Source organism: Cherax quadricarinatus, chromosome 4, assembly GCF_038502225.1.
Source record: "Cherax quadricarinatus isolate ZL_2023a chromosome 4, ASM3850222v1, whole genome shotgun sequence".
Classification (NCBI taxonomy): domain Eukaryota; kingdom Metazoa; phylum Arthropoda; class Malacostraca; order Decapoda; family Parastacidae; genus Cherax; species Cherax quadricarinatus.
The window spans coordinates 7,699,554-7,843,732 of NC_091295.1; the positions used below are offsets into that span (position 1 = coordinate 7,699,554).

The following is a 144,179-nucleotide window of genomic DNA, read 5'->3' on the forward strand; positions in this document are numbered from 1 at the left end:
GCAAAATAAGTCGTCGGGTCCTGATGAGGTTTTTTCAAGGGTTCTTAAGGAATGCAAAATGGAACTCTGTGAACCATTAACTAATATTTTTAATTTATCTCTTCAAACAGGTGTAGTGTCTGATATGTGGAAGATGGATAATGTAATTCCTATTTTTAAAACAGGGGACAAGTCGTTACCGTCAAATTACCGCCCAATAAGCCTGACCTCAATTGTAGGCAAATTACTAGAGTCAATTATAGCTGAGATTATAAGAAGCCATCTCGATAAGCATAGCTTGATTAATGATACTCAGCATGGATTCACAAGAGGCCGGTCTTGTCTAACTAATTTATTAACTTTCTTCGGTAAAGCTTTTGAGGCTGTTGACCACGATAAAGAATTTGATATTATTTACTTAGATTTTAGTAAGGCTTTTGATAGAGTTCCGCACCATACACTGTTAAAGAAAGTGGCAGCTCATGGCATTGGGGGAAAAGTGCTCTCGTGGATCGAGTCATGGCTCACTGACAGGAAGCAGTGTCCATAAATGGGGTTAAATCCGAGTGGGGATCTGTAACAAGTGGCGTTCCACAGGGATCAGTCTTGGGCCCATTGTTGTTTATAATATATATCAATGATCTTGATGAGGGAATTACTAGTGATATGAGCAAATTCGCCGATGACACAAAGATAGGTAGGATAACTGATTCAAACGTAGATGTTATGAAACTTCAGGAGGATTTAAACAAACTCTATTCTTGGTCAGAAAAGTGGCAGATGCAGTTCAATGTAGATAAATGCAAGGTTCTGAAGCTTGGGAGTGCCCATAACCCTAGTACTTATAAGTTAAATGATGTAGAACTTAGCCATACAGATTGCGAAAAGGACTTGGGGGTTATGGTGAGCAGCAACCTTAAACCAAGACAGCAATGCCTAAGCGTACGTAATAAGGCAAATAGATTACTGGGATTTATATCAAGAAGTGTAAGCAACAGAAGTCCAGAGGTCATACTGCAGCTTTATACATCATTGGTAAGGCCTCACCTAGATTATGCAGCTCAATTCTGGTCTCCATATTACAGAATGGACATAAATTCGTTAGAAAACATTCAGCGTAGGATGACTAAATTAATACATAGCATTAGAAATCTTCCTTATGAAGAAAGATTGAAGACTCTTAAGTTACATTCACTTGTTAGACGAAGAATGAGGGGAGACCTGATCGAAGTGTATAAGTGGAAGATGGGTATTAATAAAGGGGATATTAATAAGGTCTTGAGGATGTCTCTCCAAGAGAGAACCCGCAGTAATGGATTTAAATTAGATAAGTTTAGATTTAGAAAGGACATAGGAAAGTATTGGTTTGGAAATAGGGTAGTTGATGAGTGGAACAGTCTACCTAGTTGGGTTATTGAGGCTGGGACTTTGGGTAGTTTCAAATTTAGGTTGGATAAGTACATGAGTGGGAGGGGTTGGATTTGAATGGGACTTTCACATCAGAGCTTATTTCTTGGGTGGCATTGAAAATTGGGTTGGGCAAATGTTTTGTTAGTGGGACGAATTGTAAAGGACCTGCCTAGTATGGGCCAACAGGCCTCCTGCAGTGTTCCTCCTTTCTTATGTTCTTATGTTAAAATAGTATACAATACCGACAGGTTGGTAGGTAAAACACATAGACAACAGTTAGGCAACTTTATTTTGAAACGTTTCGCCTACAGGCTTCTTCACCTACACTCCTCTCGTTTCCAACCCTCTTGATCGCATCAAGAGAACTTTCAACAAAAAACTAAGGTGTGATGAATGGTTTGAAAAACCGACAAGTTGAAGATTGAGACACTTATGCAGCATATGGGAATCTTTATTCAGGAAACGTTTCGCCACACAGTGGCTTCATCAGTCCAATACAAAGAGGAAGGCGTAAGGAGAGGAGGAGAATGAGGTAATCAGTCCCTCAACCTGGAGTCGATGTGTTCAGTCCATCAATCTTCTACAAGATTGATGGACTGAACACATCGACTCCAGGTTGAGGGACTGATTACCTCATTCTCCTCCTCTCCTTACGCCTTCCTCTTTGTATTGGACTGATGAAGCCACTGTGTGGCGAAACGTTTCCTGAATAAAGATTCCCATATGCTGCATAAATGTCTCAATCTTCAAAAAACTAAGGACTCTCTCCGACCTCTGTCCTCCTGACTTTGACCTTGTTCAACGGTTTCGTGTCATCTGTCCCTCTCTTCCCTATTTCTATGGCCTTCCCAAAACTCATAAACCTGATATTCCTCTTCGTCCTATCTTATCCTCTAGAGGTTCTGTCTCTTATTCTCTTGCTTCTTGGCTGGCCAAAACCCTCACTCCCTTTCTTGGTACTTTTTCTCCTGCCCACCTCCGTCACTCTCAAGACTTCATTGAACGGGTTCGCTCTCTCCCAACCTGTAAGATGCTTAGTCTTGACGTTGAGTCCCTCTTCACCAATGTCCCTCTTGATGATGTCCTTGATTTCCTTAGAGAGAAGGCCCATGAAGGGTTTCTTCATCTCCCTATCCCCACTGATGTCTTTCTTGATCTGATCCGCCTCTGTGTGGACTCTAACTCCTTTTCCTTCCAAGGGAAATATTATTCCCAAACCTTCGGTGTCGCTATGGGCTCTCCTCTCTCTCCTGTCCTTGCTAATCTTTACATGGAATACTTCGAGACTGTTCTTCTTCCTACCCTCGATGAGCAACCTTCACTCTGGCTCCGCTATGTGGATGACATCTTTGCTCTGTGGCCTCATGACTCCAGTCTCTTCCAACCTTTTCTTGAAGCTCTTAACAATCTTGCCCCTTCCATTAAGTTTAAAGCTGAATGGGAATCTAATTCCTTATTTCCTTTCCTTGATGTCCATGTCCACCGCTCAGATACAGGTTTTTCCTTTTCCGTTTACCGTAAACCTATGCACAGTGGCATGTACATTCACTACTTTTCCTATCATGCTTCCCCTGTCAAGAAAAGTGTTCTTATCTCCCTCTTTCTCCGTGCCCTCCGCATCTGTGATCCTCAGTTCCTTCCAGCAGAAATTTCCACTCTTTATAATTCGTTCTCCCGTCTTGGCTACCCTTCCCATTTCATAGACTCTGCCCTCTCACGTGCTAAACGCAATTTCTTCTCTCCCAAACTCTCTACTCATGGGAACTCTTCTATCCTCTGCCTTCCCTACATTTCCGGTCTTTCTAATCTCAACAATTCTCTCCGTCCCTTAGACATCAAGCTTACCTTCCGCCAGACTAACACTCTTCGCACTAATCTCGTTCATACCTCTCCTCCCTCTACAGATGTTCCTGGTGTCTACTCTATTTCTTGCTCCTCCTGTCCTCTTCAATACTTTGGAGAAACTGGTCGATCTCTTTCTGACAGACTTAGAGAGCACAAAAATAGTGTTAGGCTTGCCGACACTAACAATGCTCTTTTCTGTCACGTCAGAGATCATAGCCATCCTATTGACTGGTCTTCTACCTGACGTTACTATATAAGCGCCAGGCTCCTTTCTTCTGCTTCAGAATCTCCACGACTATGGTGCTCTTCGCACCTACTCCTAGGTTGAGGGACTGATTACCTCATCTTCTGTACATAGTTCTACTGTCTTCAAGTTATGTCCTAGAATTTGTATTGATAAAGCCACTGGATGGCGAAACGTCTACAATAAAGATACCCAGATGTTGCACATGTGTCTTAATCTCATCTTGTCGGTATTATATACCATTCGTACACAACCCCTACTGCTGCTGCTACGACCACCCCTCCCCCGACCTCCTTACCCACTTCCTCATCCCCAACCAAAGCTTCCGCTTCCTTACCCAGCACAATAGCTTCCACTTCTTCATCCCCTACCAAAGCTTCCACTTCCTCTGCATCTACCTTTGCCCACTCCTCCACCACAACCAAAACTTCATCCAGGTCCAACTCCACCTCCTCCAGACAAAATCCACTCAAACCCAAACCTGCCCCAACTTCTGACAGACATACAAAAGAACATAAAAACAGATCCATCTCTTCCTCCCCCTCCAGGAAACGGGTCCGTAACACCTACAAACTCGCATCCACTGATGGCACCACTATCACGGGTTTTAATCCAAACTCCTCCGACATTAACTTTGCTATGACGAAACCATTAAATCATGTTTAAAGTGATTCAGTTCAACGTACGTTCTTACTTTACTATTAGACACCTACTGGCCGAGCTCCTTGAAGCAGAGAGACCAGATATTGTTTTGCTAAACAGTACCTGCCTCAAAGCCCCTCAACGTATCCGCCATTAGGGTTATACTGCACTACAGTCCCCCTATGATCCCCACGATGGGGTTGCCATCCTTGTCAAATCCAACATAAAACACGAATCTCTCCCAATCCCTTTTATTCACCAACACTGTCTTGCAGTCAGAATACACACCCACCTTGGCCCCTTTATCTTTTTCACCACCTACGCTCGCCCAAACACTATTCTCAACATACACGACCTTTCCTTAGTCTTCAACTACACCAACACACCAACATACCTACTAGCTGACATGAATGCCAAACACACCGCCTTTCATCACACTAGTAACAACCAACTTGGTCACCAATTACTCAACTTCACTAACCATAAACACCTAATTCATCTCGGCCCAGACTTCAATACCTTCTTCAATCACACGGGCCAAGGCAAACCAGACATCATTCTGACAAACCGAGCCAGTTCTCTATTTCAACACTACATCTCACCTGGCCCTATTACAGGCTCTGATCACACCCCAGTCATCTTGCACATCTCCTCCAACCCTATCCTCACCCCAGCCACACCTTCCTTCTCCTACAAGAACGCTGACTGGGATGCTTTCAAACAACACATAGACAATATTAACCTCACCTATGACTATAACAACAAACCTATCTCTTATATCGATACTCAACTTGATCTCATCCAGGACACCATTACACAAGCAGCCAACAACGCAATACCAAAGAAAACTCACACCATGCCCATGCCCATATGACAACAGGAAAATGCAAACTCCCTTCCTGTAAGCTTTTTCACCCTGAACTGTGTACCTCTTCAGTACAGGAAAGACTGTGCTATAACTTAAATTGCCAGGCATACCATCTAAAGGGGACAAAAAGATACAAAACATCCAGGCCATGGGAAAACCTGGGTAGCCACAGCCACTCAAGAGGGAGAGGTTTCTTAGTGCCAGGAAGGAAAAAAAAACTGGCAGGAAATGGCAGAAATCGTACACCAAATCCAGTCATTCCTGGAGTGAAACCACAGTCGATGGCCTCCACTCCAAACCAACAGATACAGATACTAATGCCGGAAAAAAAATCCCCCCCCAGTACCAACAATACCACCAGTCCGATAACATTCTTCTTTGCAAATATACAGGGTCTAAAGCCAGCAACAAACAACAAAATACCTTTCATCCGTGGACTGCTTGCAGAGGCAAAGGCAATGTTCGCGGCTTTCACTGAGACCCACATAAAGGATCACTTAGACAACGAAATATGAATCCCAGGTTACAACCTATACAGATGTGACAGAGTGAACAGGCAAAAGGGGGGGGCGGGGGTTGGCCTGTACATTGCAGAGTCACTTGTTTGCACAGAACTGCTTAATGCCTCAAATGATGTAGTGGAAGTTTTAGCAGTAAAGGTCGAGAACCAAAACCTAGTCATTGTGGTAGTCTACAAGCCTCCGGATGCAACATCCCAGCAATTCCAGGAACAGCTGTTAAAAATTGACCACTGTCTGGAAAATCTTCCAGCTCCTGCACCCAACATCTTGCTCCTGGGGGATTTCAACTTAAGGCACCTAAAATGGAGGAATATAGCAAATAATATTGTTGCAGTAATAACACCAGGAGGCAGCTCTGATGAAAACTCACACTCACACGAGCTTTTAAATCTCTGCACAAAATTCAATTTAAACCAGCAAATAATAGAGCCTACTAGACTGGAGAATACACTAGACCTCATCTTCACTAACAATGATGATCTGATAAGAAATGTCACCATATCAAAAACAATATACTCAGATCACAACATAATTGAGGTTCAGTCATGTATGCGCGGAGCCCCAGACTCACACACTGAGGTCCGTGGTTTGATTTCCGATACGGGTGAAAACATTAGGGCGTGTTTCCTTAAGACACCTGCTGTCTCTGTTCACTTAGCAGTAAATAGATACCTGGGAGTTAGCTGACTGGTGTGGGTTGCATCCTGGGACAAAATTGACTTAATTTGCCCTAAATGCTCTGCATAACAAGGGGCTTTCTATATAGTAGTATGTCATTGATATCAGCTATGGTCTGTATACCTTGTACATGTACTTAAAAAATAAGGTTGTTATTATTATTATTCTTTAGACAGTTTGGGTGGTACGATTTTTGTAGTCTGCCCTTATAATAGCACAGTCTTCTTTAAACATAGATAGATTCCCCATTCTCTTTGATTTCATAGCATACACTTTAGTTCTTCCACAAGGATAAAACCTCGTTTATTTAGTCTGATTCATTTGAAATCTAAAGTAAAGCGTTTTTTTATATTTCATAAAGTATTGTAGCAAACTGAGTAGCCTGTCTGCTGGGGTGTGCCATTACCGTGAATGATACACTTATTGATTCATGTGTAGAGGATTGATTTGTAATTTTGTATACACAAGAGTAGTGAAAAATTCCCAGACATAGCGGTACTACTAGGTGTCAGATATACAATAGCGTTGCTTATTATTATAATCATGAGGGGAGAGCTAAACCCGTAGGGATGGACAGTATTCAGGCTCAATTCAGGGAACTGGAGTACAGATCCAATTCCCTAGATCAAGAGCCCCTCACCACCGTCAAGGAACCACCCTTTTAATCCAACTATAAACACAAACGGTGGACCATTATTGATTAATGTCACATAACGTGCGTTTTATATGCTCGTTGAGCATCGTTTTCGTGAGGTTTTACTGCCTCTACTAACATTTCCATTTTTTCTTTAAAAAATGCTTGATAACTGCCCTTTGCTGAGTACATGGAATGAGGTCTGGCGAATGCCTCACCAAGCTGGCCTTTTTTGGTTGGGCTGCGTTCCTAAACCCATCTGTCTGGACTACTACTGAGATTCCACAATCTTATTCATTTCATCGCATTGCTGCTGAAGATATGCTTGCAATTTCCGACGCGAAAGGCCTCGAGCAACCTCTTTCTTCCATTCTCTGGTTTTGCATTGTTGATTGGTCGTTTGCAATATTACCCCCCCCCCCTAAAGAAATAGAGAATGTATCCTCAACAGTGTTTCATTGTGTGTCGGGGAAGAATAGAGCCCGCCTCTTAGCAATGAGAGCTCCTCATGAAGGGTATTTCCTGTTGGCTGTCCCCAGTTCCTCCCTTGACACATGTGCCTCGACCCACAGACCATCCGCATTAGTGTTACCAGTGGCGTCATAAGGGGGGTGCCGCCCCGGGTGACACCATTTAGGGGGTGACACCATAGAGCCTCTAGAGAGGGTGACAATAATGCACAAAACAGTGCTGCACCAACATAAGAGAAAAATCCTTCGTTTCTCTATAGCCTATAGCACAAAATTCAATTTAAACCAGCAAATAATAGAGCCTACTAGACTGGAGAATACACTAGACCTCATCTTCACTAACAATGATGATCTGATAAGAAATGTCACCATATCAAAAACAATATACTCAGATCACAACATAATTGAGGTTCAGACATGTATGCGTGGAGCCCCAGACCGACATAATGAGATTAGTCACGAGGGAGCATTCACCAAATTCAACTTCAGTAACAAAAACATAAAGTGGGACCAAGTAAACCAAGTCCTAACCGATATAAGCTTGGAAGATATACTAAGCAACACAGTCCCTAACTTATGCCTAGAACAGATTAACTCGGTGGCACTCGATGCATGCACAAGGCTTATTCCTCTAAGAAAAAGGAGGAGTAGATGTAAAATAGAAAGAGACAGGCGCTCCCTTTACAGGCGACGGAAAAGAATAACAGAGCGGCTAAAAGAGGTCAATATATCTGAAATGCGTAGGGAGACACTGGTCAGAGAAATAGCAAGCATCGAACTTAAGCTAAAAGAATCCTTTAGGAGTCAGGAATCGCGGGAAGAACTAAAAGCCATAAATGAAATCGAAAGAAACCCAAAGTATTTCTTCTCCTATGCCAAATCAAAATCGAGAACAACGTCCAGTATTGGGCCCCTACTTAAACAAGATGGGTCCTACACAGATGACAGCAAGGAAATGAGTGAGCTACTCAAGTCCCAATATGACTCAGTTTTTAGCAAGCCGCTAACCAGACTGAGAGTCGAAGATCAAAATGAATTTTTTTATGAGAGAGCCACAAAATTTGATTAACACAAGCCTATCCGATGTTATCCTGACGCCAAATGACTTCGAACAGGTGATAAATGACATGCCCATGCACTCTGCCCCAGGGCCAGACTCATGGAACTCTGTGTTCATCAAAGAACTGCAAGAAGCCCCTATCACGAGCCTTTTCCATCCTATGGAGAGGGAGCATGGACACGGGGGTCGTTCCACAGTTACTAAAAACAACAGACATAGCCCCACTCCACAAAGGGGGCAGTAAAGCAACAGCAAAGAACTACAGACCAATAGCACTAACATCCCATATCATAAAAATCTTTGAAAGGGTCCTAAGAAGCAAGATCACCACCCATCTAGAAACCCATCAGTTACACAACCCAGGGCAACATGGGTTTAGAACAGGTCGCTCCTGTCTGTCTCAACTATTGGATCACTACGACAAGGTCCTAAATGCACTAGAAGACAAAAAGAATGCAGATGTAATATATACAGACTTTGCAAAAGCCTTCGACAAGTGTGACCATGGCGTAATAGCGCACAAAATGCGTGCTAAAGGAATACCAGGAAAAGTCGGTCGATGGATCTATAATTTCCTCACTAACAGAACACAGAGAGTAGTCGTCAACAGAGTAAAGTCCGAGGCAGCTACGGTGAAAAGCTCTGTTCCACAAGGCACAGTACTCGCTCCCATCTTGTTCCTCATCCTCATATCCAACATTAAAATGGTATAAAATACCGACAGGTTGTTAGGTAAGACACATATGCAACAGTTAGGTATCTTTATTTCGAAACGTTTCGCCTACACAGTAGGCTTCTTCAGTCGAGTACAGAAAAGTTGATAGAAGCAGAAGATACTTGAAGACGATGTAATCAGTCCATCACCCTTAAAGTTTTGAGGTGGTCAGTCCCTCAGTCTGGAGAAGAGCATTGTTCCATAGAATGAAACAATATGCTTCTATCAACTTTTCTGTACTCGACTGAAGAAGCCTACTGTGTAGGCGAAACGTTTCGAAATAAAGATACCTAACTGTTGCATATGTGTCTTACCTAACAACCTGTCGGTATTTTATACCATTTTAATGTTCAATCTGTCAGACACTGCAACACAAGGGTATCTTGGTACAGACCTGCAGTCAACTTCGACAACCTCTACTAGTGAGAACGGCTGGATTTGAGAGGGACCTGACCTCCCAACATCTGAGTTCTTACCTCTTCTAGTTGACCTACGTCTCACCTCTTGGCGCTATATAAGGCTCCATCCTGTCACTTCATCTCCATATTGTTTCATTCTATGGAACAATGCTCTTCTCCAGACTGAGGGACTGACCACCTCAAAACTTTAAGGGTGATGGACTGATTACATCGTCTTCAAGTATCTTCTGCTTCAATCAACTTTTCTGTACTCGACTGAAGAAGCCTACTGTGTAGGCGAAACGTTTCGAAATAAAGATACCTAACTGTTGCATATGTGTCTTACCTAACATCCTCATATCCGACATAGACAAGGATGTCAGCCACAGCACCGTGTCTTCCTTTGCAGATGACACCCGAATCTGCATGACAGTGTCTTCCATTGCAGACACTGCAAAGCTCCAGGCGGACATCAACCAAATCTTTCAGTGGGCTGCAGAAAACAATATGAAGTTCAACGATGAGAAATTTCAATTACTCAGATATGGTAAACATTAGGAAATTAAATCTTCATCAGAGTACAAAACAAATTCTGGCCACAAAATAGAGCGAAACACCAACGTCAAAGACCTGGGAGTGATCATGTCGGAGGATCTCACCTTCAACCATAACATTGTATCAATCGCATCTGCTAGAAAAATGACAGGATGGATAATGAGAACCTTCAAAACTAGGGAGGCCAAGCCCATGATGACACTCTTCAGGTCACTTGTTCTATCTAGGCTGGAATATTGCTGCACACTAACAGCACCTTTCAAGGCAGGTGAAATTGCCGACCTAGAAAATGTACAGAGAACTTTCACGGCGCGCATAACGGAGATAAAACACCTCAATTATTGGGAGCGCTTGAGGTTCCTAAACCTGTATTCCCTGGAACGCAGGAGGGAGAGATACATGATTATATACACCTGGAAAATCCTAGAGGGACTAGTACCGAACTTGCACACGAAAATCACTCACTACGGAAGCAAAAGACTTGGCAGACGATGCACCATCCCCCCATTGAAAAGCAGGGGTGTCACTAGCACGTTAAGAGACCATACAATAAGTGTCAGGGGCCCGAGACTGTTCAACTGCCTCCCAGCACACATAAGGGGGATTACCAACAGACCCCTGGCAGTCTTCAAGCTGGCACTGGACAAGCACCTAAAGTCAGTTCCTGATCAGCCGGGCTGTGGCTCGTACGTTGGTTTGTGTGCAGCCAGCAGCAACAGCCTGGTTGATCAGGCTCTGATCCACCAGGAGGCCTGGTCACAGACCGGGCCGCGGGGGCGTTGACCCCCGGAACTCCAGGTAAACTCCAGGTAATACTGAATACCCACAAGTAGTGAGCGGAAAGTGAGGATAGGTGAACAATAGCTGGAGGTGAAAAAATGCTGCAGTAAAAGAAAAAAGAGACTTGAACCAGCAGCAAAGTAATTCTTAAAAAAAAAAAAAAAAAAAAAAAAAAAAAGTAGAAACATTTAAGCAAGTCCTACTGAGGACAGACCGTGTGGTTTAGGTGCGCGGCTGCGTAGCCAAGATACTGTGTTTGCATTTACTACTCCGGCACCTTGATTACACTAGTGCAGTAACTCAGGCCCTCCCACTTCAACATGTCCACACACACCGTTTAGCTCGCACTTTCTCGATTACTGAGACAAAAAAAAAATTATCGTATGCTAATATTTACAATGTCATCACAAGAAAACGCTAAACATCGCATGTATTCTCGATATTTTTTTTTAAATCGGAAGGTCAGTCAGCTGGATAATGAAAATACAGTAATATTCTAGGTTTACTGAAATATCAAATTAAAGCAAATTTCTAAGAGATGTGTGGTTGGGGAATAATATATATACCGTGAGCTAGATGTTTCTTAATGTATATTAGTTGAGTATACTTTAATCCCTGTTTTAGGGACTGAAGTATTGTTGTCTGATAATGAAAGGTGATAGGCAGTCTTTAATGAATCCTCGTGTAGTTCATAAGCTTAAAGCTTAATTAACCAATCACTGACAGTTACTTATCCTGCGTGAGTTTTAAGCCTACAGTTGACCTGTCAGTGTAGTCTTGTCCAGGTTATAAGACCTGTAAATATAGTCTTACTTAGGTTATAAGACTACAACTGGCCTGTTAAATCTGGTTTTATCCAGGTTCGTGAGATATTTCAGAGACTATTTTTCCCTCTCCGTCTCGTGAATTAGAAATATAGGTTTGGGTGTAATTCCCTCTGGTGCCTCTTGCCTTTAGGCACTAATTCCGAATCTGGGCCAATCCTGACACTGGTGAGAACAAACACACGAACGGGATCTCCTCGTCTAGAAATGAATTCGTAGTTGTGTTATTAATAATATTATCGGAAATCACTAAAACCGTCGGGGTCATACAAAACCTAGGAAATAGGAGGTAATCAGATCCGATCAAAGGAACTGGAAGATAGGGTCAGGTGATCAAGATCCCCTCGCCTCTATCAAGACACTCCCCTTGAAGGATACATACATGTAATAATCGGGAAGTGACTTGGACCTTCCTAGCATGGGCCAGTAGGCCTGCTGCAGTGCTCCTTATGTTCTTATGTGTCCCATCTTCTCACATACACTTTTCTCGTACTTGATTTAGTTACCGAATGTTTATTTATCTTCTGTGTATGTACACATTTGCCAAGCCTTTTGCTGTGTCCTCTGGACTGTGGTACTATTTTGTTGATGGAATATACTTCCTAATGCCTCTCTGACTGATCCGAATATTTAGCATTTTTTGTCTCCCCGCCCTGGTCAGACCTGTGTTTCAGTGGCTTTCTCTCTCTCTTTCTTTCTCTCTCTCTCTCTCTCTCTCTCTCTCTCTCTCTCTCTCTCTCTCTCTCTCTCTCTCTCTCTCTCTCTCTCTCTCTCATCCTTGTCTATTTTGAAATATTTTTGAATGTCGTCAACAATTCTTTTGCCATACACTTCGAAACGTAAGGTTAAATTCGTTGTCTTAGTGAGTTTTGTTCCTAATTTCAAGTACCGAATTGATAGGCAATGTATCTTTGTTCACCTTTTTTTCCTGGAGCGTTCAACGTTGGAGCCGTATACTCGAGAGTCGATCGTACGTGTGTTATTAGTGGTAGGAAAGAGTCCTCATGTTGGAGGGGAGGCAAATAGCTAACATACGCCATTCTGCGTCATCAATTTTCATCGAAGCCCTTTGTCCCCAGCTCCAACAGTCTGTTCCTCTCGTTTCTATCAAGTCACCTCTCATTCATATATTCTACGTGAGTTTAAGCTTTCCGGGGTTCAGCTTTTTAAATTTTCTCGTCGTAGGTCAGAACTCTAACTCTGTAACCAGTTTCGTTGCAAACCTCAGAAATGTCTCGATTTTCAGGACAAGCTTATTCTGGTGTTATCTTCAAACTAGTGCCACCTACTCTACGACAGGTCTGACATGATACACATACAATGGTGAATGATTGGTTCGCTAAACTCGTAAATGCTCAGTACTCTATTTACCAAGAGCTTAGTCTCATTGTTCCAAGCTTTCAGCGTTTGTCTCTAGTATTCTGCTTCCCTCCCCCGGTTTTAATAACTTTGCTCTTGCCGGGTTAATTTAAAACAACCATTTGTCTGCTCAACTCTGTAGTCTGTCCAAATTAGCTTGTAGTTTTTCCCTGTCATCTCCATGGTTTTATTCTCACAAATTACACATCTGCGAAAACTGAAACACAACTATCTCTTCTGGTATATCGTCTGTAGATCATCCTCTTGCGTAATAAATTATAGAAAGTCTTCTTAAAATTCAGAAACGTGTGGGTCACCCTCCCGTCTCTTACTTGCCATATCTCTCTTACTCTTTAATATATTATTACTAAAAAGTCCTAAACCAGTAGGGGCCATTCATCGCCTGGAAAATGAGAGGTAATCAGGTTGGATCTATGGAAGGTGTGAGTAGCTCCAATCTGTTAGATCAAAAGCACTCCACCATCAAGGCAAGCACCTTGAAGGGACACTGTCACTTGTATACAGTAGGTCTGAGATGAGCTGCCAGTTGGTTCCCACTTGTATCTCTGTCGCCAACTTGCTTAATATTAGAAATTTTGTCTCTCATATATATGCATACCTGCGCTGCATCTATTTTTTTAAGGATAAAAATTTGCTTTTTATACATTTTTACGAGAGGAGTATTGGCTTGTGGGTGTGGGTGGTTGTTCGGGGAACTGGTGGGAGGATGGATGACGGCTCAGAGAAATGGAGAGATTAGCAGTTTTTATTTATCTGAAAATTTTCACTTAAATTCGAATCTCGTCACTTTCTGAGAAATGCTTATTTTCACTCATTGTGTGTTAATCAGTACAGTGACCGTGATTTCGCAGGGTACAAGAGCTAGAGCTTACTGTCTGCTGGTCGAATGGGAGGTTCTATATAAACTCGTAAATGTGTCGCAAATGTTGGTGTTTGGAGAACCTTTCTAGTCCTTTATAAAGGAAGTTGAAAATTCAGAAATGAAATGGAGGCTAACAGCCAATCAAGATGAAATTCACATCAGGACAATTAAGGAAGAAGGAAGGACTCTATCAGAGGAACACCAGTAGCAATCATAGGTTATGAAAGAAATAAACCTCTAAATGCTTTAAAGCACATATATACCAAGATTATCCTAGCCAATCTCTCTTGGCTTAGACCCCAATCAACGTCATACTTCACCTCTTCAAGATATCCATTATATACTAAAATATCTTTGCACTCCACCATCCTCATAACAATGAACAAATCTCTAAAGCTGAAAGCAGTACAAAATAAAGCTAAGATTTGTTGTGATGGTTAATCTCAGACAAAGAATAAAGATGCAGGATATATACACAGGCTCCATTGTCGAGCCTAAATACAGACCTTCAATTCAGCTAATGAAGAAGCAACTATGAATCACAGAGGAGACCCATTCATAACTCAAACCACCACCAACTATAAAATGCAAAAAACAGTCACTTGACCAGAACAACTGTCAGCAGCACAGTTATCAGCCATATTTCAGATTGCTGTCTCCTAGTAGGTTGGAACTATACAGTGCATGTTTGAGTAAAGGCAACTTACTCACGCAGGGAGTTCTCGTCAGGCTTCCAAGAGAAACATACTATACATATGAAAAGGTTTACCCAGATCTTTCATCAATAAAGCACCATAAACATGCTTGGAACTTGTTCCTAAACTAAATTCCACCGCTGCCACCATATTAGTGTTGCCACTACGTGTGATCTTCTGAGAGGGTTATAGTATACGGTAGGAACAAAGTAGAGATCTAGACATGTTGACAGTAGAAGATTGAGACACTTATGCAGCATATGGGAATCTTTATTCAGGAAACGTTTCGCCACACAGTGGCTTCATCAGTCCCATACAAAGAGGAAGCCGTTTTTCGGTTTTTCAAACCATTCATCACATGTTGATAGTAGTTTATCGACGAAATGTCTGAGTGAGCCTCCATGACGGACATCTTGGATGGCTGGCAAGAACTACTTATCTGAGTAAATTGTTTGTGGTCACACATGCGCCACACAGCACCAACCTACTAGTAGTTGTGGAAATGATATATGGTTGATAACTGTACCGCTGACATCTGTGTCTACCAACAAAAGACGATGTCTTTGCGAATGATAAAGAGGTGGCAAAGCCACTGTTAGATGTGAAGAACAATGAGACGCGAGGAATCAAAATACTGAATTGTCTTCATCCAAAGTCCTGAATTGCCTGTAAAGCACTGAGGGAGTACGAATCTACGACAAAGGAAGAGGCAGACAGTAGCAGTAGTTTCGCCGATCTTGTCCCGACCCGGGTCTTTTCCAGATGACGGCCCAGCAGACAGGAACGCAATGCAGACGACAGCAGCAAGAACTGTATATCTTCCTGTTATCTTGTACATAGGCCTCAAGTACTGGGTGCTCCTTTATCTGATAAAATCTAGTCCTGGACGAAACGTAGTGATAAGCTTACAGTGCAACCACAGTGTGTCAGTGCCTGTGGCTTACATCACTGTTTAATCAGTTTTAAGTATACTACAGTATAGAAAACCGTATAAATTTTCATGGTAATGAACAAGTAAAGTGTAATGAACACTTACCAATGCTCAATAATAACCCACACGGAGATAATTTATCTGTATATTTCGACCCTCTGCTGGGATCCTCTTCAGCTGGAGCAGTCATAGGCGGTGTCACATTTGTTCAATGTGGAAGTAGGTCGTGCCCAAGAATTAGGCAAGCGAAGAATTCCCTGTCAGACACTGCAACTTCTTGGGATGTTAATACTTGGGAATTCTTCGCTTGCCCAATTCTTGGGCACGACCTATTTCCACATTGAACAAATGTGACACCGCCTATGACTGCTGCACCTCTCCTACCAACGGTTTATAAGCTGCTTCTCCGCACGTATGCCGTATTCTATTCAAGATTGATGGACTGACCACATCGACTCAAGGTTGAGGGACTGATTACCTCACTCTCCTCCTGTTCTTCAAGATTCTCCTTTGTATGGACTGATGAAGCCACTGTGTGGCGAAACGTTTCCTCAATAAAGATACCCAAGAGTTGCACATGTGTCTAATTTATCAACATGTCGGTTCTCTGAATCATTCATCTACAAACAAAACGTCATTAGTGTCTCAGGTCACCTGTACACAACGTCACTAGTGCCTCGGGTCACCTGTACACAACGTCACTAGTGTCTCAGGTCACCTGTACACAACGTCACTAGTGCCTCAGGTCACCTGTACACAACGTCACTAGTGTCTCAGGTCACCTGTACACAACGTCACTAGTGCCTCAGGTCACCTGTACACAACGTCACTAGTGTCTCAGGTCACCTGTACACAACGTCACTAGTGCCTCAGGTCACTTATATACTGCACACAACGTCACTAGTGCCTCAGGTCACTTATATACTGCACACAACGTCACTAGTGTCTCAGGTCACCTGTACACAACGTCACTAGTGCCTCAGGTCACCTGTACACAACGTCACTAGTGCCTCAGGTCACTTATATACTGCACACAACGTCACTAGTGCCTCATGTTACCTACATACTGTACACAACGACGTTGCTAGTGCCTCATGTCACCTACATACTGTACACAACGACGTTGCTAGTGCCTCATGTCACCTACATACTGTACACAACGTCGTACTAGTGCTTCAGGTCACCTACATACTGTACACAACGTCGTACTAGTGCCTCAGGTCACCTACATACTGTACACAACGTCGTACTAGTGCCTCAGGTCACCTACATACTGTACATAACTCGTCCTAAACAATACACCCAAAATGATTATAATGAGAAGTTATAGAAACATCATCCTCAGTAGAAAAAAAGAATTAAGGGAAAGCTGCTTCTAACAGTTGATTTCAATCATGAAAATCGACTTGGCAAAACTAAAACCATCGTTTAGGAAACAAGGAAAGCAAAAGTTTATCATTGAACAGCGACGTCCTGAACTAACATGTCAAGAAAAATAACGTGTATAAGATTATTTACATTACTATATTTATGTGAAGAACTAAATCTGAGTGCGTATTTCAACACAGAGAATGGTGAAGGTTCGTTCCTCCGTCTGCTGAACTCCAGCCAGGCACGAAAACTGTACTCAGTTGTGGACGTGCATGAGATCAGTCGATAAACCAGCACGAATGGGCAGAACATTCTTCCTGAAGAAGTAACACAAATAATGAATGAGAGAGTCATTATAGGCTCGAATGATCCCTTAGTAGTATTGTTCAACTTCATCACCCAGAATAAAACTCAAGGTAAACGAATGTCGGGTCACCACATGAAGAAGACCCGGGCCAGGACCCGTCCTGGCCAACTTACATGAACATAGTAAAAGAAGACAAAAAAGGCAAGACGTAGAGCTGAGCTTACATAAGAAGTGATTATGAAGATATGACAAGACTCGTATAATACAGTGGGAGGGTGAGATCAGTGGGTAAAACCTTACAAGAAAATATGAGTCTTCGCCAAAAGTTACCGGGAACTTCAGACTAAATAATTTTTGCTCATAAAGAAAAGACTATTAAAGTTGTTAGGGGTTCTTTATGAGGAAAGTGAGACTTAACCTCGTACATGTACGAGAGAAAGAAATTTTCCAGTAAAAGTTTGATTCATTAGGGATTTGCCGGTACTTCCGGCCCGGGACTTCTCCAGATGTCACCGTGTTTGATGTCCTTACAGATGGGATTATAAAATAAGTGAATGGTAGTGTCTGAAAGAGGTGCAAGTTTAAAAGATAATGACTTTAATATGAAGTGGTTATTGCAGCTGTTCTTTGCTGATGACAGAAGCAAGAGAAGTTAGAGAATATTAGAACTTGAATATGCAAATGAAGGAAGTTGAACTGTGACCACAGTGGTCACAGTGGTGCTTATGCTAACCTTCCTATGGTGTAGAAATATACCTAGTTGGACGAATCTTATTGTGGCTAGCTGGTCCAGTGGCTAACGCGACGGTCTGGGGTTTTGAGACTCTCTGACCGCGGGTTCAAATCCCACCCCTGGTATGGTTTTTAAGGAAGTTGAAAGTGAACACACAATTTTGCAGTGCAATAAGAATAAGAAAACTAGAGAATGAATGATTTGACGTCAGACTTGAAGGGACAAGTACTGAAGTGTTAAAATATGTGAGAGAAGGTGTGTCAACACAATGATATTGAAGAGAAGAATCAAAGAATATATATAAGGGAAAGAAGGCAGCTGAGTGTTAAGAACACCAAGGAAGGAGAAAAGCTTGACAATGTATGAAAAAAATGGTGTATCTCCATGCTTTTTAAGGGAGACAAAGACAACTTGGCCAAAGTTTACCGTAGTTAAATAAAGTTTATAGCAGGTAGGCAATGTTTACTGTAGATTTACCTGGAGAGGGTTTCGGGGGTCAACGCCCCCGCGGCCCGGGTTGAGACCAGGCCTCATGGTGGAATAGGGTCTGGTCAACCAAACTGTTACTGTTGGCTGCACGCAAGCTGACGTACGAGCCACAGCCCGGGTGGTCAGGTACTGACTTTAAGTGCCTGTCCAGTGCCCTCTTGAAGACAGCCAGGGGTCTATTGGTAATCCTCCTTACGATGCTGGGAGGCAATTGAACAGTCTTGGGCCCCGGACACTTATTGTGTGGTCTCTCAGTGTACTCGTGGCGCTCCTGCTGAGTCTTTTGCTTTCATAGAAAGTGAGTTCCGTGTGCAGGTTTGGTACCAATCCCTCCAGGACCTTCCAAGTGTATATTATCATGTATCTCTCTCGCCTGCGTTCGAGAGAATACAGATAAAGGACCTTCAACCGTTCCCAGTAGTTTAGGTGCCTTATCGCACTTATGTGTGCCGTGAAAGTTCTTTGTACACTCTCCATGTCTGTAATGTCGCCAGCCTTGAAGGGGATAGTTAGTGTACAGCAGTATTCCAGCCTAGAGAGCACAAGCGATTTATAGGGAACCATCATGGGTTTGGTGTCCCTAGTTTTGAAGGTTCTCACTATCCATCCTATCATTTTCCTAGCGGATGAGGTAGATACATTGTTGTGGTCTTTGAAGAACATAAGAACATAAGAAGAACATAAGAACGAAGGAACACTGCAGCAGGCCTACTGGCCCATGCGAGGCAGGTCCAAGTCTCCTACCAGCTTAAGCCAATGCACCCAAACTAGTCAGGTCAGGTCACCTTGACTTAAGGGAGGAACACGGCAACCGACCTGGTAGCACAAGCTATCAGGTCCAACTCACACCCACCCACATCCACTCATGTATTTATCCAACCTATTTTTAAAGCTACACAACGTTCTGGCCTCTATAACTGTACTTGGGAGTTTGTTCCACTCATCCACAACTCTATTACCAAACCAGTACTTTCCTATATAATTCCTGAATCTGAATTTTTCAACTTAAAACCATTGCTGCGAGTCCTGTCTAGGCTAGATATTTTCAGCACACTATTTACATCCCCTTTATTTATTCCTGTCTTCCATTTATACGCCTCAATCATATCCCCCCTAATTCTACGTCTTTCTAGAGAGTGCAGATTCAGGGCCCTTAGTCTATCCTCATAGGGAAGGTTTCTGATACATGGGATCAACTTTGTCATCCTCCTTTGTACATTTTCCAGAGCATTTATATCCATTCTGTAATACGGTGACCAAAACTGTGCAGCATAATCTAAATGAGGCCTAACCAAGGATGTATAGAGTTGAAGAACAACCTGAGGACTCCTATTATTTATGCTTCTTGATATGAAGCCAAGGATTCTATTAGCTTTATTGCGAACACTTATGCACTGTTGTCTTGGTTTCAGATTACTGCTAACCAGAACTCCTAAATCTTTTTCGCAATCCGTAATATTAAGATCTACATTATTTAGTTTATATGTGGCATGGTTATTGTCCTGTCCAACATTTAGAACTTTGCATTTGTCTATATTAAACTGCATCTGCCACCTCTCCGACCACTGCATCAGTCTATTCAAATCTTCCTGGAGTGCTCTAATGTCCTCGTCAGAATGAATTCGACGGCCTATTTTGGTGTCATCGGCAAACTTGCCGATGTCGCTCTTTATGCCCTCATCTATGTCGTTTATGTATATTGTGAACAGCAGGGGGCCCAACACTGACCCCTGTGGAACACCGCTCGTGACGCTTCCCCACTCTGATTTCTCCCCATTTATGCAAACTCTCTGCTGCCTATTTGTCAACCATGCCTCTATCCAGGAAAAAATTTCTCCTCCTATTCCATGTGCCTTAATTTTCCTCAATAGTCTCTGATGTGGGACCTTGTCAAAAGCCTTACTGAAGTCCATATACACAATATCATATTCATTACCATGATCTACCTCCTCAAATACCTTAGTGAAAAAAGTTAATAAATTCGTAAGGCAGGAACGCCCCTTTGTAAAACCATGCTGAGATTCGTTGATTAATTTATGCTTTTCAAGGTGGCTACGAACTGCCTTGGCAATTATTGATTCCATAAATTTTCCCACTATGGAGGTTAGGCTTATTGGTCTATAGTTCGAAGCTAAGGACCTGTCACCTGTTTTGAAAATAGGTATCACATTTGCCATTTTCCACTTATCTGGCACCATGCCAGTTTGTAGTGATATGTTGAAAAGATTAGCCAAAGGTTTGCTAAGCTCCTCTTTACATTCCTTTAGAACCCTTGCATACAGTTCATCAGGGCCTGGGGATTTGTTAGGTTTTAATTTATCTATTTGCCTAAGGACCATGTCACTTGTGACCCTAATCGTGCACAGTTTATTATCGTCCTGTTCTACATAATTTATCATTTCTGGAATATCGCTGGTATCCTCCTGTGTAAAAACTGAGGTCCTTCACATTACTTTCCCGCTCTACTGTATGGTTATAATTTGTTGTATACCCTGACACATTTTTAATTTCTTCAAGTTTCCCATAACTGAGAAGTTTAAATTTCTACTCGTTGAACTTCATATTGCTTTGAGTGGCCCATTCGTCCGCTTGGAGTCTCGCAGTGTCTTCGATGGAGGTCACTGCCATGGTGATCCGAGTGTCTTCCACAAAGGAAGACACGGAGCTATGGCTTACGTGTCTGTCTATGTCAGAAATGAGGATGAGGAATAGAATGGGTAGGTGGGGAAAGTTTACTGCGGACAGCCAATTCTTCTTCTTCTTCTTCTTCTTCTTCTTATTATTATTATTATTATTATTATTATTATTATTATTATAATTATTATTATTATTATTATTATTATTATTATTATTATTATTTTTATTATTATTATTATTATCATTATTATTATTATTATTTTTTTTATTATCACACTGGCCGATTCCCACCAAGGCAGGGTGGCCCGAAAAAGAAAAACTTTCACCATCATTCACTCCATCACTGTCTTGCCAGAAGGGTGCTCTACACTACAGTTTTTAAACTGCAACATTAACACCCCTCCTTCAGAGTGCAGGCACTGTACTTCCCATCTCCAGGACTCAAGTCCGGCCTGCCGGTTTCCCTGAATCCCTTCATAAATGTTACTTTGCTCACACTCCAACAGCACGTCAAGTATTAAAAACCATTTGTCTCCATTCACTCCTATCAAACACGCTCACGCATGCCTGCTGGAAGTCCAAGCCCCTCGCACACAAAACCTCCTTTACCCCCTCCCTCCAACCTTTCCTAGGCCGACCCCTACCCCGCCTTCCTTCCACTACAGACTGATACACTCTTGAAGTCATTCTGTTTCGCTCCATTCTCTCTACATGTCCGAACCACCTCAACAACCCTTCCTCAGCCCTCTGGACAACAGTTTTGGTAATCCTGCACCTCCTCCTAACTTCCAAACTACGAATACTCTGCATTATATTCACACCACACATTGCCCTCAGACATGACATCACTGCCTCCAGCCTTCTCGCTGCAACATTCATCACCCACGCTTCACACCCATATAAGAGCGTTGGTAAAACTATACTCTCATACATTCCCCTCTTTGCCTCCAAGGACAAAGTTCTTTGTCTCCACAGACTCCTAAGTGCACCACTCACTCTTTTTCCCTCATCAATTCTATGATTCACCTCATCTTTCATAGACCCATCCGCTGACATGTCCACTCCCAAATATCTGAATACGTTCACCTCCTCCATACTCTCTCCCTCCAATCTGATATTCAATCTTTCATAACCTAATCTTTTTGTTATCCTCATAACCTTACTCTTTCCTGTATTCACCTTTAATTTTCTTCTTTTGCACACCCTACCAAATTCATCCACCAATCTCTGCAACTTCTCTTCAGAATCTCCCAAGAGCACAGTGTCATCAGCAAAGAGCAGCTGTGACAACTCCCACTTTGTGTGTGATTCTTTATCTTTTAACTCCACGCCTCTTGCCAAGACCCTCGCATTTACTTCTCTTACAACCCCATCTATAAATATATTAAACAACCACGGTGACATCACACATCCCTGTCTAAGGCCTACTTTTACTGGGAAAAAATTTCCCTCTTTCCTACATACTCTAACTTGAGCCTCACTATCCTCGTAAAAACTCTTCACTGCTTTCAGTAACCTACCTCCTACACCATACACTTGCAACATCTGCCACATTGCCCCCCTATCCACCCTGTCATACGCCTTTTCCAAATCCATAAATGCCACAAAGACCTCTTTAGCCTTATCTAAATACTGTTCACTTATATGTTTCACTGTAAACACCTGGTCCACACACCCCCTACCTTTCCTAAAGCCTCCTTGTTCATCTGCTATCCTATTCTCCGTCTTACTCTTAATTCTTTCAATTATAACTCTACCATACACTTTACCAGGTATACTCAACAGACTTATCCCCCTATAATTTTTGCACTCTCTTTTATCCCCTTTGCCTTTATACAAAGGAACTATGCATGCTCTCTGCCAATCCCTAGGTACCTTACCCTCTTCCATACATTTATTAAATAATTGCACCAACCACTCCAAAACTATATCCCCACCTGCTTTTAACATTTCAATCTTTATCCCATCAATCCCGGCTGCCTTACCCCCTTTCATTTTACCTACTGCCTCACGAACTTTCCCCACACTCACAACTGGCTCTTCCTCACTCCTACAAGATGTTATTCCTCCTTGCCCTATACACGAAATCACAGCTTCCCTATCTTCATCAACATTTAACAATTCCTCAAAATATTCCCTCCATCTTCCCAATACCTCTAACTCTCCATTTAATAACTCTCCTCTCCTATTTTTAACTGACAAATCCATTTGTTCTCTAGGATTTCTTAACTTGTTAATCTCACTCCAAAACTTTTTCTTATTTTCAACAAAATTTGTTGATAACATCTCACCCACTCTCTCATTTGCTCTCTTTTTACATTGCTTCACCACTCTCTTAACCTCTCTCTTTTTCTCCATATACTCTTCCCTCCTTGCATCACTTCTACTTTGTAAAAACTTCTCATATGCTAACTTTTTCTCCCTTACTACTCTCTTTACCTCATCATTCCACCAATCGCTCCTCTTCCCTCCTGCACCGACTTTCCTGTAACCACAAACTTCTGCTGAACACTCTAACACTACATTTTTAAACCTACCCCATACCTCTTCGACCCCATTGCCTATGCTCTCATTAGCCCATCCATCCTCCAATAGCTGTTTATATCTTACCCTAACTGCCTCCTCTTTTAGTTTATAAACCTTCACCTCTCTCTTCCCTGATGCTTCTATTCTCCTTGTATCCCATCTACCTTTTACTCTCAGTGTAGCTACAACTAGAAAGTGATCTGATATATCTGTGGCCCCTCTATAAACATGTACATCCTGAAGTCTACTCAACAGTCTTTTATCTACCAATACATAATCCAACAAACTACTGTCATTTCGCCCTACATCATATCTTGTATACTTATTTATCCTCTTTTTCTTAAAATATGTATTACCTATAACTAAACCCCTTTCTATACAAAGTTCAATCAAAGGGCCCCCATTATCATTTACACCTGGCACCCCAAACTTACCTACCACACCCTCTCTAAAAGTTTCTCCTACTTTAGCATTCAGGTCCCCTACCACAATTACTCTCTCACTTGGTTCAAAGGCTCCTATACACTCACTTAACATCTCCCAAAATCTCTCTCTCTCTCCTCTGCATTCCTCTCTTCTCCAGGTGCATACACGCTTATTATGACCCACTTCTCGCATCCAACCTTTACTTTAATCCACATAATTCTTGAATTTACACATTCATATTCTCTTTTCTCCTTCCATAACTGATCATTTAACATTACTGCTACCCCTTCCTTTGCTCTAACTCTCTCAGATACTCCAGATTTAATCCCATTTATTTCCCCCCACTGAAACTCTCCTAACCCCTTCAGCTTTGTTTCGCTTAGGGCCAGGACATCCAACTTCTTTTCATTCATAACATCAGCAATCATCTGTTTCTTGTCATCCGCACTACATCCACGCACATTTAAGCATCCCAGTTTTATAAAGTTTTTCTTCTCTCTTTTCAGTAAATGTCTACAGGAGAAGGGGTTACTAGCCCATTGCTCCCGGCATTTTAGTCGCCTCATACGACACGCATGGCTTACGGAGGAAGGATTCTTTTCCACTTCCCCATGGACAATAGAAGAAATAAAGAAGAACAAGAGCTATTTAGAAAAAGGAGAAAAACCTAGATGTATGTATATATATATGCATGTGCGTGTCTGTGAAGTGTGACCAAAGTGTAAGTAGGAGTAGCAAGATATCCCTGTTATCTAGCGTGTTTATGAGACAGAAAAAGAAACCAGCAATCCTACCATCATGCAAAACAGTTACAGGTTTTTGTTTCACAGTCATCTGGCAGGACGGTAGTACTTCTCTGGGTGGTTGCTGTCTACCAACCTATTATTATTATTATTATTATTATTATTATTATTATTATTATTATTATTATTATTATTATTATTATTATTATTATTATTATTATTATATTCACAAAAACGCTAAACCTACGTGGGTCATTCATGGTAAGTTTACGAAACAGTTGGTGTGTAAAAGTTTTCATGTGTCAGGTGGTCGGAGGATGACTGAAAATTAAGATAAAACAAACTTGTTATACAGCAGAAGTTTCCCGTCAGTTACATGAGTCAGTGATGGTTGATCTACGTCGTCAAGGACGTGTGACAGGAGTCAGTGATGGTTGATCTACGTCGTCAAGGATGTGTGACAGGAGTCAGTGATGGTTGATCTACGTCGTCAAGGACGTGTGACAGGAGTCAGTGATGGTTGATCTACGTCGTCAAGGACGTGTGACAGGAGTCAGTGATGGTTGATCTACGTCGTCAAGGACGTGTGACAGGAGTCAGTGATGGTTGATCTACGTCGTCAAGGATGTGTGACAGGAGTCAGTGATGGTTGATTTACGTCGTCAAGGACGTGTGACAGGAGTCAGTGATGGTTGATCTACGTCGTCAAGGACGTGTGACAGGAGTCAGTGATGGTTGATTAACGTCGTCAAGGACGTGTGACAGGAGTCAGTGATGGTTGATTTACGTCGTCAAGGACGTGTGACAGGAGTCAGTGATGGTTGATTTACGTCGTCAAGGACGTGTGACAGGAGTCAGTGATGGTTGATTTACGTCGTCAAGGACGTGTGACAGGAGTCAGTGATGGTTGATTTACGTCGTCAAGGACGTGTGACAGGAGTCAGTGATGGTTGATTTACGTCGTCAAGGACGTGTGACAGGAGTCAGTGATGGTTGATTTACGTCGTCAAGGACGTGTGACAGGAGTCAGTGATGGTTGATCTACGTCGTCAAGGACGTGTGACAGGAGTCAGTGATGGTTGATTTACGTCGTGAAGGACGTGTGACAGGAGTCAGTGATGGTTGATTTACGTCGTCAAGGACGTGTGACAGGAGTCAGTGATGGTTGATTTACGTCAAGGACGTGTGACAGGAGTCAGTGATGGTTGATCTACGTCGTCAAGGACGTGTGACAGGAGTCAGTGATGGTTGATTTACGTCGTCAAGGACGTGTGACAGGAGTCAGTGATGGTTGATTTACGTCGTCAAGGACGTGTGACAGGAGTCAGTGATGGTTGATTTACGTCGTCAAGGACGTGTGACAGGAGTCAGTGATGGTTGATTTACGTCGTCAAGGACGTGTGACAGGAGTCAGTGATGGTTGATTTACGTCAAGGACGTGTGACAGGAGTCAGTGGTGGTTGATTTACGTCGTCAAGGACGTGTGACAGGAGTCAGTGATGGTTGATTTACGTCGTCAAGGACGTGTGACAGGAGTCAGTGATGGTTGATTTACGTCGTCAAGGACGTGTGACAGGAGTCAGTGATGGTTGATTTACGTCGTCAAGGACGTGTGACAGGAGTCAGTGATGGTTGATTTACGTCGTCAAGGACGTGTGACAGGAGTCAGTGATGGTTGATTTACGTCGTCAAGGACGTGTGACAGGAGTCAGTGATGGTTGATTTACGTCGTCAAGGACGTGTGACAGGAGTCAGTGATGGTTGATTTACGTCGTCAAGGACGTGTGACAGGAGTCAGTGATGGTTGATTTACGTCGTCAAGGACGTGTGACAGGAGTCAGTGATGGTTGATTTACGTCGTCAAGGACGTGTGACAGGAGTCAGTGATGGTTGATTTACGTCGTCAAGGACGTGTGACAGGAGTCAGTGATGGTTGATTTACGTCGTCAAGGACGTGTGACAGGAGTCAGTGATGGTTGATTTACGTCGTCAAGGACGTGTGACAGGAGTCAGTGATGGTTGATTTACGTCGTCAAGGACGTGTGACAGGAGTCAGTGATGGTTGATTTACGTCGTCAAGGACGTGTGACAGGAGTCAGTGATGGTTGATTTACGTCGTCAAGGACGTGTGACAGGAGTCAGTGATGGTTGATTTACGTCGTCAAGGAGTGACGTGTGACAGGAGTCAGTGATGGTTGATTTACGTCGTCAAGGACGTGTGACAGGAGTCAGTGATGGTTGATTTACGTCGTCAAGGACGTGTGACAGGAGTCAGTGATGGTTGATTTACGTCGTCAAGGACGTGTGACAGGAGTCAGTGATGGTTGATTTACGTCGTCAAGGACGTGTGACAGGAGTCAGTGATGGTTGATTTACGTCGTCAAGGACGTGTGACAGGAGTCAGTGATGGTTGATTTACGTCGTCAAGGACGTGTGACAGGAGTCAGTGATGGTTGATTTACGTCGTCAAGGACGTGTGACAGGAGTCAGTGATGGTTGATTTACGTCGTCAAGGACGTGTGACAGGAGTCAGTGATGGTTGATTTACGTCGTCAAGGACGTGTGACAGGAGTCAGTGATGGTTGATTTACGTCGTCAAGGACGTGTGACAGGAGTCAGTGATGGATTGATTTCAGTGATGGTTGATCTACGTCGTCAAGGACGTCGTCAAGGACGTGTGACAGGAGTCAGTGATGGTTGATTTACGTCGTCAAGGACGTGTGACAGGAGTCAGTGATGGTTGATTTACGTCGTCAAGGACGTGTGACAGGAGTCAGTGATGGTTGATTTACGTCGTCAAGGACGTGTGACAGGAGTCAGTGATGGTTGATTTACGTCGTCAAGGACGTGTGACAGGAGTCAGTGATGGTTGATTTACGTCGTCAAGGACGTGTGACAGGAGTCAGTGATGGTTGATTTACGTCGTCAAGGACGTGTGACAGGAGTCAGTGATGGTTGATTTACGTCGTCAAGGACGTGTGACAGGAGTCAGTGATGGTTGATTTACGTCGTCAAGGACGTGTGACAGGAGTCAGTGATGGTTGATTTACGTCGTCAAGGACGTGTGACAGGAGTCAGTGATGGTTGATTTACGTCGTCAAGGACGTGTGACAGGAGTCAGTGATGGTTGATTTACGTCGTCAAGGACGTGTGACAGGAGTCAGTGATGGTTGATTTACGTCGTCAAGGACGTGTGACAGGAGTCAGTGATGGTTGATTTACGTCGTCAAGGACGTGTGACAGGAGTCAGTGATGGTTGATTTACGTCGTCAAGGACGTGTGACAGGAGTCAGTGATGGTTGATTTACGTCGTCAAGGACGTGTGACAGGAGTCAGTGATGGTTGATTTACGTCGTCAAGGACGTGTGACAGGAGTGTGACAGGAGTCAGTGATGGTTGATTTACGTCGTCAAGGACGTGTCACAGGAGTCAGTGATGGTTGATTTACGTCGTCAAGAACGTGTGACAGGAGTCAGTGATGGTTGATTTACGTCGTCAAGGACGTGTGACAGGAGTCAGTGATGGTTGATTTACGTCGTCAAGGACGTGTGACAGGAGTCAGTGATGGTTGATTTACGTCGTCAAGGACGTGTGACAGGAGTCAGTGATGGTTGATTTACGTCGTCAAGGACGTGTGACAGGAGTCAGTGATGGTTGATTTACGTCGTCAAGGACGTGTGACAGGAGTCAGTGATGGTTGATTTACGTCGTCAAGGACGTGTCAAGACAGGAGTCAGTGATGGTTGATTTACGTCGTCAAGGACGTGTGACAGGAGTCAGTGATGGTTGATTTACGTCGTCAAGGACGTGTGACAGGAGTCAGTGATGGTTGATTTACGTCGTCAAGGACGTGTGACAGGAGTCAGTGATGGTTGATTTACGTCGTCAAGGACGTGTGACAGGAGTCAGTGATGGTTGATTTACGTCGTCAAGGACGTGTGACAGGAGTCAGTGATGGTTGATTTACGTCGTCAAGGACGTGTGACAGGAGTCAGTGATGGTTGATTTACGTCGTCAAGGACGTGTGACAGGAGTCAGTGATGGTTGATTTACGTCGTCAAGGACGTGTGACAGGAGTCAGTGATGGTTGATTTACGTCGTCAAGGACGTGTGACAGGAGTCAGTGATGGTTGATTTACGTCGTCAAGGACGTGTGACAGGAGTCAGTGATGGTTGATTTACGTCGTCAAGGACGTGTGACAGGAGTCAGTGATGGTTGATTTACGTCGTCAAGGACGTGTGACAGGAGTCAGTGATGGTTGATTTACGTCGTCAAGGACGTGTGACAGGAGTCAGTGATGGTTGATTTACGTCGTCAAGGACGTGTGACAGGAGTCAGTGATGGTTGATTTACGTCGGACGTGTGACAGGAGTCAGTGATGGTTGATTTACGTCGTCAAGGACGTGTGACAGGAGTCAGTGATGGTTGATTTACGTCGTCAAGGACGTCGTCAAGGACGTGTGACAGGAGTCAGTGATGGTTGATTTACGTCGTCAAGGACGTGTGACAGGAGTCAGTGATGGTTGATTTACGTCGTCAAGGACGTGTGACAGGAGTCAGTGATGGTTGATTTACGTCGTCAAGGACGTGTGACAGGAGTCAGTGATGGTTGATTTACGTCGTCAAGGACGTGTGACAGGAGTCAGTGATGGTTGATTTACGTCGTCAAGGACGTGTGACAGGAGTCAGTGATGGTTGATTTACGTCGTCAAGGACGTGTGACAGGAGTCAGTGACGGTTGATTTACGTCGTCAAGGACGTGTGACAGGAGTCAGTGATGGTTGATTTACGTCGTCAAGGACGTGTGACAGGAGTCAGTGATGGTTGATTTACGTCGTCAAGGACGTGTGACAGGAGTCAGTGATGGTTGATTTACGTCGTCAAGGACGTGTGACAGGAGTCAGTGATGGTTGATTTACGTCGTCAAGGACGTGTGACAGGAGTCAGTGATGGTTGATTTACGTCGTCAAGGACGTGTGACAGGAGTCAGTGATGGTTGATTTACGTCGTCAAGGACGTGTGACAGGAGTCAGTGATGGTTGATTTACGTCGTCAGTGAGGATGCTTGACGTCGTCAAGGACGTGTGAGGGAGTCAGTGATGGTTGATTTACGTCGTCAAGGACGTGTGACAGGAGTCAGTGATGGTTGATTTACGTCGTCAAGGACGTGTGACGGGAGTCAGTGATGGTTGATTTACGTCGTCAAGGACGTGTGACAGGAGTCAGTGATGGTTGATTTACGTCGTCAAGGACGTGTGACAGGAGTCAGTGATGGTTGATCTACGTCGTCAAGGACGTGTGACAGGAGTCAGTGATGGTTGATTTACGTCGTCAAGGACGTGTGACAGGAGTCAGTGATGGTTGATCTACGTCGTCAAGGACGTGTGACAGGAGTCAGTGATGGTTGATTTACGTCGTCAAGGACGTGTGACAGGAGTCAGTGATGGTTGATCTACGTCGTCAAGGACGTGTGACAGGAGTCAGTGATGGTTGATTTACGTCGTCAAGGACGTGTGACAGGAGTCAGTGATGGTTGATTTACGTCGTCAAGGACGTGTGACAGGAGTCAGTGATGGTTGATTTACGTCGTCAAGGACGTGTGAAAGGAGTCAGTGATGGTTGATCTACGTCGTCAAGGACGTGTGACAGGAGTCAGTGATGGTTGATTTACGTCGTCAAGGACGTGTGACAGGAGTCAGTGATGGTTGATTTACGTCGTCAAGGACGTGTGACAGGAGTCAGTGATGGTTGATTTACGTCGTCAAGGACGTGTGACAGGAGTCAGTGATGGTTGATTTACGTCGTCAAGGACGTGTGACAGGAGTCAGTGATGGTTGATTTACGTCGTCAAGGACGTGTGACAGGAGTCAGTGGTGGTTGATTTACGTCGTCAAGGACGTGTGACAGGAGTCAGTGATGGTTGATTTACGTCGTCAAGGACGTGTGACAGGAGTCAGTGATGGTTGATTTACGTCGTCAAGGACGTGTGACAGGAGTCAGTGATGGTTGATTTACGTCGTCAAGGACGTGTGACAGGAGTCAGTGATGGTTGATTTACGTCGTCAAGGACGTGTGACAGGAGTCAGTGATGGTTGATTTACGTCGTCAAGGACGTGTGACAGGAGTCAGTGATGGTTGATTTACGTCGTCAAGGACGTGTGACAGGAGTCAGTGATGGTTGATTTACGTCGTCAAGGACGTGTGACAGGAGTCAGTGATGGTTGATTTACGTCGTCAAGGACGTGTGACAGGAGTCAGTGATGGTTGATTTACGTCGTCAAGGACGTGTAACAGGAGTCAGTGACGGTTGATTTACGTCGTCAAGGACGTGTGACAGGAGTCAGTGATGGTTGATTTACGTCGTCAAGGACGTGTGACAGGAGTCAGTGATGGTTGATTTACGTCGTCAAGGACGTGTGACAGGAGTCAGTGATGGTTGATTTACGTCGTCAAGGACGTGTGACAGGAGTCAGTGATGGTTGATTTACGTCGTCAAGGACGTGTGACAGGAGTCAGTGACGGTTGATTTACGTCGTCAAGGACGTGTGACAGGAGTCAGTGATGGTTGATTTACGTCGTCAAGGACGTGTGACAGGAGTCAGTGATGGTTGATTTACGTCGTCAAGGACGTGTGACAGGAGTCAGTGATGGTTGATTTACGTCGTCAAGGACGTGCGACAGGAGTCAGTGATGGTTGATTTACGTCATCAAGGACGTGTGACAGGAGTCATTCATGGTTGATTTACGTCGTCAAGGACGTGTGAGAGGAGTCAGTGATGGTTGATTTACGTCGTCAAGGACGGGTGAGAGGAGTCAGTGATGGTTGATTTACGTCGTCAAGGACGTGTGAGAGGAGTCAGTGATGGTTGATTTACGTCGTCAAGGACGTGTGACAGGAGTCAGTGATGGTTGATTTACGTCGTCAAGGACGTGTGACAGGAGTCAGTGATGGTTGATTTACGTCGTCAAGGACGTGTGACAGGAGTCAGTGATGGTTGATTTACGTCGTCAAGGACGTGTGACACTAGTCAGCGATGGTTGATTTACGTCGTCAAGGACGTGTGACGGGAGTCAGTGATGGTTGATTTACGTCGTCAAGGACGTGTGACAGGAGTCAGTGATGGTTGATTTACGTCGTCAAGGACGTGTGACAGGAGTCAGTGATGGTTGATTTACGTCGTCAAGGACGTGTGACAGGAGTCAGTGATGATTGATTTACGTCGTCAAGGACGTGTGACAGGAGTCAGTGATGGTTGATTTACGTCGTCAAGGACGTGTGACAGGAGTCAGTGATGGTTGATTTACGTCATCAAGGACGTGTGACAGGAGTCATTCATGGTTGATTTACGTCGTCAAGGACGTGTGACAGGAGTCAGTGATGGTTGATTTACGTCGTCAAGGACGTGTGACAGGAGTCAGTGATGGTTGATTTACGTCGTCAAGGACGTGCGACAGGAGTCAGTGATGGTTGATTTACGTCATCAAGGACGTGTGAGAGGAGTCATTCATGGTTGATTTACGTCGTCAAGGACGTGTGAGAGGAGTCAGTGATGGTTGATTTACGTCGTCAAGGACGGGTGAGAGGAGTCAGTGATGGTTGATTTACGTCGTCAAGGACGTGTGACAGGAGTCAGTGATGGTTGATTTACGTCGTCAAGGACGTGTGACACTAGTCAGCGATGGTTGATTTACGTCGTCAAGGACGTGTGACGGGAGTCAGTGATGGTTGATTTACGTCGTCAAGGACGTGTGAGAGGAGTCAGTGATGGTTGATTTACGTCGTCAAGGACGGGTGAGAGGAGTCAGTGATGGTTGATTTACGTCGTCAAGGATGTGTGAGAGGAGTCAGTGATGGTTGATTTACGTCGTCAAGGACGTGTGACAGGAGTCAGTGATGGTTGATTTACGTCGTCAAGGACGTGTGACAGGAGTCAGTGATGGTTGATTTACGTCGTCAAGGACGTGTGACAGGAGTCAGTGATGGTTGATTTACGTCGTCAAGGACGTGTGACACTAGTCAGCGATGGTTGATTTACGTCGTCAAGGACGTGTGACGGGAGTCAGTGATGGTTGATTTACGTCGTCAAGGACGTGTGACAGGAGTCAGTGATGGTTGATTTACGTCGTCAAGGACGTGTGACAGGAGTCAGTGATGGTTGATCTACGTCGTCAAGGACGTGTGACAGGAGTCAGTGATGGTTGATTTACGTCGTCAAGGACGTGTGACAGGAGTCAGTAATGGTTGATCTACGTCGTCAAGGACGTGTGACAGGAGTCAGTGATGGTTGATTTACGTCGTCAAGGACGTGTGACAGGAGTCAGTGATGGTTGATCTACGTCGTCAAGGACGTGTGACGGGAGTCAGTGATGGTTGATTTACGTCGTCAAGGACGTGTGACAGGAGTCAGTGATGATTGATTTATGTCGTCAAGGACGTGTGACAGGAGTCAGTGATGGTTGATTTACGTCGTCAAGGACTTGTGAAAGGAGTCAGTGATGGTTGATCTACGTCGTCAAGGACGTGTGACAGGAGTCAGTGATGGTTGATTTATGTCGTCAAGGACGTGTGACAGGAGTCAGTGATGGTTGATTTACGTCGTCAAGGACGTGTGACAGGAGTCAGTGATGGTTGATTTACGTCGTCAAGGACGTGTGACAGGAGTCAGTGATGGTTGATTTACGCGTCAAGGACGTGTGACAGGAGTCAGTGATGGTTGATTTACGTCGTCAAGGACGTGTGACAGGAGTCAGTGATGGCTGATTTACGTCGTCAAGGACGTGTGGCAGGAGTCAGTGATGGTTGATCTACGTCGTCAAGGACGTGTGACAGGAGTCAGTGATGGTTGATTTACGTCGTCAAGGACGTGTGACAGGAGTCAGTGATGGTTGATCTACGTCGTCAAGGACGTGTGACAGGAGTCAGTGATGGTTGATTTACGCCGTCAAGGGCGTGTGACAGGAGTCAGTGATGGTTGATTTACGTCGTCAAGGACGTGTGACAGGAGTCAGTGATGGTTGATTTACGTCGTCAAGGACGTGTGACAGGAGTCAGTGATGGTTGATTTACGTCGTCAAGGACGTGTGACGGGAGTCAGTGATGGTTGATTTACGTCGTCAAGGACGTGTGACAGGAGTCAGTGATGGTTGATTTACGTCGTCAAGGACGTGTGACAGGAGTCAGTGATGGTTGATTTACGTCGTCAAGGACGTGTGACGGGAGTCAGTGATGGTTGATTTATGTCGTCAAGGACGTGTGACAGGAGTCAGTGATGGTCGATTTACGTCGTCAAGGACGTGTGACAGGAGTCAGTGATGGTTGATTTACGTCGTCAAGGACGTGTGACAGGAGTCAGTGATGGTTGATTTACGTCGTCAAGGACGTGTGACAGGAGTCAGTGATGGTTGATTTACGTCGTCAAGGACGTGTGACAGGAATCAGTGATGGTTGATTTACGTCGTCAAGGACGTGTGACAGGAGTCAGTGATGGTTGATCTACGTCGTCAAGGACGTGTGACAGGAGTCAGTGATGGTTGATTTACGTCGTCAAGGAAGTGTGACAGGAGTCAGTGATGGTTGATCTACGTCGTCAAGGACGTGTGACAGGAGTCAGTGATGGTTGATCTACGTCGTCAAGGACGTGTGACAGGAGTCAGTGATGGTTGATTTATGTCGTCAAGAACGTGTGACAGGAGTCAGTGATGGTTGATTTACGTCGTCAAGGACGTGTGACAGGAGTCAGTGATGGTTGATCTACGTCGTCAAGGACGTGTGACAGGAGTCAGTGATGGTTGATTTACGTCAAGGACGTGTGACAGGAGTCAGTGATGGTTAATCTACGTCGTCAAGGACGTGTGACAGGAGTCAGTGATGGTTGATTTACGTCGTCAAGGACGTGTGACAGGAGTCAGTGATAGTTGATCTACGTCGTCAAGGACGTGTGACAGGAGTCAGTGATGGTTGATTTACGTCGTCAAGGACGTGTGACAGGAGTCAGTGATGGTTGATCTACGTCGTCAAGGACGTGTGATAGGAGTCAGTGATGGTTGATTTATGTCGTCAAGGACGTGTGACAGGAGCCAGCGATGGTTTATTTACGTCGTCAAGGACGTGTGACAGGAGTCAGTGATGGTTGATCTACGTCGTCAAGGACGTGTGACAAGAGGTTACATGGAGGTTATTCCGGGGATCAACGCCCCCGCGGCCCGGTCCATGACCAGGCCTCCCGATGAATCAGGGCCTGATCAACTAGGCTGTTACTGCTGGCCGCACGCAGTCCAACGTGCGAGCCACAGCCCGGCTGATCCGGCACTGACTTTAGGTATCTGTCCAGCTCTATCTTGAAGGCAGCCAGGGGTTTATTGGCAATTCCCCTAATGCTTGATAGGAGGCTGTTGAACAGTCTTGGACCCTGGACACTTATGGTGTTTTCCCTTAGTGTACCAATGGTGCCCCTACCTTTTATTGAGGGCATTTTGCATCGCCTGCACAGTCTTTTACTTTCGTAGGGAGTGATTTCTGTGTGCAGATTTGGGACCATTCCTTCCAAGATTTTCCAAGTGTATATTATGATATATCTCTCCCTCCTGCATTCCAACGAGTACAAGTCAAGTGCTTCCAAGCGTTCCCAGTAGTTAAGGTGCTTGACAGAACTTATACGTGCAGTAAAGGATCTCTGTACACTCTCTAGATCTGCGATTTCACCTGCTTTGAATGGAGATGTTAATGTACAGCAGTATTCCAGCCTAGAGAGAACAAGTGATTTGAAAAGGATCATCATTGGCTTGGCATCTCTCGTTTTGAACGTTCCCATTATCCATCCTATCATTTTCTTTGCACTTGTGATTGTGGCACTGTTGTGATCCTTGAAAGTGAGATCCTCAGACATTACTCCTCCAGTTTTCAATAATGGAGTAGTTGGACTTTGTCCTCATTGAACGTCATATTGTTTACCGTTGCCCACTGGAAAACTTTGCTTATATCTTCTTGGAGGTTAACCGCGTCCTCAGCAGATGACAGCCTCATGTAGATCCTAGTATCATCCGCAAAGGATGATACGGTGCTGTGATGTATATCTCTGTCTATGTCTGATATGAGGATAAGGAATAAGATGGGGGCGAGTACTGTGCCTTGTGGAACAGAGCTCTTTACTATGGCAGCCTCCGATTTAACTCTGTTGACCACTACTCTTTGTGTTCGATTTTTTAGGAAGTTGAAGATCCATCTCCCCACTTTCCCAGTTATTCCTTTAGCACGTATTTTATGGGCTATTACGCCATAATCGCATTTGTCAAATGCTTTTGCAAAGTCTGTGTATATTACATCTGCATTCTGATTTTCTTCCAGTGCATCCAAGGCCATATCATAGTGATCCAGTAGTTGTGAGAGGCAGGAGCGACCTGCCCTGAACCCATGTTGCCCTGGATTGTGCGGATTTTGGGAATCCAGGTGATTTGCAATCCTGCTTCTTAGCACTCTTTCAAAGATTTTGATGTGGGACGTCAGAGCTATTGGTCTATAGTTCTTAGCTAATGCTTTGCTGCCACCTTTATGGAGTGGGGCTATATCCGTTGTTTTAAGTGACTGTGGAATTTCACCCATGTCCAAGCTCCTCCTCCATAGTGTACTTAGGGCACTCGAGCGGGTTTTCTTGCAGTTCTTAATGAAAACAGAGTTCCACGAGTCTGGGCCCAGGGCTGAGTGCATGGGCATGTTGTCACTGGCTTTTTCGAAATCTATCGGAGTTAGAATAATGTCGGAAATCTGGCATACATTTATGGAGTTTTGAGGCTCATTCATGAAGAAATCATTTGGGTCGTCGATCCTCAGACCGATTAGTGGTTCACTAAACACAGTCGTACTGGGATTTCAATATTTCACTCATTTTCTTGTTGTCATCTGTGTAAGTCCCATCCTGTCTGAGTAAGGGCACGATACTAGATGTGGTATTTGCCTTGTTTTTGGCATATGAAAAGAAATATTTTGAATTTCTTTCAATTTCACTAATAGCTTTAAGCTTCTCCTGTCTCTCCTGGTTCCTGTAAGAGTCATTTAACTTAAGTTCGATAGTTTCCACTTCCCTGGTCAGCACCTCCTTTCGTGTATCAGATATTCTAGCACTCCTGAGGAGCTCAGTGACTCTTCGTCGTCTTCTGTAGAGGGAGGGTCTTTCTCTCTCCAGTTTACTCCTGCTCTTCTTCTTTCTTAGGGCAATATGCCTAGAACATGCTTCGGCTGCCAGGAAGTTGATCCTTTCAAGGCACTGGTTTGGATCCATGTCATTTAAGATATCTTCCCAACATGTTTCATTTAAGACATGGTTTACCTGGTCCCAGTTGATGTTCTTGTTGTTGAAGTTGTATTTTGTGAAGACACCTTCACAGGTGATGGTTGATTTACGTCGTCAAGGACGTGTGACAAGAGTCATTGATGATTGATTTACGTCGTCAAGGACGTGTGACAAGTTAATCATAGATTTACGTCGTCAAGAACGTGTGACTAGTCAGTGATCGTTGATTTACGTCGTCAAGGACGTGTGTCAAGAGTCAGTGATCGTTGATTTACGTCGTCAAGGACGTGTCAAGAGTCAGTGATCGTTGATTTACGTCGTCAAGGACGTGTGACAAGTCAATGATGGTTGATATACGTCGTCAAGGACGTGTGACTAGTCAGTGATCGTTGATTTACGTCGTCAAGGACGTGTGTCAAGAGTCAGTGATCGTTGATTTACGTCGTCAAGGACGTGTCAAGAGTCAGTGATCGTTGATTTACGTCGTCAAGGACGTGTGACAGGAGTCAGTGATGATTGATTTACGTTGCCAAGGACGTGTGACAAGAGTCAGTGATCGTTGATTTACGTCGTCAAGGACGTGTGACAGGAGTCAGTGATCGTTGATTTACGTTGTCAAGGACGTGTGACAAGAGTCAGTGATCGTTGATTTACGTCAAGGACGTGTGACAGGAGTCAGTGATGGTTGATTTACGTCGTCAAGGACGTGTGACAGGAGTCAGTGATGGTTGATTTACGTCGTCAAGGACGTGTGACAGGAGTCAGTGATGGTTGATTTACGTCGTCAAGGACGTGTGACAAGAGTCAGTGATGGTTGATTTACGTCGTCAAGGACGTGTGACAGGAGTCAGTGATGATTGATTTACGTTGCCAAGGACGTGTGACAAGAGTCAGTGATCGTTGATTTACGTCGTCAAGGACGTGTGACAGGAGTCAGTGATCGTTGATTTACGTTGTCAAGGACGTGTGACAAGAGTCAGTGATCGTTGATTTACGTCAAGGACGTGTGACAGGAGTCAGTGATGGTTGATTTACGTCGTCAAGGACGTGTGACAGGAGTCAGTGATGGTTGATTTACGTCGTCAAGGACGTGTGACAGGAGTCAGTGATGGTTGATTTACGTCGTCAAGGACGTGTGACAAGAGTCAGTGATCGTTGATTTACGTCGTCAAGGACGTGTGACAGGAGTCAGTGATGATTGATTTACGTCGTCAAGGACGTGTGACAGGAGTCAGTGATGGTTGATTTACGTTGTCAAGAATGTGTGACAAGAATCAGTGATGGTTGATTTACGTCGTCAAGGACGTGTGACGAGTCAGTGATCGTTGATTTACGTCGTCAAGGACGTGTGACAGGAGTCAGTGATGATTGATTTACGTCGTCAAGGACGTGTGACAGGAGTCAGTGATGGTTGATTTACGTCGTCAAGGACGTGTGACAAGAGTCAGTGATCGTTGATTTACGTCGTCAAGGACGTGTGACGAGTCAGCGATCGTTGATTTACGTCGTCAAGAACGTGTGACAAGAATCAGTGATGGTTCATTCACGTCGTCAAGGACGTGTGACAGGAGTCAGTGATGGTTGATTTACGTCGTCAAGGACATGTGACAAGAATCAGTGATGGTTCATTCACGTCGTCAAGGACGTGTGACAGGAGTCAGTGATGGTTGATTTACGTCGTCAAGGACGTGTGACAAGAGTCAGTGATCGTTGACTCACGTCATCAAGGACGTGTGACAAGTCAGTGATCGTTGACTCACGTCGTCAAGGACGTGTGACAAGAGTCAGTGATCGTTGATTTACGTCGTCAAGGACGTGTGACAAGAGTCAGTGATGGTTGATTTACGTCGTCAAGGACGTGTGACAAGAGTCAGTGATGGTTGATTTACGTCGTCAAGGACGTGTGACAAGAGTCAGTGATGGTTGATTTACGTCAAGAACGTGTGACAAGAGTCAATGATGGCTGACTTACGTTGTGAAGGACGTGTGACAAGAGGAAGGCGGGAGAAGACTCAAATATATTCTCCGTTATTCTTTAATATATAGACTTACAGTATGATCTGGATGACTATATACGTAGTATATCTGGACTATTACGTCTTTCCTCCTTCATGGAATGAAGGGAGTATTAATGAAATGCATATTTTTTTATTGTTGTCCACGAAAACACCAGAAAATTAAAATTTTATTTTTTTTGAGCCTCCCCTTAGAGTACACACCCTCGTTATTAATTTAGTTAGTTTTAAAGCCTATCGATCGCATTTCACCTGTGCATCACCAGTCGGAAAACTTTTAATCCCTCAAAGTGGGATTACAGTGAACTCTGAGCCTATATACATACCTCTGAGGTGGGTTTATTAAAGCTTATTTATTACAAGAGGATCATTATGACTATGTCACCTTCACGCCACTATTCATAGATAATTAAATATATAAATTTGTGACCAATCAAATTTTCAGTGTATAGACACCTCTCTGTGTACATACGCTGAAATATACACACGTCTCTGTATATACCACACTATCAAGGTGAGATCAAGAAGGCGTGAGGTGGTGTAAGTGACACTGAGGCAGTGTTAGCGCATACGGTGTGGGACCGGGGGGGCGTGGCTAGCTATGTGCAGAAGGGAGAGATGTGGGCGTGGCTAGGCTTACAGCAGAGATAGAGGGAGAGGGGAAAGGAAGGTAAGGGGAAAAGGGAGAGAGGGGGGTGGGGAAGGAAGGGAGAGGTGAGAGAGAGGGAAGTGTAGCGGGGGCGAAGTGAGGGGTGGGAGGGAAGATATGTCGCCAAGGTGTATATAAGCGTGTTTGAGAGTGTGTGGATCATTGACCACCTGGCTTTCTCCACCCCTGCACACACAACCTCTCGTCACCACGCAGAAACATCACCACCACCACCACTACACACTGACCCAGGTGAGAAGCTGACTAGGACGGAGCCTTCACTCCGCCTGCTACCTGAGCTACCTGGGAATTTCGTAACCAAGTCAGTGTGTCACAAGGAAGTGAGTGATCTTATCTTTAACATGTCGAAGTTACTAGCGTAAACCACTGAAGATCAAGTAGTTACGTACCTATAACATATCATTTAGCGATACAAAGTTTATTCTGAATTATATAACACGAAGTACAAGTACTATGTAACGATTCATATTTTTTGTATTAATTTAAAAAAAAGTGTTCGCTTTGAAAAAAATAATACGATCGTTTTTTACCTTGTTTAGTAAGAATCTTGTTAAGTCGTTTAACTTAGATTCTAAATTCCGTTAATTGTAAACTATGTTGACTCTTCAAGTGTTCAAGGTATTAATTATATTCACTGGGAAGCGCTAAATCTGTCTGGGTCATATGGTACCTAGGGAATGAGAGGTAATCAGAAATGCTCTAAAAACGATTTGTTTCTTTGACAACGATGATTTCAGATCACAGAGGAGCAGCCAAACGCTGCTGATGACACTTGCTTGGTTGGTTAATGGGCTTTAAGTAAAGCACTTGTACCACATTAGCCTCATTAATTCCCCTGTCTTCTAATAATAAAGGGGAAAAATAAACATGATATTAGGAGACAGGGAAACTCACGCGGCTCTTAAGCCTCTATGTAATCTTCACAACCAAACAAGAACATTATAATCGCTAAACTAGGAATTCTAAGAATATATATGCTTAGAGAAATACGCCTCTCGGTGTATATGTCCTGTGAAGACTGGTTAAGGCTTCTAACTGGTCAAGAGTATGATGCCTTCATTGTAGCCAGCATTTTCCTTTTTCATCTAGCGAAATGATGTGTGCAAATGAAAATGTAGTTCTTGGCTGGTGTTGTCCTTAACAGTCTCTCGTAGAGTCACTCACACAACATAAATACTGGTCAATAAGACGTCAGCAACAACGGGGATGTTTATTACCTAATCTTTCACATGCGCAGTAGCTTCATCAGTCGAATACAGAGGTAACTAATACACTGGAGATGGTGGACGATGTATATTAATTACCTCTAGAAGTCTGCAACGCACACACAACGTGTCAGCAACATAGACACCCAAGTGTTGCGTTTTATTCACCTAATTGTGGGTTTTATCATTAATATTATGGTAACAAATAATCTCACTTGAAGTCTTCAGCAACATATAAACGACTCGAAATTACTTTTTGGGAGTTGCAAATCCCAATTTATGTACATTTCATTTCATTGTACCCTTACACAACACTGACATGGTGTAATACCGTACTACTTATATACAGGCCATTTGTATATACAACATAGACATGTTCTTTAATAATGTATAATGTGTTGTGTCTGAATATAAAACCATTGTCAATACTTTGTTTGTGTGTAAGGTGTATTACCATTATATTGTACGGTATCGTTCGTCGTGTGAGATTATGATGTGGACGGATCTTAATAAAAAAAAAACTTATATACACGTTATGAACGTTGTTTATCGCTAATTACATATCGTCAGTGAACTCTCAGTACTCATTATAGTTAGTTTTGGTAGCTTTAAATCTCATGATATACAGACCGAGAAGTGTATTTTTCTTAGCGTAAATATGTTGAGAGGTGAATTTAATCCTTATTTCAGGTATCAAAGTATTCTTCTGAAGTAGTTAGAGGGTTACGTACAGTCTTAATGACCCTAGTGTACTCCATAGGCTTTAATTAAACACAGTTAACCAAATAACCTAATATTGAACACTTCGTTGCACGCACACGTACACATAGCGTCTGGAGGCGCTAAACCCGTACGGAAATAAAGCGCTTGTTATGCTACATGGAGCAAGACAAAACATCCAATTTAGCAATAAACTTATAATGAGGTTTGAATGATGCGTAAACATGCCAATGTTTAGATCTGGTAACTAACTTTGTTTCAGAGGCATTTTGGTGGGACAAAATGTTGGCAATTAGCATTAATTATATAATGTGTACTGGGAGGATTTATATCATCGTAAATATGTGTAAGAAGAATATGTCAGTCAGTAAGCGACTTGTTTATGATCAGTGAAATTCACTGAAAAGTAGGTTGGTTAATTGGTTATTAAGCTGCATGCAGCATAGTCACTACCAGTCAAGATTATTTTAATCCCAAAAATAATAAATATGAATTAAAATAAATTTAGCATATATATGCACCAAATTCAAGGGGGTTGAGCACCCATCATAACCGAACCTCACACCTGTTGATCCCGCCCAGCGTTGCCTCACTACCTCAGTGTTATACAACAATCAGATTTAGCATTTATGTATATTGATGGCCCGTCTACTATAAGGCATAACAAGAAATTTCAAACTCTTAATATGATTCATCAGCAACATTGTCCACTGAGCGAGCATCTTCAAGTCTCTCTTAACATTCACTACAAAATAAGCAAGTTAAGATAAAAAAAAATTATTAATAATCATAACTTTTAACGGGGTGAAGAGTTAAGCCAGTGTAAGGCCTCGGTCAGATCAGTGGCGGGTCCTAATATGTCTAAGACCCGCGTCAGGAAATACTTGTCCTATTTCCTAATGAATCCTACCTAACCTAAACTAGAACACTGTTTAGTGTCTCTTAGTCCACATTTCTGACAGACTTCACAAACCAAATATTAATTATCGCCTCTATTTTAACATTATCAATATATGTTTTCGTGATCATGGATTGTAGAGTCGAAATAAATGGAAGAACGGTGCATTTACCCTGTGTTTATTAAAATATTTTAGATATTACAGTATTTTTACCTTGGTGGTTTACAGGTGAAACAGAGACTTAACACTCGTGTACTTGATAGACTTTATACATAAGGAAAGATTTGGGAGATTAACTATAAATATACCGTAGCAGCGTAGCTATATCAATAGATAATAAACACATGGTTTTAAATGATATAATTGCAGAACATTCAATCCACATCATATCCTACAGTATTTTTGGATAATATATATATATAATAATAATAATATATATATATATATATATATATATATATATATATATATATATATATATATATATATATATATATATATATATATATATATAACTAACAAAAAGGGCACAATACCGTGACTGGAACGATACACAAATAACCCGCACATAAAAGAGAGAAGCTTACGACGACGTTTCGGTCCGACTTGGACCATTGACTTTGTCAATGGTCAGTGTGACTTTGTCAATGGTCCAAGTCGGACCGAAACGTCGTCGTAAGCTTCTCTCTTTTATGTGCGGGTTATTTGTGTGTATATATATATATATATATATATATATATATATATATATATATATATATATATATATATATATATATATATATATATATATATATATATATATATATATATATATATATATATATATATATATGCCATATCCCACCGAAACAGGGTGACCTAAAAAGAAAAACGAAAATTTCTCTTTTTAAATTTGGTATTGTATAAAGGAGAAGGGGTTACTAGCCTCTTGCTCCCGGCGTGTTAATGGCCTCTTACGACACGCATGACTTACGGATGAATTCTGGTCCACTTCACAAACCATACACCCCCGGCCGGGCTTGAACCCGCGGTCTACGACCGCGGGTTCAAGCCCGGCCGGGGGTATGGTTTGTTTGCAATCGTGTCATTACGATTTCTTGAGCCACTTCACAATGCCGGATACTTAAAATTTTGTACTACAAGAACCTTAGAAAACTTAACTAACCTTATTATAACAAGCGCAATTTACTTTAGCCTAATAAATCTAAATATATTTTCGATAAGTTTACAATAATTTAATATTAAACAAGCACAATGAAATTTTTTTTTTCGTTAGGTTCAGATTTATTTTTGCGAAATTATTAATGCACAAATTTTCGCTTGCCTTATTCGGCAAGTAGAGCGTTGATATTTAAGCCAAAATCGCAAGTTTTACCTATTCAGCACGACATATATATATATATATTCTAACAAATCTAACACGGTTCTACTTATATTCAGTGCATAATTATCTTTATTTCCTAGGCATTTTTAATAGCTCTTATTTTACTGGTAAAAACGTACAGAACCCGCGTATCCTCTCCAATTCCATTGGGAAATAGGCTTGAATATTCAAGCTTCATTTGTTGGGCTTCGCAAAAGGTGATAAAAATGCCTAGGAACAAAGGGTTTGTAACTGCCTTTTTTCTGTATGCAATTTGTAAATATAAAAGAATAAATTGTTTGTTTTCTTTTTTTATGGGGAGGGGGGGGTATAGAACATAAGAACATAAGAAAGAAGGAACACTGCATAGGCCTACTGACCAATGCGGAGCAGGTCCATGTTTCCCCCCCCCCGGATTAGATCAATGACCCCCCCCGGATTATCCCAATGACCCAACCAGCCAGGTCATCTCCACTCAAGGATGGAGCACTGCACCAGACCCAGCAGCACAAGCTAGTCAGGTCAACTCACACCCACCCACACCCACTCATGTATTTATCTAACCTATTTTTAAAACTACACAACATTTTAGCCTCTATAACTGTCCTCGGGACTTGGTTCCACTCATCCACAACTCTATTACCAAACCAGTGCTTTCCTATATCCTTTTTGAATCTGAATTTTTCCAACTTGAAACCATTGCTGCGAGTCCTGTCATGGCTGGAAATTTTCAGCACGCTATTTACATCCCCTTTATTTCTTCCTGTTTTCCATTTATACACCTCGATCATATCCCCCTAATTCTACGCCTTTCGAGAGAGTGCAGATTCAGGGCCCTCAGTCTATCCTCATAGGGAAGATTTCTGATACATGGGATCAACTTTGTCATCCTGTTTTTGTCTGAGTCACCAAAACTGTTAAAAAGAGAATCCCAAAGATTCAACAATTTGCACCTTGTCTGGGAGGTTAATTTTAGTTTAATATCTTTATTGTCCGCTTCATACCCACTCTGTCGTGGTGGTCAAAACATTACACAGGTACACAATGGGTCCAGGGACCCATTATGTATCTGTGTAATTATGCATCATTATGCTGACACGTCCACTCCTAAATATCTGAATACATTCACCTCCTCCATACTCTCTCCCTCCAATCTGATATCCAATTTTTCGTTACCTATTATTTTTATCATCACCTTACTCTTTCCTATGTTTACTTTTAATTTCCTTTTTTTTGCACACCCTACCAAACTCATCCATCAACCTTTGCAACTTCTCTTCATAATCTCCCAAAAGCACAGCGTCATCAGCAAAGAGCAACTGTGACAACTCCCACTTTGTGTTAGATTATCTTTTAACCCCAAACCTCTTGCCAACACCCTCGCATTCACTTCTCTTACAACCCCATCTATAAATATATTAAACAACCATGGTGACATCACACATCCTTGTCTAAGGCCTACTTTTACTGTGAAATAATCTCCCTCTCTCCTACATACTCTAACCTGAGCCTCGCTATCCTCGTAAAATCTCATCACTGCTGTCAGGAACCTACCTTCTATTCCATACATTTGTAACATCTGCCACATTGCCCCCCTATCCACCCTGTCACATGCATTTTCAAAATCCATGAATGCCACGAAAACCTCTTTACCCTTATCTATATACTACTCACTTATATGTTTCACTGAAAACACTTGGTCTACACACCCCCTACCCTTCCTAAAGCCTCCCTGTTCATCAGTCCTAATCTCCATCTTACTCTTAATTCTTTCAATAATAACTCTACCATACACTTTACCAGGTATACTCAACAGACTTATTCCCCTATAATTTCTGCATTCTCTTTTGTCCCCTTTGCCTTTATACAAAGGAACTATGCATGATCTCTTCCAATCCCTAGGTACCTTACCCTCTTCCATACATTTATTAAATAAAAGCACCAACCACTCCAAAACTATATCCCCACCACTGCTTTTAACATTTCTATCTTTATCCCATCAATCCCAGCTGCCTTACTACCCCCTTTCATTCTACCCACTGCCTCTAGAACTTTCCCCACACTCACAACTGGCTCTTCCTCACTCCTACAAGATGTTATTCCTCTTTTCCCTATACACGAAATCACAGCTTCCCTATCTTCATCAGCATTTAACAACTCAGTTAAGAAATCAATATATTCAATTAAAGAGAGAAATAAAGAAAGGAATAAGAAAAGCATAAAGGGATTATGAGGCAGATCACTGACAGTGATAAGGATATGTGTGAAATTCTCAATACCTCCTTCCTCTCAGTTTTCACCCAGGAAAATACTAGCGATATTCCTGAAATAATAGATTATGTAAAACAGGACGATAATAAACTATGCACGATTGCGGTAGCTAGTGACATGGTCCTCAGACAAATAGAGAAACTAAAACCTAACAAATCCCCAGGCCCTGATGAATTGTTTGCAAGGGTGTTAAAGGAATGTAAAGAGGAACTTAGCATTCCTTTGGCTAATCTTTTTAACATATCACTACAAACTGGCATAGTGCCTAATAAGTGGAAAATGGCAAATGTAATACCTATTTACAAGGCAGGTGACAGGTCCTTGGCTTCGAACTACAGATCAATTAGCCTTACCTCCATAGTGGGAAAATTTATGGAATCAATAATTGCCGAAGCAATTCGTAGCCATCTTGACAGGCATAGATTGATTAATGAATCTCAACACGGTTTTACAAAGGGGGGTTCCTGTCTTACGAATTTACTATTTTTTTCACTAAGGTGTTTGAGGAGGTAGATCATGGTAATGAATATGATATTGTGTATATGGACTACAGTAAGGCTTTCGATAAAGTTCCACATCAGAGGCTATTGAGGAAACTTAAGACACACGGAATAGGAGGAGAATTTTTTTCCTGGGTAGAGGCATGGCGGACAAATAGGCAGCAGAGAGTTTGCATAAATGGGGAGAAATCAGAATGGGGGCACGTCACAAACGGTGTTCCTCAGGGGTCAGTGTTGGGCCCGTTGTTGTTCACAATTTACATAAACGACATAGATGAGGGAATAAATAGCGACATAAGCAAATTTGCTGATGACACCAAAATAGGCCGTCCAATTCAGTCTAATGAGGACACTAGAGAACTCCAGAATGATTTGAATAGACTGATGCAATGGTTTTAAATGATATAATTGCAGAACATTCAATCCACATCTTGTGGCAGATGCAGTTTAATACTGACAAATGCAAAGTTCTAAATGTTGGACAGGTAAATAACCATGCCACATATAAACTAAAAATGTAGATCTTAATACTACTGATTGCGAAAAGGATTTAGGAGTTCTGGTTATCAGTAATCTAAAACCAAGACAACAGTGCATTAGTGCTCGCAATAAAGCTAACAGAATTCTTGGCTTCATATCTAGAAGTATAAATAATACAAGTCCTCAGGTTGTTCTTCAACTCTATATATCCTTGGTTAGGCTTCAATTAGACTATGCTGCTCAGTTCTGGTCACCGTATTACAGAATAGATATAAATGCTCTGGAAAACGTACAGAGGAGGATGACAAAGATGATCCCATGTATCAGAAATCTTCCCTATGAGGATAGACTGAGGGCCCTGAATCTGCACTCTCTCGAAAGGCGTAAAATTAGGGGGGATATGATCGAGGTGTATAAATGGAAAACAGGAATAAAGGGGATGTAAATAGCGTGCTGAAAATTTCCAGCCAAGACAGGACTCGCAGCAATGGTTTCAAGTTGGAAAAATTCAGATTCAGAAAGGATATAGGAAAGCACTGGTTTGGTAATTGAGTTGTGGATGAGTGAAACAAACTCTCGAGTACAGTTATTCAGGCTAAAACGTTGTGTAGTTTTAAAAATAGGTTAGATAAATACATGAGTGGGTGTGGGTGGGTGTGAGTTGGACATGACTAGCTTGTGCTGCTAGGTCTGGTGCCGTGCTCCTTCCTTGAGTGGAGGTGACCAGACTGGGTGGGTCATTGGGCTAATCCGGGGGGGGGACATGGACCTGCTCCGCATGGGTCAGTAGGCCTGTTGCAGTGTTCCTTCTTTCTTATGTTCTTATGTTCATCTTCCCGATGCCTTTAACTTTCCTCTCCTATTTTTAACTTACAAATCCATTCATTCCCTAGGCTTCCTAAACTTATTAATCTCACTCAAAACTTTATCTTATTTTCAACAAAATTTGTTGGTAACATCTCATCCAGTCCCTCATTTGCTCTCTTTTTTTTATTGTTTCACCACTATCTTAAGCTCTCTTTTTTTCTCTCCATATACTCCTCCCTCCTTGCACTATTTCTACTTTGTAAAATCCTCTCATATGCTAACTTTCTCTCTTACTACTCTCTTTACATCATTCCACCAATCGCTCTTCTTCCCTCCCGCACCCACTTTCCTGTAACCACAAACTTCTGCTGAACACTAACGCTACATTCTTGAACTTACCCCATACATCTTCGAGCCCATTGCCTATAATTTCACTAGCCCATCTATCCTCCAATAGTTTATATCTTAACCCTAACTGTCTCCTCCTTTAGTTTATAAACCTTCACCTCTCTCTTATTTGCTGCTTCTATTTTCCTTGTATCCCATTTACCTTTTACTCTCACTGTAGCTACAACTAAAAAGTGATTCGATATATCAGTGGCCCCTCTATAAACATGTACATCCTGAAGTCTACCCAACAGTCTTTTATCTACTAATATGTAGTACAACAAACTACTTATTTATCCTCCTTTCTTAAAAATATGTATTACCTATAACCAAACCCCTCTCTATAGAAAGTTAAATCAAAGAGCCCCCATTATCATTTACACCTGGCACTTCAAACTTACCTACCACACCCTCTTTACATGTTTCTCCTACTTTAACATTTACGTACCCTACCACAATTACTCTCTCACTTGGTTCAAAAGTTCCTACACACTCGCATAACATCTTCCAAAATCTCTCTCTCTCCTTTACACTCCTCTTTTCTCCAGGTGCATGTACACTTATTATGACCCACTTTTCGCATCCGACCCTTATTTTAATCCACATAATTATATATATATATATATATATATATATATATATATATATATATATATATATATATATATATATATATATATATATATATATATATATATATATATATATATATATATATATATATATATATATATATATATATGAGTTTCATCTCCGATGCACTAAATTAAGAGCATCCAAAGCCTCTGAGAAAAAAAAATACCAGGGTTTCGTGGAAATAACTTAAAAGTTGTATCCTAGAAGCTATCCGAGTATTTTTTAAGAACATAAGAACATAAGAATGTAGGAACACTGCAGAAGGCCTACTGGCCCATTCGAGGCAGGTCCTTATCAAAACGACATCTACCTAAAGCTACTCAAGAAACAACTCTCACACCCCCCAACACCAATCAAACCCAGCCCCTCCCACTCATATATTTGTCCAGTCTCTTCTTAAAGCTGCCCAAGGTCCTAGCCTCTATCACCCCACTGGGAAGACTGTTCCACGCATCTACAACTCTGTTAGAAAACCAGTACTTACCTATGTCCTTTCTAAATCTAAATTTATCCAACTTAAATCCATTATTCCTGGTTCTTACCTGGTTCGACATCCTCAGTACTTTATTAATGTCTCCCTTGTTTATGCCCGTCATCCACTTATACACTTCAATGATATCTCCCCTCATTCTACGCCTCTCCAGAGAGTGGAGATTTAAGGCTTTAAGTCTATCTTCATACGGGAGGTTCCTTACACAGTAAATCATTTTAGTCATTCTTCTCTGTATGTTCTCTAAAGAGTCTATGTCCATCCTGTAGTAAGGGGACCAAAACTGAGCAGCATAATCTAAATGAGGCCTCACTAGTGATGTATAGAGCTGTAAAATAACTTTTGGACTTCTGTTACTTATACTTCTTGAGATAAATCCAAGTAATCTGTTGGCCTTGTTGCGCACACTGAGGCACTGCTGTCTTGGCTTTAGATTTCTGCTTACCATGACTCCCAAGTCTTTTTCACATTCTGTATGACCAAGCTCTACTTCACCTAGATTATAGCTTCGAGGGTTATTTTCATTACCAAGGGCAAGTACCTTACACTTATCCACATTAAACTTCATCTGCCATTTCTCAGACCAAGACATTAATTTGTTCAAATCGTCCTGGAGTTCATTCATATCCTCCTCAGAGTGAATTATACGGCCTATCTTTGTATCATCAGCAAACTTACTCATGTCACTAGTAATCCCTTCATCAAGGTCATTAATGTAAATTATGAACAAGAGAGGGCCTAAAACTGATCCTTGTGGAACGCCACTAGTGACTAATCCCCATTCAGATTTCACTCCATTAATGGTAACTCTCTGCTTTCTATTGGTAAGCCATGCCTCAATCCATGCTAGAACCTTACCTCCTATACCATGAGCTGCCACTTTTCTTAAGAGTCTCTTGTGAGGTACTCTGTCGAAGGCTTTACTAAAATCCAAATAAACAATATCATATTCCTTATCACTGTCTACTGCCTCAAATGTTCTATTGAAGAACGTCAGTAAGTTTGTCAGGCAGGAACGACCTCTCGTGAATCCATGCTGAGATTCATTTATCAAGTTATGCTCTTCAAGGTGATTTCTGATAATGTCAGCTATAATTGATTCTAACAACTTGCCCACTATAGATGTCAGGCTTATTGGACGGTAATTTGAAGGAGTGGACTTATCCCCTGATTTGAATATAGGAACCACATTAGCCATCTTCCACATCTCTGGCACAACACTGGTAAGGATGGACGCATTGAATACACTCGTTAATGGCTGACTAAGCTCCATCTTGCATTCCTTAAGTACCCTTGAAAACAACTCATCGGGTCCCGGGGACTTATTTTGTTTCAGTTTGTCTATCTGTTTAATAACCATGTCCCTCGTGACAGTAATATTAGTTAACTTAAATTCATCAGGAACTAAATAATTGTTAATTACTGGAATCTCATTTACATCTTCCTGTGTAAAAACTGACAAAAAATAGTCATTAAATAAGGAACACATTTCCAGTTCATTATCCGTCAGCTGTCCATTCCCAGATTTCAGAGGTCCTACTTTTTCCTTCACCTTCGTCCTATACACTTGAAAGAACCCCTTTGGATTAGTCTTTGATTCATTAGCGACTCTAATTTCATAGTCACGTTTAGCCTTTCTAATCGCCTTTTTTACTTCTCTTTTAAGCTGAACATATTGGTCAGTAAGGTTAACCTCTCCTCTTCTGATGCGCCTATAAATTCCCCTTTTCTCCCCTAATAGATGCTTTAACCTCCTGTTAACCCATTTGGGATCGTTATTATTAGACCTAATTTCTCTCTGGGGAATGTATATACTCTGGGCACTGTGTACATTATTAAGAAAACAATCATAAAAGCAGATCCCTTCATATTCATAAGTATGATTATCGTCAATAAAATCATTAGCTAGATAACCCCAATCAAGATTAGACAGATGTTCCCTAAGTCCATTATAATCGGCAGAACGAAAATCGGGGATTTTTACTGTATTATCATTATTCTTGCATTCCCAATTAATGCTAAAGGTGATGGATTTGTGATCACTTGCGCCAAGCTCTTCAGTGATCTCCAGATTATTCACTAGTGTTTCCTTATTTGACAAGACTAGGTCTAGCAAATTATTACCCCTGGTAGGTTCAGTTACACTCTGTTTCAGAAAACAGTCCTGAACTGTTTCCATGAAGTCACTGGACTCTAGATTACCTGTCAAAGAATTCCAGTCAATTTGGCTAAAGTTAAAGTCCCCTACTATGACTACGTTACTGTGTCCAGAAGCCCTAACAATTTCGTCCCAAAGAAGTCTCCCTCTATCGTGATCCAAGCCTGGAGGTCGGTATATTACACCTAGAATTAGTTTTTCGTGACCCTCCACGAACTCTACCCAAACAGACTCTGTTACTGCTCCATCTATTTTTATACCTTTTTTTATGCAACAATTAATATTTTCTCGAACATACAATGCAACTCCTCCCCCCTTCCCATTACATCTATCCACATTGAATAACTTAAATCCCTGAATATTACACTCAGCAGTCATATCCCGACTCTTTAAATCATACCACGTTTCAGTTAATGCAATGATATCAAAGTTCCCAGCACATGCTACCAAACGTAGTTCATTAATTTTATTTCTTGCACTTCGACTGTTAGCATAAAATACCATCATATGTTTTTTCTTCTGCACATTTTTCCTATTCATCTTTGTTTTTACACAATTTCTGAAATTATCATTACCCAGAGTTACTCCATGACAGTTACTATTAAGATTCTTAATATCAGAGCATAAGTCAATATATCCATACTCATTATTAATCATTTCTAAACCCATACCTCTAACTAATCCTAGTTTAAAGTCCTAACAACCCCCTCAACTGAGTTAGCAAGAAAACCCACACCTGCCCTTCATTGTAAGTCACATGACTATTTATTAATACGCACACATACATGTAAAATACAAAAATTATATTAAAGATAGGTTGTGGAGGTCTGCTTGCCCCCATTTCAATGGTTGGTGAAAACTATGGATGCCATAAGCACTTTTTTTTCTGTGGATCGCCGCACCATGGCGATGGAAGAGAAGGATGACAACCCTGGGAACTCTTAGTAGTAGTATCATTGATCCTGAAACCTAATTCTTTGATTAGAGTTGTGGTACATTTTTCCCAGTGGCGAATGTAGAAGCTTTCAAGAAGAAACTGGAGCGCTACCTTTGAAAAGTGTTAAATCAAGCTGATTCTGATGGCTATGTTGACCAGCGCCAGAGTTACTGAGGCAAAATTGTATTGATTGGTCTAGTTTCCTTACTTGTGCTTTTCTGATCCTCAGTGACCAACAGTACCACTTTACTAACCAACACTGAATAAGATATATGTCACCTAGACTAAATGCAAATGAATTCCATATCAACATTCTGCTGCTCTCAGTTATACAGTGTGATCTCGTCAAGGTGGCTAGTACCAACACTAGCGTCGTGTGACACTTGAAATTGGAGCTTTCTCGCAGCTAAGTATTAAACTGTTACAAGATTTTCCTTTATGATATCGTTAACTTCAACGTGTCTAACATGCCATCCTTCAGAACTTGCACAGCTACCATCATGCTATAAATACGCTTATACTCAGTGTGAACAGAGGCAGCAGGACAGTCACAGCAGAGTCTGGGTCGAGTCGTATGCCACTTTTAAAGATGGGGATTGTTAGAAGTGACAGCTGATATTTGTCAGTGCACATCAGTTTGGGATTTAGTACCCTCTCTCAAAACAAGCAGGCTTTTTCTCGAATGGGCTGTCATATGCAGATTGTTTGTGTACCATAGTTTTAACTATCTTTGTGGTCGGTGTTGCTGTGAAGTTGTTAAGTTTAATATGTTTATTATGCACCCCATACCCATCCTGTGGGCGGTAGTTGCTGTGAAGGCATCCCACAATGTAGTTGTGCTCGTCTACCTCTGCTGAATTATTTATTTGCTCTACTAGAATTTACTTTGCGAGTTTACTGACTGCTACAGAGGTGGACTTGAAGATCGGCAAAGAGACATTAGAGATAATAGTACTTACACCCAATTCACCTAATCTGACTGGAAGGTTGACTAACACCCAGTCATTCTGCACAAAAAGAAATGCTTAACTCTTTCTTATATTAGAAAGGTGTCGTATTCAGCTTGGATCTGGTAAACGTTGGAGAATATCATAGAAAAAAACAGAGAGTTACCTTAAGCTAAAGGAACAACTGTTGAAGAGACACTGATTTATGGCTTGAATGATCTAGTATGGACATGTAGGAACAAAAATATATGAATAATTTCGTATATTTAAGTCATATATAATCCTCCCCCTTCTGATCCTTCTCCTGGGGCTATACATAGTTTTTCTTTCTAAAACTCAACTTTGAGAGAGTGAGAGGTGAATTAATCGTTGTAGTTAAATAGTATATTGGAATATCGGGCAAAACATCTATCAAGACGAGAGGCAACACAAGAAGGCCTGACGAAAGTCAATGCGTACACAACCAAGACAAAACAGTAGTGTCGCTTGTAATCATCAGTGAGACAGAGCCGCTGCACTCCCTCATCTCCGAGCTCTTTGTGTACATGTTCCTTTGTTATGGAGGTCAACACTGAACCAGTTACACTGTCCCCTGGCATCACCAGTGGTGTTGTTACCACTGTTACACTTCCAGGCATTACCAGTGGTGTTGTTACCACTGTTACACTTCCAGGCATCACCAGTGGTGTTGTTACCACTATTACACTTCCAGGCATCACCAGTGGTGTTGTTACCACTGTTACACTTCCAGGCATCATCAGTGGTGTTACCATTGTTACACTGGCGTTACAGTAGTGTTGTAACCCAATAATGAAAAAGACTGCATTCTTATTATTAACCGGAGGGTAATAACGCGGGATAATCCAAGAAAGCCACTATATTTGTCTATTTTCCCACTGAGGTCCTGTGATCCTCCTTCCCAGGATGCCACCCACACCACTAGGCTAACACTCAGGTATATACTGACTAACAGGTGAACTGGAGCAACAAGTGTAAGTAAACATGCCCAGTGTTTCCACTCGTCCAGGGGTTCGAACCCAAGTCTTTCAGCTTTAAGTGAAGTCGCTCCCACCAGAGCCACATGCGCACAGCTGCTTGTGATTATTATGAATTAACATGCAGTTGATATATAGCTCAGCGCCACAGTTTTCTGAATAAAAAAAAATCTCAAATGAATTAAATACATTAAATAATGCCCTATGATGCGTCTTTATTTGAACACCCTGTACAATGTTATATTACGGAAGCCTATCTGCCGTTATGCTATTTTTTGGAGGACTATCTCGTAATTTTATATTATCGAAGACTATCTGTCGCTATATTATGGAAGACTAACTGTCGTTATATTACAGAAGACTATCCGCCGTTATGTTACATCAAATCCCATCTGCTGATAACGACAAAATAATCAACAATAAAAACTTAAAAAAAAAAATTAAAGTTAGGGTGCGACGTGCAAGAAAATACAGACCAGTGCAATGGAATGAACCAAGATGATAACTCATCAGTCCTCATGCTTGAGGAAACATGATTCTAAAATAATAATAATAATAATAACAAAGCTTTCATTCAATCTCTGAATTATTGCAGATCAGCTTAAAATCAGTGGTTCCCAAACTTTTTCAGCTTGTTACCCAATTTAACATGCCACATAAAGCATGTTACCCCTTTCACAAAATGTTGTTATTATTGATATATATGGCTAAATTAAAACACTTGAGATATTTTTTTTTATTTATTGTATTTGAACATTGTGCATCTCTAAAGACTATTACCAAAGATGTCAAGAACATCAGTGGGATGGATGGAGTTGCATACTTGAAGCTAGTTTAGGAATTCTTGGCTTCATACCAGCTTATGTCTACCTCGGCTGATGCTCACAGATAAACTGACAGTGTGAAATAGAGGCAGCCTCAGGAAGTGAGTGACGCGTACTGGACAGGTCGATCTGGGCTACTGAGTGACTTTTGTCCTGAAGCATACTTGTCAAAATACTTTTGGGTTTCCACACACTTAGCTATATATTTCTTCTTTTCTAATACTGTATATTAGTTTTTGATGTTTATTGTTATTTGGTTTAACTTTATTACTTACTTATAATAGGTTTACTTTACAACTTTATATACTAAGACAAAGTTAACAATAATCCTCATACCGGGTACCGCATTGTTTTCTTGATTTTCAGAATTCATAACTTTTTTTCTGTCACCCCTCCATTACCCCCCAAAAATGGTTAAATTACCCCCAGGGGGTAATTTACCCCCAGTTTGGGAACCACTGGCTTAAATGCTTTGGGCGTAATTCCCAGCTTAACCAGTTTATTTCAACTGCGTGAACAAATCTCTTAAAGGTTAACGGTAACTGAGAGAATATTAGTGCTAGGATACCACTAGTATTCTGAACATTCAGAATATTCTTTTTTTATATAACCCCCAACATGAACTGCACATGAACTGCCCTCTAACGATATATCATATTCACATGTTTGTATATATATATATATATATATATATATATATATATATATATATATATATATATATATATATATATATATATATATATATATATATATTGCAATTCGCCTGTTTGCGAATTGTTCAGCATTTCAAATCTCTTTCGTTGTCCACTGCATGTGGCAGGATTCGATGAAATAACTTTCAAAACGAGCTTGGTGCCCGGGGGTATGGGAAAACATGGCTTAGCTTCGGCTAAGCGCCCATACTTATCTTGGGTCTAGCTCCGTGGTAAAGTACTGTGGACTCTGATACAGAGTTAGCAGGTTCGAGTCCTGCTGTGGACGTTACCTGGAGGTTATTCCGGGGATCAACGCCCCCGCGGCCCGGTCCATGACCAGGCCTCCCGGTGGATCAGGGCCTGATCAACCAGGCTGTTACTGCTGGCCGCACGCAGTCCAACGTACGAGCCACAGCCCGGCTGATCCGGCACTGACTTTAGGTATCTGTCCAGCTCTCTCTTGAAGGCAGCCAGGGGTTTACTGGCAATTCCCCTAATGCTTGATGGGAGGCTGTTGAACAGTCCTGGGCCCCGGACACTTATGGTGTTTTATCTTAGTGTACCAATGGCGCCTCTACTTTTAATTGGGGGTATTTTGCATCGCCTGCCCAGTCTTTTACTTTCGTAGGGAGCGATTTCTGTTTGCAGATTCGTGACCATTCCTTCCAGGATTTTCCAAGTGTAGATTATGATATATCTCTCCCTCCTGCGTTCCAACGAGTACAAGTCAAGTGCTTCCAAGCGTTCCCAGTAGTTAAAGTGCTTGACAGAACTTATACGTGCAGTAAAGGATCTCTGTACACTCTCTAGATCTGCAATTTCACCTGCTTTGAATGGAGATGTTAATGTACAACAATATTCCAGCCTAGAGAGAACAAGTGATTTGAAAAGGATAATCATTGGCTTGGCATCTCTCGTTTTGAACGTTCTCATTATCCATCCTATCATTTTCTTTGCACTTGTGATTGTGGCACTGTTGTGATCCTTGAAAGTGAGATCCTCAGACATTACTACTCCCAGGTCCCTTACATTAGTTTTCCGCTCTATTGTATGTCCAGAGTTTGTAGTATACTTTGTTCTAGTTATTATCTCCTCCAGTTTTCCGTAACGGAGTAGTTGGAATTTGTCCTCATTGAACATCATCTTGTTTACCGTTGCCCACTGGAAAACTTTGTTTATATCTTCTTGGAGGTTAACCGCGTCCTCAGCAGATGACAGCCTCATGCAGATCCTAGTATCATCCGCAAAGGATGATACGGTGCTGTGGTGTATATCTCTGTCTATGTCTGATATGAGGATAAGGAATAAGATGGGGGCGAGTACTGTGCCTTGTGGAACAGAGCTCTTCACTATGGCAGCCTCCGATTTAACTCTGTTGACCACTACTCTTTGTGTTCGATTTGTTAGGAAGTTGAATATCCATCTCCCCACTTTCCCAGTTATTCCTTTAGCACGTATTTTGTGCGCTCTTATGCCATGATCGCATTTGTCATATGCTTTTGCAAAGTCTGTGTTTACCTGGAGTTTACCTGGAGAGAGTTCCGGGGGTCAACGCCCCCGCGGCCCGGTCTGTGACCAGGCCTCCTGGTTGATCAGAGCCTGATCAACCAGGCTGTTGCTGCTGGCTGCACGCAAACCAACGTACGAGCCACAGCCCGGCTGATCAGGAACTGACTTTAGGGGCTTGTCCAGTGCCAGCTTGAAGACTGCCAGGGGTCTGTTGGAAATCCCCCTTATGTGTGCTGGGAGGTAGTTGAACAGTCTCGGGCCCCTGACACTTATTGTATGGTCTCTTAACGTGCTAGTGACACCCCTGCTTTTCATTGGGGGGATGGTGCATCGTCTGCCAAGTCTTTTGCTTTCGTAGTGAGTGATTTTCGTGTGCAAGTTCGGTACTAGTCCCTCTAGGATTTTCCAGGTGTATATAATCATGTATCTCTCCCTCCTGCGTTCCAGGGAATACAGGTTTAGGAACCTCAAGCGCTCCCAGTAATTGAGGTGTTTTATCTCCGTTATGCGCGCCGTGAAAGTTCTCTGTACATTTTCTAGGTCGGCAATTTCACCTGCCTTGAAAGGTGCTGTTAGTGTGCAGTAATACTCCAGCCTAGATAGAACACGTGACCTGAAGAGTGTCATCATGGGCTTGGCCTCCCTAGTTTTGAAGGTTCTCTTTATCCATCCTGTCATTTTTCTAGCAGATGCGATTGATACAATGTTATGGTCCTTGAAGGTGAGATCCTCCGACATGATCACTCCCAGGTCTTTGACGTTGGTGTTTCGCTCTATTTTGTGGCCAGAATTTGTTTTGTACTCTGATGAAGATTTAATTTCCTCATGTTTACCATATCTGAGTAATTGAAATTTCTCATCGTTGAACTTCATATTGTTTTCTGCAGCCCACTGAAAGATTTGGTTGATGTCCACCTGGAGCCTTGCAGTGTCTGCAATGGAAGACACTGTCATGCAGATTCGGGTGTCATCTGCAAAGGAAGACACGGTGCTGTGGCTGACATCCTTGTCTATGTCGGATATGAGGATGAGGAACAAGATGGGAGCGAGTACTGTGCCTTGTGGAACAGAGCTTTTCACCGTAGCTGCCTCGGACTTTACTCTGTTGACGACTACTCTCTGTGTTCTGTTAGTGAGGAAATTATAGATCCATCGACCGACTTTTCCTGTTATTCCTTTAGCACGCATTTTGTGCGCTATTACGCCATGGTCACACTTGTCGAAGGCTTTTGCAAAGTCTGTATATATTACATCTGCATTCTTTTTGTCTTCTAGTGCATTTAGGACCTTGTCGTAGTGATCCAATAGTTGAGACAGACAGGAGCGACCTGTTCTAAACCCATGTTGCCCTGGGTTGTGTAACTGATGGGTTTCTAGATGCGTGGTGATCTTGCTTCTTAGGACCCTTTCAAAGATTTTTATGATATGGGATGTTAGTGCTATTGGTCTGTAGTTCTTTGCTGTTGCTTTACTGCCCCCTTTGTGGAGTGGGGCTATGTCTGTTGTTTTTAGTAACTGTGGGACGACCCCCGTGTCCATGCTCCCTCTCCATAGAATGGAAAAGGCTCGTGATAGGGGCTTCTTGCAGTTCTTGATGAACACAGAGTTCCATGAGTCTGGCCCTGGGGCAGAGTGCATGGGCATGTCATTTATCACCAGTTCGAAGTCATTTGGCGTCAGGATAACATCGGATAGGCTTGTGTTAATCAAATTTTGTGGCTCTCTCATAAAAAATTAATTTTGATCTTCGACTCTCAGTCTGGTTAGCGGCTTGCTTAAATCTGAGTCATATTGGGACTTGAGTAGCTCACTCATTTCCTTGCTGTCATCTGTGTAGGACCCATCTTGTTTAAGTAGGGGCCCAATACTGGACGTTGTTCTCGATTTTGATTTGGCATAGGAGAAGAAATACTTTGGGTTTCTTTCGATTTCATTTATGGCTTTTAGTTCTTCCCGCGATTCCTGACTCCTAAAGGATTCTTTTAGCTTAAGTTCGATGCTTGCTATTTCTCTGACCAGTGTCTCCCTACGCATTTCAGATATATTGACCTCTTTTAGCCGCTCTGTTATTCTTTTCCGTCGCCTGTAAAGGGAGCGCCTGTCTCTTTCTATTTTACATCTACTCCTCCTTTTTCTTAGAGGAATAAGCCTTGTGCATACATCGAGTGCCACCGAGTTAATCTGTTCTAGGCATAAGTTGGGGTCTGTGTTGCTTAGTATATCTTACCAGCTTATATCGGTTAGGACTTGGTTTACTTGGTCCCACTTTATGTTTTTGTTATTGAAGTTGAATTTGGTGAATGCTCCCTCGTGACTAGTCTCATTATGTCGGTCTGGGGCTCCACGCATACATGTCTGAACCTCAATTATGTTGTGATCTGAGTATATTGTTTTTGATATGGTGACATTTCTTATCAGATCATTGTTAGTGAAGATTAGGTCTAGTGTATTCTCCAGTCTAGTAGGCTCTATTATTTGCTGGTTTAAATTGAATTTTGTGCAGAGATTTAAAAGCTCGTGTGAGTGTGAGTGTGAGTTTTCATCAGAGCTGCCTCCTGGTGTTATTACTGCAACAATATTATTTGCTATATTCCTCCATTTTAGGTGCCTTAAGTTGAAATCCCCCAGGAGCAAGATGTTGGGTGCAGGAGCTGGAGTGTATATTACATCTGCATTCTGACTTTCTTCCAGTGCATCCAAGGCCATATCATATTGATCCAGTAGTTGTGAGAGGCAATGTATATATATATATATATATATATATATATATATATATATATATATATATATATATATATATATATATATATATATATATATATATTACATGGAGAAATGGATAAAAAAAGCCTCACGGAAAAGTATTTGGATTTCTTCGTGAAGTCATTTGAATATTTCACTTCACCTACCACTACTGATGCCAATAACAAAATCCCCCCCAACAAACACCGAATACAACCTCGTTCATATTTGCTAATATACAGGGCCTTAAGCCATCCACCAACAACAAAATACCTTTTATCAGTGGACTTCTAGAGGAGTCTAATGCAATGTTTGCAGCCTTCACAGAGACTCACACAAAAGATCACTTTGACAGTGAAATATGGATAAGTGGTTACAACCTTTTTAGATGCGACAGAAAAAACAGGCAACAAGGGGGGGTTGACCTGTATGTCAAAGAGTCCCTTATCTGCACGGAGTTGCTGAACACCACAAATGAGGTAGTTGAAGTTCTATCAATAAAGATCGAGAACCAAAACCTAGTCATTGTGGTTCTTTACAAGCCACCAGATGCAACCTCCCAACAGTTCAAGGAACAGCTACTGAAAATTGATTACTGTTTGGAAAACCTTCCAGCTCAATCCCCAAACATCTTACTGCTTGGTGATTTCAACCTAAGGCATACAAAATGGAAGAATGTAGCAAATAATGTTATAGCTGAAACAATCCCCGGAGGTAGCGCAGATGAAAGGTCACACACACATGAGCTACTAAGTCTCTGCGAAAAACACACCTTAAGCCAGCAGATAGTGGAGCCAACAAGACTAGAAAACACACTTGACCTTATCTTCACAAATAATGAGGACCTGATAAGAGACATAAGAATATCAAAAACAACTAATTCCGATCACAACCTAATCGAAGTCCAGACGTACATGCATAGGGGTCCTGATCAGCAGAATGCATGTACCTGTGAATGTGTCTTCACAAAATACAACTTCAACAACAAGAACATCAACTGGGACCAGGTAAACCATGTCCTAAACGAAACATGTTGGGAAGATGTCTTAAATGACATGGATCCAAACCAGTGCCTTGAAAGGATCAACTTCCTCGTAGCCGAAGCATGTTCTAGGCATATTCCCCTAAGAAAGAAGAAGAGCAGGAGTAAACTGGAGAGAAAAATACGCTCCCTCTACAGAAGACGACGAAGAGTCACTGAGCTCCTCAGGAGTGCTAGAACATCTGATACACGAAAGGAGGTGCTGACCAGGGAAGTGGAAACTATCGAACTTAAGCTAAATGACTCTTACAGGAACCAGGAGAGGCAGGAGGAGCTTAAAGCTATTAGTGAAATTGAAAGAAATTCAAAATATTTCTTTTCATATGCCAAAAACAAGGCAAATACCACATCTAGTATCGGGCCCTTACTCAGACAGGATGGGACTTACACAGATGACAACAAGGAAATGAAATATTGAAACCCCAGTACGACTCTGTGTTTAGTGAACCACTAATCGGTCTGAGGATCGACGACCCAAATGATTTCTTCATGAATGAGCCTCAAAACTCCATAAATGTATGCCAGATTTCCGACATTACCCTAACTCCGATAGATTTCGAAAAAACCATTGACAACATGCCTATGCACTCAGCCCCGGGCCCAGACTCGTGGAACTCTGTTTTCATTAAGAACTGCAAGAAACCCCTCTCGCGTGCCCTAAGTTCACTATGGAGGAGGAGCTTGGACATAGGTGAAATTCCACAGTCACTTAAAACAACGGATATAGCCCCACTCCATAAAGGTGGCAGCAAAGCATTAGCTAAGAACTGTAGACCAATAGCTCTGATGTCCCACATCATAAAAATCTTTGAAAGAGTGCTAAGAAGCAGGATTGCAAATCACCTGGATTCCCAAAATCTGCACAATCCAGGGCAACATGGGTTCAGGGCAGGTCGCTCCTGCCTCTCACAACTACTGGATCACTATGACATGGCCTTGGATGCACTGGAAGAAAATCAGAATGCAGATGTAATATACACAGACTTTGCAAAAGCATTTGACAAATGCGATCATGGCGTAATAGCCCATAAAATACGTGCTAAAGGAATAACTGGGAAAGTGGGGAGATGGATCTTCAACTTCCTAACAAATCGAACACAGAGAGTAGTGGTCAACAGAGTTAAATCGGAGGCTGCCATAGTGAAGAGCTCTGTTCCACAAGGCACAGTACTCGCCCCCATCTTATTCCTTATCCTCATATCAGACATAAACAGAGATATACACCAAAGCACCGTATCATCCTTTGCGGATGATACTAGGATCTGCATGAGGCTGTCATCTGCTGAGGACGCGGTTAATCTCCAAGAAGATATAAACAAAGTTTTCCAATGGGCAACGGTAAACAATATGATGTTCATTGAGGACAAATTCCAACTACTCCGTTATGGAAAACTGGAGGAGATAATAACTAGAACAGAGTATACTACTGACTCCGGCCATACAATAGAGCGGAAAACTAATGTAAGGGACCTGGGAGTAGTAATGTCTGAGGATCTCACTTTCAAGGATCACAACAGTGCCACGATCGCACGTGCAAAGAAAATGATAGGATGGATAATGAGAACTTTCAAAACGAGAGATGCCAAGCCCATGATGATCCTTTTCAAATCACTTGTTCTCTCTAGGCTGGAATACTGCTGTACATTAACATCTCCATTCAAAGCAGGTGAAATTGCAGATCTAGAGAGTGTACAGAGATCCTTTACTGCACGTATAAGTTCTGTCAAGCACCTTAACTACTGGGAACACTTGGAAACACTTGATTTGTACTCGTTGGAATGCAGGAGGGAGAGAGATATCATAATCTACACTTGGAAAATCTTGGAAGGAATGGTCCCAAATCTGCACACAGAAATCACTCCCTACGAAAGTAAAAGACTGGGCAGGCGATGCAAAATGCCCCCAATAAAAAGTAGGGGCGCCATTGGTACACTAAGGGAAAACACCATAAGTGTCCGGGGCCCAAAACTGTTTAACAGCCTCCCATCAAGCATTAGGGGAATTGCCAATAAACCCCTGGCTGCCTTCAAGAGAGAGCTGGACAGATACCTAAAGTCAGTGCCGGATCAGCCGGGCTGTGGCCAGCAGTAACAGCCTAGTTGATCAGGCCCTGATCCATCGGGAGGCCTGGTCATGGACCGGGCCGCGGGGGCGTTGATCCCCGGAATAACCTCCAGGTAACCACCCCATCTTTTTATTTTACCATTAGATATACGTGTATTTTATTATATAATATGGTACAGAAGGCTTAAAGATACATTAATGGCACAAAGATGGTATATGCAATACATGATGTTTGACGGATACATTACAAGCACATATTGTTATGTGTTTGTCAAGAATTACAAAATAAAAATCTCATCCAGCTCCTCAGAGTTGGGGCGCGTACCCAGGATACAGCAGGCATTAGCCCTCTCAGCTGCACCACCGAGTCTCTCAAATAGAAAACTAGCCACCCTGAGATCCTTAGTTGCCCTGGTGAATCTTATGCCTAGCTCCTTGAGGAATTTAGATGCGCTCTTTCCCCATGGGCCAAGGGTCTCTGAGCCTATGGAAACAAACATATGATGATAGGCAAGTTCACAATATTTCTAAACTTCTGGGACTCCCTGAAGCTGGCAGCTGCCCGTCCTTTCTTCCTGGTGCAGCAGAGATATCAGCCGATGCAGATGCACATGTGTAGTCCCACATCACCTGTTTGCCCTCTGATCAGACTTGTAAGGTAATTCCATCTGGACGCTTTTGGTTGCCATCAGATCTGCATAGATGGAGTGGCTCTCTTATTGCTGGGCATCCGGCTGTTGTGAGGCTCCTCTTCATGATGTTATTAACCTCTTCATGCCTTCCAATCTTTACCGCGGATCTACGGCAAATATGACCATGGTATCCGAATCGGTCTGCCGATTCACTGCTGCAGACACACTAGTGTTCGGCGAGAACAGGGGCGGCAAAACGAAGAGTAACACCCAGAGGCGTCACTAGGGTTGGTGTCACCCGGGGCGAATCTTTGGTGTCACCCCAATGAAATCCAAGGGCGGGGGGATGGGGGAAGTAAACTCCAGTTACGTCACTACTGCATGACCAGTTACGTCACTACTGCATGATCAGTTACGTCACTACTCTATGGTGTCACCCCCTAAATGGTGTCACCCGGGGCGGCACCCCCCTTATGACGCCACTGGTAACACTAATGCGGATGGTCTGTGGGTCGAGGCACATGTGTCAAGGGAGGAACTGGGGACAGCCAACAGGAAATACCCTTCATGAGGAGCTCTCATTGCTAAGAGGCGGGCTCTATTCCCCGACACACAATGAAACACTGTTGAGGATACATTCTCTATTTCTTTAGGGGGGGGGGCATAATATTGCAAACGACCAAGCAACGATGCAAAACCAGAGAATGGAAGAAAGAGGTTGCTCGAGGCCTTTCGCGTCGGAAATTGCAAGCATATCTTCAGCAGCAATGCGATGAAATGAATAAGATTGTGGAATCTCAGTAGTAGTCCAGACAGATGGGTTTAGGAACGCAGCCCAACCAAAAAAGGCCAGCTTGGTGAGGCATTCGCCAGACCTCATTCCATGTACTCAGCAAAGGGCAGTTGTCAAGCATTTTTTAAAGAAAAAATGGAAATGTTAGTAGAGGCAGTAAAACCTCACGAAAACGATGCTCAACGAGCATATAAAACGCACGTTATGTGACATTAATCAATAATGGTCCACCGTTTGTGTTTATAGTTGGATTAAAAGGGAGGTTCCTTGACGGTGGTGAGGGGCTCTTGATCTAGGGAATTGGATCTGTACTCCAGTTCCCTGAATTGAGCCTGAATACTGTCCATCCCTACGGGTTTAGCGCTCCCCTCGTGATTATAATAATAAGCAACGCTATTGTATATCTGACACCTTCTAGTAGTACCGCTATGTCTGGGAATTTTTCACTACTCTTGTGTATACAAAATTACAAATCAATCCTCTACACATGAATCAATAAGTGTACCATTCACGGTAATGGCACACCCCAGCAGACAGGCTACAATACTTTATGAAATATAAAAAAACGCTTTACTTTAGATTTCAAATGAATCAGACTAAATAAACGAGGTTTTATCCTCGTGGAAGAACTAAAGTGTATGCTATGAAATCAAAGAGAATGGGGAATCTATCTATGTTTAAAGAAGACTGTGCTATTATAAGGGCAGACTACAAAAATCGTACCACCCAAACTGTCTAAAGAATAATAATAATAACAACCTTATTTTTTAAGTACATGTACAAGATATACAGACCATAGCTGATATCAATGACATACTATTATATAGAGAGCCCCTTGTTATGCAGAGCATTTAGGGCAAATTAAGTCAATTTTGTCCCAGGATGCAACCCACACCAGTCAGCTAACTCCCAGGTATCTATTTACTGCTAAGTGAACATGGACAGCAGGTGTCTTAAGGAAACACGTCCTAATGTTTTCACCCGTATCGGAAATCAAACCACGGACCTCAGTGTGTGAGCTGAATGCCTAGCAATCGAGCTGCGGGCAGCATACGTATACTTATTATACAACCCTGATGTCACAATGCTAGATACCTCAAGAAACAACCACACGGACAGGTGCAGTGACAAGGTACACAGGCAAAGTGTTTGTACCTGTGGCAAAATAAACTTGCTAAAGCGGCCCCCAGCTAGTGGCACTGCGGCACCCCTAAAGGTCAATAGTGTTTATTATTGCGGTTTTAATCAAATTATAAACACAAACGGTGGACCATTAATGATTAAAGGTATGTAATACGTATTTTATAAGCTGGATTAACATCGTTTACATGAGGCTCGCAGCCTTTACTGACATTTCTTATTTTTCTTAAAACTTTCCTTGACAAGTGTGGTCTCGTGGGTCCACGGAGAGGAGCTGAACGGGCGCCTCACCAAGCTGGACTTTCTAGACCGGACTTCATTCTTAAACTTTTCTGTCTGGATTACTATTGAATTTCCATATTCCTTTCTCCTTTCATTGCTCCTGAAGACTTGCTTGTAGGTTACAGAGTGAAAAGCCTCCAGCAACCTCATATTGCATACGGAAATTACTCCCGACAAAAGCGAAAGACTTGACAGGCGGTGCAACGTCCCCCCAATGAAAAGTCGGGGTGGCGTGAGTATAGTAATACATAAGGGGAATTACCAATAGACCTCTGGCTGTCTTCAACACAGAACTGGACAGACAGTTCGACTGCGTGCACCCGGCAGTAACAGCCTGTTCATCAAGCAATGATCCACATTAAGGCCTGGTCACAGACCGAGCCGCGGGGGCGATGACCCCCGGAACACCTTCCAGGTATACGGTGGTTGTTACCTAATAAACCGAACTTGCTGAATAGGCCGAACTCCCTTAAATATTGGACTTTTCAAACAGAGATCACACATACCTATATTTTTTCATCGATGTAAAAATGTTTGTTTTTGGGCCAAACTTAAGTTAGAAACCAAACTTAATATAACGTAATTTTTTTTAGCTTCACTCTGCTAATATGTCATAGGTCAGTTTAAATTCCGTTAATATTATTTAAAATTAGTGATATATTTTTTCGTTATTTTAGCAAATTTACGACAAAAAAAAATTTCACTTCGTATTCGGAAGAAATTAACCTTATTTTTAAGACTCATATATGTATATATCGTAGTGCCGAATAGGTAAAACTGGTCAGTTAGCAAGAACCCATTTAAAATTAAGTCCTTTCTAAAAATTTCTCTTATACGTTTAAATATATATTTTTTCATTTAGGCTAGTGTAAAAATTAATAATTTTGTACCCAAAAATGTTAGAAAACTTACCTAAACTTATTATAACAAGCGCAATTTAATTTAGCCTATTCCAACTAAATATATTTTAGATAAGTTTACAATAATTTAATAATAAACAAACACAATTAAGTATATTTTTTCGTTAGGTTTAAAATGACTTTTGCGAAATTGTTGCATACACAAATTTTCGCTTACCTTATTCAGCAAGAAGAGTGTTGCTATTTAACCCAAACTCGCAGGTCTTTACATATTCGGCACTATATATATATATATATATATATATATATATATATATATATATATATATATATATATATATATATATATATATATATATATATATATATATATATATATATATATATATATATATATATATATACATATATATATATATATATATATATATATATATATATATATATATATATATATATATATATATATATATATATATATATATATATATATATATATATATATAAAGGACAAATTCAGATGACGAGCAATTAATGGAAGTGAGTCATAGGCTTCAAAGGAGCTAATATGATACTTTTTCGAGAATGCCTGAGATGGCGTGTCAGGAGGATGTAAGATACCATCATCATCATTGTCGCCTCAATGTTGTCCTCCCGTACTCCACTCAACCCTAACCTGCCATTTGGTGAAGTCTGAAGTACCCCCACCTACCCTCCATCCCTATAGTGAAGTTTGCATTGCCCCCGCAATAAAGCCTGAAATGCCCCCTTCTTACAATAAAGTTTGGAATACCCACCTCTCTTGCAATAAAGGCTGGAATACCCTGTAATTAAGACCGGAACTCCCCTTCTCTGCATTAGATTCGAACACCTTCCCCTGCAATAAAGATTGGAAAACTCCCTTCCCTCAATAATGATTGGAACACCTTCCTTTCAATAAAGATTGGAATACACCTCTTTCCTGTAGTAAGGTTGAGCTTACCCCTTTGCTCCTCCCTTCTCTGCAGTAAAGCTTGGAACAACCATCCCCGTCAAACATCAAGTTAGATAGATTTTGCCACTGAAGTGACTAGTTTTTGTGCACCCCATATCCATCCTGTGGGTATCAAGTTAAGTGTGGAACACACCCCCTTCTTTTCTCGTGGTCAAGTTTGGAACATCCCTCCCTTCCCAGTTATGATCTTTGGAATATTTCCTTACCCTGTGGTACGAATTGGAACATACTTTCCTTACATTAATCTTAAGAACAACTTACATCCCTTGCAATATTATTATTATTATTGTTATTATTATTATTATTTAGAAGCGTTAAAACCGTATGTTCTCATTCAGCTCCTTGAAAAGGACGGTTATTAGGTCTGACTCTAAAAAAAAAAGTATAGCCTGAATTATTTGGGATCAAGAGCTCTACACCGGCATCAAGATACCTCACCCTTTGTAGGGAGATGAGAGGGAAGATAAAGAAGAGGGAGAGAGAGAGAGAGAGAGAGAGAGAGAGAGAGAGAGAGAGAGAGAGAGAGAGAGAGAGAGAGAGAGAGAGAGAGAGAGAGATTTTAAGATAAAAGACGAAAGGGGAAACAGAGAAGATAAATGGCAACTCTGAACTACATAATTTGGCTTTTTTTTTATAAGCACATAAGGTGACCTTTTTAGAAGCACATTAAGAACGAAAGGAAGACTGTAGCAGGCGTACTGGCCCATGCTAGGCCCATCTAACACACACCCACCCTTGTGCTTGCCCAACCTATATTTAAAGCTACGAAAACCTCTTGCGTCAGAGACGCTACCTGGGAGTTTGTTCCACTCGTCTACAACTCTACTGCCAGACCAGTACTTCCCAATATTCTTTATAAATCTAAATGTCTCCATGACTCAAGAAATCGTAATGACACGATTTGCAATCGTGTCATTACGATTTCTTGAGTCATGTTGACGGCAGTGAAGGGACTTGAGCTAGAGTTCGTCACGGCCACGCTAGCTGGAGATTCGTCTGTAAAAACTTGCATTTGTGGTCACAGAGGTGCCTGTGCTAACTTTCCTATGGTGTAGAAATATACCTAGTTGGATGAATCTTATTGTGGCTAGCTGGTCTAGTGGCTAACGCGACGGGCTGGAGTTTTGAGACTCTATGACCGCGGGTTCAATCCCGGCCGGGGGTATGGTAAATTTCTCCAATTTGAATCCGCTGCTGAGGGTTTATCATGGTAAAATATTTTCAACACGCTATTTATATCCCTTAATTTTATTCCTGTTTTCCATTTGCAGACTTCAATTATATTTCCCCCTAGACACAAATGCAGTATAATGTGATCCTTTGTTGACAATGTCTCGCCCACACAGTGGCCTTTATCATGTCACGAACACATCTACCCGGGGAGAGAAGGGATAATGAGCACACGTTTCGCCCACTGTGCTGGCTTTTTCAAAGTTCTGTAGCGTTAGGGTTAATTCAGAATTTCTGGATTTTTATAGTCTTTTTAAGTGGCCTTTTATAGTCTGATAAAAATGGCCTTTTATAGTCTGACAAAAATGGCCTTTTATAGTCTGATGAATAATGGCATTTTATATTCTGATAAAATGGCCTTTTATAGTCTGAGCAAGTGGCATTTTATAGTAGTCTCTTTAAACAAGTGGCCTTTTAGTCTCTGAGAACGTAGCTATTTATAGAAGACTCGTCGAGAAAATGGCCATTTACAAGAGTCTCGTCGAGAAAGTGACCTTTTATAGTATCTTTAAACAAGTGGCCTTTTATAGAAGTCTCGTTGAGAAATTATTTATACTAATATGAGGTGGCTTTTTTAATACTAGTTTCTGATAACGTGGCCTTTTATACTAGTTCATGAGAGAGTGGCTTTTATATTAGCCTCTGAGAAAATGGCTTTTTTTTATATACTAGTCTCTGAGAAACCGACCTTTTTATACTAGTCTCTGAGAAATTGTCCTTTTATTCTAGTCTCAGAGAAAGTGGCCTTTTATACTAGTCTCTGAGAAAGTGGCCTTTTATACTATGCTCTGAGAAAGTGACCCTTTTATACTAATCTCAGAGAAAGTGGCCTTTTTACAGTGAACTTGAACTTGTATGACCAGAGCTTTGGTAAGATGGGGAGGAAGAAGGATGGGTAAGATGGGGAGGAAGAAGGATGGGTAAGATGGGGAGGAAGAAGGGTGGGTAAGATGGGGAGGAAGAAGGATGGGTAAGATGGGGAGGAAGAAGGATGGGTAAGATGGGGAGGAAGAAGGATGGGTAAGATGGGGAGGAAGAAGGATGGGTAAGATGGGGAGGAAGAAGGATGGGTAAGATGGGAAGGAAGAAGGGTGGGTTAGATGGAAAGGATGATGGATGGGTAAGATGGGAAGGAAGAAGGGTGGGTAAGATGGGAAGGAAGAAGGATGGGTAAGATGTTAAGGAAGAAGGATGGGTAAGATGGGAAGGAAGAAGGATGGGTAAGATGGGAAGGAAGAAGGATGGGTGAGATGGGAAGGAAGAAGGATGGGTAAGATGGGGAGGAAGAAGGATGGGTAAGATGGGGAGGAAGAAGGATGGGTAAGATGGGGAGGAAGAAGGGTGGGTAAGATGGGGAGGAAGAAGGGTGGGTAAGGATGGAAATATGGGAAAAGGGTGAGTGGGGGAGGTTAGGGGGATAACAAAGATAAGTGGCCCAACCACTTTAGTGCATTTTAATAAATGTATGTGTATGTAGTGTCATTTATGAAATCAGTCTCATGGAAAGGGGTATAACACTTACCCTTCAGTTTCACACAGTTATAAGAAATATATAACTGCATGACACTGAGTTGGCAAGAGGTACACTGTTTGCAACTGACTTTTGTTTGCGACTGCAGGGCGAAGGCTATCAAGGCGACTGATTTAAGTCGATTACTGCCTGGAGATGTTGACCAGCTCAGCTGCTTCAAAGGTGGTGATCTTCCATGGTAGGTCTGCAGATGTTACATGGTTAGATGTAACAGTTGATAAATCATAAAGGAAGTCTCCATAAACTGGGATGGTGTTATCCTTAATGGACATAAACGGTATCTGGTGTTATCCAGTCATCTACACCTTGAATTTTGGGTTTTTTGCTAAGTACAGAGTTGCAGTCTGAGATTATAGCTGCAAGTTGAGTATGAGCTCTCCGTACTCGACCCATCAAGAGGAGGATTGTAGTTCTGGGTGGTTGTCCTCATAATGACAAGTTCCTTTACCTCACTACTGCTGGTGACATTAACTAATGCTACAGAGTCATCATCTGAGTCATCAATTAACTGGGGCATGGTATTCCCAGTTTCAGGTGACATGTTGACAACATTTACTATAGGAGACAATGAGGACTCCATGTGGAAATGTTTAAGTCTACCTAAAGCATCCTTGGAAACTACGTTTGGGTCAGCTTCAATAGCGGCAGAATGTGCGTCATTGCCTGGCGCAAGTTCAGAGGCGGGTATTGATGCATTGATCTTTGGTGTCGTTTCAACTATGTCTGTCACTACGGCTGAGCCTTGTTTGTGTGATGAATTTTGAGTATGTGAGGTTGTTAAGGAAGGCACATACTTCCTGTCCTGAGGGGACTGGTTCATAATTAAGTTCACATAATCTGGGATAATGAGGGGCTTAACCCCATTAGCTGCTAACAAATCATTTAAAACAGAGGAGCAGAGTTTAACATTGCTACCTGTTATTTCCTTGGCCAATATAAACATCAGTGTACCTCTCATAACATCTACCTCCGAGGACCCGGAAAACATAGGGAATGATGATGGTCCTTGTGCTTGGTGTATACTGGAGGGAGGGGAAGAGAGGGGTGCTGCAGGAGGGGCAGGCAGAAGTCCAGACAGTAGTATTGGTAGAGGTGGCCGGAGGAGTCCCACCAGATCCAGGTAGATTAAGGAACGAAGCCTGGGACATTGTTGGAGGTGATTGGGAAGTGGTTTTCTTAAGTGTTTTTCTGCTTCTTCGCATCCAGAAGTTTCTGTATTGTAGATTTCCTAACAGGGCAGCTAGGAGAGGCAGCATAATGTTTGCCAATACAAAGGGAACATTTGGGATTGTTTTTTGTTAGTGCAGTCCCTGCAAACTTGGTCACCGTAGCAAATACTGCAAATAGGTTTGTGGCTGCTGCATTTATTAGTGGCATGACCAAACTCATAACACTTAAAGCATTGTGAGACACTGACAAACCTTTCCATGGAGATTTGGTCTGGTGTACACCTTGTTGCAAAGCATTTAAAACCTTGCTGACATAAGATTTTGGTTTTTGGTTTTTATAGTGGTTGCTGAGAAATTTCTCCTTATAGTGATCGCTTATAAGAAGGTTACCATTTAAACTTTTTTTTGAAACGGTGACATTTTTAGGCAAGTGGCATTTGTAAGTAAGCCGTTTATACTAGCAAATGGCATTTTTTGGTAAATGGTCTCTATCGAGAAGTAGTTTTTACGGTATGTTAGGTCGTTCCCTTAAGAGGCCTCCACAAGTCACTTATTGATCCCACTAAACTGTCTCCCAGTCACTCATCTCCCAGTCACTGATCTCCCAATCATTGATCTCCCAGTCAATTATCTCCCATTCACTGATCTCCCTGTTATTGATCTCCCAATTATTTATCTTTCAGTCACTGATCTCCCAGTCATTGATTTCAGTACACAAATAACCCGCACATAAAAGAGAGAAGCTTACGACGACGTTATTTGTGTATCGTTCCAGTCACGGTATTGTGCCTGTTTTTGTTATTGATTTCAGTCATTGATCTCCCGGTCACTGATCTGGTCACTGATCTCCCGGTGACTGATCTCCCAGTCACAGATCCCCAAATCATTGATCTCCCAGTCATTAATTTCCCTGTCACTGATCTCCCAGTCAGTGCTCTCCTCAAGTATATTAATTCCCCAGTAATCATCCTCCACCTCAACAGTGACACAAAAAACACTTGGTAAAAATCTCGCCCCATGGGTTAAAAAAAATTGTATCAGGTCTTTGTGATATTTTTAAAATATTACTAATATCCGCCATTATCTGGGCAGAATACAGAATGAGAGGGACAGTGCCAAAAATAGTTGCGTTTTTGCCCGCCTCAGTAATTGCAAGAGTTAAGGCAGAAGACGGGGGAGGGGGGGGGGAATACTCTCGCTTCGTCCCAATATAAAATTCTAATTTCAAATCTTTTGCCATGTTACACTGATGTAATTGTAAACAACGCACGATGTATGGCATTCTTTTCGGTTTGGCGCGAGATATGTAGGAAGGGTGAAGGAGTCAAACTTTGATAACTCAAAAAAACTAGGTTACTCACTTTCATTATATGCGATGCAGTGTTTAAAAAATTTAGGTCATAATTGTGATATTTACGGAATCTTTTGATCGTATAGGCCACTCAACTCTCATTACCATAAAAATATATATACCATACAAAGAGAATTAGAGGAGTCTCAGTTCAGTTCTAAATGCTCGGCTCACAAGTCTTCACTGAAAATATAACAATTGTCAGTTGAAAACAAACCATACCACGGGTGGGGTTAGAACCCGTCATCCGAGTCTCAAAACTCCAGACCGACGCATTAGCCACTGGCCCAGCTAGCTTCAATAAGATTGATCTAACTAGGTATATTTCTACATCTCTGATCGCGGGTTCTAACCGCACCCGTGGTATGGTTTGTTTGTAATCGTGTCATTACGATTTCGTGAGTCAATTGGCAGTTGTTTTGCGATGCATCTTGTAACTCACTCCTTTATATAGCCTAGGAACTCAATACGTTTGTGAATAATTAAGAGAAGAAAGTAGTGTGCTTATCAGCACACCTCTTTGTGTTTTGTCTGGTGCTGTGTTCTGGTATTATTAAAAGATGTTCCAGGAAGATGGCAACAAGAACAGATGCAACCCAGCCAGTGGTCACTTGTTTACATCCATCAGTGTATTAATTTGCCACCGAAATACATAATAATTATAGGAACTACATTGAGTTAGGCTTATTTAAGAATTAATAAGTGACTTTCTACACCACAAATTGAATTGTTTGTCATCCTAACAGCAGTAAATCTAACTTACGACACGGAGCTTGACTCCTTGATCATTATTGATTCACCACTGCAGACACTCGACTCCTATAATAACTCTAAAGCACAATATGCTCCTACGGAGAAGCCAGGCATGGCTATAAAAAAAATCAAAGCTACGTGAATTAATGTACAAATCTTTTGGACTGAATCTCACATTGAATTATTCTTTCGTGAAAAAGCTGATCAATCAGCCAAAGAAAGTTTATTGAAGGATGTGTCAAGCGTTAGGAATGGCATTAAGAGAGAAGCAAATAATCTGAATGTCATATGAATAATTACAATTACGATATTTGCTAAGAGCGTTCAACCAGCATCAGTTACAATTCTATATAACATGATGGTAGGTAGCACATTCCCCGAGCAACTTGCAATATAAACAGACTGATGGCACAATAAAAACTGAGGCTTGGCTATAAGTATTTCTGGCAGTTTGGCATACGCACAGATGATTAAGCAAATGCAGAGTATGACCACCGTACGGTTACTTTTCTGAACACTGTGTGCCTGATTATCAACTGAGAAATGCAGAAACAGGATAATAAACTATATGATATGTCAAAGAAAGCACTCTAAATGTTCTTATAACAGATAAAATATAAATTGTAAATATATATCCAGATGTATATCTGCTAATCCTAGGCCTTTTGTGTATCCATATGTTCTTGCGACACCCTCCATGGGATGGATATGGGGTGCATGAGATGTAGAATAATACGTCTACAGAAGGGATATGGGGTGCACAGTAAATTAGCCGCTTAGACAGCAAAATCTAAAATCTAAATCTGATGGGAGGCCGTGAAGGGAATGTGGCTCATTGGTGAGTCACGTGAGGAACTTGTGAGTCTTGTGGAACTTAAGACTCGTGGGTGAGGAATTTGAGAGTAATGTGCTAGGAACTATGAATGTGGTTCTTGTTTATCGTTGTTTGAGGTGGCCATCGCTGAGTCAAAGAAAAAAAGAAACATAATTAGGTGATTATATTATGAAAAATTATGAATCTTTGAAGATTCGAACCTTCTTCCTAAGACTGAACCCGCGCCCTCCCTGACGAGTGCCGTGAGTGCCTCCACTCGACCGCCTCACCTGGCAGTTGGAGAAGGAAAATACTTCCCTTATGATATGAAATAAGTTAATATTTTATGGATGAAGTAGTAAGCCAGCAGAAGGCCTCGGTGCCACGATCAAAACCTCTACTGAAGGAGTCATCATATGACTGAGACTCACTTCGGGAGAAATTTTCCAGACGAATGAAATACCCTTCTGCATGCTACTCCCTGTGGGATACGTCAGCTTTACTGCTTGTACAGGAGGGAGAGGGATGGGGGTGATGGGTGTCCCTCAGACACTCGTGAGTTCAGCCACAAGGAGTCGCAAGAGTGGCTGTGGTAACCTGCTGGCAGCAGGAAGTTTGATGTATAGAACACTGTTACCAGCCTTCAGTTACTGAAGATGACATCGTACGCGCGCGCGCGCGTGTGTGTGTGCGTGCAGAAGTTATTCAGTCAGTTGATGTGAGCCTCTGGCGATATATTCAGCACTATGCTCGCCCCTGGATCTTTCTCCTTCAGTGAGGGTTGCAGCGGTGGAATGGCGAAGAAGTGGCTTATATACTGTAGACAGGTGAGGTTAAGCAGTCGTAGGCGATATCACAGTGGACAAATCCACATAAGAACATAGGAATGGAGGAACATTGCAGAAGGCCTGCTGGCCCATACAAGACAAGTCCTTATCAAAACCACCGTGATGAATGGTTTTGAAAATCGACAAGTTGAAGAACTGAGACACTTATGCAACATATGGGAATCGTTATTGAAGAAACGTTTCGCCACACAGTGGCTTCATCAGTCCAATACAAAGAGGAAGGCGTAAGGAGAGGAGGAGTATGAGGTAATCAGTCCCTCAGCCTGGAGTCGATGTGTTCAGTCCATCAATCTTGTAGACATTCTACAAGATTGATGGACTGAACACATCGACTCCAGGCTGAGGGACTAATTACCTCATACTCCTCCTCTCCTTACGCCTTCCTCTTTGTATCGGACTGATGAAGCCAGTGTGGCGAAACGTTTCCTGAATAAAGATTCCCATATGCTGCATAAGTGTCTCAATCTTCCTCCTCTCCTTATACCTTCCTGCTTTGTATAAGACTGATGAAGCCACTGTGTGGCGAAACGTTTCTTCAATAAAGATTCCCATACATTGCATAAGTGTCTCAATTCTTCAAAACCTCCAGTACCCAAAGCTACCCAAGAATTTACTCCCGTACTCACGACACCAATCAAACCCAGCCCCTTCCATTCATATATTTGTCCAATCTTCTTAAAGCTACCCAGGGTAATAGCCTCGTTTACCCTACTCGGAAGATTGTTCCACGCATCGTCCACTCTGAAAACCAGTGCTTACCTATGTCTTTTCTAAATCTAAATTTATCCCACTTAAATCCGTTATTCCTGGTTCTTACCTAATTCGATATTGTTTCATACTATGGAACAATGCTCTTCTCCAGACTGAGGGACTGACCACCTCAAAACTTTAAGGGTGATGGACTGATTACATCGTCTTCAATATCTTCTGCTTCTGGGTAGGCGAAACGTTTCATAATAAAGATACCTAACTGTTGCATATGTGTCTTACCTAACAACCTGTCGGTATTTTATACCATTTTAATGTCTAATTCGATATCCTCAGTATTTTATTAATATCGCCTTTGTTTATGCCATCATCCACTTATACACTTCGATGATATCTCGTTTCATTCTGCATCTTCCAAGAGAGTGGAAGTACGTAGGTGATGACTATACGTTAGGCAAGTGAAGAATTCCCTGTATCAAGATCCTAAGATGTTGCTGTGTCTGACAGTAATGTAGACAAATGGTTCAGAGAACCGACAAGTTGATAAATTAGACACATAAGAACATAAGAACATAAGAACGAAGGAACACTGCAGAAGGCCTACTGGCCCATGCGAGGCAGGTCCAAGTCTCCTACCGGCTTAAGCCAATGTACCCAACCTAGTCAGGTCAGGTCACACTGACTTAAGGGAGGAACACGGCAACCGACCTGGTAGCACAAGCTATCAGGTCTAACTCACACCCACCCACATCCACTCATGTATTTATCCAACCTATTTTTAAAGCTACACAACGTTCTGGCCTCTATAACGGTACTTGGGAGTTTGTTCCACTCATCCACAACTCTATTACCGAACCAGTACTTTCCTATATCCTTCCTGAATCTGAATTTTTCCAACTTAAAACCATTGCTGCGAGTCCTGTCTAGGCTAGATATTTTCAGCACACTATTTACATCCCCTTTATTTATTCCTGTCTTCCATTTATACACCTCAATCATATCCCCCCTAATTCTACGTCTTTCTAGAGAGTGCAGATTCAGGGCCCTTAGTCTATCCTCATAGGGAAGGTTTCTGATACATGGGATCAACTTTGTCATCCTCCTTTGTACATTTTCCAGAGAATTTATATCCATTCTGTAATAAGGTGACCAAAACTGTGCAGCATAATCTAAATGAGGCCTAACCAAGGATGTATAGAGTTGAAGAACAACCTGAGGACTCCTATTATTTATGCTTCTTGATATGAAGCCAAGGATTCTATTAGCTTTATTGCGAACACTTATGCACTGTTGTCTTGGTTTCAGATTACTGCTAACCAGAACTCCTAAATCTTTTTCGCAATCCGTAATATTAAGATCTACATTATTTAGTTTATATGTGGCATGGTTATTGTCCTGTCCAACATTTAGAACTTTGCATTTCTCTATATTAAACTGCATCTGCCACTTCTCCGACCACTGCATCAGTCTATTCAAATCTTCCTGGAGTGCTCGAATGTCCTCGTCAGAATGAATTCGACGGCCTATTTTGGTGTCATCGGCAAACTTGCCGATGTCGCTTGGGTATCTTTATTGAGAAGTTTCGCCACACAGTGGCTTCATCAGTCCTATATAATTCTTTTCAAGATTGATGGACTGATTACATCGAATCCAAGCTGAGGGACTGATTACCTCAAACTCCTTCTGATCTTCATCGTTCTTCTATGTACAGGACTGATGACGCCACTGGGTGGCGAAACGTTTCCTCTGCAAAAATACCCAAGTGTTGCACATGTGTCAAATTTATCATATTTAAGGTATCTTTCTCCTATTTAGTACTTCGTAAAAAATATGGCAACCACAATTATATTTAAGGTGTAACTCCCCTATTTAGTGCCTCGTAGGAAAAAATAAAATGACCAAAATGAGATTTAAAATAAATCTCCCTATTTGGTAAAAATATTTTGATGCTTCAAGAATTATATATCAAGATTATTTTAATCTGATTAAGAAAGCAACACAGACCCCCTTCAGTGGAGATAAGAACTCACCACTAGATTGCCAGTCCGATAAGATGACCACTCACCAACGAACTGAAAAACATGATTGGTGATCCTTGCCACGTGTCACTACCAACATGCGAAATATTGGAACTGCCTGAAAAAGAAGCGGGGTTGTGGTGGCTTCCTGGCCTAGCCTAGTCTCGCCAAATCATAAACGTTCGCTTCTGAACGATGCTTGTTTTTTCCTGACTCACGAAATCGTAATCACTAATGTGGCTAACGCGTCGGTCTGGAATTTTATGACTCTTTGACCACGGGTTCTATCCCCTCTCGTGGTATGACTTTTTTTTTTCCTGTTTTCTCTTTTCTAGACTTTTTTTTTCATTTGTTATTTGTGGGTAAATACTCGTGCTATTTATAGGTAACCTAAATGAACACAAACTAATATAAATTAAAAATAAGGAAAATATTTGAAAAAAAAAACGGAAGTGTTAAATGACGCTGAGGGCTACGTCAGAAAACTGACGCATTAAAATGAGGACAGAATGCCATGCCAATGCCACCTCTGGCACGGGCAAGGTATGCCAGTTCAAAGGCGACCGTGTTCCTGGAGGGAGCTAGCAGGTGGGTCGTCAGTGGCTCCGTGTAGGTTGGTGTGGTGGTGGTCAGGAAACATGGTCGTGACGCAGGTGTTGACCAGACGGTGGGTGAGTTAGCAGCAACACTACAAGAATGACTCCGTCACCTTAAGATCAAATTTGTTCGAATTTTTAACCCCGAGTGTTAGCTACCCAGGATAACCCAAGAAAGTCAGTCCTCGAGGACTGTCTTATTTTATTTCCGTTGTGATCTTTCAATCTTGTCTCTCAGGATGCGACTCATCAGTCGACTTACACCCAGATATTTGCTGCTAGAACAGGGATGCCAGGTGTAAGGAAACACGTCCAGCATTTTCACCCGTGTCGTGGATCGAATCATGGACACTCATTGTAAGAGGAGAGAGCGTTGCCAACCACCAAGCCAAAGGTCGTCGATAAAGACCGTCAGAACTCTCCTGGCGAGTATTTTAAGTTGAAATTACCTTCATACTTCCAACTGAATCCTTCGCTTGTCTTTTTCTAACCAGTACATTACGTACTCGCTACAATACACAAATATCCCGGTACTCTTCATTTCTCGCTGTCATTCATTACCACCTCTCTCTTTCCTCGAATCATGAGGCAACATACCTCCTACACAGAATACACACTCATCACACTCGCATGAAGGTAACAATGTATTCCCCAGGTTTCCACTCCCGAAATAATTCTTTTTCTATATTTAACCTAACAATCAGGCAAAGTCTAAAACTTCATTCATTGCTGGATAAATTAGCTAGTTGTAGGCCAGAAATACTAGATTAGTTAGTTCTAAAATTGTTTTAGACTAGTAAGTTTTATGTAGGTTTCATTGAGAGTTCAGCGCAGGAACATTCGCAGATCGTCACAGGAGACCCAGAGTGCCGCTAGGCTTGTAGTGAGCACCATGATTATTATTATTATTATAATCAAGGGGGAAACGCTAAACCCGGAGGATTATACAGCGCCTGGGGGGGGGATGTGGAAGGCATTCAGGCTTAATTCGAGGAACTGGAGCATAGATCCAATTCCCTAAATCAAGAGCCCCTCACCAACATCAAGGAACCTTCCTTGAGGGGAGTGAGAACCATGAGCAATGAACATTCAGAGAAAGTCATGCAGAGTTCTGAGCTTTACTCAGAACTCTGCGACCTCAACAACTGTCCTCAAAGATTTGTCAAGTTTTACCATGAATTAAGGAAAGATCCTGGACTTCATCTTACTAAAGCAGACAAAGCAAATGCGATAATAATCATGGATAAAGTAGATTATAGGGGAAAAAATAACAGAAAACAGGGGAACTGACGTGCCCCTTAAATCCGTCAATAGCCTCATTTCACAACCTACACCTGGTTACCTGGAGGTTATTCCGGGGATCAACGCCCCCGCGGCCCGGTCCATGACCAGGACTTCCGGCGGTTCAGGGCCTGATCAACCAGGCTGTTACTGCTGGCCGCAGTAATACTAATACTAAGGATAGAAAATTATACACACCATGCATGGTGTAATAACGAGTTCGCTGCTCTTCTCAGTTTTGTAATACAATATTTTTTATAAGCTGTAACGAAAGAAAAAGAAGTATAAAACGTCATTGGTATAATTAGTGATTCATTGACGAAGATACTGAATTTTTCTTGTATGTGAAAAAGTCAATATTAAATTTTTCGTTTTCTAAATACAGTGATACCTCTTATATCTGAACTATATGGGCCGAGATCAGTTCGGAAACACGGAGTTTCCGGTTACGTGAGGGGGAGGGGGGGATGCGCATCCGTACCGTCAAATCGCCATCCGTATTGCGTCATATTGCTATCAGCGACGGCGTTGTAGGTTTAAAAAACGAGTCCAGCGTCGTCTGGCGGTGGGATCAGACTGGGCTCTAATAACGGCCTCCCGGATTTCACAGACCACAGGACCATAACTTTTCAAATAGGCTGTGGACAGTATTATTATTATTATAATCAAGGGGGAAGCGCTAAACCCGGAGGATTATACAGCGCCTGGGGAGGGGATGTGGAAGGCATTCAGGCTTAATTCGGGGAACTGGAGCACAGATCCAATTCCCTAAATTAAGAGCCCCTCACCAACATCAAGGAACCTACCGTGAGGGGACAGTAGATGCTCCGAATACTCCAAAAGTGTTTCGACACCTGCCCTTGATGCTGAAGTTTTTGGTCTTGGAGGCATTGGGTCGTTGTCGTCGTCGTTAATTTCAAAATGTTCCGGGTGTAACACTGATTCTGCAGTATCTGCATCCGTCAGATTGCACACCAGGGTCGTCTTCGTCACACACTAGCCAGTCCTGCACGTCATCTTCTGTAGTTTTTTTCCCCAGCTTTGGACCAACCTGCATCCACGTGCGACAATATTTCCCTCTTTTTTTCTACAGTAAGCACATTCCTGGCCCCCGATGGTGCCATACACAAGATAACTAGGACAAAACACAGCTGTAATAATGCTAAAAGGAAGGCGAAGAGCGCGGCTCCTAGTGACCAACCGGTACACTAAAGTGCGCGCCAAGTTTGATTCAGCCTTTTGCCGTATCCGAACAGTTGTTCGGATGTTTCGGTAATAATTGTACAATTTTGCCCTTTCCCAGGGCCTGTTCGGATATGGGCGAGGTTCGGATAATGGCAGGCCAGATATGCGAGGTACCACTGTATTAGCGTTCAGTCTCGTGTCTTGCTAAATACAACACATCAGTTATTTACAAGGCAGGAGTCATTAAGGCAACTGTAACCTGCCAACTGAGATATAATAAGAGAATTGTAGCCAACCAGTAATTAACCCCCCCCCCCCTTCACCCTCTCGTTCAATGTCCCTCCCACTGGACACTGTATGACCCCCCTACGGGTCATATATACATATATATTGTTTACTAATTAAATGTTATATTATTTTCGGTGTATAGGGTACAAATAGCAATCTGTCTCAGCTACATACTTGTTGCTTACCTGTTTTCGATTCTGGACGGCAGGGCACTCATCATCTCCCGGCGTAAGACCAAGTTTCCTGAAAAATAAAATCTAATTTACTATTTACGAATCGGACCATTAAACCAGCGGAATGTGTCATATAAATGTCCGAAAGGTTTACTAAATGGGTTATCATGACATCATATGACCAAGATCAGAGTTAGGAGGAATTTTCCATTTTTTCCTGTGACAAAAATGTTGCATAGCAACACACGAGACTATGCTGTTGGGTTCATGATTACGCTTCACATGTGCACAAACATCATGCATGCTTAAATCCGAAAAAAACACGAATACTTATATGCAATAAACAAGAATTGAAATAATTTTTAATATACAATCAGACTTAAACCTCTCGGTGTATATAGCGTGTGAAAGAGTTTAAGTGAATCGTTAATAAGATTATATATATATATATATATATATATATATATATATATATATATATATATATATATATATATATATATATATATATATATATATATATATATATATATATATATATATATATATATATATATATATATATATATGATCATCATCAGTTTCGATTACTAGTGTAATAATCGAACAATTTTTGCTTAAAATTGAAGTATGCAGAAAATGAATAATTACTCTGAAACATCGACATTACAGACATGGAGAGTGTACAAAGAACTTTCACGACACACATAAGTACGATAAGACACCTATACTACTGGAAACGGTTGAAGGTCCTTGATCTGTATTCCCTCGAACGCAGGCGAGAGAGATACATGATAATATACACTTTGAAAGTCCTGGAGAAATTGGTACCAAATCTGCACACGGAAATCACTCCATATGAAAGCAAAAGACTCGGCAGGAGATGCAACATTTCCCCGATGAAAAGCAGGGGCGCCACGAGTACCCTAAGAGACATCACAATAAGTGTCAGGGGCCCAAGACTGTTCAATTGCCTCCCAGCTACATAAGGTGGATTACCAATAGACCCCTGGCTGTCTTCAAGAAGGCACTGGACAGGCACTTAAAGTCAGTACCTGACCAACCGGGCTGTGGTTCGTACGTCAGCTTGCGTGTGGCCAGCAGTAACAGCCTGGTTGATCAGACCCTGATCCACCATGAGGCCTGGTCTCAGATCGGGCTGGGGGGGCGTTGACTCCCGAAACCCTCTCCAGGTAAACTCAAGGAAGGTTCCTTCACGCTGGTGAGAGGCTCTTGATTCTTGATCTAGGGAATTGGATCTGTGCTCCGGTTCCCTGAATTAAGCCTGAATACTGTCCACATCCCCCCACCACAGGGGGCTACATAATCCTACGGGTTTAGCGCTCCTCTTTGATTATTATTATAATAATATGGACTTTTCGTGTATTTTTTTTTTAATATTTGGAATATTTAGAAATTCCGCTGAAAATCAAACTGAGAAATACCCCTGATAAACAATTTTGCTTCTCTGTAAATCACTGATTCAGGAAAACCCTGAATGATCCTCACTGGTTCAACACTCCTGAATATCATTTGTAAAAGAATACGTCTTTGCTGTTGTATTTGTGAAAGTGTATAGATGTGTGGTGGAAGCGAGGGGGAGGGGGTGGGGGAGGGTGAGGAGGAGGAGGAGGAGGCAATAAACCACCAATATTGAAGGTGCAATCACCAATTACTCCGTCAATATTGCAACCACTCTAGCGGGAAATTACCTACGAGCTTAATAGCTATATACTTTGCTACTAATAATGTCTATTTAAATTGCTTTCCTTTTTAATGCTTATTTTTAATCTTGATTTTTCATATTATGAAGCGGGAGATGATGTCGCTAGTATCATGGCGGACCCTGATCATGGGTCGCTCTGCATGGGGTGGGATGCTGGGTATCTTGATCATGGGTCGTCATGGATGGGATGTGACAGTGAGACATCTAATATGCACAGTGGGATCTGGGAAAGATACTTTGTGACCTTTGTTATCCTTTTTTTTCTTTACGCTATCGCTCACAGGTTATGCATGAGGTATACAACAAATTAGCAGCTGAGGCGGCACAACTAAAACTAACAGGGGAGTATGAAGGTCGTGTGATAGTCCGTCAGTGACCTTTGAGAGCAGGACATGGACGCGTAAGCACTAGGGAATGGAATCTACATTTTATTTCCAATTATTTATGTGAAAGGCTAAACCTACGTAGGTGAGTCAGTACAAGGAGTAGTGGAGGATGTGTCCGCCGTCCACTAACAACCAGAATCATCTGCTACCTTATTGTACTCAATGGGACATACAGAGAAGGAAAAACTACTGCCAGCCGACAATAGTGTTGGTACAAGGTACAGTAGATTCTCAAGACTATGAACTCTAGTGTGTACGCTTGACTAGGAACACTGAGGAGAGATCAGTATACTATACACTAGGCTCGCCTTTCTAGGAGCAATGAGAGGGAGAGCTCAGAGTACCACACATTAGGCTCGCAGGACTAGGAACACAGAGGGGGGGAGATCTTATGTGCTATATGAAATTCTAAAATCATTTCTTAAAGCATTCCAGCCTTCCCTTCTCACTCTCATAACAACTTGTTGAGTGCAGTTCACTAGCTCATCTGTCTCGCGATTTTCGGTGGATCGAGCCTCTACTCATGTGTCCAACACACGTTTACCTCTTCACGAGAATAAACAGAGAGAAAGGGGAAATGGGTGGGAAAGAGGTAATGAAATGGAAGCGGGAATGGACATGGGCTGTAGCCTTATATGTTTTAGAGAATGAGATGAGGGGAGGGGGTTAGAGGAATGGAAAAAAATATTAACTGATTAAAAATGATACTGTATCCGTCATTTATTTCTCCACAATTCGAAAATATCATAGTTCGCTGTAATAATAAATGAATGTGGAGGATATCTAACGAATTCCTTACTTTTCTCATTTACTTTTTTTCTCAATTTCTTCATCATTAAATTAAATGTATACAATACCGAGATGATGAATAAGACGCTTGTGCAACACCTGCAGGAAAGCTACCCAGGTGTTGCACATATGTCTTAGTCTTTAATTACTGTCTGACAGTGGATACAGTGCAGGGTATATATGTATACACCGAGAAGTGTACTTCTCATAGTGCATGCACACTGACAAGTGTATACACTAGATAATTTGACTGAGATATTACTAGGCGATTGGAATTAAATTCTTCTTCAAAATGGCTGATATACAAAGGTGTATGTGTATTAGTTAGAGTGTACTTTAATCCATATTTTAGAGATTAGATCATTCTTGATATTAGTGTACAGGTGTACACCAACGTGAAGAGTACTGACCCAGGTGTGGTTCATCTACATGATGTCTACCTGGAGTGTTCTGAGGGTCAGCGCCCCATCCACTAGGAGGCCTGGTCTCAGACCAGGTCTCCTAGTGGATGGCCTGATCACCCATGCTGTTTGTGCTAGCCGCACGAAGTCCAACGCCCTTCTGATCAGGAACTGACTTGAGGAACAGTTAGGGGTCTGTTGGTAATCCCCTTTTTTGTTCATATATATGAAGGGAGGATTTTGAAGTCTTGGTCCCGTCACACTTACTGAGTTTTCCCTTAAGTGTGAGAGATATGAAGATATGGAATAATGCAACAAATACGAAAATATTCAAGATTTGTTTTATTGTCACTTTACTCAATAAAAGAAAAATATTATGACTAGAATGAGAAGATTTTTCTTGTATCTACGTAGTTACGATGAGTAGTTAATGGGATTTTAAGCCTATGGATTACAAAAAAAGGTAGTAAAGGCTGAAACCTATTCTCCAACTAATTAAAGATTCAACCCACTGACGGAGGATCAAGTCTCCAGCGTTTCACACAACTTCAGGTGTTGAAAAAAGAGTAGAGGACTTACTGTTAGACATCACACCAGAGGCGGATATTACCACTATTACATCAGTGGCTTATATTGGCCTGGCAAGTACTGGAACTGCCCCCAGGAACCTAGCAAGTCCTTGTGCCAGACACTGTACCACGAACGACACGCAGTATGGAACCCACACCAAATCAATCACATATAAATATTGATGTCTAAAGGTTAGCAGCTAGACTGATCGTAGGAGTGAGAGCATGAAGTATGAGACAAGACTAAAGGAACTAAACCCATCGTTACAAAGAACGACAGGGTTAGGGATTTTGTGACAACGACTGACAAGTTACTTACTGTATTTGAAGGTATCAACAGAATGCACAATCTGATGTGAGAGGGACCAGAATAAGAAGTAAATATGAACATCCTGATGAACCACAGTGCTGTGGGCAAACACTTCTTCAGTGGAAGCTTAGTATAAAAAGTAAGAATGTAATCACACTCTTATTTCCATTAGGGCTCCTTCAATCTTGTTTCCCAGGATGCGACCTACAACAATCAACTAACACCCGGATACCTATTTACCGCTAGGTGAACAAGAACAGCAGGTGCAAAGAAACATGCCTAGCTTTTCCACTCGTGCTGGGGATCGAGCCCCAGTCCTTCAGTGAGCGAAATGAGACTCTGGAGTTTATCTGGAGAGAGTTCCAGGGGTCAACGCCCCCGCGGCCCGGTCTGTGACCAGGCCTCCTTAGGTCAGTGTCCCAGGATGCGACCCACACCAGTCGACTAACACCCAGGTACCCATTTTACTGATGGGGAACATAGACAACAGGTGGAAAGAAACACGTCCAATGTTTCTACTCTGGCTGGGAATCGAACCCAGGCCCTCGTCGTGTGAAGCGAGAGCGTTAACCACCAGGCCACCAGAGCCCCTTAAAAGTTAAAAAAAAAAAAAAAGATAGAACCCAAGAGACTAGATCAACTACGACTGTCGAGTTGTAAGATCAATTTGGTGGTTTAAAAGCAATAACTCAACCTCCAGCAAGCAAGACCCGGCAAGTACCGTCAAATATTAAGTGGTGAAAATGCCTCCTAGCTTATCATTTTGCAAGAAAACATTAATAAACAACACACTCCTGCTCTCCCACCTTTACTCGAGACATTCCCAGAACTTAAATATTTATGATTATATCTTCTGGCAAGACATGAGTCTGCGGCGAGGTGTGGGCTGGGCCAGGGATCAAAGTGGGCTGGGAAGGGCACGTGTGGATGTAATGAAATGGTGGGCTGACTGTGGGTCTTGTGTGTGTGTTGAGCATTGGTGGTGTTGGCTGACGGTCCCCTGCAGGTGTGGTGGGTTGACTGACGGTCCCCTGCAGGTGTGGTGGGTTGACTGACGGTCCCCTGCAGGTGTGGTGTATTGATTGAAGGTTTCGTGCAGGTGTCAGAGGCTCTTATGATGAATCTTGTGCAGGTGTGATATGCCTCAGCATGTAGAACCAACATCCTGAGTGAACAGAGGAAGGGGAAACTCAGTGGATAAAAGATTGAACCAGCACCACCATACCCGCACTCTTAATAAATTAAAACATCAAACCCACTTTTGTAACGCTGTTATTCTTTAACGCTAAGCCGGCCGAAATTTGTCTTGTTCTTTGTCTTCTCACGTCCCTTCCTGTGTTTGTTTTCTTCCCTCCTCTGCTAACCACAAGATACTTTCTAACGCTTGTCAACACTTGGGTTGTAGGTCCCCTGGGACACGGCCTCAGGCAGTTCGCTCAGGGAGAAATATTGATGGTCCGGTGGTGGTGTAGCTGTTGCACCACCATTACTACACCTGCTTTACCACCACCGCCACCCTCAATGATCAAACACACACACACACACACACCGTAATATGGATGGTGGGTGGGTGTGGGCACCTCACGGCGCTAATCTCACGTATAATGTGGCCAAGATCACTGCTTCATCTCTCAGTATATTTGCTCTGCCTAGTGATAACTTCCTTACTAGTGCTACATCAAACATTGCATTGAATGCCTTATTACACATACACACATATAAGCGATAAAGTTACACTGTAGAAGGCATACTAGCCCACACCAAGCAGCTTTTACTCAAATCCAACCTCACCTTCACATTTGTTCAACCTATTTTGAAAGCTAACCAAGGAATACCCGTCATCATGCCCACGTATTTGCAACTCTGCAAATAATTCTGTAAACATTTCTCATATCCCAATAAATGCAATTTGAATTAATAAAATGTATAATGGTCGGTTCCATTATCTGCTGGACTAAGGCGAACTTATTCCTGAGTCTTAATAGTTCAGTTAAGTGAGACTGTTCATCCACCTGGGCAGACGATGACAACTAAATGAAGAAAATCCAACCAGCCGTGAGGCAACTATTTCAACCTAAATAACCCCCTCTACTTATACATTTTCGTTCAGCTCGAACTTCAAGACGACCACCACCATTAACATCACCACCATCTACTACCCACCACCAGAACACCATCACTACCACCACCACAGTAACTCTGTCTTCCAGTAGAACAAGATTCACACTCGCCTGAGTGGACAGTGCCGCCCTCAGAGCTTCACCTGAGTGGGCTAGGCCGCCCACAGTGCTGTATCCAGGTGGACAACACCGCCCACGGAGCTACACACTCAGAGGTCATTCTAGTTTGACGTTTTCAATGAAGCTGGCGAGGCTGTTGCCTTCTTATTGCTTCATCAACCCGCTGTGGCAGACTACCTTCAACGTCACTCCACCTGCAAACATTCCTCAACTTTCTTTATCAACCAGTGTTGACCTGTAGAAACGTAGACCTGTAACTAGGTTGACCTGTGGTAAAGTTGACCTGTAGTGAGGGTGATCTGTAGTGAGGTTAACCTGTACTAAGGTTGACCTGTAGTGAGGTTGACCTGTAGTGAGGTTGACCTGTAGTGAAGTTGATCTCTACTGAGGTTGACCTTTAGTGAGGCTGACCTTTGGTGACGTGGGTAGACTTTTATCCTCAGGAAGTCGACATTTTTCATCTCATGATATTGATCTTCGTGATGCTGTGATATTGTCGCTTCGATGCTCATCCTTCCGCTTGCGTGACCCCGTGTGGCCTCCACACCTGACCCGCCTTGACACCTTAGCACGTCGCTAGGTAAGCCAGCTGCTACCCTGGCAAGCTATAGGAACATCAACCACAGTCGCTGTTGCCATGGCAAGCCACAGAAACGTCAACTTAACCCACCTTCCACTGTCAAGACAGAGCGCCTTGTGCCCTGGGTACAGGGCACAAACACACGGTATTGGACTCTGGCATGCTGGGTGACTGGCACCAACAGGTCAGATACAATACAATACATGCCATGGCATTAAGGGCGGACTTAATTTAATGTCTTACAGACAACTTAATACTAGAGAAATTGATCATAGTTTGTTTAAATTATACATCCGTTTTTATTTATAGCAGACAGTAAGTTTACTCAAATTACAATCTGGGGATATTACATTGGGACAAGTTGAGAGTATTTTGTAGGTTGTGTATATCAATAGTAAATATTTATATTATATTATGGGAATATAATATTGAGCGTTGGTGAAAGTAGTTTACAGTATGAGAATACTACAATTAGGTGTAAGGCAGTATAGTTTAGGGCAGGTATTTATAATACAATCTAGTAGTATTAAGTAATGTATGAACTTTGGGTATGTAAATTTTGAAGTGTTAAGATTTAGGTAATTGGGAGATCTTTTGGCAAATTTAAGTATTGAGTATTTAGTTTAAGGTGAGTAGATGGTTTTTGAGAAGTCTTAAAATGATGTTCTGACCGGGTTACTTTAATATTTACTGGTAATGAATTCCAAATTTTGGGGCCCTTTATGTGCATAGAGTTTTTACACAGTGTGATATGGACACGAGGTATATCAAAAAGTGATCTATGTCTTGTGTTATGGTCGTGTGTCCTGTTAAGGTTGGTGAGGAGAAGTTTGAGTGGAGGGTTTATGTTTGAGTGTGGTGTTCTATGTATGTAGTAGGCACATGAATAAGAATGGATGTTGTTCATGGTGAGCAGATTTAGACTTCTGAATATTGGTGGAGTATGATGTCTGGAGTGGGAATTTGTTATCATTCTGACTGCTGCCTTTTGCTAGGTTATTAGTGGTTTTAGGTGATTTAATGTTGTTGATCCCTATGCACAAATTCCATATGTGAGATAAGGGTAGATGAGTGAATGATACAGTGCCAGGAGAGCTGATTGTGGAACATAGTACAGTATCTTTGATAGTATGCCTACTGTCTTAGAGATTTTCTTGTAAATGTGTTGTATATGTGTCTGGAATTTGAGGCTACTGTCAAGGTGGATTCCAATTAATTTTCCCTCTGTGAGTCTTGTGATGGGTGATCCGTTTAGCGTTATGTTAAGTGGAACATTTGTGGCTCCGTCTCCAAACTGAATGAAATAGGTTTTGTCAGTATTGAAAGTAAGCTTATTAGTCATCATCCAGGTAGATATTGTCTGCAATTCAGCATTAACAGTGTTGGCGAGTATGACTGGGTTTGCTGACATGAAGGCTTCTGTATCGAGTGTGAGCAATAGCAGACGCCTATCTCACAGTGATCTTTCCTGAAGCCTTGTCTGTGGGTATATTCCAAATAGGTGGTCCCAACAGACAAGCAACAGTTACCCGGGACATAAGTGTTTGGTCGTCTATCAGCAGGAATATCAACTGAAGCACAGCGCCGCATCCACAGGGAAGACTAAGGGGCCTTAATCCTCTTTCCCTCCAGAGGCAAATACATTTTTTTAAATATGGTTAATTTTTCACTAAATTGACCAGTGACCACGAAATCACGATGTTTCTTCAAAACTGAAGATATCATTCGTTTTATTTCACAAGTGTCAATATTTTGTAGCATCGCCCATCCCTACATAACAATCATCACGATGATAGCACCAATGTTGCCAGTGGTAATACTAACTTACTTGTATTTTCTCGGGATTGTTTCTACCTAACTTGGTGCGCAGATTAACCCTATAAATGAATAGCAGTGTGGAAAAATGACTGTAATATCTTTTAAACTGTAACACTGTTCAGTGCCCTGTAATCCGGTTTATTGAGTAACGTTCACAGCATGAGCTGCAGGTGCACAATAAACCAACGGCTCAGGTAGCACTCTCAAGCCTCTTCAAGATCCTCGTGTCACACTTAAGTGAAGGGTGCACAGATATAATGAAAATTGCTGTATACTTAAAGTAGACTACGAACACCCTTAAATAAAAAGTGGAAACTAGATAATAGAAGGAAAGATTACATTCTGTTCTGGGTACACTGTGCCACACCCGAGATGCGTGCCAGGTACCATACCTAAGATGGGTGCCAGGTACCATACCTAAGATGGGTGCCAGGTACCATACCTAAGATGGGTGCCAGGTACCATACCTGAGATGGGCACCAGGTACCATACCTAAGATGGGTGCCAGGTACCATACCTGAGATGGGCACCAGGTACCATACCTAAGATGGGTGCCAGGTACCATACCTGAGATGGGCACCAGGTACCATACCTAAGATGGGTGCCAGGTACCATACCTGAGATGGGCACCAGGTACCATACCTAAGGTGGGCACCAGGTACCATACCTGAGATGGGCACCAGGTACCATACCTGAGATGGGTACCAGGTACCATACCTGAGATGGGTACCAGGTACCATACCTGAGATGGGCACCAGGTACCATACCTGAGATGGGTACCAGGTACCATACCTGAGATGGGCACCAGGTACCATACCTGAGATGAGTACTAGGTATCATACCAGAGATGGGTACCAGGTACCATACTTGAGATGGGAACTAGGTACCATATCTGAGATGGGTACTAGGTATCATACCTGAGATGGGTACCAGGTACCATGCGTGAAATGAGTATTAGGTACCATACCTGAGATGGTACTAGGTACCATACCTGAGATGGGTACCAGGTACCATACCTGAGATGGTACTAGGTACCATACCTGAGAGGGTACCAGGTACCATACCTGAGATGGGTACCAGGTACCATACCTGAGATGGGAACTAGGTACTATATCTGAGATGGGTGCTAGGTATCATACCTGAGAGGGGTACCAGGTACCATGCCTGAAATGAGTACTAGGTACCATACCTGAGATGGTACTAGGTACTATACCTGAAATGAGTACTAGGTACCATACCTGAGATGGGTACTAGGTACCATATCTGAGATGGGTGCTATGTACCATACCTGAGATGGGTACTAGATATCATACCTGACATAGGTACTAGATGAAGACTGAGGCACTTATGCAACATATGGGACTCTTTATTAAGGAAACGTTTCGCCACACAGTGACTTCATCAGTCCAATACAAAACAAAGGGGTAAGAAGAGTACTGTAGTTTGAAGTAATCAGTCCCTCAGTCTGGAATCGATGTGTTCAGTCCATCAGTCTTATAGAAAGTACAGCACATGGCCGGAGAAGTGGCTTATGTACTGTAGTCAGGTGAGTGGAAGCAGGAGGAGGCGGGATCACAGTGGAACCATCCACTAGTGTAAGTAGGTCTTCGTCCAAAGGTTGGACAAGTGAACATTAAAATGGTATAAAATACCGACAGATTGTTAGGTAAGACACATATGCAACAGTTAGGTATCTTTATTTTGAAACGTTTCGCCTACACAGTAGGCTTCTTCAGTCGAGTACAGAAAAGTTGATAGAAGCAGAAGATACTTGGAGACAAGTATCTTCTGCTTCTATCAACTTTTCTGTACTCGACTGAAGAAGCCTACTGTGTAGGCGAAACGTTTCAAAATAAAGATACCTAACTGTTGCATATGTGTCTTACCTAACAATCTGTCGGTATTTTATACCATTTTAATGTTCATTCTGTCAGACACTGCAACACAAGGGTATCTTGGTACAGAGCATCTACTTCGACAACCTCTACTAGTGAGAACGGCTGGGTTTGAGAAGGACCTGCCCTCCCAAATCAACCTACGTCTCACCTCCTGGCACTATATAAGGCCCGATTCTTGTCACTTCAACTTCATATTGTTTCAGACAACGGAACAATGCTCTTCTCCAGACTGAGGGACTGACCACCTCAAAACTTTAAGGGTGATGGACTGATTACATCGTCTCCAAGTATCTTCTGCTTCTATCAACTTTTCTGTACTCGACTGAAGAAGCCTACTGTGTAGGCGAAACGTTTCAAAATAAAGATACCTAACTGTTGCATATGTGTTGGACAAGTGTTGAAGAATTCCTTGTATCAAGATCCCATGATGTTGCAGCGTCTTACACCTTTCTGTTTTGTATTGGACTGATGAAGCCACTGTGTGGCGAAACCTTTCCTTAATAAAGATTCCCATATGTTGCATAAGTGTCTCAATCTTCATCTTGTCGGTTTTCAAACTATTTATCACATAGGTACTAGGTACCATACCTGAGACAGGTACTAGGTACCATACCTAAGATGGATACTAGGTACCATGCCTGAGATGGGTACTAGGTACCATACCTAAGATAGGTACTAGGTACCATACCTGAGATGGGTACTAGGTACCATACCTGAGATGAATACTAGGTACCATACCTGAGATGGGTATTAGGTACCATACATGAGATGAGTACTAAGTACCATACCTGAGATGGGTACTAGGTACCATACCTGAGATGGGTACTAGGTACCATACCTGAGATGGGTACTAAGTACCATACCTGGCCTTCCTGGGTAACACAGTGCCTTTGTTTACAGATGCCTTGCCACGTGGATGCCACCTGTGTTAAGGCACTCCTCCTCACCTTGGTGGCCCTCGCTGCCTGCATTACCCCTGCAACCTCGCAGGTTAGTGCCATCTCCTAGGTCAGTGTCACTCAGCATTTCAGTGCCACCTAGCAGGTCAGTGCCACCTAGCGGGTCAGTGCCTTCGCATGTTCACACTGCCTCGTTTAGAATAAAAATTCGGATAACATTTCAGTACTTGCCTTGCCTGTTATAATATATTATCAGATATCTTACAATTCTCCCTAGCATAGCACACCCTAATAATTTCCCACATATTCTAATAACTTGCCCACTATAGATGTCAGGCTTATTGGACGGTAATTTGAAGTACTTACCTATGTCCTTTCTAAATCTAAATTTATCCAACTTAAATCCATTATTCCTGGTTCTTACCTGGTTCGACACCCTCAGTACTTTATTAATGTCTCCCTTGTTTATGCCCTCTGACATGTCACTCAGCATCCTGAAGGTATCAACATTATACAAACAACCCGCACACAGGAGAAACAAACTAGTGACAACGTTTCGAACCGACTTGGACCACTAACTAGTCACACCGAAACGTCGTCCTAAGTTTCTTTAGCCTATGTGCGAGTTTTTTTTTTTGTGTGTATATTGTTCCAGTCAGGGTATTGTGCCTTTTTATACTTGATGGTATCAACATTCATCTACTGTTTCCTAAGTGTTATTATTAATATTTCTGAGCACACACGTGCCCTTAATTCTTTTAGTTTGTATATTACTTCCACTGTATAAGACTGTGTCTGCTCTAAACACAGGTTCTTCCCTCTTATATTATTCTCTTCAAATTTTTCTTACTCGTCTCCTACCTAATTTTTATAGTGGGCCAGAAGAAGATAAATTATGTAACATCATAGTCACTAGTGAAATGGTTGTGAAGCAGATAGACCGACTGAAGCAAAATAAGTCACCGGGTCCTGATGAGGTTTTTTCAAGGGTTCTTAAGGAATGCAAAATGGAAGTCTGTGAACCATTAACTAATATTTTTAATTTATCTCTTCAAACAGGTGTAGTGTCTGATATGTGGAAGATGGCTAATGTAATTCCTATTTTTAAAACAGGGGACAAGTCGTTACCGTCAAATTACCGCCCAATAAGCCTGACCTCAATTGTAGGCAAGTTGCTAGAGTCAATTATAGCTGAGATTATAAGAAGCCATCTCGATAAGCATAGCTTGATTAATGATACTCAGCATGGATTCACAAGAGGCCGGTCTTGTCTAACTAATTTATTAACTTTCTTCAGTAAAGCTTTTGAGGCTGTTGACCACGATAAAGAATTTGATATTGTTTACTTAGATTTTAGTAAGGCATTTGATAGAGTTCCGCACCAAAGACTGTTGAAGAAAGTAGCAGCTCATGGCATTGGGGGAAGGGTGCTCTCGTGGATCGAGTCATGGCTCACAGACAGGAAGCAGAGAGTGTCCATAAATGGGGTTAAATCAGAGTGGGGATCAGTAACAAGTGGCGTTCCACAGGGATCAGTCTTGGGCCCGTTGTTGTTTATAATATATATCAATGATCTTGATGAAGGAATTGCTAGTGATATGAGCAAATTCGCCGATGACACGAAGATAGGTAGGATAATTGATTCAAACGTAGATGTTAGGGAACTTCAGGAGGATTTAGACAAACTCTACTCTTGGTCAGAAAAGTGGCAGATGCAGTTCAATGTAGATAAATGCAAGGTTCTGAAGCTCGGGAGTGTCCATAACCCTAGCACTTATAAGTTAAATAATGTAGAACTTAGCCATACAGATTGCGAAAAGGACTTGGGGGTTATGGTAAGCAGCAACCTTAAACCAAGACAGCAATGCCTAAGCGTACGTAATAAGGCAAATAGATTACTGGGATTTATATCAAGAAGTGTAAGCAACAGAAGTCCAGAGGTCATACTGCAGCTTTATAAATCATTAGTAAGGCCTCACCTAGATTATGCAGCTCAATTCTGGTCTCCATATTACAGAATGGACATAAATTCGTTAGAAAACATTCAGCGTAGGATGACTAAATTAATACATAGCATTAGAAATCTTCCTTATGAAGAAAGATTGAAGACTCTTAAGTTACATTCACTTGTTAGACGAAGAATGAGGGGAGACCTGATCGAAGTGTATAAGTGGAAGATAGGTATTAATAAAGGGGATATTAACAAGGTCTTGAGGATATCTCTCCAAGAGAGAACCCGCAGTAATGGATTTAAATTAGATAAGTTTAGATTTAGAAAGGACATAGGAAAGTATTGGTTTGGAAATAGGGTAGTTGATGAGTGGAACAGTCTACCTAGTTGGGTTATTGAGGCTAGGACTTTGGGTAGTTTCAAATTTAGGTTGGATAAGTACATGAGTGGGAGGGGTTGGATTTGAGTGGGACTTGCACATCGGAGCTTGTTTCTTGGGTGGCATTGAAAATTGGGTTGGTCAAATGTTTGTTAGTGGGATGAATTGTAAAGGACCTGCCTAGTATGGGCCAACAGGCCTCCTGCAGTGTTTCTCCTTTCTTATGTTCTTATGTTCTTTCATTCTAGATTTTTCTTGTAAAGTAAAAGGACACAAGTGCAACTAATGTGACATTTATTGTGGCAACGTTTCGCTCTCCAGGAGCTTTATCAAGCCATTGGTAATGGCTTGATAAAGCTCCTGGAGAGCGAAACGTTGCCACAATAAATGTCACATTAGATGCACTTGTGTCCTTTTACTTTACATATTGTCGGTAATTCTACCAACTTTATTAGATTTTTCTTATCAGTCTCTTCCATTCTAATTTTTTTACCCCAATCTCTTCCATTCTTGATTTTTCCCCCTAACACTTTTCCATTCTTGGTTTTCCCCCTAACACTCATCCATTCTAAAATATTTTTTTGTAACAGTCTATTCCATTATATTCCTGCAACCTCCATTTCTCATGTCTGTCTCTTGAACAACCAAACATCATTACAAGTCTTTTCATAAGAACATAAGAACATAAGAAAGGAGGAACACTGCAGAAGGCCTACTGGCCCATACGAGGCAGGTCCTTATCAAAACGACATCTACCTAAAGCTACTCAAGAAATAACTCCCGTACCCCTTGACACCAATCAAACCCAGCCCCTCCCACTCATATATTTGTCCAGTCTCTTCACACGTCAACTCTCTCCCCCTGACATCAATAGCTTTATAGTCTGAGTAAATTTAGCAACGTCTCTTCAGTTGAACTGCCAAGTTTGCCATAGAATCTCTCAGCTGTAAATATCTGGTATTTAATTTTTCATGGAAAATTGAGTTATTGCAGTTACCTGACATAGTACCAAGATGTCGCTTGTCTCTGCCTCGGAATAGCTCACTCACGTCATCATTCTCTAACACCTGAGTTCCTAACAAGACAAACACATTTAGTTTCATTTGTTCTCTATGTCCTACTTTCATAACGATTATTTCCTTCCTGCAGCACCAGAAGATACTCACACTCCACACACCACTTTTCTTTAGCACTACAAGATACACTCTTCGTTATCTGCCTACCTCCTCCTTCACTATTCTTAATGTAATAAAGTTGGTAGAATTACCGACAATATGTAAAGTAAAAGGACACAAGTGCAACTAATGTGACATTTATTGTGGCAACGTTTCGCTCTCCAGGAGCTTTATCAAGCCATTACAAACAATACATGGACACAGAGGGTATATAAAGGCTCAGAGTGAGGTGAATACTAGTGAGGTACCATTTCGATGTTCACTAGTGGTAGTAGTAGTAGTAGTAGTAGTAGTAATAGTGGTAGTGACAAAAGTAATACAATATGGTAGAGCAATTAATTCGTACATGAGTAAAAGGATATAAAAGCTATTACTTGGGTAACATAAAAATAGGTTGGACAAATATAAACTGGAATGAACATCAAAATGGTATACAATACCGACATGTTGTTAGGTAAGACACATATGCAACAGTTAGACAACTTTATTCCGAAACGTTTCGCCTACACAGTAGGCTTCTTCAGTCGAATACAGAAAGTAGGCAGGAACAGTAGAGATGTGAAGACGATGTAATCAGTCCATCACCCTTAAAGTCGTAGAATTTGAGGTTGTCAGTCCCTCGGCCTGGAGAAGTTCAGTTCCATAGTCAGGAACCATCTGAAGATCAAGCGACAGTGCGGAGACTTAAATACTGTCGGAAGGAGAGGTGCAGGGTAGTAGTAGTAGTAGTAGTAGTAGTAGTAGTAGTGAGAGGCAACTGAGAGGTCATGTCCCTCTCAAATCCAACCCTTCTCACTTGAAAAGCTTGTCCAAGGTGTTTTCTGTACCAAGATGCCACGTGTTGCAGTGTCTGACAAGATGAACATCAAAATGGTATACAATACCGACAGGTTGTTAGGTAAGACACATATGCAACAGTTAGACAACTTTATTCCGAAACGTTTCGCCTACACAGTAGGCTTCTTCAGTCGAATACAGAAAGTAGGCAGGAACAGTAGAGATGTGAAGACGATGTAATCAGTCCATCACCCTTAAAGTCGTAGAATTTGAGGTTGTCAGTCCCTCGGCCTGGAGAAGTTCAGTTCCATAGTCAGGAACCATCTGAAGATCAAGCGACAGTGCGGAGACTTAAATACTGTCGGAAGGAGAGGTGCAGGGTAGTAGTAGTAGTAGTAGTAGTAGTAGTAGTAGTAGTAGTAGTGAGAGGCAACTGAGAGGTCATGTCCCTCTCAAATCCAACCCTTCTCACTTGAAAAGCTTGTCCAAGGTGTTTTCTGTACCAAGATGCCACGTGTTGCAGTGTCTGACAAGATGAACATCAAAATGGTATACAATACCGACAGGTTGTTAGGTAAGACACATATGCAACAGTTAGACAACTTTATTCCGAAACGTTTCGCCTACACAGTAGGCTTCTTCAGTCGAATACAGAAAGTAGGCAGGAACAGTAGAGATGTGAAGACGATGTAATCAGTCCATCACCCTTAAAGTCGTAGAATTTGAGGTTGTCAGTCCCTCGGCCTGGAGAAGTTCAGTTCCATAGTCAGGAACCATCTGAAGATCAAGCGACAGTGCGGAGACTTAAATACTGTCGGAAGGAGAGGTGCAGGGTAGTAGTAGTAGTAGTAGTAGTAGTAGTAGTAGTAGTAGTAGTAGTGAGAGGCAACTGAGAGGTCATGTCCCTCTCAAATCCAACCCTTCTCACTTGAAAAGCTTGTCCAAGGTGTTTTCTGTACCAAGATGCCACGTGTTGCAGTGTCTGACAAGATGAACATCAAAATGGTATACAATACCGACAGGTTGTTAGGTAAGACACATATGCAACAGTTAGACAACTTTATTCCGAAACGTTTCGCCTACACAGTAGGCTTCTTCAGTCGAATACAGAAAGTAGGCAGGAACAGTAGAGATGTGAAGACGATGTAATCAGTCCATCACCCTTAAAGTCGTAGAATTTGAGGTTGTCAGTCCCTCGGCCTGGAGAAGTTCAGTTCCATAGTCAGGAACCATCTGAAGATCAAGCGACAGTGCGGAGACTTAAATACTGTCGGAAGGAGAGGTGCAGGGTAGTAGTAGTAGTAGTAGTAGTAGTAGTAGTAGTGTAGTAGTAGTGAGAGGCAACTGAGAGGTCATGTCCCTCTCAAATCCAACCCTTCTCACTTGAAAAGCTTGTCCAAGGTGTTTTCTGTACCAAGATGCCACGTGTTGCAGTGTCTGACAAGATGAACATCAAAATGGTATACAATACCGACAGGTTGTTAGGTAAGACACATATGCAACAGTTAGACAACTTTATTCCGAAACGTTTCGCCTACACAGTAGGCTTCTTCAGTCGAATACAGAAAGTAGGCAGGAACAGTAGAGATGTGAAGACGATGTAATCAGTCCATCACCCTTAAAGTCGTAGAATTTGAGGTTGTCAGTCCCTCGGCCTGGAGAAGTTCAGTTCCATAGTCAGGAACCATCTGAAGATCAAGCGACAGTGCGGAGACTTAAATACTGTCGGAAGGAGAGGTGCAGGGTAGTAGTAGTAGTAGTAGTAGTAGTAGTAGTAGTAGTAGGCAACTGAGAGGTCATGTCCCTCTCAAATCCAACCCTTCTCACTTGAAAAGCTTGTCCAAGGTGTTTTCTGTACCAAGATGCCACGTGTTGCAGTGTCTGACAAGATGAACATCAAAATGGTATACAATACCGACAGGTTGTTAGGTAAGACACATATGCAACAGTTAGACAACTTTATTCCGAAACGTTTCGCCTACACAGTAGGCTTCTTCAGTCGAATACAGAAAGTAGGCAGGAACAGTAGAGATGTGAAGACGATGTAATCAGTCCATCACCCTTAAAGTCGTAGAATTTGAGGTTGTCAGTCCCTCGGCCTGGAGAAGTTCAGTTCCATAGTCAGGAACCATCTGAAGATCAAGCGACAGTGCGGAGACTTAAATACTGTCGGAAGGAGAGGTGCAGGGTAGTAGTAGTAGTAGTAGTAGTAGTAGTAGTAGTAGTAGTAGTAGTGAGAGGCAACTGAGAGGTCATGTCCCTCTCAAATCCAACCCTTCTCACTTGAAAAGCTTGTCCAAGGTGTTTTCTGTACCAAGATGCCACGTGTTGCAGTGTCTGACAAGATGAACATCAAAATGGTATACAATACCGACAGGTTGTTAGGTAAGACACATATGCAACAGTTAGACAACTTTATTCCGAAACGTTTCGCCTACACAGTAGGCTTCTTCAGTCGAATACAGAAAGTAGGCATGAACAGTAGAGATGTGAAGACGATGTAATCAGTCCATCACCCTTAAAGTCGTAGAATTTGAGGTTGTCAGTCCCTCGGCCTGGAGAAGTTCAGTTCCATAGTCAGGAACCATCTGAAGATCAAGCGACAGTGCGGAGACTTAAATACTGTCGGAAGGAGAGGTGCAGGGTAGTAGTAGTAGTAGTAGTAGTAGTAGTAGTAGTAGTAGAGTGAGGCAACTGAGAGGTCATGTCCCTCTCAAATCCAACCCTTCTCACTTGAAAAGCTTGTCCAAGGTGTTTTCTGTACCAAGATGCCACGTGTTGCAGTGTCTGACAAGATGAACATCAAAATGGTATACAATACCGACAGGTTGTTAGGTAAGACACATATGCAACAGTTAGACAACTTTATTCCGAAACGTTTCGCCTACACAGTAGGCTTCTTCAGTCGAATACAGAAAGTAGGCAGGAACAGTAGAGATGTGAAGACGATGTAATCAGTCCATCACCCTTAAAGTCGTAGAATTTGAGGTTGTCAGTCCCTCGGCCTGGAGAAGTTCAGTTCCATAGTCAGGAACCATCTGAAGATCAAGCGACAGTGCGGAGACTTAAATACTGTCGGAAGGAGAGGTGCAGGGTAGTAGTAGTAGTAGTAGTAGTAGTAGTAGTAGTAGTAGTAGTAGTAGTGAGAGGCAACTGAGAGGTCATGTCCCTCTCAAATCCAACCCTTCTCACTTGAAAAGCTTGTCCAAGGTGTTTTCTGTACCAAGATGCCACGTGTTGCAGTGTCTGACAAGATGAACATCAAAATGGTATACAATACCGACAGGTTGTTAGGTAAGACACATATGCAACAGTTAGACAACTTTATTCCGAAACGTTTCGCCTACACAGTAGGCTTCTTCAGTCGAATACAGAAAGTAGGCAGGAACAGTAGAGATGTGAAGACGATGTAATCAGTCCATCACCCTTAAAGTCGTAGAATTTGAGGTTGTCAGTCCCTCGGCCTGGAGAAGTTCAGTTCCATAGTCAGGAACCATCTGAAGATCAAGCGACAGTGCGGAGACTTAAATACTGTCGGAAGGAGAGGTGCAGGGTAGTAGTAGTAGTAGTAGTAGTAGTAGTAGTAGTAGTAGTAGTAGTGAGAGGCAACTGAGAGGTCATGTCCCACTCAAATCCAACCCTTCTCACTTGAAAAGCTTGTCCAAGGTGTTTTCTGTACCAAGATGCCACGTGTTGCAGTGTCTGACAAGATGAACATCAAAATGGTATACAATACCGACAGGTTGTTAGGTAAGACACATATGCAACAGTTAGACAACTTTATTCCGAAACGTTTCGCCTACACAGTAGGCTTCTTCAGTCGAATACAGAAAGTAGGCAGGAACAGTAGAGATGTGAAGACGATGTAATCAGTCCATCACCCTTAAAGTCGTAGAATTTGAGGTTGTCAGTCCCTCGGCCTGGAGAAGTTCAGTTCCATAGTCAGGAACCATCTGAAGATCAAGCGACAGTGCGGAGACTTAAATACTGTCGGAAGGAGAGGTGCAGGGTAGTAGTAGTAGTAGTAGTAGTAGTAGTAGTAGTAGTAGTAGTGAGAGGCAACTGAGAGGTCATGTCCCTCTCAAATCCAACCCTTCTCACTTGAAAAGCTTGTCCAAGGTGTTTTCTGTACCAAGATGCCACGTGTTGCAGTGTCTGACAAGATGAACATCAAAATGGTATACAATACCGACAGGTTGTTAGGTAAGACACATATGCAACAGTTAGACAACTTTATTCCGAAACGTTTCGCCTACACAGTAGGCTTCTTCAGTCGAATACAGAAAGTAGGCAGGAACAGTAGAGATGTGAAGACGATGTAATCAGTCCATCACCCTTAAAGTCGTAGAATTTGAGGTTGTCAGTCCCTCGGCCTGGAGAAGTTCAGTTCCATAGTCAGGAACCATCTGAAGATCAAGCGACAGTGCGGAGACTTAAATACTGTCGGAAGGAGAGGTGCAGGGTAGTAGTAGTAGTAGTAGTAGTAGTAGTAGTAGTAGTAGTAGTAGTGAGAGGCAACTGAGAGGTCATGTCCCTCTCAAATCCAACCCTTCTCACTTGAAAAGCTTGTCCAAGGTGTTTTCTGTACCAAGATGCCACGTGTTGCAGTGTCTGACAAGATGAACATCAAAATGGTATACAATACCGACAGGTTGTTAGGTAAGACACATATGCAACAGTTAGACAACTTTATTCCGAAACGTTTCGCCTACACAGTAGGCTTCTTCAGTCGAATACAGAAAGTAGGCAGGAACAGTAGAGATGTGAAGACGATGTAATCAGTCCATCACCCTTAAAGTCGTAGAATTTGAGGTTGTCAGTCCCTCGGCCTGGAGAAGTTCAGTTCCATAGTCAGGAACTATCTGAAGATCAAGCGACAGTGCGGAGACTTAAATACTGTCATCTTGTCAGACACTGCAACACGTGGCATCTTGGTACAGAAAACACCTTGAACAAGCTTTTCAAGTGAGAAGTAGGATAGAGGGAGACCTAGTAGTAGTAGTAGTAGTAGTAGTACTACTACTACTACTACTACTACCCTGCACCTCTCCTTCCGACAGTATTTAAGTCTCCGCACTGTCGCTTGATCTTCAGATGGTTCCTGACTATGGAACTGAACTTCTCCAGGCCGAGGGACTGACAACCTCAAATTCTACGACTTTAAGGGTGATGGACTGATTACATCGTCTTCACATCTCTACTGTTCCTGCCTACTTTCTGTATTCGACTGAAGAAGCCTACTGTGTAGGCGAAACGTTTCGGAATAAAGTTGTCTAACTGTTGCATATGTGTCTTACCTAACAACCTGTCGGTATTGTATACCATTTTGATGTTCATCTTGTCAGACACTGCAGTTTGGAGGACATGAGCTGTGAGTGACGCCGCTGCACTGCTGCTACTGCTGCCTGGCTGCGCTGCCTGCGCCTCTCGCCGACGACGCTGTCGCGATCGGGCGGTTCTGACTGTGGAACAGACTCCGGGCCGGTTGTTCAATTGGCTGAGGTGATGAACTACATCGTCTTCACGTCTACTGTTCCTGCCTGCTCTGTATTCGACGAAGCTGCGTGTGAGCGAAGCGTTTCGGGTCAAGATGATCTGGCTGTGCATGTGTGCTAACTGACTTGTCGGTATTGTATGCCATTTTGATGTTCGTCTTGTCGAACTACTACATGCATGACATCTTATTTGGACAAGCTTTCAGTGAGGGAAGTGTTGAATTTGAAGGGACGCTGACTTCTCGTGATCTCACTGCTACTACTACTGCTACTGCCCTGCACCTGCTTCCGGCGGTATTTCAGTCTTTTAGCTTCTGATCTTCGAATGATTCCTGACTATGGAACTGGGCTCTCCAGTGCGAAAACTGACAACCTACGACTGAGTGATGAACTGATTACATCGTCTTCACATCTCTACTGTTCACTACTTTCTGTATTCGACTGAAGAAACCTGCTGTGTGAGCGAAACGTTTCGGAATAGAAGTTGATCTAACTATTGCATATGTGTCTTACTAAACTATTAATACTGTTGATGTTCATCTTACTGTCGAATTGCTACAGCTTTGTGTGTCTTGGCTTGCAGAAAAACTTACCTTGAACAAGCTTTCAAGTGAGAAGTGTTGAATTTGAAGGGACATGTTCTACTCAGTGACCTCTCACTACTACTACTACTACTACTACTACTACTACTACTACCTGCATAGCTGGACGGTATTTTGGTCTCGCTGTCTTGATATCTTGAATAGTTCTGATATGGGAACTGAACTTCTCAAGCCGAACTGACAACCTCAATTACGACTTTAAGTGATGGACTGAACCACATCGTCTTCACATCTCTACTGTTCCTGCCTACTTTCTGTATTCGACTGAAGAAGCCTACTGTGTAGGCGAAACGTTTCGGAATAAAGTTGTCTAACTGTTGCATATGTGTCTTACCTAACATGCGTATATGTGTTCATTGAGGCGGGTGTCGAGGTTTCTTGCTGTTTCACCTACGTAGATCTTGTCACAGCCTCCACAGGGTATAGTGTAAACTCTTGCGTTGACTGGTTCGTGGTGCTTGGGTATTGTCCTGGTTAGATCCTTTATTGAAGTGGTAGAAGCGATGGCGACTCTGGTGTTAGCTTGTGAAAGTACTTTTGAGACGTTTAGTGCAACCTGGCTGTTGGGAAGAATTATAACTTTGTTGGGAGCGGTGTTGGTGCGTGGAGAATTGATGATCTGAAGAGCTCTTTTCTTGAAAGTTAAGACACATGTGCAACATCTGGATATCTTTATTGTAGTAGACGTTTCGCCATCCAGTGGCTTTATCAATACAGATTCTAGGACATAATAGGAAGACAGTAGAACTATATACAAAAGATGAGGTAATCAGTCCCTCGGCCTTGGGACTGATTACCTCATCTTTTGTATATAGTTCTACTGTCTTCCTATTATGTCCTAGAATCTGTATTGATAAAGCCACTGGATGGCGAAACGTCTACTACAATAAAGATATCCAGATGTTGCACATGTGTCTTAACTTTCATATTGTCGGTATTTTATACCTTTCTTGCACAGCTCTTTTCTTGCAGTCTTTGATGAAAAAAGAAGGAAATTGTAACTCAGTGAATGTTTGGTGAATGTAAGTACATTCCTCGTCGAGAAACTCAGGACTACAAATTCGGTATGCTCTTAGGAAAAACCCGATGATGATGCCTCTTTTGGTCTTGGCATCTTGACTGGAATAGAAGTGTGTGAGATCATTTTTATTGGTGGGTTTCCGATAAACTTGAAATCTTAGGTTGTTGTCTACTTTGTGAATGAGGACGTCGAGGAAAGGTAGCTTGTCATTGGACAAGCAACCCTAAACCAGCACACATGTATGGTTTACCCAAGACCCATAAACACAATATTCCTCTCAGACCAATCACGTCAGGAATAGGCAGTGCTCCACACAAACTAGCCGGAGTTCTTGCCAAACATCTTTCCTGCCTTCTGGGGACCATCAGCCCCGCTCATCTTAAACACTCAGGCGACCTTCTCAACCGCATCCGTAACCTCTCCATCCGTAACAAGAAACTAAGCAGTTTGGATGTGACTTCCCTCTTCACAAAAGTACCTACCAAAAAAGCCATCGAAGTTCTACGACGTAAAGTCAACCAGGACCTTAATCTTCCTTTACCTCCCGGAGATTTTGTTGACTTGATTGAACTCTGTGTTAACTTCAACTGTTTTTCCTTCAATAACAAACTCTACAAACAAACCTACGGCATGGGAATGGGGTCCCCAATAAGTGCCGTCCTAGCCAACTTATACATGGAACACCTAGAGTCCGAACACTTCGCCAAAATCATCCCTTCAAGCGTCACTTGGTTACGTTACGTGGACGATGTCCTCGTAATAACTCCAAAACGTTTTGATGTACGGGATCTTCAGGCAAGGCTCAACGCAGTTGAACCAGCGATTCAGTTTACACTAGAAGAAGAGTCCAATGACAAGCTACCTTTCCTCGACGTCCTCATTCACAAAGTAGACAACAACCTAAGATTTCAAGTTTATCGGAAACCCACCAATAAAAATGATCTCACACACTTCTATTCCAGTCAAGATGCCAAGACCAAAAGAGGCATCATCATCGGGTTTTTCCTAAGAGCATACCGAATTTGTAGTCCTGAGTTTCTCGACGAGGAATGTACTTACATTCACCAAACATTCACTGAGTTACAATTTCCTTCTTTTTTCATCAAAGACTGCAAGAAAAGAGCTCTTCAGATCATCAATTCTCCACGCACCAACACCGCTCCCAACAAAGTTATAATTCTTCCCAACAGCCAGGTTGCACTAAACGTCTCAAAAGTACTTTCACAAGCTAACACCAGAGTCGCCATCGCTTCTACCACTTCAATAAAGGATCTAACCAGGACAATACCCAAGCACCACGAACCAGTCAACGCAGGAGTTTACACTATACCCTGTGGAGGCTGTGACAAGATCTACGTAGGTGAAACAGCAAGAAACCTCGACACCCGCCTCAATGAACACATATACGCATGTAGGAACGACAACTTAAACAACGCCTGTGTACAACACCGAAATTCCACCAATCATCTTATGAAATTCAGAGACGCCCAATTAGTGATAAAAGAAACTAATTTCCGCACACGCAAGTGCCTTGAATCAGCACTGATTGCTGTTTCGAATACAATTAAACAAAACAACGGCAGCTTCACCATCTCCGAAGTCTTAGCAAGAATCCTCCTGAAAACAGTAAACCCTGCCATCACATAGTCTCTCCTGTTATACTACACAAAGCACAGAGAGTGAACACTGAAACAAGCTGCCTCATTCCAGTTTATATTTGTCCAACCTATTTTTATGTTACCCAAGTAATAGCTTTTATATCCTTTTACTCATGTACGAATTAATTGCTCTACCATATTGTATTACTTTTGTCACTACCACTATTACTACTACTACTACTACTACTACCACTAGTGAACATCGAAATGGTACCTCACTAGTATTCACCTCACTCTGAGCCTTTATATACCCTCTGTGTCCATGTATTGTTTGTAATGGCTTGATAAAGCTCCTGGAGAGCGAAACGTTGCCACAATAAATGTCACATTAGTTGCACTTGTGTCCTTTTACTTTACTATTCTTAATCTTCATTCCTATCATTCCTAACACAAATGTTGTCGTCTCTTCTAAATATCATCACTGATGAGGAATTAGACACATGTACAATACCTGAGTATATATGAAATAAAGATACCCAGGTGTCTCATTCCTCATCTTGTAGGAATTGTGTACCATTATTGTAATGATTCCTATCATTCCCATCAGGTTGCTGTTGTTCTCTCTCTCTCTCCCCTGAACAATGATGTTTTTTTTTATTATTATTATCACACTGGCCGATTCCCACCAAGGCAGGGTGGCCCAAAAAAGAAAAACTTTCACCATCATTCACTCCATCACTGTCTTGCCAGAAGGGTGCTTTACACTACAGTTTTTAAACTGCAACATTAACACCCCTCCTTCAGAGTGCAGGCACTGTACTTCCCATCTCCAGGACTCAAGTCCGGCCTGCCGGTTTCCCTGAACCCCTTCATAAATGTTACTTTGCTCACACTCCAACAGCACGTCAAGTATTAAAAACCATTTGTCTCCATTCACTCCTATCAAACACGCTCACGCATACCTGCTGGAAGTCCAAGCCCCTCGCACACAAAACCTCCTTTACCCCCTCTCTCCAACCTTTCCTAGGCCGACCCCTACCCCGCCTTCCTTCCACTACAGACTGATACACTCTTGAAGTCATTCTGTTTCGCTCCATTTTCTCTACATGTCCGAACCACTTCAACAACCCTTCCTCAGCCCTCTGGACAACAGTTTTGGTAATCCCGCACCTCCTCCTAACTTCCAAACTACGAATTCTCTGCATTATATTCACACCACACATTGCCCTCAGACATGACATCTCCACTGCCTCCAGCCTTCTCCTCGCTGCAACATTCATCACCCATGCTTCACACCCATATAAGAGCGTTGGTAAAACTATACTCTCATACATTCCCCTCTTTGCCTCCAAGGACAAAGTTCTTTGTCTCCACAGACTCCTAAGTGCACCACTCACTCTTTTTCCCTCATCAATTCTATGATTCACCTCATCTTTCATAGACCCATCCGCTGACACGTCCACTCCCAAATATCTGAATACATTCACCTCCTCCATACTCTCTCCCTCCAATCTGATATCCAATCTTTCATCACCTAATCTTTTTGTTATCCTCATAACCTTACTCTTTCCTGTATTCACCTTTAATTTTCTTCTTTTGCACATCCTACCAAATTCATCCACCAATCTCTGCAACTTCTCTTCAGAATCTCCCAAGAGCACAGTGTCATCAGCAATGATGTACATTCTCATAATCCTACTTGAAAATTTTCAGCTTAATCAGCGCCTTTTTTTTTAGCTCGGCTGTCCGCTGAGGACCTTTCAAGGATGATTGAGTCTTCCAGGGTTCACGCTCACACCAATCACTCACGCAAAAGTCGTGAGGGGTGCATCTGGCTGTTAGGTGGTAATTAACGTGAGGTGAAAACCATGTGGAAACAGTGCTGATAAAAGGCAGGGATTAAGGCTGTTGTGGAAGTACTGAGGTGCGGTGGGAGATACTCAGACATTATAAGATGTACCACCGCGTTGTAGGTGCTACCGCGTTGTAGGTGCTACCGCGTTGTAGGTGCTACTACTACAGCGCTGTTGGGAGCAACACCGCATTGCATGATAAACCACTCGTTGTATAAGACGCCATCGCAATGCATGATAAACCACTCGTATAAGACGCCACCGCAATGCATGATAAACCACTCGTTGTTTAAGACGCCACCGCATTGCATGATAAACCACTCGTTGTTTAAGACGCCATCGCAATGCATGATAAACCACTCGTTGTTTAAGACGTCACCGCATTGCATGGTAAACCACTCGTTGTATAAGACGCCATCGCAATGAATGATAAACCACTCGTTGTATAAGACGCCATCGCAATGCATGATAAACCACTCGTTGTTTAAGACGCCACCGCAATGCATGATAAACCACTCGTTGTATAAGACGCCACCGCATTGCATGATAAACCACTCGTTGTATAAGACGCCATCGCAATGCATGATAAACCACTCGTTGTATAAGACGCCACCGCATTGCATGATAAACCACTCGTTGTTTAAGATGCCATCGCAATGCATGATAAACCACTCGTTGTATAAGACGCCACCGCAATGTATGATAAACCACTCGTTGTATAAGACGCCACCGCAATGCATGATAAACCACTCGTTGTATAAGACGCCACCGCAATGTATGATAAACCACTCGTTGTATAAGACGCCACCGCAATGTATGATAAACCACTCGTTGTATAAGACGCCACCGCATTGCATGATAAACCACTCGTTGTATAAGACGCCAACGCAATGCATGATAAACCACTCGTTGTATAAGACGCCACCGCATTGCATGATAAACCACTCGTTGTATAAGACACCACCGCATTGCATGATAAACCACTCGTTGTATAAGACACCACCGCATTGCATGATAAACCACTCGTTGTATAAGACGCCACCGCATTGCATGATAAACCACTCGTTGTATAAGACACCACCGCATTGCATGATAAACCACTCGTTGTATAAGACACCACCGCATTGCATGATAAACCACTCGTTGTATAAGACGCCACCGCATTGCATGATAAACCACTCGTTGTATAAGACGCCACCGCAATGTATGATAAACCACTCGTTGTATAAGACGCCACCGCAATGTATGATAAACCACTCGTTGTATAAGACGCCACCGCAATGTATGATAAACCACTCGTTGTATAAGACGCCACCGCATTGCATGATAAACCACTCGTTGTATAAGACGCCATCGCAATGCATGATAAACCACTCGTTGTATAAGACGCCACCGCATTGCATGATAAACCACTCGTTGTATAAGACACCACCGCATTGCATGATAAACCACTCGTTGTATAAGACGCCACCGCATTGCATGATAAACCACTCGTTGTATAAGACACCACCGCATTGCATGATAAACCACTCGTTGTATAAGACACCACCGCATTGCATGATAAACCACTCGTTGTATAAGACGCCACCGCATTGCATGATAAACCACTCGTTGTATAAGACGCCACCGCAATGTATGATAAACCACTCGTTGTATAAGACGCCACCGCAGTGCATGAAGCAGCGTCGCTTTGTATAAGGTGCCACCACGGTGACCTTAGAAGCTGACCCAGCATCCGAAAGGGTTTGGAATCTCATCAGGAAAAAGAGCATGAGAGTACCAGCACCCATAGTATCTTCAAAGTCTTACAGAAAAAACTTGATGATATCTTAGCGTGTTAGATCCTGTGTTGCCAAGGTGACTCCTGGATTGTCATCACACATGTGACTTATGACATCACCTTGACATTCAGCAAATTACGACGTGGTTGACCACAGGCGATCTCAATGGTATATACAATAAAATAATTATCTCATTGTATATATGCAGAGATTTACCTTTTGTATATACATAACTCAGCGCACACTGACTGAAAGTTTACACTTAATAATAACCATTAAACATTTAATGATAAACAAGGCAGCGTTGTTGTGTTAACGAGAATGAAATATGTCTAACCTTTATCTTCCTGGATTAGAGCCAACAATTTTAATATTTATTTTACAAGCACAATATGCACAACAATTTTTTTTTTGACATATTTATGTTTGCTTCTCAGAAGACACAAGGTTACATGCATCGAGAGATGTATATTTCAGTGTATATACACTCAGAGCTTACCTTAATCCCCTCCCCCTTTATTAAGGGGATTAAGTATCCCTAAGGGTGGTGTCCAGGTTATAAACAGTCGTCTATCAATGTGTATACAATGAGGGTTGTATCCCTTAGAGCAGTGGTTCCCAAACTGGGGGTAAATTACCCCCTGGGGGTAATTTAACCATTTTTGGGGGGTAATGGAGGGGTGACAGAAAAAAAGTTATGAATTCTGAAAATCAAGAAAACAATACGGTACCCGGTATGAGGATTATTGTTAACTTTGTCTTAGTATATAAAGTTGTAAAGAAACCTATTATAAGTAAGTAATAAAGTTAAACCAAATAACAATAAACATCAAAAACTAATATACAGTTTTAGAAAAGAAGAAATATATAGCTAAGTGTGTGAAAACCCAAAAGTATTTTGACAAGTATGCTTCAGGACAAAAGTCACTCAGTAGCCCAGATCGACCTGTCCAGTACGCATCACTCACTTCCTGAGGCTGCCTCTATTTCACACTGTCAGTTTATCTGTGAGCATCAGCCGAGGTAGACATAAGCTGGTATGACTTAAGAAATCGTAATGACACGATTGCAAATAAACCATACCCCCGGCCGGGATTGAACCCGCGGTCATAGAGTCTCAAAACTCCAGCCCGTCGCGCTAACCACTAGACCAGCTAGCCACAATAAGATTCATCCAACTAGGTATATTTCTACACCATAGGAAGGTTAGCACAGGCACCTCTGTGACCACAAATGCAAGTTTTTTACAGACGAATCTCCAGCTAGCGTGGCCGTGACGAACTCTAGCTCAAGTCCCTTCACTGCCGTCAACATGACTTAAGAAATCGTAATGTCACGGCCACGCTAGCTGGAGATTCGTCTGTAAAAACTTGCATTTGTGGTCACAGAGGTGCCTGTGCTAACCTTCCTATGGTGTAGAAATATACCTAGTTGGATGAATCTTATTGTGGCTAGCTGGTCTAGTGGTTAGCGCGACGGGCTGGAGTTTTGAGACTCTATGACCGCGGGTTCAATCCCGGCCGGGGGTATGGTTTATTTGCAATCGTGTCATTACGATTTCTTAAGTCATGTTGACGGCAGTGAAGGGACTTGAGCTAGAGTTCGTCACGGCCACGCTAGCTGGAGATTCGTCTGTAAAAACTTGCATTTGTGGTCACAGAGGTGCCTGTGCTAACCTTCCTATGGTGTAGAAATATACCTAGTTGGATGAATCTTATTGTGGCTAGCTGGTCTAGTGGTTAGCGCGACGGGCTGGAGTTTTGAGACTCTATGACCGCGGGTTCAATCCCGGCCGGGGGTATGGTTCATAAGCTGGTATGTGTGTGTACTGCCCTGTGCAGTATATAGTTAGTATTTACCCACTGTTACTGTGAATTTGTAGCTATTATTAATTTTATATATATAATGTATGTGTGGTTCTTACGTTTTCAATGGTTTTGCTAGGATTAGCAGAGTATGCGAGGCTGTATACGTTCACGTTTAGCCATATATATCAATAATAACAACATTTTGTGAAAGGGGTAACATGCTTTATGTGGCATGTTAAATTGGGTAACAAGCTGAAAAAGTTTGGGAACCACTGCCTTACAGTATATTCAGTGAAAATTTACTTTAATTCCTATTGTAGGAGTTAAATTACCTTGTGTTGTGGTGCCCAGGTGACTAAGGGCTTTATAATGACCTTGTAAAGTGGACAGTCACGCAAGTGCGTACAAATGGCACGCTGGCATATACAAATACTTACACAAGGTGGACAGAGGCAGGATGTTCAAGAGAGGGGACACAGAAACAAGGGGTCACCATTGGAAGTTGAAGACTCAGATAAGTCAAAGAGATGTTAAGAAGTATTTCTTTAGCCACAGAGTTGTCAGGAAGTGGAACAGTCTGGAAACTGAGGTAGTGGAGGCAGGAACCATACATAGTTTTAAGACGAGGTATGATAAAGCTCATAGAGCAGGGAGAGAGAGGACCTAGTAGCGATCAGTGAAGATACAGGGCCAGGAGCTATGTCTCGACCCCTGCAAATAGGTGAAACACACACACACAATGCACGGTGTGTAACTCTTAGTGTGCATACAATGAGAGCTAACCTTAAAATCTACTTTAGAGATTAAATATAACAGATTACTACAGTAATCATCGCCGAAGAAACCTCTGATTGAACCTTGATAAGAAATTTACAAGGAAGCAGAAGTCATTTTTTCACATTTCCACTTATTCCGTCTGTAAACATTTTGTATAATATCACAAAGTGTGTGCAGATTATGTCTGCGTCTTCAAGTTCCTTCCTGCACGTCAGAAATCATGTCTCGATGGTCCAGCAGTGGCAGTAATTCTTACTATGCTCTTAATGATCCTTTAATTACGTCTGCAGTTCAGCTGATTAAAAACATTGTCAGATTTATATATTGAGAGTGATATGAAAAGTCATGGAAACGTCGTTAAATGACGTATAAAAGCATGCACGTACGTCGAGACATCACGCAACACTACGCGTGTGTTCTTCCTTCACGTCCTGCTCACATGGTGTCTTACAAAAGCAATTACGATGCCTACATACCGGAGGTGTATGTGGGTTGACCTGGCTAGCGCCACACATTCATCTCAACGACCGCTGACTGCCCTTTCCTAACCCACTGATCTCCCACGTGTTGTGGAAGACTGGCTGTTGTGACGATGATCGTCTGAGATTTTTCATGACTGCATCATCGAGGTCCATGAAAATATTAAAGTTATTGCCGGAGGGATGGTTCAGCAAGGCAGTATAAATATTAAGTGTGAAGGGAAAGTGGCGCTGGGGTGAGATTTTTATTTATTTTTATTTAACAGGTGGGGGTGAGAATGAAGGAGGCTGGGAATGGGGGGTTGGGGACGTGGGAGGTAGAATATAGAGGGAGAGAGAGAGAGAGAGAGAGAGAGAGAGAGAGAGAGAGAGAGAGAGAGAGAGAGAGGGAGAGAGGAGAGAGAGAGAGAGAGAGAGAGAGAGAGAGAGAGGGAGAGTGAGAGAGAGAGAGAGAGAGAGAGAGAGAGAGAGAGAACATGGGAAAAACATAGCAGAAGACTCTGAACACCACACCAACATTACCTACTTAAGAGAGAGCTGTCTACTTCTCCCTAGGTTAAGAGGTACCGTGTAATATCCAGGGAGAGGGGAAAGGTAATTGTTGCTGGGAATGGAAGGTGGGATAAGCTGCTTAGAGTCCACGAGTGTGGGTCACAAGAACAGGCACTTGGAGAGTGCCAATAATGACATAAGCTGCCCCCTCTCCCTTCTGAAGGACATTCTTAGGAATCCGGTAAGTCAGGAAAAACGTACTATTTACATTGATATTTACCTTGGGCGTTTTAGCAAACTCAAAAAATTACATTCACTAAGATCCTAAATATTTCTTATTAAAGCACTTATTTACGAAATAAGAATGAAATGAAATCGACTAAAAAACTTCGAGTGCATAATGTGTAACAGAAATATTTTGTAAAGCCTACTAGAAAAGCATTTCAATGTCAGGTTATTAATCTACATGTTAAACTAAGATAGCGAGGTATTTGTGTGAAAGATGCTAGGCGGAGGCAGTATCCTAAGACAGAATCTGGATACCATAAACAAACTTAAAGAACACTGTATCAACATCACGAATCCAAGACTTTGATTACACTGTATCAACATCACGAGTCAAAGACTTAAAAAACACTGTATCAACACAGGTCCAAGAGTTAAAGAACACTGTATCAACATAGGTCCAAGACTTAAGGAACACTGTATCAACACAGGTCCAAGACTTAAAGAACACTGTATCAACACAGGTCCAAGACTTAAAAAACACTGTAACAACATCACGAATCCAAGACTTTGATTACACTGTATCAACATCACGAGTCAAAGACTTAAAAAACACTGTATCAACATAGGTTCAAGACTTAAAAAAACACTGTATCAACACAGATCCAAGACTTAAAAAACACTGTATCAGCATCACGAATCCAAGACTTGGATTACACAAATGGAAGCCTCATAATAATTTAAAAAAAAAATTAGTAACGTGTAGTCTTGAGGGAAGAACTCGTAAATAGTGTACCAGGTGATGGATCAGCAGGACTGTGATAGTTATGTGATCCTGCGGTCCAGCCAGCATCGATAGCTAGCTTCTTTAGATGGTTACCGGGGAAGCCTGACCTCAGGTCACCGGTAAAAAGACAAATTTAATCGTACGACTGCGGTGAACGACGCCAGTCCTGTACTCTATTTCAGCCTCTGAGAGAGAGGAAATTAACACTTGACAAACTTTCGGAAGCGGAGAAATTCTAAGCCATGGAAAGCCAGTCCTAAGAAAGTAAATAAACTTTGCAATCTCCAATTGTAAAATAAATTCCACAACACCTAAAAAGTCTTAAAATTATCGTTTGTTTCACAGTTAACGTATGAGCAATAATATGGCATAGAAACCACATTTAAAACCTCTAGCAGTCCAATTCTACCGTATTTTTTTGTAATATCTGCCAGCTGAGCGCCAGACAGACGCACTACAGAACTGTTAAAAAACTGACAGGTAGATTGAATGAGATCACTGAGCATCACCTAGGTACCTTTATTGTGGAAACGTGTCGGCAACCAGTGACTTTATCGACCCAATACAGAAAAAATGTTTTTTACAATATATGTAGTGCAAATGTACTTGTTTCATCTGGTCATCCGAAAACATAGGAAAGCCAATTTTCTCCCCTCACAGTTTCTTTCTCTCTTTCCCCACAGCATAATTTCTCTCGGTCTAATGTTCCTCTCACACCTCTTTCCACTTCCTCCCAGATCCACTGGAACCGTGGCTGGGGAGCCGGAGGCTCTATGGGCAAGCGGTCTTCGTCTCCTGTAGCGGTTGGAGCACCCTCGCTCCTGGCGGAGACTCCAGCAGGAGATCTTAACGATCTGGGCCTCAACCCTGATTGTAGCCTCGATATGAACTACATCTCCAACCTCCTCGCCAAGATCATTGAGGTGAGGCTCCCTGCCACCTTCCCTCGGTTCTCTGACTCTGAGTGTTGTCCCGAGGCAGTAACAACACAGACTTCACGAGGCCTGACACTATCATCTGACTCTGACAGTGTTGTCCAGAGGCAGTGACAACACAGACTGCACGAGACCTGACACTGTCATCTGACCCTGACAGTGTTGTCCCGAAGCAGTGACAACACAGACTGCACGAGGCTTGACACTATCATCTGACTCTGTACATCTCTGGTAAAAGTCCTGAATTATGCAAGCTGTGAGCCGCTCACACAGGGGAATTTTCTCTTTCTAGATCTACTGCATCATGAAACCCGAGTTTGCTGCTACGCTCTCGGCACGCTGTTTCAACGTAATCTAGAATTCAGACTCGTTAAAGTTGGCGTCTCTCAATAGGATTTGAGGAAAAAGTCGACGCACCTCCAGTGAGAATAAAATCGTCGTAGACAGGCTTAAAATTATTGAATGTGGCTACTTTACATTGACACTGTACAGGAATTGCTATCTTTACATTTATTATTGTTATATTTAGAGGTAGCTCTGAAACCATAGGCATCATACAGTACCTTGGGGAATGTGAGGCAATCAGGTTCGATCCAAGGAAAAGAGGAAAAGTCCAATTCCTTAGATCAAGAAACCTCACTTGAAGGGATTACCTTTACAATTATCTTTATATAACTGCAGCAGATCCTGCAGATTTATGTCAGATACTACCAGTTTAAGTTATAACCTCCTTACATTGTTTACAACTGTTAGTGGTAATAATTATATATGGCTAAAGTGTAGCAGACTAAATTAAAGTGCCGAAGAGTCTTTACCTTTCTGTCCATATAGACTTTACACAATGTTTTCTCTCCTGGTGTAGCTATACCAACCTGGCATATACACGTATGTAGACAAATAGTTCAGAGAAGTGATAGGATGATGAATTAGACATTTATATAACACTTGGGTATTTTTATTGTGGCCTCAACCTGGGGGACTGATTATCCCAAACTCCTTCTGATCTTCAACCATCCTTCTCTGTACTGGGCTGAGGAAGCCACTGGTTGGCGAAATAGTTTCCACAATAAACTTACCCAAGTGTTGCACAGGTGTCTAATTCATCGTATACAGATAAACTTAAACTAATCTTTACCATTAACGTTTCTTGTGTTTCCATATTTCTTAACATAAACGTTTCATTTGATGCAACTTTACTGTAATATTCTGCAGCTTCATCATTTACTAATGTACTTCCTTCGCTGAATTCTTCCTCGAGAGTTTGAATTTTCATTTTTCTTGTAATCTACTGAAATATTTTTCCAGACTTCTAGTGTGTTTCCTGTTGTTGGGTTCCTGTCATATCACTGACTCTTTCTCAGTCTCTCTTATGTTAACATAGGATGGTATCCATACTAACGTATATACAGTAACGGGCCATCTTAGGATTAAGACTTGTGTCAGAAAATACTTGTCCTCTTTCCTAACGAATAAAGCAAGAGTATACTAACTTTATCAGTCTTTTGTTATTTTATATTTTAGCATCATTTTTCATATCGTCTACGCTGTATACCACTTAAACTCTTCATTCTATCAAATCATATCAAATCAAATCAAATTTTATTTCTTTGCAAATAGTTCATTGAGACTATGTATTTACAATAATGAGTTGTAGTGCAAAGAGAGCCACTATCATGCCTAGGTATTATGGGTAGACTTAATTTAATGGCTTACTGACTACTTAATACTAAAGAAATTTATCGTAGTTTAAGTTGTACAATAGTTCTATTAATTATAAATGAATCTAATTTATATAAACGAAAGGATATATTTATATTACTTTCAAAACTGCTTTTTATGAAACATGATTCAATTATATTCCTGTCGTCAATGGACAATAGGTTCAACAGTAGGTATTGAAATTATATTATGGGAATATAAAATTGTGATTTGCTAAAAGTAGTTTGCAGTATGAGAATGCTACAACTGGGTGTAGGGCAGCACCGTTTCGGGTAGGTATTTATACTACTATGTAGTATTAGTCAGTGTATGAACTAGGGCGTCTAGTCTTGAAGTTTTAAGATTTAAGTAATTGGGAAATTCTTTGGTAAAGTTAAATATTGAGTATTGAGTATTTAGTCTAGGATGAGTAAGTGGCTTTTGAGGAAAGTCTTAAATTGATTTTCAGACCGGGTTACTTTAGTATTTTCTGGTAAAGAATTCCAAATTTTGGGGCCCTTTATGTGCATAGAGTTTTTACACAGTGTGATATGGACACGAGGTATATCAAAAAGTGAACTGTGTCTTGTGTTATGGTCGTGTGTCCTGTTAAGGTTGGTGAGGAGAAGTTTGAGTGGAGAGTTTATATTTGAGTGTGGTGTTCTATGTATGTAGTAGGCACATGAATAAGAATGGATGTTGTTCATGGTGAGCAGATTTAGACTTCTGAATATTGGTGGAGTATGATGTCTGGACTGGGAATTTGTTATCATTCTGACTGCTGCCTTTTGCTAGGTTATTAGTGGTTTTAGGTGATTTAATGTTGTTGATCCCTATGCACAAATTCCATATGTGAGATAAGGGTAGATGAGTGAATGATACAGTGCCAGGAGAGCTGATTGTGGAACATAGTACAGTATCTTTGATAGTATGCCTACTGTCTTAGAGATTTTCTTGTAAATTTGTTGTATATGTGTCTGGAATTTAATTAAGGCTACTGTCAAGGTGGATTCCAATTAATTTTCCCTCTGTGAGTCTTGTGATGGGTGATCGTTTAACGTTATATTAAGTGGAACATTAACCTCACACATTTCTTTCGCTCAAAGTGAGAAAACCTTCTATATCTTTTCCTGCAGATCTTTGTAATTATTCGCATTTCTTTACCTCATATCGACATAACCTCCCTGTTCCCTGCAGAATCAAGCAACCTCTAAGATTTTCTTCCCTGCAGAGCGAGGTGTCAAGGGTGGCGGCGTGCGAGGTGCGAGGTCGCTCTTCTGCGGATATGGGTGGTGAAGCAGACCAGATGAGTCGCTACCCATGGTGGATGGCGGTGAGGAAGGTGCCCACAAGTGATCAGTGATGCCTCCATAACCAGCCCACAACACCACAAGATCCTCGATCTCTCTTCTCTCTTCCACAAGCCTTTCTGACGCTGCTGCATCCCCGGTCTCATCACCTGCTGCTACACTTACTTATGAGGACTGATAACCTCCACACATTGTGATATATACCAATTTTGGCATTTGTGTTCTAGGTTTATTCACTAAGCGTATTGAAAGGCCCATCCCTGTGGCTCATAGAACGGCTGAGTCACAAAGCATCAACTTGAGAATCCTCCCTGCTTTATGCTAAGAAAATATATATAACAGGGAGGGACCAGGCAGGTGGAGACCACTATATAAGACTGAGTGCTGACACTTTACATTACCTACGGACTGCATCTGAATACTATTTATGCTGTTTCCAAAGAAATTTGTGTTTTTGAAGGCTGTGTCAGATTTAAATTATATATATTTATCTTAAAAGGTTAATAAATAAATATAAAGTTTGTGTCTGATGATTAAACAAGCATGAAGTCTTTGTTTGGTATAATTTGTGACATATTACAAGATGATATAACCCTAGCAATATTATCGATATATATTTAATGAATGAAAACACGCACTGAACTGTTCAAAATACATTAACTTACAGCCCCACACACAACGTAGAGCCTCACTATTGTTCAACACTATCCTACGGTTCCCCATGATACATTATTGTCCAGCAAACACTAGTTTATTCCTCCACACACCAGAACACACTACTACACGATACACAGATTTTTTATCGTAAATTATTCCCTGCACTGTATATTCTACACCTCCCATACCGTCTCCATCCACCTTCCTCTTTCTCTCTCTCTCACACACAATATTAACATACTATACTGTTTTAATCTAAGACAATAATTACTCAACCTTGTCACTTGGGGGGTCTCGCAAAACAACGTAAATATTTTACTGTTAAACAGTATTACGACTGTTTAATGATCTGCATCTTGTCTATGTTAATTATTAATAACTAATAAGCAAAAAATATATAAAACGGGTTATAGAAACAAGTTTAGTTGACTAATGATTTCCAAGTGGAAAGATAACCCGGAGTAGAAGTTTAGAAATTAAACTTACGAGTTATAAGGACAAGGTTTAGAGCTCAGTGCTCAAGAACGTTGCCAAAACACTAGGAAACACTCGAGCCTGGAGATTAAGTCAGTATCTGGTTCCTTGATATGATGTATCTTAGGCGACGACAGGAAGGCGTCCCTCGGACACTGACCCAGTCTCGCTATGTCATTTCATTCTGCATTGGTGAGGTTGGATGCAGTACGGAATGTGGAGCATCGCGCGTGTGCACCTGCCTGGCACACCTGGAATCATTATTAATAAAATCAAGAGTGCTGGTGACGTGGTTGTAATTATCCTTCTGTCTAATTACTGTGCAGAAACTGTATAATATTATTGTCTTTTGTTTTTAATTGGGGTGGAAACTGTAGCATTGGTAAGCAAGTGGCTAGTTTTAGTTTAATATGTTTATTATGCACCCCATACCCATCCTGTGGGTGGTAGTCACCCCATACCCATCCTGTGGGCGGTAGTCACCCCATACCTATCCTGTGGGCGGTAGTCACCCCATACCTATCCTGTGGGGGTAGTCACCCCATACCCATCCTGTGGGCGGTAGTCACCCCATACCCATCCTGTGGGCGGTAGTCACCCCATACCTATCTTGTGGGCGGTAGTCACCCCATACCCATCCTGTGGGGGTAGTCACCCCATACCCATCCTGTGGGCGGTAGTCACCCCATACCCATCCTGTGGGCGGTAGTCACCCCATACCTATCCTGTGGGCGGTAGTCACCCCATACCCATCCTGTGGGCGGTAGTCACCCCATACCCATCCTGTGGGCGGTAGTCACCCCATACCCATCCTGTGGGCGGTAGTCACCCCATACCTATCCTGTGGGCGGTAGTCACCCCATACCCATCCTGAGGGCGGTAGTCACCCCATACCCATCCTGTGGGCGGTAGTCACCCCATACCCATCCTGTGGGCGGTAGTCACCCCATACCCATCCTGTGGGCGGTAGTCACCCCATACCCATCCTGTGGGCGGTAGTCACCCCATACCCATCCTGAGGGCGGTAGTCACCCCATACCCATCCTGTGGGCGGTAGTCACCCCATACCCATCCTGTGGGCGGTAGTCACCCCATACCCATCCTGTGGGCGGTAGTCACCCCATACCCATCCTGAGGGCGGTAGTCACCCCATACCCATCCTGTGGGCGGTAGTCACCCCATACCCATCCTGTGGGCGGTAGTCACCCCATACCCATCCTGTGGGCGGTAGTCACCCCATACCCATCCTGTGGGCGGTAGTCACCCCATACCCATCCTGTGGGCAGTAGTCAAAAGATTACAGAGGTACATAATGGGTCCAGGGACTGGACCCCAAAGTTTTAATAGCTGAACTAGATACAAAGGTAATGAAGCCACAAGTTACAAAGGTAATGAATCATTAACTAATGGAAGAAAGGCTACCTTAACTCCTCTGTCATATTCCATCACACAGGATGGGTCTCAAACATCAAGTGATGAAATCTGTCAGGCGCAGCTGGGTGACACCAGGAAGGTGTATCGTCAAACATACCTCTACGGATTCAGTATATATGGAAGTTTCGCCCTCTCGTGAGTGAAACGCTGTACCAATAAAAACTTCACTGCTTTAAGTGTATTAACCACCAGAGCTGGAGTTACTGTTACTTGGGAATTGCCATTCCTCTTGTCTAAGGTCTGTCTCATACACAAGAGAAATGAAATTGGTGAAACACTTGAGGAGGCGGTTAGCTTCGTCACTGGCTGTTACATCAGTCCAGCAATGTCTTGGTAACTTTCCAACTCCACTCCTTACATAGAGGAAGAACGAGGAATATATTAAAAAAAAACTCTCTTAATCAAGAAAGAAGCGGACACTTGATTCCAACTGACTGATCATCTCCTTTCGTGCATGACTTGCAAGACACTTCCTCGCCCATCTATCGAACCATTTTCTCCAACCCAACAAATTATTTTTTTTGAGTGAATAATCTTGTTTAAAAAAAAAAAATTACCAAAATTACCTACTCAGACTACCGCCCAAACATGATGACTTCACCCCATCACCACCCGTCATGTACTGAGCTAAATACCTCATGTACTCCTGTCCTGGCCACACTAACCGACAGGGAATAATACGCGTTCGGATTCAGTACAAACCCGGAAAATGACATATGGAGCGTTATTTCTTATATAAATTTGTACAATAATTTAAATGCAGCACACTGCATAATATCTACCCATCACTTTTTTTCGTAATTCTTGAGCTAGACCAAAATAATATGTTTAAACTATAAGTTACCTAATCTGTCTTTCATAATTAACCTCCTCATCCCACAAGCTTAACAAAATCTTACAGCGTTGTTCGACTTAAGGCTGTGGGTCTCTCTGGGATCTAAGATTCAGATCTGTCTTTTATAAGCAGAGCGCTCGGCTCACAAATGAAGAGATCCGGGATTGAGCACCTGTTGGGCGAGGAGGCATTGCAATGCCTCTTTACACCTGCTGTTCCTGTTCATCCTGCAGCCAACAGATATTTGAGTATTAGTCGAGTCCTGTAGGTCACATGCTGGGAGCTGGTGGCATACCTTAACACAAGGCTGGGATATACACTGAGCTGACAGAGGATAATAACACTTAGTTTAAATACAAAGTACAATCAACACTTTAGAGTGGAAGATGGTCTAGCAAACCCAAAGCAAACAGTACAAACTTCTCCTAGAACATTACTAATAACCTACCAATCAAGTGACACAAACAGCAAAAATTGGCAAATCAAAACCAAGAAAAAGTCAACACAAGAAGTTCACTAGTAATAAGGTTAGTTTATAGTCACTCTCAGACAGTCACATACAACCCGTAAGAGGTGGTATTCTAGTATTCTCACAGAACACCAATAAGCAAGAGAAAGCAACACCCCAAAGAGAACAAAAGAAAGCAAAACACGAGAAAACAGGTAAACACACGTAAGCAACAACCAAACAGGAGCAGCGTGCAACACACACAAGCAGCCTCACAAAAACACGTCATACCTGTTTATTCTCACCAACAATATAAGTTCAGATGCCGAGGATAATAAATTTACAAATGTCACCATTACTCAAATATAAGAACGAGTTGAGAAACAATTTATAAACAGTAAACCCTACACTAAACACGAGGATGGTAGCGAAGAACATCCCTGAGACACTTTAAGGTCTATCACTGCCTTTTTAACGGGTGTGGGACAACGTATCATTTACACAAATAACTCGCACACAGTCCAGTCACGATATTGTACCTCTTTATTTTTTTCTGCCACTACATCTTATGTGATCATTACTATTTTTTTTACAGATTGGACTGCAAAGCCAGGGCAAGGTCTCAACCATACGACCAGAAGCTCGACTGAATGGATCATCATATGACTAAGACTCCCGTCAGGAGAAATTCTCAGCATTACCATGACAGATAAAGCATCACCATGAAGAGTATGAGAGTTGAAGAGGAGAAGCACCATCTCTGAGCTCATACAAGGTTATGGAATCAGATTCCATCCTTGAAAACCCCATAAACACTCTTGGGATATGATACCGAAGGTCTGAAATCATAACATATACATTTTTCCTATTATTATTATTATTATTATTATTATTATTATTATTATTATTATTATTATTATTATTATTATTCCTCCTTCAGCATACGTACAGTTTTTCTAAAGTTTCTCCTCCTCTCGATGGCTGCTCACACTGGTCTCCATGATTTTTTCGACTATGGTATCTTTCTCGGTGTATATATGGAAAATAGTGATTCATTGTGTTTTTTATTCATCTCTGTCACATCAGGTTGTCAAGTTATGTGGAAACGTTACATTTTTCGTATAAGTAAATGAGAAAGTGTATACAGCAAGTATCCCTGTTTTCTGTGTCTTTGGGATAGTAGGGCAGACAGCCAGCACTAAGAACAAAAAGACTGGCCACCAAGAACCAGCTTCTTACCCAGAAATCACAACGTGAAAACTGTGCCACTAGTTGACCCCCAAAAAACTCTGTTGCCGCCACTCCACATCAAATTAGGGCTTATAAAATTTTTTGTGAAGGCCTTGAACAAGAATAGAATTACTTTCAAGTACCTGGAGTCAAAGTTTCCTGGTATAAGTGAAGACAAGCTAAAGGCAGGAATCTTTGTTGGTCCTCAGGTTCGGGAATTGATGAAGGACAAGCATTTTGATGAAGCATTAGCAGGTGTCGAGGTGAATGTCTGGTTTTCATTCAAGCAGATTGTCCACAACTTCCTGGGAAACAGCCGCTCCCCCTAATATGAAGAAATGATCCAAAACCTGATTTCAAGTTTCCAACAACTTGGGTCTAGAATGAGTGTGAAGATGCACGTTTTGCACTCACATTCTGACTATTTTCCCAACAATTGTTGGGACTACAGTGAGGAACAAGGAGAGCGGTTCTATCAGGATATTTGCACCATGGAAACTCGATACCAGGGCAAATGGAATATCAGCATGATGGTGGATTACTGCTGGTCATTGAAACGTAATGGTCTCAATGCACAGCACAAGCGAAAATCAAAGCGGTCTCCCTTCCTTTGATTCAATATGTAGGCTAACCATTAGGAACATATTTTTTTAATAAAATCATTTGATTTGATTCATGTTGATTTGGAATTCATGTTCTTAAAACTAACAGAATGTGTTTTTCCATGATTACTTGCGTAAATTTAATAAATTACCAATTTATTAAAAACTCACATTTTTTACTGTGATTAATTTGTATTTTGTTCAAAATCCTTAAGTGACAGAGCAAAATATTTTAGATATTTACAATCAGCAGTCCAAGAATATGTAAGATCGCAACCATGTGTGAAAATAAAAATTAAAAACATTCCAATATAAAGAAAATATCCTGGATAAAACAGTATGATCAGGATACAACGGGAAGTACAATGTGAACTAAATTTCGATCAGAAAACGAAAAACGGGATATATCGCAGCTGACATTGGCCGGAATAAAATATATTTGTTAAAACAATGACGACTTTTCCCATCATCAGCAATAAAAATAATTCAAAGTAATGACATATTAACTACCAATGTTTTCAAGCCGCCATATTAGGGAGAAAATAGTGTAGATTATCAATTTAAAGAAGCTCTACTATTTAAAGGAGAAACTCTAAAAGTTAAAGAAGCTCTACAATTTAAAGGAGAAACTCTAAAAGTTAAAGAAGCTCTACTATTTAAAGGAGAAACTCTAAAAGTTAAAGAAGCTCTACAATTTAAGGGAGAAGCTCTACAATTTAAAGGAGAAGCTCTACAATTTAAAGCAGAAGCTCTACAATTTAAAGGAGAAGCTCTAAAATTTAAAGGAGAAGCTCTACAATTTAGAGGAGAAGCTCTACAATTTAGAGGAGAAGCTCTACAATTTAAAGGAAACTTCTTTACAATTTATAGAAACTTCAGAATTTAAAAGAGAAGTTCAAGAATTTATACAACCAACGCTGTTGTAGTGACCAGGACAGTTAACAGTGCCTGACTGTGCTGTTGTAGTGACCAGGATAGTTAACAGTGCCTGACTGTGCTGTTGTAGTGACCAGGATAGCTAACAGTGCCTGACTGTGCTGTTGTAGTGACCAGGATAGTTAACAGTACCTGACTGTGCTGTTGTAGTGACCAGGATAGTTAACAGTACCTGACTGTGCTGTTGTAGTGACCAGGATAGTCAACAGTACCTGACTGTGCTGTTGTAGTGACCAGGATAGTTAACAGTGCCTGACTGTGCTGTTGTAGTGACCAGGATAGTTAACAGTACCTGACTGTGCTGTTGTAGTGACCAGGATAGTTAACAGTGCCTGACTGTGCTGCTGTAGTGACCAGGATAGTTAACAGTACCTGACTATGCTGTTGTAGTGACCAGGATAGTCAACAGTACCTGACTGTGCTGTTGTAGTGACCAGGATAGTTAACAGTACCTGACTGTGCTGCTGTAGTGACCAGGATAGTTAACAGTACCTGACTGTGCTGTTGTAGTGACCAGGATAATCAACAGTAACTGACTGTGCTGTTGTAGTGACCAGGATAGTTAACAGTGCCTGACTGTGCTGTTGTAGTGACCAGGATAGTCAACAGTACCTGACTGTGCTGTTGTAGTGACCAGGATAGTTAACAGTGCCTGACTGTGCTGTTGTAGTGACCAGGATAGTCAACAGTACCTGACTGTGCTGTTGTAGTGACCAGGATAGTTAACAGTGCCTGACTGTGCTGTTGTAGTGACCAGGATAGTTAACAGTACCTGACTGTGCTGTTGTAGTGACCAGGATAGTCAACAGTACCTGACTGTGCTGTTGTAGTGACCAGGATAGTTAACAGTGCCTGACTGTGCTGTTGTAGTGACCAGGATAGTTAACAGTACCTGACTGTGCTGTTGTAGTGACCAGGATAGTTAACAGTACCTGACTGTGCTGTTGTAGTGACCAGGATAGTTAACAGTGCCTGACTGTGCTGTTGTAGTGACCAGGATAGTTAACAGTACCTGACTGTGCTGTTGTAGTGACCAGGATAGTTAACAGTACCTGACTGTGCTGTTGTAGTGACCAGGATAGTTAACAGTACCTGACTGTGCTGTTGTAGTGATATAACGAATTTGTTTGATGTTCTGGTAGCGGGTGGTTAAATGATAGACGTCTTCGGAGGCTTCTTACTTTATTGTTAAGTCGCGGTGGGTACACAGGCTTGCGTGTTTGAGCCCATGGCCCGGGAGGGCCATCCCACGAGAGAGAGCTACTAGTAGGCCTTGTCTTGCTGCTAGGCCGCTGTGTGAGTGAGAGCGAGGCAAGGGCAGGCAGGCTGAAATGGCAGCGCCTATAGGTGGCAGCACCAGCATGGCGCGAAATATGAACTAAGCTGTACTGTGCAGACAGTACAGGCTGTCTACATACACTCAGCCACCTACCGCGGGACGACGCGACGATACTGGTGGTAAAAGGAACTCGGTCTCTCTCTCGTAGGAACAGGGCACAGAACACAAAATAAAAACATATATATACATATGAACATGGAAAAAAAAACTTCCTACAGGGAGGGAAGAAAAAAACACATGGGGTGTGCTAAACATAGTGGTCATAGGCAGTGAGCGTCGAAGTGCATCACTGCACGCCTTCCTGCGTCTGGACAGATACTGCAACACAGGAGACATCGCTGCGGCTGAGCTGTGACATAACAGGGTACGGTCTCCTCTGGAATGGTGAAGCAGACATCGTAGGAGTCGCTGCAGGTTTCACTCAACCTGGGGCACGACATGCTGGTGCCCTCGAGTGAGGCGTCGACAAAACTCGGCAACTGGGCAGGACTTCTGGCAAGCGACTCAGGAGGACACTTCTCGACTGGTACTGTCGCTGGGCTGTCACTGCCGGCGAGCGTGGAGCGAGTCGTGGCAGAGACGACTGGGCGAAACATCTGGGAGTCGTAACATCATACACCAAACTGCAGTGAGAGATCTAGCAGTCAAAGTGACATCTTCTTTGTGCAGGCTGCTCACTGAAGCTTGTGACACGAGGCTGACACAGCGCCTGCCGACATGGCTGACTGCGGCTTGGCGAGTATCATTCTCTCTGCAGTTGGAGTTATAGCAGAGGTTAGTCTAAGATTCCCCAGACTTGTTTCTCTACATATAACTGCACTCTGACGGTCTGGAGGTGAAGTGAACAAATCTCGATGGGAATCGTAGCAGGTACAATTTTGCAGAACATCACGAGTGACGAGCATAAAAGCTTTCTGTACAAGAGGGCTCGGTCACTTGGGGCTGTCTTGACATCAGCTGTCATACACACTGGTCACATCGGGTGACTTAGCACAGTGTGCTACTCAGGTCTGGCTCAGACCTCACTGGACACACGGAAACTACACACACACCACGGTACATACAGTACAACATGGCTTAAATAGCAAATGATACTTTTCTGTGAATACACTAACATGTGAGAACACTGACTGAGAGGAATTAATTAACACACGACATATATTTTCTCTCAATCTTCTCGACAATACTGAAATAATTACTAGAAACACTCGATGTGACATCATGTGATGTCAGGCGTGATGTCGCGAGGTGACGTCAGCAGCACTGTGACGTCAGCAGACATCTCGAGGTGACGTCAGGCAGACATCATGACGTCATGAAGTCGGGCAGCATCGTCGGTGACGTCAATGTGATGTGGACAGCAGACCACAGCATGAAGCCTGGGACATCGCCCACACCCACGTGGTGTCGGGATCCACGTGGCGTCGTGATCTACATGGCATGCTGATCCACGTAGCTTCGAGTGGCCTCGGGCACTCGGATACAGAGCTCTGGCAATGAATTCACAAACAGAAAACACAGCAGAGGGAGTGGGCAGTGGTGAGTGTATGGTAGACGGGTGAGCGTGAGTAGGGCGAGCATGGGCAAGGTGAGGAACGGCCACTTCCTCCTCCTCCTCCTCCACCCACAAACACGTGGAGAAGCTCACACTGGACGCAGAAATCACCACAAAACTCACCTCTGGCTTGCTGAAACAGCTGTGCTGAGCTGAACAACAACAGCAGCAACATACAAGTGACGCTGAACACGTGACTTGGGAAACAGCGTGGGACGCTGTAGCGTGGGGTCACTGGGACGCCACTTACAATTCTCGGAAAAATTCGACAAATTTCGGCTGGATCCTGCTTGTACCTGTGTCTGGATGCTGAAATGTGCAGACATGACATCAGGATAACTCGTTGAGAGACGGATGTTTGTTGTGTAGGGGGATGAAGTGAACAACTTCATTCCTTCCTTCCTCTCTCTGGGCAAACACACTGCAAGGGCAGGCAGGCTGAAATGGCAGCGCCTATAGGTGGCAGCACCAGCATGGCGTGAAATATGAACTAAGCTGGCAGACGGCATGGGCTGTCTGTGCAGACAGTACAGGCTGTCTACAGTGACCAGGATAGTTAACAGTGCCTGACTGTGCTGTTGTAGTGACCAGGATAGTTAACAGTACCTGACTGTGCTATTGTAGTGACCAGGATAGTTAACAGTGCCTGACTGTGCTGTTGTAGTGACCAGGATAGTCAATAGTGCCTGACTGTGCTGTTGTAGTGACCAGGATAGTTAACAGTACCTGACTGTGCTGTTGTAGTGACCAGGATAGTTAACAGGCCTGACTGTACTGTTGTAGTGACCAGGATAGTCAACAGTGCCTGACTGTGCTGTTGTAGTGACCAGGATAGTTAACAGTGCCTGACTGTGCTGTTGTAGTGACCAGGATAGTCAACAGTACCTGACTGTGCTGTTGTAGTGACCAGGATAGTTAACAGTGCCTGACTGTGCTGTTGTAGTGACCAGGATAGTCAAAAGTACCTGACTGTGCTGTTGTAGTGACCAGGATAGTCAACAGTACCTGACTGTGCTGTTGTAGTGACCAGGATAGTTAACAGTGCCTGACTGTGCTGTTGTAGTGACCAGGATAGTTAACAGTACCTGACTGTGCTATTGTAGTGACCAGGATAGTTAACAGTGCCTGACTGTGCTGTTGTAGTGACCAGGATAGTCAATAGTGCCTGACTGTGCTGTTGTAGTGACCAGGATAGTTAACAGTACCTGACTGTGCTGTTGTAGTGACCAGGATAGTTAACAGGCCTGACTGTACTGTTGTAGTGACCAGGATAGTCAACAGTGCCTGACTGTGCTGTTGTAGTGACCAGGATAGTTAACAGTGCCTGACTGTGCTGTTGTAGTGACCAGGATAGTCAACAGTACCTGACTGTGCTGTTGTAGTGACCAGGATAGTTAACAGTGCCTGACTGTGCTGTTGTAGTGACCAGGATAGTCAAAAGTACCTGACTGTGCTGTTGTAGTGACCAGGATAGTCAACAGTACCTGACTGTGCTGTTGTAGTGATCAGGATAGTCAACAGTACCTGACTGTGCTGTTGTAGTGACCAGAATAGTCAACAGTGCCTGACTGTGCTATTGTAGTGACCAGGATAGTCAATAGTGCCTGAGAGTGCTGTTGTAATGACCAGGATAGTTAACAGTGCCTGACTGTGCTATTGTAGTGAGCAGGATAGTCAACAGTACCTGACTGTGCTCTTGTAGTGACCAGGATAGTTAACAGTGCCTGACTGTGCTGCTGTAGTGACCAGGATAGTTAACAGTACCTGACTGTGCTGTTGTAGTGACCAGGATAATCAACAGTAACTGACTGTGCTGTTGTAGTGACCAGGATAGTTAACAGTGCCTGACTGTGCTGTTGTAGTGACCAGGATAGTCAACAGTACCTGACTGTGCTGTTGTAGTGACCAGGATAGTTAACAGTGCCTGACTGTGCTGTTGTAGTGACCAGGATAGTCAACAGTACCTGACTGTGCTGTTGTAGTGACCAGGATAGTTAACAGTGCCTGACTGTGCTGTTGTAGTGACCAGGATAGTTAACAGTACCTGACTGTGCTGTTGTAGTGACCAGGATAGTTAACAGTACCTGACTGTGCTGTTGTAGTGACCAGGATAGTTAACAGTACCTGACTGTGCTGTTGTAGTGATATAAAGAATTTGTTTGATGTTCTGGTAGCGGGTGGTTAAATGATAGACGTCTTCGGAGGCTTCTTACTTTATTGTTAAGTTGCGGTGGGTACACAGGCTTGCGTGTTTGAGCCCATGGCCCGGGAGGGCCATCCCATGAGAGAGAGCTACTAGTAGGCCTTGTCTTGCTGCTAGGCCGCTGTGTGAGTGAGAGTGAGGCAAGGGCAGGCAGGCTGAAATGGCAGCGCCTATAGGTGGCAGCACCAGCATGGCGCGAAATATGAACTAAGCTGTACTGTGCAGACAGTACAGGCTGTCTACATACGCTCAGCCACCTACCGCGCGTCGTCCCGACGCGACGATACTGGTGGTAAAAGGAACTCGGTCTCTCTCTCGTAGGAACAGGGCACAGAACACAAAATAAAAACATATATATACATATGAACATGGAGAAAAAAACTTCCTACAGGGAGGGAAGAAAAAAACACATGGGGTGTGCTAAACATAGTGGTCATAGGCAGTGAGCGTCGAAGTGCATCGCTGCACACCTTCCTGCGTCTGGACAGATACTGCAACACAGGAGACATCGCTGCGGCTGAGCTGTGACATAACAGGGTACGGTCTCCTCTGGAACGGTGAAGCAGACATCGTAGGAGTCGCTGCAGGTTTCACTCAACCTGGGGCACGACATGCTGGTGCCCTCGAGTGAGGCATCGACAAAACTCGGCAACTGGGCAGGACTTCTGGCAAGCGACTCAGGAGGACACTTCTTGACTGGTACTGTCGCTGGGCTGTCACTGCCAGCGAGCGTGGAGCGAGTCGTGGTAGAGACGACTGGGCGAAAAATCTGGGAGTCGTAACATCATACACCAGACTGCAGTGAGAGATCTAGCAGTCAAAGTGACATCTTCTTTGTGCAGGCTGCTCACTGAAGCTTGTGACACGAGGCTGACACAGCGCCTGCCAACATGGCTGACTGCGGCTTGGCGAGTATCATTCTCTCTGCAGTTGGAGTTATAGCAGAGGTTAGTCTAAGATTCCCCAGACTTGTTTCTCTACATATAACTGCACTCTGACGGTCTGGAGGTGAAGTGAACAAATCTCGATGGGAATCGTAGCAGGTACGATTTTGCAGAACATCACGAGTGACGAGCATAAAAGCTTTCTGTACAAGAGGGCTCGGTCACTTGGGGCTGTCTTGACATCAGCTGTCATACACACTGGTCACATCGGGTGACTTAGCACAGTGTGCTACTCAGGTCTGGCTCAGACCTCACTGGACACACGGAAACTACACACACACCACGGTACATACAGTACAACATGGCTCAAATAGCAAATGATACTTTTCTGTGAATACACTAACATGTGAGAACACTGACTGAGAGGAATTAATTAACACACGACATATATTTTCTCTCAATCTTCTCGACAATACTGAAATAATTACTAGAAACACTCGATGTGACATCATGTGATGTCAGGCGTGATGTCGCGAGGTGACGTCAGCAGCACTGTGACGTCAGCAGACATCTCGAGGTGACGTCAGGCAGACATCATGACGTCATGAAGTCGGGCAGCATCGTCGGTGACGTCAATGTGATGTGGGCAGCAGACCACAGCATGAAGCCTGGGACATCGCCCACACCCACGTGGTGTCGGGATCCACGTGGCGTCGTGATCTACATGGCATGCTGATCCACGTAGCTTCGAGTGGCCTCGGGCACTCGGATACAGAGCTCTGGCAATGAATTCACAAACAGAAAACACAGCAGAGGGAGTGGGCAGTGGTGAGTGTATGGTAGACGGGTGAGCGTGAGTAGGGCGAGCATGGGCAAGGTGAGGAACGGCCACTTCCTCCTCCTCCTCCTCCACCCACAAACACGTGGAGAAGCTCACACTGGACGCAGAAATCACCACAAAACTCACCTCTGGCTTGCTGAAACAGCTGTGCTGAGCTGAACAACAACAGCAGCAACATACAAGTGACGCTGAACACGTGACTTGGGAAACAGCGTGGGACGCTGTAGCGTGGGGTTACTGGGATGCCACTTACAATTCTCGGAAAAATTCGACAAATTTCGGCTGGATCCTGCTTGTACCTGTGTCTGGATGCTGAAATGTGCAGACACGACATCAGGATAACTCGTTGAGAGACGGATGTTTGTTGTGTAGGGGGATGAAGTGAACAACTTCATTCCTTCCTTCCTCTCTCTGGGCAAACACACTGCAAGGGCAGGCAGGCTGAAATGGCAGCGTCTATAGGTGGCAGCACCAGCATGGCGCGAAATATGAACTAAGCTGGCAGACGGCATGGGCTGTCTGTGCAGACAGTACAGGCTGTCTACAGTGACCAGGATAGTTAACAGTGCCTGACTGTGCTGTTGTAGTGACCAGGATAGTTAACAGTACCTGACTGTGCTATTGTAGTGACCAGGATAGTTAACAGTGCCTGACTGTGCTGTTGTAGTGACCAGGATAGTCAATAGTGCCTGACTGTGCTGTTGTAGTGACCAGGATAGTTAACAGTACCTGACTGTGCTGTTGTAGTGACCAGGATAGTTAACAGGCCTGACTGTACTGTTGTAGTGACCAGGATAGTTAACAGTGCCTGACTGTGCTGTTGTAGTGACCAGGATAGTCAACAGTACCTGACTGTGCTGTTGTAGTGACCAGGATAGTTAACAGTGCCTGACTGTGCTGTTGTAGTGACCAGGATAGTCAAAAGTACCTGACTGTGCTGTTGTAGTGACCAGGATAGTCAACAGTACCTGACTGTGCTGTTGTAGTGATCAGGATAGTCAACAGTACCTGACTGTGCTGTTGTAGTGACCAGAGTAGTCAACAGTGCCTGACTGTGCTATTGTAGTGACCAGGATAGTCAATAGTGCCTGAGAGTGCTGTTGTAATGACCAGGATAGTTAACAGTGCCTGACTGTGCTACTGTAGTGAGCAGGATAGTCAACAGTACCTGACTGTGCTCTTGTAGTGACCAGGATAGTTAACAGTGCCTGACTGTGCTGCTGTAGTGACCAGGATAGTTAACAGTACCTGACTGTGCTCTTGTAGTGACCAGGATAATCAACAGTAACTGACTGTGCTGTTGTAGTGACCAGGATAGTTAACAGTGCCTGACTGTGCTGTTGTAGTGACCAGGATAGTCAACAGTACCTGACTGTGCTAGTTAACAGTAGTGACCAGGATAGTCAACAGTAACAGTGACCTAGACAGTGTGCTGTTGTAGTGACCAGGATAGTTAACAGTACCTGACTGTGCTGTTGTAGTGACCAGGATAGTTAACAGTACCTGACTGTGCTGTTGTAGTGACCAGGATAGTTAACAGTACCTGACTGTGCTGTTGTAGTGATATAAAGAATTTGTTTGATGTTCTGGTAGCGGGTGGTTAAATGATAGACGTCTTCGGAGGCTTCTTACTTTATTGTTAAGTTGCGGTGGGTACACAGGCTTGCGTGTTTGAGCCCATGGCCCGGGAGGGCCATCCCACGAGAGAGAGCTACTAGTAGGCCTTGTCTTGCTGCTAGGCCGCTGTGTGAGTGAGAGTGAGGCAAGGGCAGGCAGGCTGAAATGGCAGCGCCTATAGGTGGCAGCACCAGCATGGCGCGAAATATGAACTAAGCTGTACTGTGCAGACAGTACAGGCTGTCTACATACGCTCAGCCACCTACCGCGCGTCGTCCCGACGCGACGATACTGGTGGTAAAAGGAACTCGGTCTCTCTCTCGTAGGAACAGGGCACAGAACACAAAATAAAAACATATATATACATATGAACATGGAAAAAAAAACTTCCTACAGGGAGGGAAGAAAAAAACACATGGGGTGTGCTAAACATAGTGGTCATAGGCAGTGAGCGTCGAAGTGCATCACTGCACACCTTCCTGCGTCTGGACAGATACTGCAACACAGGAGACATCGCTGCGGCTGAGCTGTGACATAACAGGGTACGGTCTCCTCTGGAACGGTGAAGCAGACATCGTAGGAGTCGCTGCAGGTTTCACTCAACCTGGGGCACGACATGCTGGTGCCCTCGAGTGAGGCATCGACAAAACTCGGCAACTGGGCAGGACTTCTGGCAAGCGACTCAGGAGGACACTTCTCGACTGGTACTGTCGCTGGGCTGTCACTGCCAGCGAGCGTGGAGCGAGTCGTGGTAGAGACGACTGGGCGAAACATCTGGGAGTCGTAACATCATACACCAGACTGCAGTGAGAGATCTAGCAGTCAAAGTGACATCTTCTTTGTGCAGGCTGCTCACTGAAGCTTGTGACACGAGGCTGACACAGCGCCTGCCGACATGGCTGACTGCGGCTTGGCGAGTATCATTCTCTCTGCAGTTGGAGTTATAGCAGAGGTTAGTCTAAGATTCCCCAGACTTGTTTCTCTACATATAACTGCACTCTGACGGTCTGGAGGTGAAGTGAACAAATCTCGATGGGAATCGTAGCAGGTACGATTTTGCAGAACATCACGAGTGACGAGCATAAAAGCTTTCTGTACAAGAGGGCTCGGTCACTTGGGGCTGTCTTGACATCAGCTGTCATACACACTGGTCACATCGGGTGACTTAGCACAGTGTGCTACTCAGGTCTGGCTCAGACCTCACTGGACACACGGAAACTACACACACACCACGGTACATACAGTACAACATGGCTTAAATAGCAAATGATACTTTTCTGTGAATACACTAACATGTGAGAACACTGACTGAGAGGAATTAATTAACACACGACATATATTTTCTCTCAATCTTCTCGACAATACTGAAATAATTACTAGAAACACTCGATGTGACATCATGTGATGTCAGGCGTGATGTCGCGAGGTGACGTCAGCAGACATCTCGAGGTGACGTCAGGCAGACATCATGACGTCATGAAGTCGGGCAGCATCGTCGGTGACGTCAATGTGATGTGGGCAGCAGACCACAGCATGAAGCCTGGGACATCGCCCACACCCACGTGGTGTCGGGATCCACGTGGCGTCGTGATCTACATGGCATGCTGATCCACGTAGCTTCGAGTGGCCTCGGGCACTCGGATACAGAGCTCTGGCAATGAATTCACAAACAGAAAACACAGCAGAGGGAGTGGGCAGTGGTGAGTGTATGGTAGACGGGTGAGCGTGAGTAGGGCGAGCATGGGCAAGGTGAGGAACGGCCACTTCCTCCTCCTCCTCCTCCACCCACAAACACGTGGAGAAGCTCACACTGGACGCAGAAATCACCACAAAACTCACCTCTGGCTTGCTGAAACAGCTGTGCTGAGCTGAACAACAACAGCAGCAACATACAAGTGACGCTGAACACGTGACTTGGGAAACAGCGTGGGACGCTGTAGCGTGGGGTCACTGGGACGCCACTTACAATTCTCGGAAAAATTCGACAAATTTCGGCTGGATCCTGCTTGTACCTGTGTCTGGATGCTGAAATGTGCAGACACGACATCAGGATAACTCGTTGAGAGACGGATGTTTGTTGTGTAGGGGGATGAAGTGAACAACTTCATTCCTTCCTTCCTCTCTCTGGGCAAACACACTGCAAGGGCAGGCAGGCTGAAATGGCAGCGCCTATAGGTGGCAGCACCAGCATGGCGCGAAATATGAACTAAGCTGGCAGACGGCATGGGCTGTCTGTGCAGACAGTACAGGCTGTCTACAGTGACCAGGATAGTTAACAGTGCCTGACTGTGCTGTTGTAGTGACCAGGATAGTTAACAGTACCTGACTGTGCTATTGTAGTGACCAGGATAGTTAACAGTGCCTGACTGTGCTGTTGTAGTGACCAGGATAGTCAATAGTGCCTGACTGTGCTGTTGTAGTGACCAGGATAGTTAACAGTACCTGACTGTGCTGTTGTAGTGACCAGGATAGTTAACAGGCCTGACTGTACTGTTGTAGTGACCAGGATAATCAACAGTGCCTGACTGTGCTGTTGTAGTGACCAGGATAGTTAACAGTGCCTGACTGTGCTGTTGTAGTGACCAGGATAGTCAACAGTACCTGACTGTGCTGTTGTAGTGACCAGGATAGTTAACAGTGCCTGACTGTGCTGTTGTAGTGAACAGGATAGTCAACAGTACCTGACTGTGCTGTTGTAGTGACCAGGATAGTCAACAGTACCTGACTGTGCTGTTGAAGTGATCAGGATAGTCAACAGTACCTGACTGTGCTGTTCTAGTGACCAGAATAGTCAACAGTGCCTGACTGGGCTATTGTAGTGACCAGGATAGTCAATAGTGCCTGAGAGTGCTGTTGTAGTGACCAGGATAGTTAACAGTGCCTGACTGTGCTATTGTAGTGACCAGGATAGTCAACAGTACCTGACTGTGCTCTTGTAGTGACCAGGATAGTCAACAGTGCCTGACTGTGCTATTATTGTGACCAGGATAGTCAACAGTACCTGACTGTGCTGTTGTAGTGACCAGGATAGTCAACAGTACCTGACTGTGCTGTTGTAGTGACCAGGATAGTCAACAGTACCTGACTGTGCTGTTGTAGTGACCAGGATAGTCAACAGTACCTGACTGTGCTGTTGTAGTGACCAGGATAGTCAACAGTACCTGACTGTGCTGTTGTAGTGACCAGGATAGTCAACAGTGCCTGACTGTGCTATTGTAGTGACCAGGATAGTCAACAGTGCCTGACTGTGCTGTTGTAGTGACCAGGATAGTTAGCAGTGCCTGACTGTGCTATTGTAGTGACCAGGAGAGTCAACAGTGCCTGACTGTGCTATTGTAGTGACCAGGATAGTCAACAGTGCCTGACTGTGCTATTGTAGTGACCAGGATAGTCAACAGTACCTGACTGTGCTGTTGTAGTGACCAGGATAGTTAACAGTGCCTGACTGTGCTGTTGTAGTGACCAGGATAGTCAACAGTACCTGACTGTGCTGTTGTAGTGACCAGGATAGTCAACAGTACCTGACTGTGCTGTTGTAGTGACCAGGATAGTCAACAGTATCTGACTGTGCTATTGTAGTGACCAGGATAGTCAACAGTACCTGACTATGCTGTTGTAGTGACCAGGATAGTCAACAGTACCTGAATGTGCTGTTGCAGTGACCAGGATAGTCAACAGTGCCTGACTGCTGTTGTAGTGATCAGGATAGTCAACAGTGCCTGACTATGCTGTTGTAGTGACCAGGATAGTCAACAGTGCCTGACTGTGCTGTTGTAGTGACCAGGATAGTCAACAGTACCTGACTGTGCTGTTGTAGTGACCAGGATAGTTAACAGTTCCTGACTGTGCTGTTGTAGTAACCAGGATAGTTAACAGTACCTAACTGAGCTGTTGTAGTGACCAGGATAGTTAACAGTGCCTGACTGTGCTGTTGTAGTGACCAGGATAGTCAACAGTGCCTGACTGTGCTATTGTAGTGACCAGGATTGTCAACAGTGCCTGACTTTGCTATTGTAGTGACCAGGATAGTCAACAGTACCTGACTGAGCTGTTGTAGTGACCAGGATAGTTAACAGTACCTGACTGTGCTGTTGTAGTGACCAGGATAGTCAACAATATCTGACTGCTGTTGTAGTGACCAGGATAGTCAACAGTGCCTGACTGTGTTGTTGTAGTGACCAGGATAGTTAACAGTGCCTGACTGTGCTGTTGTAGTGACCAGGATATTCAACAGTGCCTGACTGCGCTATTGTAGTGACCAGGATAGTTAACAGTGCCTGACTGTGCTATTGTAGTGACCAGGATAGTCAACAGTACCTGACTGTGCAGTTGTAGTGACCAGAATAGTCAACAGTGCCTGACTGGGCTATTGTAGTGACCAGGATAGTCAATAGTGCCTGAGAGTGCTGTTGTAGTGACCAGGATAGTTAACAGTGCCTGACTGTGCTATTGTAGTGACCAGGATAGTGAACAGTACCTGACTGTGCTCTTGTAGTGACCAGGATAGTCAACAGTGCCTGACTGTGCTATTGTAGTGACCAGGATAGTCAACAGTACCTGACTGTGCTCTTGTAGTGACCAGGATAGTTAACAGTGCCTGACTGTGCTGTTGTAGTGACCAGGATAGTCAACAGTACCTGACTGTGCTGTTGTAGTGACCAGGATAGTCAACAGTACCTGACTGTGCTGTTGTAGTGACCAGGATAGTCAACAGTACCTGACTGTGCTGTTGTAGTGACCAGGATAGTCAACAGTGCCTGACTGTGCTATTGTAGTGACCAGGATAGTCAACAGTGCCTGACTGCGCTGTTGTAGTGACCAGGATAGTTAACAGTGCCTGACTGTGCTATTGTAGTGACCAGGATAGTCAACAGTGCCTGACTGTGCTATTGTAGTGACCAGGATAGTCAACAGTGCCTGACTGTGCTATTGTAGTGACCAGGATAGTCAACAGTACCTGACTGTGCTGTTGTAGTGACCAGGATAGTTAACAGTGCCTGACTGTGCTGTTGTAGTGACCAGGATAGTCAACAGTACCTGACTGTGCTGTTGTAGTGACCAGGATAGTCAACAGTACCTGACTGTGCTGTTGTAGTGACCAGGATAGTCAACAGTATTTGACTGTGCTATTGTAGTGACCAGGATAGTCAACAGTACCTGACTGTGCTGTTGTAGTGACCAGGATAGTCAACAGTACCTGAATGTGCTGTTGCAGTGACCAGGATAGTCAACAGTGCCTGACTGCTGTTGTAGTGATCAGGATAGTCAACAGTGCCTGACTATGCTGTTGTAGTGACCAGGATAGTCAACAGTGCCTGACTGTGCTGTTGTAGTGACCAGGATAGTCAACAGTACCTGACTGTGCTGTTGTAGTGACCAGGATAGTTAACAGTTCCTGACTGTGCTGTTGTAGTGACCAGGATAGTCAACAGTACCTGACTGTGCTGTTGTAGTGACCAGGATAGTTAACAGTTCCTGACTGTGCTGTTGTAGTGACCAGGATAGTCAACAGTACCTGACTGTGCTGTTGTAGTGACCAGGATAGTTAACAGTACCTGACTGTGCTGTTGTAGTAACCAGGATAGTTAACAGTACCTAACTGAGCTGTTGTAGTGACCAGGATAGTTAACAGTGCCTGACTGTGCTGTTGTAGTGACCAGGATAGTCAACAGTGCCTGACTGTGCTATTGTAGTGACCAGGATAGTCAACAGTGCCTGACTTTGCTATTGTAGTGACCAGGATAGTCAACAGTACCTGACTGAGCTGTTGTAGTGACCAGGATAGTTAACAGTACCTGACTGTGCTGTTGTAGTGACCAGGATAGTCAACAATATCTGACTGCTGTTGTAGTGACCAGGATAGTCAACAGTGCCTGACTGTGTTGTTGTAGTGACCAGGATAGTTAACAGTGCCTGACTGTGCTGTTGTAGTGACCAGGATATTCAACAGTGCCTGACTGCGCTATTGTAGTGACCAGGATAGTCAACAGTGCCTGACTGTGCTGTTGTAGTGACCAGGATAGTCAACAGTGCCTGACTGTGCTGTTGTAGTGACCAGGATAGTCAACAGTGCCTGACTGTGCTGTTGTTGTGACCAGGATAGTCAACAGTGCCTGACTGTGCTGTTGTAGTGACCAGGATAGTCAACAGTGCCTGACTGTGCTGTTGTAGTGACCAGGATAGTCAACAGTGCCTGATTGTGCTGTTGTAGTGACCAGGATAGTCAACATTGCCTGTTTGTGATGTTGTAGTGACCAGGATAGTCAACAGTGCCTGATTGTGCTGTTGTAGTGACCAGGATAGTCAACATTGCCTGTTTGTGCTGTTGTAGTGACCAGGATAGTCAACAGTACCTGACTGTGCTGTTGTAGTGACCAGGATAGTTAACAGTACCTGACTGTGCTGTTGTAGTGACCAGGATAGTTAACAGTACCTAACTGTGCTGTTGTAGTGACCAGGATAGTCAACAGTACCTGACTGTGATTTTGAAGTGACCAGGATAGTTAACAGTACCTGACTGTGCTGTTGTAGTGACCAGGATAGTCAACAGTGCCTGACCCTGCTGTTGTAGTGACCAGGATAGTTAACAGTGCCTGACTGTGCTGTTGTAGTGACCAGGATAGTCAACAGTGCCCGACTGTGCTGTTGTAGTGACCAGGATAGTCAACAGTGCCTGACTGTGCTATTGTAGTGACCAGGATAGTCAACAGTGCCTGACTGTGCTGTTGTAGTGACCAGGATAGTTAACAGTGCCTGACTGTGCTGTTGTAGTGACCAGGATAGTCAACAGTGCCTGACTGTGCTGTTGTAGTGACCAGGATAGTCAACAGTGCATGACTGTGCTGTTGTAGTAAACAGGATAGTCAACAGTGCCTGACTGTGCTGTTGTAGTGACCAGGATATTCAACAGTGCCTGACTGTGCTATTGTAGTGACCAGGATAGTCAACAGTGCCTGACTGTGCTGTGGTAGTGACCTGGATTGTCAACAGTGCCTGACTGTGCTGTTGTTGTGACCAGGATAGTCAACAGTGCCTGACTGTGCTGTTGTAGTGACCAGGATATTCAACAGTGCCTGACTGTGCTGTTGTAGTGACCAGGATAGTCAACAGTGCCTGATTGTGCTGTTGTAGTGACCAGGATAGTCAACAGTGCCTGATTGTGCTGTTGTAGTGACCATTATAGTCAACAGTGCCTGACTGTGCTATTGTAGTGACCAGGATAGTCAACAGTACCTAACTGTGCTGTTGTAGTGACCAGGATAGTTAACAGTGCCTGACTGTGCTGTTGTAGTGACCAGGATAGTCAACAGTGCCTGACTGTGCTATTGTAGTGACCAGGATAGTCAACAGTGCCTGACTGTGCTATTGTAGTGACCAGGATAGTCAACAGTACCTGACTGTGATTTTGAAGTGACCAGGATAGTTAACAGTACCTGACTGTGCTGTTGTAGTGACCAGGATAGTCAACAGTGCCTGACCCTGCTGTTGTAGTGATCAGGATAGTTAACAGTGCCTGACTGTGCTGTTGTAGTGACCAGGATAGTCAACAGTGCCCGACTGTGCTGTTGTAGTGACCAGGATAGTCAACAGTGCCTGACTGTGCTATTGTAGTGACCAGGATAGTCAACAGTGCCTGACTGTGCTGTTGTAGTGACCAGGATAGTTAACAGTGCCTGACAGTGCCGTTGTAGTGACCAGGATAGTCAACAGTGCCTGACTGTGCTATTGTAGTGACCAGGATTGTCAACAGTGCCTGACTGTGCTGTTGTAGTGACCAGGATAGTCAACAGTGCCTGACTGTGCTGTTGTAGTGACCAGGATAGTCAACAGTGCATGACTGTGCTGTTGTAGTAAACAGGATAGTCAACAGTGCCTGACTGTGCTGTTGTAGTGACCAGGATAGTCAACAGTGCCTGATTGTGCTGTTGTAGTGACCAGGAAAGTCAACAGTGCCTGATTGTACTATTATAATGACCAGGATAGTCAACAGCGCCTGAATGTGCTATTATAATTACCAGGATAGTCAACAGTGCATGGTTGTGCTATTGTAGTGACCAGGATAGTCAACAGTGCCTGATTGTGCTATTGTAGTGACCAGGATAGTCAACAGTGCCTGACTGTGCTATTACAGTGACCAGGATAGTCAACAGTGCCTGATTGTGCTATTGTAGTGACCAGGATAGTCAACAGTGCCTGATTGTGCTATTATAGTGACCAGGATAGTCAACAGTGCCTGACTGTGCTATTGTAGTGACCAGGATAGTCAACAGTGCCTGATTGTGCTATTATAGTGACTAGGATAGTCAACAGTGCCTGATTGCGCTATTATAGTTACCAGGATAGTCGACAGTGCCTGATTGTGTTATTACAAGAACATAAGAACATAAGAAAGAAGGAACACTGCAACAGGCCTACTGACCCATGTGAAGTAGGTCCATGTCCCCCCCCCTGGATGAGCCCAGTGACCCACCTAGGCAGGCCACTTCCACTTAAGGAAGCAGCACGGTATCAGATCTAGTAGCACAAGCTTGTAAGTTCCAAATCACACCCACCCACACCTACTCATGTATTTATCTTACCTATTTTTAAAACTACACAACGTTTTAGCCTCTATAACTGTACTCGGGAGTTTGTTTCACTCATCCAAACCAGTGCTTTCCTATATCCTTCATGAATCTGAATTTTTCCAGCTTGAAACCATTTCTGCGAGTCCTATCTTGGCTGGAAATTTTCAGCACGCTATTTACATTCCCTTTATTCCTGTTTTCCATTTATACACCTCGATCATATCCCCCCTAATTCTACGCCTTTCTAGAGAGTGCAGATTCAGGCCCTCAGTCTATCCTCATAGGGAAGATTTCTGATACATGGGATCAACTTTGTTATCCTCCTCTGTACGTTTTCCAGTGCATTTATAACCATTCTGTAATACGGTGACCAAAACTGTGCAGCGTAATCTAAATGAGGCCTAACCAAAGATATAAACAGTTGAAGAACAACCTGAGGACTTCTATTATTTATACTTCTAGATATGAAGCCAAGGATTCTGTTAGCTTTATTGCGAACACTAATGCACACGATGGCACGGTGGCACTCGATGTATGCACAAGGCTTATTCCTCTAAGAAAAAGGAGGAGTAGATGTAAAACAGAAAGAGACAGGCGCTCCCTTTACAGGCGACGGAAAAGAATAACAGAGCGGCTAAAAGAGGTCAATATATCTGAAATGCGTAGGGAGACACTGGTCAGAGAAATAGCAAGCATCGAACTTAAGCTAAAAGAATCCTTTAAGAGTCAGGAATCGCGGGAAGAATTAAAAGCCATAAATGAAATCGAAAGAAACCCAAAGTATTTCTTCTCCTATGCCAAATCAAAATCGAGAACAACGTCCAGTATTGGGCCCCTACTTAAACAAGATGGGTCCTACACAGATGACAGCAAGGAAATGAGTGAGCTACTCAAGTCCCAATATGACTCAGTTTTTAGCAAGCCGCTAACCAGACTGAGAGTCGAAGATCAAAATGAATTTTTTATGAGAGAGCCACAAAATTTGATTAACACAAGCCTATCCGATGTTATCCTGACGCCAAATGACTTCGAACAGGCGATAAATGACATGCCCATGCACTCTGCCCCAGGGCCAGACTCATGGAACTCTGTGTTCATCAAGAACTGCAAGAAGCCCCTATCACGAGCCTTTTCCATCCTATGGAGAGGGAGCATGGACACGGGGGTCGTCCCACAGTTACTAAAAACAACAGACATAGCCCCACTCCACAAAGGGGGCAGTAAAGCAACAGCAAAGAACTACAGACCAATAGCACTAACATCCCATATCATAAAAATCTTTGAAAGGGTCCTAAGAAGCAAGATCACCACGCATCTAGAAACCCAACAGTTACACAACCCAGGGCAACATGGGTTTAGAACAGGTCGCTCCTGTCTGTCTCAACTATTGGACCACTACGACAAGGTCCTAAATGCACTAGAAGACAAGAAGAATGCAGATGTAATATTTACAGACTTTGCAAAAGCCTTCGACAAGTGTGACCATGGCGTAATAGCGCACAAAATGCGTGCTAAAGGAATAACAGGAAAAGTCGGTCGATGGATCTATAATTTCCTCACTAACAGAACACAGAGAGTAGTCGTCAACAGAGTAAAGTCCGAGGCAGCTACGGTGAAAAGCTCTGTTCCACAAGGCACAGTACTCGCTCCCATCTTGTTCCTCATCCTTATATCCGACATAGACAAGGATGTCAGCCACAGCACCGTGTCTTCCTTTGCAGATGACACCCGAATCTGCATGACAGTGTCTTCCATTGCAGACACTGCAAAGCTCCAGGC

The 144,179-nt window shown here is 42.9% G+C and overlaps 1 protein-coding gene and 1 long non-coding RNA gene across 2 annotated transcripts in view; one reads left to right on the forward strand and one right to left on the reverse strand.

Moving 5' to 3' along the window:
* LOC138853995 (uncharacterized) overlaps positions 1-18,413 on the reverse strand; it is a 263,319-nt gene extending 244,906 nt beyond the window's left edge. Inside the window, exon 1 of the long non-coding RNA XR_011393170.1 lies at positions 18,380-18,413. This is a non-coding gene — a long non-coding RNA (uncharacterized lncRNA). The remainder of the gene's footprint in view (positions 1-18,379) is intronic.
* Positions 18,414-39,787: 21,374 nt separating this feature from the next.
* On the forward strand, positions 39,788-120,195 carry LOC128684309 (uncharacterized). The gene is made up of 4 exons (XM_053770476.2): positions 39,788-40,016; positions 93,637-93,726; positions 115,573-115,758; positions 118,700-120,195. The coding sequence occupies exons 2-4, from the start codon at positions 93,637-93,639 to the stop codon at positions 118,829-118,831; spliced, it is 408 nt and encodes a 135-aa protein (XP_053626451.1). The 5' UTR covers positions 39,788-40,016; the 3' UTR covers positions 118,832-120,195.
* The last annotated feature ends 23,984 nt before the right edge of the window (positions 120,196-144,179 follow it).

Excerpts from the sequence above, each read along its gene's own strand:
- LOC128684309 (XM_053770476.2), top strand. The coding sequence starts at position 93,637 with ATGCCTTGCCACGTGGATGCCACCTGTGTTAAGGCACTCCTCCTCACC. Across the intron at positions 93,727-115,572 it reads TTACCCCTGCAACCTCGCAG|ATCCACTGGAACCGTGGCTG; the intron begins GTTAGTGCCATC and ends ACTTCCTCCCAG. Across the intron at positions 115,759-118,699 it reads TCCTCGCCAAGATCATTGAG|AGCGAGGTGTCAAGGGTGGC; the intron begins GTGAGGCTCCCT and ends TCTTCCCTGCAG.